The sequence below is a fragment of the Rhamphochromis sp. 'chilingali' genome (assembly GCF_963969265.1).
Source record: "Rhamphochromis sp. 'chilingali' genome assembly, chromosome: 21".
NCBI lineage: Eukaryota > Metazoa > Chordata > Actinopteri > Cichliformes > Cichlidae > Rhamphochromis > Rhamphochromis sp. 'chilingali'.
In genome coordinates, this window is record NC_137949.1 from 10,577,330 (window position 1) to 10,713,106 (window position 135,777).

At 44.0% G+C, this 135,777-nt stretch overlaps 6 protein-coding genes and 2 pseudogenes across 13 annotated transcripts in view; 5 read left to right on the top strand and 3 right to left on the bottom strand.

Annotated features, from left to right (window-relative positions):
• The first annotated feature begins 8,518 nt into the window (after positions 1-8,518).
• On the top strand, positions 8,519-11,298 carry LOC308389785 (ladderlectin-like). The gene is made up of 8 exons (XM_080871311.1): positions 8,519-8,556; positions 8,642-8,699; positions 8,822-8,851; positions 9,455-9,487; positions 9,903-9,994; positions 10,248-10,373; positions 10,529-10,628; positions 11,098-11,298. Exons 2-8 carry the CDS (start codon positions 8,651-8,653, stop codon positions 11,166-11,168), a joined length of 501 nt encoding a protein of 166 aa, XP_080727437.1. The 5' UTR covers positions 8,519-8,556; positions 8,642-8,650; the 3' UTR covers positions 11,169-11,298.
• A 592-nt stretch (positions 11,299-11,890) lies between these two features.
• On the bottom strand, positions 11,891-17,814 carry LOC308389895 (interferon-inducible GTPase 5-like; annotated as a pseudogene). The gene is made up of 5 exons (XR_013974742.1): positions 17,759-17,814; positions 16,311-16,881; positions 15,552-15,742; positions 13,923-14,493; positions 11,891-13,318 (listed from the first exon to the last, which is right to left on the bottom strand). The product of XR_013974742.1 is annotated as an interferon-inducible GTPase 5-like (transcript).
• A 3,680-nt stretch (positions 17,815-21,494) lies between these two features.
• LOC308389044 (uncharacterized protein) lies at positions 21,495-74,117 on the top strand. Of its 3 annotated transcripts, none has more exons than XM_080870168.1 (23): positions 21,495-21,916; positions 45,518-45,650; positions 53,840-55,095; positions 56,459-57,477; positions 57,988-64,598; positions 65,621-65,659; positions 65,734-65,852; positions 66,069-66,246; positions 66,361-66,500; positions 66,910-67,036; positions 67,344-67,379; positions 67,978-68,132; positions 68,352-68,478; positions 68,590-68,735; positions 69,738-69,864; positions 69,949-69,975; positions 70,077-70,189; positions 70,543-70,675; positions 70,758-70,897; positions 71,928-72,051; positions 72,325-72,483; positions 73,130-73,292; positions 73,499-74,117. In XM_080870168.1, the coding sequence occupies exons 1-23, from the start codon at positions 21,567-21,569 to the stop codon at positions 73,585-73,587; spliced, it is 11,511 nt and encodes a 3,836-aa protein (XP_080726294.1). In that variant the 5' UTR covers positions 21,495-21,566; the 3' UTR covers positions 73,588-74,117. The 3 variants fall into 3 exon arrangements, with proteins under 3 accessions (XP_080726294.1, XP_080726295.1, XP_080726296.1); XM_080870169.1 differs by having other exon boundaries at positions 57,991-64,598; XM_080870170.1 differs by lacking the exons at positions 21,495-21,916; positions 45,518-45,650 and adding an exon at positions 51,829-52,011.
• Positions 73,869-101,380, bottom strand: rtn4ip1 (reticulon 4 interacting protein 1). 2 transcript variants are annotated; one of them, XM_080870177.1, is made up of 10 exons: positions 100,932-101,380; positions 96,673-96,824; positions 95,401-95,469; positions 91,222-91,346; positions 89,852-89,900; positions 89,286-89,422; positions 89,027-89,210; positions 84,541-84,633; positions 84,318-84,401; positions 73,869-74,504 (listed from the first exon to the last, which is right to left on the bottom strand). In XM_080870177.1, exons 1-10 carry the CDS (start codon positions 101,212-101,214, stop codon positions 74,379-74,381), a joined length of 1,302 nt encoding a protein of 433 aa, XP_080726303.1. In that variant the 5' UTR covers positions 101,215-101,380; the 3' UTR covers positions 73,869-74,378. The 2 variants fall into 2 exon arrangements, with proteins under 2 accessions (XP_080726303.1, XP_080726304.1); XM_080870178.1 differs by lacking the exon at positions 84,318-84,401 and having other exon boundaries at positions 100,932-101,376.
• LOC308389052 (nucleic acid dioxygenase ALKBH1-like) lies at positions 74,512-80,474 on the top strand (annotated as a pseudogene). Its single transcript, XR_013974743.1, has 6 exons — positions 74,512-75,490; positions 75,990-76,098; positions 78,014-78,176; positions 79,113-79,203; positions 79,336-79,529; positions 79,607-80,474. The product of XR_013974743.1 is annotated as a nucleic acid dioxygenase ALKBH1-like (transcript).
• A 29-nt stretch (positions 101,381-101,409) lies between the features above and the next one.
• Positions 101,410-106,356, top strand: qrsl1 (glutaminyl-tRNA amidotransferase subunit QRSL1). Of its 2 annotated transcripts, none has more exons than XM_080870175.1 (11): positions 101,410-101,577; positions 102,895-103,054; positions 103,131-103,229; positions 103,313-103,409; positions 104,261-104,422; positions 104,503-104,678; positions 104,846-104,958; positions 105,154-105,346; positions 105,422-105,539; positions 105,646-105,851; positions 106,079-106,356. In XM_080870175.1, the coding sequence occupies exons 1-11, from the start codon at positions 101,554-101,556 to the stop codon at positions 106,273-106,275; spliced, it is 1,545 nt and encodes a 514-aa protein (XP_080726301.1). In that variant the 5' UTR covers positions 101,410-101,553; the 3' UTR covers positions 106,276-106,356. The 2 variants fall into 2 exon arrangements, with proteins under 2 accessions (XP_080726301.1, XP_080726302.1); XM_080870176.1 differs by lacking the exon at positions 101,410-101,577 and adding an exon at positions 101,639-102,472.
• Positions 106,357-125,007: 18,651 nt separating this feature from the next.
• On the bottom strand, positions 125,008-126,579 carry LOC308389104 (uncharacterized protein). Its single transcript, XM_080870256.1, has 2 exons — positions 125,868-126,579; positions 125,008-125,632 (listed from the first exon to the last, which is right to left on the bottom strand). Exon 2 carries the CDS (start codon positions 125,630-125,632, stop codon positions 125,213-125,215), a length of 420 nt encoding a protein of 139 aa, XP_080726382.1. The 5' UTR covers positions 125,868-126,579; the 3' UTR covers positions 125,008-125,212.
• A 5,505-nt stretch (positions 126,580-132,084) lies between these two features.
• The window catches only part of lgals8b (galectin 8b), a 4,168-nt gene continuing 475 nt past the window's right edge, over positions 132,085-135,777 (top strand). The window contains exons 1-7 of one of the 2 annotated variants that reach the window (XM_080871833.1): positions 132,125-132,394; positions 132,579-132,667; positions 134,789-134,999; positions 135,076-135,195; positions 135,268-135,294; positions 135,377-135,465; positions 135,554-135,719. In XM_080871833.1, coding sequence (XP_080727959.1) covers positions 132,356-132,394; positions 132,579-132,667; positions 134,789-134,999; positions 135,076-135,195; positions 135,268-135,294; positions 135,377-135,465; positions 135,554-135,719 — 741 coding nt within the window. In that variant the 5' untranslated portion in view covers positions 132,125-132,355. Of the gene's footprint in view, positions 132,395-132,578; positions 132,668-134,788; positions 135,000-135,075; positions 135,295-135,376; positions 135,466-135,553; positions 135,720-135,777 lie in introns of both variants that reach the window. The other variant, XM_080871832.1, reaches the window with a different exon arrangement.

Genomic DNA, 135,777 nt, shown 5'->3' on the forward strand with positions numbered 1-135,777 from the left:
GGGTTTAGCATTTCTTCTTTTTCCACAGTGACAGCACCCAACCAAACATTTTTTGTTTTAGTCGTTACTCGTTAAACATCACCATGCTACAGCTTTGGGTTTAGCAGTCATTTCAGCATGCACATGATATAGCTAGTAGTTAGAGGATATACATAAGGAGACTCTTTTAGTATGGTAAATAAAGAAACGGGGTCAGCCTGAGAAGAGGAAAGAATTCACACGGTATGATTTCTGGTAGTAATTCTAAATCTGTGCTGTTAGTCACTTGTCTCCCAGAGATGCTTTAAAAGTTAAAGTTTCACCGTGACCTGCAAAGCTAAACCTTCTTTGGAATCTATGTTAAAGCATTGCTTTTTTTTTTTCTTCCTGACTTAATTCCTATATCATGTCTGCCTGGAGACTTGGTCCCTGCAGCTTTCATACAGTGGCTTGCAAAAGTATTCGTATTCGTAGTCCTTAGATGTGCAAAGCTGGTAGAGACAGACCCTAAAAGACTGGCAGCTGTAATTGCAGCAAAAGGTGGTTCTACAAAGTATTGACTCAGGAGGCTGAATAATTACGCACACCCCACTTTGGAGTTACTTATTTGTAAAAAAAAAAAATGTTTGGAATCATGTATGATTTTCCTCCCACTTCTCACGTGTACACCACTTTGTGTTGGTCTTTCATGTGGAATTCCAATAAAATTGATTCATGTTTGTGGCTGTAATGTGACAAAATGTGGGAAAGTTCAAGGGGGCCGAATACTTTTGCAAGCCACTGTATATATATGAAAGCATCAAACATAAATAGCTACGGGCAAGGCATCTCAAAATTGGCGTACTGCTGGCAGAACAAAGTTGACAACCTCAGAGATGATCCCTGTAATCCATGAAACATAAGGGGACATCAGTATGTACTGCTTTTCACAGTTTTTAAGAATGTGTCATGACTCCAATCAGTACATTCATACTGATATTAGATAGCATGAAAGCAGTTTTGGGGAATTAGTGCAACTGTTATTGTCTTCTGTCATTGTTCGGTTCTAGCCTTATTAGTTTGTGTTAAACTACACTATTAACACGTGTGTGTATACATAATACAGTCCCTTGTCTGTTGTCACTTGTCGTGTTCAAATTTTTTAGGAGGAATTTCAGGAGAAAGTTGTCATTTAAAAAGATTTAATTTGTGTTGGTAGTTGAAATTACAAGTTTACACAGCGCTGTGGACCTCTGTGTGAAATCAAGCATCTGGTTCACAAAAAGGATAACCCTCAAACGGGCTGTACAACTTTATATAGTGAGACAAAAACAAAGATTATCATGGCAGTCTTGCTGTCTCCCTGCAAATCTCCATGATCCTTTCAAATAAAAAGCCTTTTCCTGGTTCATGGAGATCACTCTAAACCAGAGTATTCCAACTTGCTGAATTCCAAAACATGACGCATTAGAAACAGATTGTTACAACACAAATCTCGAGTGTTTGACTTCTGGGATGCACTGTGGTGCTGTCCTGGTCCTGGGAACGTTTACCCAGCATTTGTGAGGCTTTTTTGACTCCTTAAATTTGTTTATTTAAACATTCTATGTGATTTGGGGTTTGTTTAGACGGTACAGTATTGACTGTTCCCCATAATACCAGTTCTTTTGGTAATTGTCACGGTTCTGGGTCCGTTGGACCCAATATTTTGAGTTTATCATGTTTTGGTTTTTGCATTATGGATTGTTTTCTGATGTTCTGGTGCTTTGTTTATCATTATACATCTGTTTCTATTCTTGGTGAGGGATCAGTTCTTAGGTTTTGGGTTCTCATGTGTATTACAGTTTCTGTTCAGTGTCTAGTCTGTCTCTCAGTGTCATGTCTGCATCCGGTTTAGTAATTCTTGTTTCCTGTTTTATTGTGAAAGTCTTTGTCTTATGTTAGTGTGTGCAGCTTAGCTCCCCCGTCTCGTTAACCCTGATCTCTCCCAGCTGTGTCACCATTCGATGGGTCTCGTTTGGCTCTGGGTGGGCCCCGCAGCTTCCAAATTGCGATGGCTACCGCCGTTCCATCAGCTGTTCCGTCAGGGATGCGAGGGGCCAAGCGCTCTCCCTCGACGGCAGTAGCTCCTCAGTTTTCTGGTGTCACTCCACCGCTGCTCTCAGAATTCAGGCCCTGCAGGAGGGGCAAGCAGCGACGAAAGAAGGATTATGTGGTGGAAGACACTGGGCTCACTCCACTGCAATCCTTTGCTTTGTTTTTTGGGACTTCCACGTTCGGAGCTACACAAACTTCCCGCCTCTTCGTCCCAGCCCGGCCCACCGAAAGACTTTCGGCCCGGTCTGCAGGAGGATTCGCAGTCTGGCTTACCTCCCTCTTCCCAGAGTGAGCGCCGCTCACGCAGCCGTCGCTCCGCTTCCTCTGGACAGTCAGCAGTGGTGAGCAACAAAGACCGTCTTTCTCATGCTCCTCCTGACCTCATGAACGTAACAAACAATAAACCCACCCCTAAGATTGTGAAGACTACCTGCCATGCAAGGGGATCTAAATCTACTAACTTAAAGGTAGTTGAGTCTGTGTTTGTTAACCCTGTGAACCCCTGCTCTGAGGATTTAAGAACCTGTTCTCATTCTGCACATTCTAAACCCAGTGTTAACATGACTAAGACTACTCTGGGGGGAGAAATGTTCGAACTGCTGTGAAATTTCCGGAGGCTTCAAGTTCTGTTTTCAAGTCAGCTGAAAGGGAGGTGGTTAATGTTTCTAAGCCAGCCTTTCAGCCATGTACTTTTCAGCAAGGGCACAGGCAGTTGGTAGGGACAGAAATTGCAGGCTGTAACTTAGGCTCTCTGAAGGAAGAGGCTGTCTGTTCCCCAAGGGCATTTAAGGACTCTAGTTGCACCTCTCTACGATCTATTAAGACTGTGGCTCTTTCCAGGGACTGTTCTGTGTCCCAGTTGAATGTTTCTGAGGTTGCCCTCTCTGCTAAGACTATATGCCCAGACCCAGTTGGCAATATTGGGCATTTTGAGACCATTCCTGAGCTTCTCTCTCCTCCTGTTTCTGCTCCTAGGGTAGCTCGGGCCCAGCGTTCCCCTCCACCCGTTTCAGTTCCTCGGGTGGGAGGGGTTGATGTTCAGCTGGTGCCGGCACCCGTTCCTGTGTCAGCTGGAGGCTCAGGTGAGCCCTTCCAGCAGTTTTTCTCGTGTTCAGAAGGCTCAGGAGGATTAGCTCAGTCACCATCACGACCACCATCACTACAACCTTTATGGCAGTTCCCAGCTCAGTTAGCTGATCAGCAGCCACCTTCAGCTCAGTTAGCTGATCAGCAGCCACCTTCAGCTCAGTTAGCTGATCAGCAGCCACCTTCAGCTCAGTTTCCAGTGTCCCCCGATCAGCAGCCACCTGTAGCCCTGTCACCAGTGTCCCCCGCTCAGCAGCCACCTGTAGCCCTGTCACCAGTGTCCCCCGCTCAGCAGCCACCTGTAGCCCTGTCACCAGTGTCCCCCGCTCAGCAGCCACCTGTAGCCCTGTCACCAGTGTCCCCCGCTCAGCAGCCACCTGTAGCCCTGTCACCAGTGTCCCCCGCTCAGCAGCCACCTGTAGCCCTGTCACCAGTGTCCCCTGCTCAGCAGCCACCTGTAGCCCTGTCACCTACTCCACTACCGCTTTTATCTCAAATTCAGTCACCCGTAGCTCAGTCTTCACCCCCTCTATCCATAGCTCAGTCGCTACCACAATCAGATTTTCTGCAAGCGTTGTTACAGTCCATAACCCAGTCAGTAGTTCAGTTAGTGGAGGAATCATTACCGTTGTCATCTGCTAAGTCGGCCACTCATCTTCACCCTCGGCCAGGGGTCTCACTTGCCTCTGGTCCTGCATCTGCTCCAGCTGGAGGGCCCGAGGAGCCCGTCCAGGCTACAGTTTCGTCGGCTGGAGGGCCCGAGGAGCCCGTCCAGGCTACAGTTTCGTCGGCTGGAGGGCCCGAGGAGCCCGTCCAGGCTACAGTTTCGTCGGCTGGGGGGCCCGAGGAGCCCGTCCGGCCTCATGTTTCATCTGCTGGGGGTTCGGGAGAACCCAGCCAGCCTCCTGCTTCGTCAGCTGGAGGGCCCGAGGAGCCCGTCCAGCCCCAAGACTCGTCAGCTGGAGGTTCAGGGGAACCTAGCCAGCTTCCTGCCTCGTCAGCTGGAGGGCCCGAGGAGCCCGTCCAGCCTCAAGCCACGTCTGCTGGAGGGCCCGAGGAGCCCGTCCAGCCTCAAGCCACGTTAGCTGAGGGTCCTGGAGGACCCAGCCAGCACATCCTCACATCTGCTGGCGGTCCGGGGAAGTGTGTTCAGCTACCATCTGCGGAATCATCCCCTGTGACTCCTACACCATTGCCTGCATCCACATCACCTCCTGCAGCATCACTGCCTGCAGCATCACTGCCGTCAGGTTCCGCAGCCGTCCCGCTGCCGTCAGGTTCCGCAGCCGTCCCGCTGCCGTCAGGTTCCGCAGCCGTCCCGCTGCCGTCAGGTTCCGTGTCTTCATCCCCGCCTGGCCCGGCCTCCGTGTCTTCATCCCCGTCGGTTGCGGTTTCGTCTGGTCCGGCTTCGTCTGGTCCTGTGGTTGCCACGCCGCCGTCAGAGCCAGCTCGACCCGTTCCGCCTCGCCTCTGCCGGCCGTTTTTCGGGCCTATTAGGTGGCATCATGGCCTTCGGGGACGGCCTCCGGAAGGGGTTTGTCGCCGCCGCTGGCATCGCGGCCGCACTCCGGACCTGCTCAGTGGCCGCCACTGCCTTCCAAGTGGTCGGCCTCCAGAACTGTTTGCCCGTCGCCGCCGTTGCTGTGTGCACGGTCGGCCTCCAGAACTGTTTGCCCGTCGCCGCCGTTGCCGTGTGCACGGTCGGCCCCCTGACCTCTTCATGGACTCTTGTTGAGCTTTTGTTTCATTTTGTTTTTGATGTGCTTTCTTGTGTGTTTGGACTCTTGTGCTCCTTTTTGTTTCGGACCCTCCGTCCTGGGCCCCCTCCGCCCGCCCTGGCCTGGTGCTCTGTGCTTTTTCGTTTTGGGCTGTCGGGAGCCAGCCCTTAGAGGGGGGGTACTGTCACGGTTCTGGGTCCGTTGGACCCAGTATTTTGAGTTTATCATGTTTTGGTTTTTGCATTATGGATTGTTTTCTGATGTTCTGGTGCTTTGTTTATCATTATACATCTGTTTCTATTCTTGGTGAGGGATCAGTTCTTAGGTTTTGGGTTCTCATGTGTATTACAGTTTCTGTTCAGTGTCTAGTCTGTCTCTCAGTGTCATGTCTGCATCCGGTTTAGTAATTCTTGTTTCCTGTTTTATTGTGAAAGTCTTTGCCTTATGTTAGTGTGTGCAGCTTAGCTCCCCCGTCTCGTTAACCCTTATCTCTCCCAGCTGTGTCTCCCTCCTGTTGCCCATTCGCTGATTACCACCCTGTGTATATTAGCCCTGTGTTTTCCTGTGCTCGGTGTCGCGTCGTACCCTCAGATTATGCCTGTGTGTTTCTTTGGTTTCTGTAGTCACGTCACTTCACGTTTGGTTTTCATGTCAGCAATAAAGCTGAGATTCTGATTTACAATTCTGTGTTCGAGTCCTGCGTTTGGATCCTCCTCTCCGCCTGCCCGCACACAGAGCCCTGACAGTAATAAAAGTTATTGTTTCAGGTGATGTTATTCTTTGCCGTTGGTTATGATTAATCATTCTATGATAGAATGTCTTTATAGTTCCAGTCAATCAGCAATGGATTTCCTAACTGAAACATTGCATCACTGCCAAGGAAAAAATGACTTCTGCGAAATCCAGTCAAAAGGAAATAACACACAGTTTATTTGACTGGTTTTACTGCTTAAATGTCCATGAACCCAGAAACAGATTGAGCACAATGATCTGTTTATGAAAAACAAAGTAAATTTGATGTTTGAGTATCATGTCTAAAGTTTAGAGTTAGCACTAAGACCAAGTTTAGCTTCAGATTTAGACCACTGGTTTTGCAACTGTTCCACTAATGTTATTTGGTAACTAGTCCTCTTCATATGTCATAGCTTGTGTATATTTTGAAGAACCATAATTCATTGTTGTTCTGTTTGTTTGTTTTTGTTTTGACAGATCTATCTGATCGGTGCGTTGGTGGTTCTTTGTGTCCGGGGATGGGCGTCCAGGTACACACCGGCTCACTCCTTGGTGGCCGCTTATCGGGGCCTGGAGCCTGGGGCTCGCTCGGGCCACTTCGGAGGTGGGGTGCCCCCGGCCTCTCGGCCTGGGGCTCGGTCACTCAGGCGCAGCTGGCTGCCGGCGGAGCTCACGGGCGCGTCACTGCAACCCCCCCTGGCTTCTGCTCCGCGGCTGCTGAGTGAGCCCTCATCTGGGACTCTCCTCAGCTCTTTCCGGGACAGTGGCGCAGCTGCCCCTCTGTTGGTCTTCCTTGGTCTCTTGTGTTCTGGGGGCCTCTGGATGTCTGGAGTTTTGATCTCCTCCACACCTGCTTCACGCCCTGGAGTACGGGGCTGTGGCCCCCCCACACCCTCTAGCAGATTATTACATGAAGGAACCTTTTAAAAAACAAAAAACAAGCGCGTCCATGCTCACAGGTGTACACACGGGTGATCACACCCACAAACTACACCCTTTTTGGCTCCTACCTCAAAGCACACTGTGTTCTGTTGATCTTATGTGCTGCACAATAATGTTTAACATTTAGTATTTACTGTCATATTCCCATATATCATTGTGATGTTGTTTATTCTATTACTCTTGTTCTCTGCTGCTTGCTTTCTTTTTTCTTTCTCAGCAGGTGATCCAGGTGATTGATATATGCATTTTTTTTTTTCTCTGCCCGTTCTGTTGGTTTTTGTCTTTTGCCCTTCTCCCCCGTCCCTCTTCTCAGCTGTTTCTCTTTCCCTCTTTCTTTCTCCCCTTCTTTCCCCCAGTCAAGTCTGTCCCGTATTCAGTAAGTGAAAATAAAATAAACAATAAAAGGTGAATCAAATGGACCATTACGGCAAGGCTGGGATGGTCAGTTTGGTAAAGTAAATCCGTTGGGCATCTTTCTTTGCCTTTAGACAACAATTCTGATGGCAAAAGAGCCAAACGGGACAGGCAAAAAAAAAAAAAAAAAAAAAAAGGTTTAGGGTGTCATTAACTGGCGACCACTATTAATGTTCAGTTCATCTCAGTTCAATTTTGTTTACTTCAAGCACAATTTTTGCTACTGCACCAGAAAGAAGATGGCAGAGTCATTTCATGACTTATTTGTCATTAAATTAGTGGTGCAGATTTAAAAATTTACCTGAAATATAGCACAAGTGTAAACTGTTCCTATAGTGTGGAGACTGTGTCAAAAATGTTAACTAATTTAGGCTAGATCACTACAAATTGGTAGCTACTTTTAACTTTCTGAGCCACTTTTCTGCTGCCATTTTGCTTGTTGCCAGTCAAGGAGCTGAATTCTTAGTTTCTTAATGATTTCTATTCCTGTTCTGCTGGGATTTGGTTTCATTATTTGAAACCAAATCCCAGCAGAACAGTTAACATGATATTAATTGTTAATCTCATATTAACAGTTAAACAGTTAATATGAGATTATATTTTCATGTTATTGTCTAGTTGAATTTGTGTAAATCAGCTTGCCAAAAATTGTCCTTTAACCTCCTAGGACCTGGCGTCCACATATGTGGAGACCACATTTTGGGTTGTCTAGACCACATTACTAAATTTTGCTCTGTGAGGGCCTGATATCCACTTACAAGGACATTATACTGCCACTGTTCTATCAAAATTTGAAACGAATGTCCTCATATGTGTATATCAGGCCCTCACAGAGCAAGATCAGGTAAAACAATAGTTCTTTGTTTTTACATTCATCAGGTCTCTTTATGGTTCCAATAAATCATTAACAGATTTCCTAACTGAAGTATTGCATCAGCAAGGACTTCAATTAAATACAGTCATAAGGAAATAAGACGGTTTGAGTATCATGTCTAAACTTTAGCATTAACACTCAGACAAGTTTTAAAACTTTAAAGACAACTTTTAAATTTATACCACTTGCCTTGTGATTGCTCTGCTAATATTATTTGGCTAATGTTATTTTTTTATTTGGTAGTCAGTCCTGTTCATATGTCATAGCTTGTGTATATTTTGAATATATCACAAGAACCGTCATTCATTGTTTTGTCCTTGTTTTCATTTACTTGCTTGTTTGAATCAAGTATTGTTACATGCCTATCATGTACAAACTAACAGGTGGAAATACATTTTCAAGACCATGAAGTGTGTCATTTTTTGACGACCACTGTTAATGTTCAATAGATTTCAGTTCACTGCTTTTGTATTGCACCAAGTCAAAACAACATGAGGTCATGTATCACAATACATGTGCCAGATACAATTTACACATCAATAACTTCCTGTTTACCAAACAGATCAGAGTTCAAGTACATACCTTTATGTGCACTCTGCAAATATCTTCCTGGCCTGCATACGCCCACAGGAACGTGACCTGATGTGACTCAGTTTACGTATATAAAGACCAGAGAAGTTCCCTGTCATTACTGCATCACTCAGCTGATACTTGAACAACATCTTTACCTGACAGGTAAGAATCCTACTTTTCATTCACTGACTTCATGCCTGTGCTCTTTCTGGATATTCATTGGCTGTTTTTGTTTATTTCATAACAGAGGATCAACATGAAGACTGTCCTGCTCCTCTCCGCTCTCCTCTATGCTGCACTGGCAGGTAATATTCAGCACACACAGACTCAAACAAACCTGCTCATCAGTAAATCAGCCAACCCTGAAGAAGTGATGGGAGACTCACTAATGCACCATTTTTACTGACTGTGTCATTTTTCTCTGCAGTTCCAGCTGAAGACAATCAGCAGACTTCAGGTGAGTGTTGAAAGTGTTTCTTTTAAGACGTACAAAGACAGTGAGAACAGAATCTAACACCAACACACGTGTGGTCAGTGTCCCCTTCGCTGTTGGCTTTTGTGTCATACTTAGCCTGCACTGTGACAGACAAGAGAACACACAATAAATAATCAAAACAGTCTGACTACAGTTCAACCAGCGTTTCAGCACCACAACCTTAGACTTCAATATGATCTCAAATTTCAAGTGTAGTATCTTCAGTACAGTTACAACTTGAATGTTGCTTTGAATTTCACTGTTACACAGTTTGAAGGTTAGCAATGTGCATCCTTAACCAACTCACACATATTTAACTTGGCCTCATTACAAGGCACATAAATGACCTGTATGCAATTTCAGTTTCTCATGAAGGCAGCTGAAAACATTCACAATAAATAAGGTGATGGTGCCTGACGTAGTCTTTGAAGTCACACGTGCTCACAGTCAGCTAACATATCTAGTTTAGAGTCAGTCACATTGTAAAGTGCTTCACATGTTGTGTGTAGGAACCAATGAGAACATTCTTAAAATGATATATATCTTCCTTTTTATCACTGATTGTGTTAATTTGTTTTTGTGCAGCCCAGGAGTTTGAAGGAGCAGCCAAACCTCAAGGTAAGACTCTTTCACTTCCCTTTTTGACCTTGTTTAGTTCACTGGTAAATAAGCTTTTAATTAACAGCAACAAATAGTCAAATCAAATTCAAACACCTCTCTCTGCAGGCCACAGTAGAGAAGTTTGGATATGTATGAATGTGTAAGCTTATTAAATATAGTGCCCATATTTTTGGCACCCCAACTAAGGATTGATTGGAAAGAATGCTGTGGTGAAACTGATGAGCAATAGGAATTTTACCTTTTGTCAAATGTCTTTACTTACTTTACTTTACTTTAAATACATTTTCTCACCCATTAAAATGTCATTTTAATATGGTTTTTGAGGCTGTTAAACATGCTATAAAAGCATGATCAAAAGTAAAGAAACAAAAGTAGACACAATAATGAAGTATTCATCACTGTCTGCCTGCAGCTCGTTTTAGCTTCTGTCCAGATGGCTGGTTCAGCTATGGTCCTCGCTGCTTCAAGTTCATCAATAGTCCCAGGTCCTGGTTCTCTGCTGAGGTACTGTCATTGAGCTCAACTATACATTTACACCTGAACAATGAGATGTTCCATGGTTTTTGAATTAGCTGAGCAAATTTTTAGAAACACCCTTTCATGGAAATCATAGAAATGGCGGTCTCTTCTTCACCTGAACTAAAGCTTTGGTGATTGTATATATTTGTAGGACAGTCAGTCTCCCACATGACTCACAGAGCTTTAAGTTCACACTGCAGCTTAATGATACATCTCTTTATGTTCATCTATCCAATAGGAGTACTGCAATAGTCTGGGTGGCAATCTGGCCTCAGTTACCAACCTCAGAGAGTACAGCTTCCTCCAACAGATGACACAGACAGCGGGTCAGACTACTGCTTGGCTGGGAGGTTTCAGACTGCAGGTAGAGTTTTAGAAAAAAAGAAACACCACCTCAGTCAGTCCAGATCAAACTTTGGTCCTGGTCGGAAGTGGGTCTAGACTTACACAGAATGGATATGAGAATAAATGAAGAGACTAAGTCAACACTCCCTCACACATATGTTCTTTGCATCTCAGAACCAGTGGCTTTGGATTGACCGTGAGGGTTTCTATTACACCAACTGGTACAGCCAGTCCTCTTCCAGCAGCTACCCTTGCCTCTTCCTACGATCCACCTGTGAGTAATATCAGCATCTGAAAATGTTATATTATTTTATTTTCTTACATAGAGCATTGCCTGTAGAGTTAACCTTGATATGTCAGTTCAGATCAAATTTGATACATGGCTTCTTTCAAGCTATGAGACTGACACACCCTGTGTTTAAATGTATGCCATTTTGTTAAATCTGATATACAGTGTGTCAGTAAAGTGTATTATTGTGCCCAAACACATAAGGGTTTGTTTACTGGGAATAACGGTGCAGAATTTGTCAGTCTGCTGCAGAGAATGCCAAACTGCTGGGGCACAGGGTAACTGCAGGTGGGGTGTTAATCTAGGTGAAATATTTCAACTTGGATGAAATGAATATATTTTTAAATAAGAATCAATAGGTGCTGACCTCTATTTAAATGCTGTTAATTGCTGATAAAAACCACTGCCTTGATTAATTTAGTGTTAATTTTGATTTGTCTCTTTCTAATTCCAGATGGTTGGGGTAACACTCTGTGTACTTCCAGTTATTCTTTCATCTGCTCTAAGAATCCATTTGGTTGTTAACATTTATGCTAAACATCTGAGGCCTGTGGGTGGACCACATTGTATTTTTTTTCTGTTTAAAAGCATAAACTCTGTTGTATGTGTTATTGAATGGGAGATTTTTTTTAATTTCTAAAAATGTATTCTTCAAAGACTTAAATAATGAAGTGCTAGTAAATTTTAAACTTTGTTGGTCAGTGTAACAATTTCTTTTCTATAATAAAGACAATGTGTAATTTCCTTTCTTGTACCTCTTGTAAGTCTCCTTAAAATTCTTTCAAACCCAAATAACAATAAACAATACCAATACCAGAAATTAAAGGGGCAGTAAAGCCATACATCCCAAAATTAGATTTATGTGATTTGCCTCTGGTCTGTAATGCTCCTTATGAATCTAGGTTGTTTTGTGTGAGAGATTTGGTTAAATTAATAGATGAACACATGCATGCAAGTGCAGAAACACCATCAGGGATGTTCACTGATAACAGGAAAGAGGATCTGGGTTGAAATACCCAGGCAGGCAGGAACTGTTTAGGAGGTTTATTTAAAGTCTAAAATACAGAGGAAACACAAATGACCATGAACCAGAGCAGAAATCCAGAACAACAGCTAGGCAGCATGACATTGGTGTGCATAAAAGACAATCAGATTATAAGATGGTAATTCATTTCAGTTTTCAAGTTTATTTACTTTGTGCAAAATCACATTAACAAAAACAAAATGAAACCTTTGGAGTGGTCTAGTCAAAGTCCTGACCTGAATTCGTTTAAGATGCTGTGGCATGAACTTATGAAAGCGATTCATGCTCAAAAACCCCCCAAAGACACGTGGGCCAAAATTACTCCAAATGTTTTTCCAATGTGATATGTCCTATCAGCATTTTGATTACAGCACATGTTTTGGCCTGTGAAAATTGAATCATTGCGTAATAAAATAATTGTTAAAAAAAACCAAACAAATAACAACAACAAAAAAGAAAACAAACCCCCCAAAAAACAGAAATGTGCAGTCACTCTAAGAACATCTTTTAGCACCCCTACTAGGTCAAGAATTGTTTATGGTAAAATGGTAAATGGCCTGCATTTGTATAGCGCTTTTCTAGTCCTTAAGGACCCCAAAGCAGAGCCAAAGACCACACCCCTGCTACACAGCGTAACTTCAGGGTCTCCTGATCCAGCCCTAACTATATGTGTGGTGGGGCGTGGCCTGCGGTGCCATGCAGGGAGGGCGGACGCACCTGCGCAGAATGGATGGATGCAGGATGGATGGATGGATGGAGGCAGGATGGATGGATGGATGAATGGAGGCAGGATGGATGGATATAAAGGCCACATTATTGTGTTGCTGTGTAAAGGTGGGAGAGGTTCCTCTGTTGTTTCTGAGGACATGAGACCTGCTGAGGCCTCTGATGCACTGATCAGCTGTAAGGATGCTGGTTTACAGCTGGATTCACTGCATATTCAATGATTTAGGAATTTTATTTCATACCCTTCTGTTTTAAACGTGTCACTTTATCACCTTTAACTATTTAAATCACACTGAGGTGTTCAGACCCAGAGCTTTTTTAAACACCTTCTGGGCGTCTTCAGCGAGCTGGTTGAGGATGAAATTCAAAAGTCTGTAAGTTGTGGTAAAAGAGAACACCATTGCCAGCGGGATTCCAACTATTGGAATGAATCTGGAAACTTCCTCCAGTGCCATAAATGTAGCTGCTCCTGCAATTTGGCTCAACACTTTCAGGAGGAGCTCTTTCGATATTTTCACCGCAGCCAGCGGAGAAACGATGACGGCACGCAGATCGGCGTATGGCACGCCTGTGCTGGCAGACAGTCTCTGCAGAGACTTGATATCAAGACCAAACCCAAAGACGTAATCCGTGACAGCACCAACTAGCACCGCTATGTCAACAGCAATAGAAAGCCCAGGAACTGGAACAGCAGCTACAGCTGCAGACAGAGCGGACAACCAATACAATCGGCGCTTGAAAGTTTTTTTCTTCTTGTCGATGATCTCCAGGCTGATGTTGGGCATGGCGCGCAGCAGAGCATGTCTTTTGTGTTCAGGAATGTCTCTGTCTAAGGTCTCATGTAAGAGAGAGAAGTCGTACAGGTGGAGCTCAAAGCTGGACACCAGGGACACCTGTGGAGCCTCAACGCCTAAATCTCTGAGTCCTGACACAGAAAAAACAAACAGTATGATGATAAGATACAAAATAATAAAAACATCTAAAACTGCATTTTATCTTTCAGCAGATTCAGTGAGCCGACTGACTTCATACATGTGTAAAGGATTTGAACTCATAGTGTAACTTGTAAGCCACCACATACAGACTGGAGTCGTGTTTTCATATTGGTGATTTTATAGCTTACTGTTGCAATATATTCCTTATTAAATAGTTATATTTTAAAATACACTGTGCCACTTTATGTGTAACATTTAAGCTATCGACTGCAACAAAAATGATTTTGACGTCTGTGACTAAAGCTCATCGAGAACTATCTTAATACAAAATCACCTGACAATATCAGACTGCAAGATCCTCCCAAACACTATAATAAGTATAATAAAGTTTCCTTATAACAAAGTTCATCTATCCAGCATCTGCCTGACTTCTTCAGCAGCTATGTCACCATCATCAGGACAATCATCCTCCTCCTGTCTGGGCTGTACCTCATCTATCACCCTGGATGGTGATGTTCAAGCAGCTTTCTCTCAGTAAGCTTTGGTGAACAAACGTTTTTGGTATGAGATGATGAACACACAAATCAGTCTCACCTTGAATGCAGTTTTCCCTCATTTTCCTAAGAGTCTCCTCTTTGCTGAAGTTTCTCTTTCTTCTCTCGGCTCATAAATCGTTGTCAATCTTTGAGCGAACAAAGTAGAACTTCTTCTCCATCCTCTGAATCTCCTGCGCGAGTTTCACGTCATTTTCTCTGAAGCGATCGGCTGAGACGATGATGAAGAAGTCAAACTTCTCAAATCCAACAAGCTCCAAATATTTATCAGCTGGAAACTTGGTGGTGCCGATTCCAGGGAGATCCCATAAAGTAACCTTGGGATAGTTTGGATGGGGGTACGGTGTGACCTCTGAGGTGGTTTCTACAACACCGGTCAGGGCTGCTCCCTCCTCTCTGTTGTCCATGCCCCTGAAGGCATTAACAAAGGTGGATTTCCCAGAGCCAGATTCTCCTGTGATGGCGATATTCAGTGGAGTGTTCCTCTCCTTGTCCAGTAACTCCTTGATCTTTGTGATAGCCAGCGATTTGTCATTGTTCAGCAGAGCTTCTTTAATTTCTTCTCTCACAGTTTCAATTTCAAATTGGTTGTCTGTGCTTGTGTCTGATACCTGGAATGAAAAAAGAGGAACTTTAAACTTTGGGGCTTTTTTTCGGGTTCTTTTGCTTTATTTAATCTTACATCATCATCACACAAAACATGACACACTCTGCTTAATATTCCACAGAGAATTGACTACAATAGCTTAGCATGCTGTGAACTGAGCCACTTTATTGTATTTTATTATATTCATGTGCATCGCACACCTTTAGGTCTGTCTGTGTTTACTTTTAATCTATTTTTGAGTCGAATTATATTGATACAAAATCAACTTACACTTTTTTAGTTTTAAAGCACCGAAGTATTGAAATTTATTCTAAAAACAAATTTCAATAACAGTTTATAAAAATTTCCCCAATCGAAAGAAAAAGTTCTCTGTAATTAAAAAGATTTTTTATGTATTTTATTTGAAATTACAGTGTTATTACTTACAAATACTTAAAGAAGGCACACTATAATAACAGGCAGCGAGTAATAATAATTATATAATAATTATAGCATATTATTAATATTGTAGTAATTTTAATTATGTAAGATTTCATGGTAATTTTGCACAAAAACAAACAACATTAGCGCGTCTTACATCGTATGTTGTGCTTTTGGGGCTTTAAGAAAATTGAGATGTTTATTATGATTCTGCTGAAAGACAGTGTCTTCATGTAGACACAGTTATATCAGATTTATAAACGGTGATGTCCCCACAACAGAGGTAAATATTTTCACCCATAAACTGTATAAGCCTCAATGTGAACCTCAGACTCGTCACATGGGTCATCTCACTGAGATTATCTGCTTCTGCTTCTTCTCTTTGTCTCTTCTTATGTTTCTAACATCATAGTTTTCTCTTTATTTGTAGAATCAAACGTGTTCAGGTCTGTTGCATGGTGTCACCCTGGCCTCTCTTATATGAATTTGCTCTTAGACTGATAAACCTTGGCTGATAACCTCCTTTGTTCGAGTGAATGCTGATGTTATGATGAGTGAGGGCAGATTAAGAAAAAAAGCCTTGAGTATGCTGATCAGACTCCAGTAAAGCTGTAGACAGAGTGGCTGACAGTACAATCTTACCTTGAAAGCTTCTTTCTTCTTGTTGATGATCTCGCGGCTGATACTGGGCGTGGCCAACAGCAGAGCATCTCTCTTGCTTTCAGGAAGGCCGCTCTCTAAGGCTTTGTGTAAGAGGGAGAAGTCATACTGGCGGAGCTGAAAGCTGGACACCAGGAAGACCTGCGGAGTCTTGATGCCTAATCCTGTGAGTCCTGCGTCAGAGAAGGAAAGAAACGTGCACGTGTGTGTCAGTGAGGGGCAGCCAATCAGCAGAAAGTTGGCCTAAAGCAGGGGTGTTAAACTCAAATACACAGTGGGCCAAAATTCAAAACTGAAACAATGTCGCGGGCTAACGTTAATATTTATTGAAATATATTTATTCCTCCAGATATAAGAATGAATCTTTTCTAATGGACTCAAACACGTTTTGCTGAAAAACTGAATATGGAACAAGCAAAGCTTAATACTAAACAATATATATATTAGCTGTATAATACCAGTAGGCCAGCTCTAATAGTAATTTGGTATGGCTTCGCGGGCCAAATGTAATTAGGCTGCGGGCCAAATTTGGCCCACGGGCCAGAGTTTGACACCTATGGCCTAAAGGAAGGAGATTAACAGAGGATGAACTAAAGCAGTCCAGCATCCTGCAGCCACACAGTCATAAAACAAACAGAGTTTAACTGTCCAACTGTGGCCTGAACTCTCCAACAACTGCATCACCATCATTAAATCCAGAAACTGGTCTCACTCTTATAAATGATCTCATGTGACACTCACCTTGAATGCAGTCTTGTCTGATTTGTGAAAGAGTCTTCTCCACCTTAAACTCTCTCTGACTTCTTTCTTCAGCTCGTAAATCGTTGTCAATCTTTGAGCGAACAAACTAGAACTTCTTCTCCATCCTCTGAATCTCCTGAGCCAGTTTCACGTCATTTTCTCTGAAGCGAACGGCTGAGATGATGATGAAGAAGTCAAACTTCTCAAATCCAACAAGCTCCAGGTACTCTTCAGCTGGAAACTTGGTGGTGCCGATTCCAGGGAGATCCCAAAAAGTAACATTGGGATAGTTTGGATGGGGGTACGGTGCGACCTCTGAGGTGGTTTCTGTAACACCAGTAGGAGCAGCTCCCTCGTCACCATCGGACAGGTCTCTGAGAGCGTTAACAAAGGTGGATTTCCCAGAGCCAGATTCTCCTGTGATCGCGATATTTAGTTGGGTGTTGTTGTCCTGTAGTGACTCCATGATCTTTCCAACATCTGATGGTCTGTCGGTGTGTTGCAGAGCTTTCTTCATTTCTCTTGTAACTGATTCACGCTCAGGCTGAAGACTCACGCTGGTCCCTGATGGCTGTAGAGAAGAAACTACCCGTGTTACATTTTTGTTTTCTACAAACAGTCTAATGTAAAGACTGAAGACTGTTTCAGTGAAACATGATTTAAACTTTGTGTTTTTCCTTATTTTATTAAAACTATAATTTCCAATCTCTGTTAATCACAATATTATTTCCTTTGATCTGACAGGTGATGTAAAATAGTTTTGTGGTCAGATTGTTTCGTATTTGTGTGTGGATTGAAGCACGCGCTTGTGAGTCCTCAACAGTTACACACAAATGATTGTACACATCGTACCTATTTGAGACAAACACGACATGTTCAGAGTAAGAACAGGTGAGATGATATCACAGTCTGTGAGGCAGACCGTGTGGAGATGAGAGAGGAGGCACAGACACACGGCGATGAGGTGGGTATTAACGAAAGGCGAGTCTTTACGTTGGCTAAACAGAAATACTACAAAGCAACAACGACGAGGGGGACGGAAAAGCTAAACTAAAGAACATGAGGAAAATATAAAACATTACAAAAGCCTGAAACTAGGAACACAGAACCTGAGACATGGAAACATCGACAGAGGAAAGCAGAGGATGAAGAACAGATGAACCAGCAATAAACAAAGTAGACATAGGGCCACAGAGAAGCAAAACTCAATACACTGAACGCAGGACAGGGACTATCACAATAAAACAGGAAGCATGAGACTTTCAGCATGACACAGTCTAGACACTGAGACATGGAAACATGAGGCGAGGCACAGAGACAGAACAGAAACCAGGAACAATAAATATAATACAACAGAAAACCATCATTCAAAGAGTAAAACGTAAACTGACCCGGGACCGTCACAGTAGATTCTGCAGACAGAACTTGGAAAGTTGATGGAGGTTTACCTGCGTGCTGTGCTGATGAGAAGTACTGCATGCAGCAGTGAGTCTGATGGTGGAGGTCAGTCTGTTATAGAGCTTTAGAGTGAACTCTGTTCCCACCTGTACATGTGACCTGTAGCTCCGCCCCCTGAAAACAGCTCACGATGATCTTTGGTCGTCTCTGTAGCTGTCAGCGGTTCTAAAATGATCACTGTTCTAAAACAAACATACAAACATACTGCAAACACGATCCTGCAGGGCCTGAAACACTGAAAGTGACCTGTTAGATGCTGATGGATGAGCAGCAGCTACAGGTGGAGCACAAAGAGCTGCAGAGTGACGCTGCTCATGTCAAACAGCAGAGGCCTCCTCCTGTGCTCTTCATTCCTCAGTACAACTTTGTTCACTTTCTGATGAAGAGCAGCTTCATGACAAAGTGAACAAAGTTGGAACTTTTGTGTTAGACTTGAGTTAGACACTGAATTTATTCTTTACCAACATAAAGGTATAGACCAGCATGCTGCACTCAGCCAATGATTAACAATTAATAACTGCAGTAAAACCAGGTTTTACAGCCATCTGTGTAAAGGCCATTTAGATACTTATCATAGCTTGTAGTGTGTCAGACCAACATCTATATGACAGCTGTATCACAGACAAACAGCACCACAAGCAGGGCAGAAGCATATTTACACAGAGCACCCAACAACGCTGCTCAACAACGCTGAGTGCAGGGAGTTTGAGTAAATAGGAATGACTTGTCCATAAATAAGTCACGTCCACTCTGAGGCTGGAGGATACAGAGTGTCTCCTCCGTCTATCGCTGACCAACAAGGACACATTTAATGACATTTACATTTGATTCAGTTTGATTTCACGAGCTGAGACCACATCCTCGTTTAGATATCGTGACTGATAGAGAAACAGGAATTGAGAAAACAATTTGGGGAAGGCCATCACTCCTCATGGCCAGGCAGGTGTCAGTTCAGACCTGTTGTTTACCTGCCAGACAATCACCTGATCTTCCTCAGCTTTGCTGCAACATCTTCCTCCTTCTACTGGATTCTGCTTCGTTACCTCTTTGTGTTACTACAGAGTCGATATTCGGTTGCACAGCATTGCCGTTTTAACCCAACTTCGTGTGGTTGTGGTTACACCTGTTCAGGCATGTGAAGATTATATGTCACACTGATCAATTTTTACTGTACTCTTGACGTTATGGTGGCAAGATTATATTTAGTACAAATTCAATAGCAGTGGCCACGATAATTACATCCACCTGTATTAAGAACATTGGTGTAACTTTGTGCTGCACATTTGGGGGGGGGGGGGGGGGGGGGGGGGGGGTGTCAAGATCTCTGTCTAAATAATTAAGTAAATTTGGGTAAATTCCCAGATGATTAAACATGCAACTATTTTGCTGGTAATACCTGAAATGAGTAAAGAAGATCAACAGCCTAATTATGCGAGATAATTCATTATTTTATTGGGGGAGTTATATTGGTTGGGTCTGATTATTGGGGGGGTCATAACCCCCCGTAACCCCTCTGGAATGAGTTAAAGGACTGTTCCACTGTTTAATTAAACAGTTTTGCCATCATGTGCTATTTAAGGTCTACAGTGGCCTCTTGTGGACATTTTGAGTTATTGCTGGTGCCAACAAATTGACGCTGGTGTGACTGTTTCTGTAATGATCTATGACTCCGTTGACTCCATTCAACTATCTCTGCACTGAATTAAGACTGGAAAGAACTTGGATGTAACCAGTGCTTCTGTGGGACTTTATTAAAGACAATTCAACTCCTGAACTGCCCAGTTAGACCAGACCTGCTTACCCCAGTACTCCAGCATGTTGGTGCTGTCACACACATTATGTACTTGGTCTTAATGTCTCATTTCTGCAGAGACTCTCTGACAGCATGTTGTGCTGTTCACCACTGTCTGCATCAAAAAACCTCCTGAAGGCCCCACAGCTGCACTGACGGCAGCAGAGGAAGCACACAGTGACTGCAGCATCAGTGGCCCTCTCTTCCACAGCAACCTACAAAGACTTTATGATCATCATGCCTCCTGATGATGTTCAGGAAGTGCTTTTAAAAAGTTCTGGATCTGAACACCTCAGTGCAGTGATCAGTGTATCAGAGGCCTCGGCATCATTCTCTCTGATCAGCCCAGAAACAACAGTCAATCCCAGTTTTGAAATCCATCCATCTTCCGGGAATCTGTACACTCAAGTTTCAGCTGATGAGTACCTGCTGAAAAAGTCTTTTGTGTCTCAGAGACGACAGCGATGTCAGTCCTGAGGTAAGAATGAGAGAGTTCAGTACAAAATCAGAGAGGTGCGTTCAAGGTGAGCTTCTCATCTGTTCACTTGTATCTGTGTGTGATCAATATTTGGACTTAAGTGTAAAAATATTCACACTTAAGTTTAAATGTCTTCAATATAATATCTATTTATATATAATCGACCATTAAAAAGCATCTCTTGTATAACAGGTGCAGGTCGTGGACTCCTGCATTGAGTTTATTTCAGCCCCAGAGGTTGGCACTCTGACTCTTTTTGGGCTCATGCTGCTGCTGTGGAGGTCAGAGTGCGCGACACGAGGAAGCTGATGGCTTCACACTCAGTCATGAACTGTCCAAAGAGAGTTTCTTTGGCTCTCGGAGCAGGCGGACGCATCTTTCCCCTCTCTCTCCCTTATCGTCCCTGCTGCTGCTTCTATGTGTTCGTCTAGTCTCGTCTAACTCTAACCCTCAAAGAGTTTCTCAGTCTTGTTCTTTAAAACCTAAAGAATTATGGATTTGATCAACTGGTCCCGTAACGGAATTGACAGCTTCCTGGGCTTGGGAGAGCCCGATTGTCCTGCGGAGACATTTGCTGCCGGATACTCGATGCTCGGTTGGGTCGTGTGTCTGGTGACACTCTCGATGGAAGACATTGAACGACATCTACCAATTTGGAACCACAATAACAGAGTTCTGGCTGAACGGAGCTGGCTCAGACCCGGCTTATCGAAGAACAAGCAGCGGCTACAGCTGTTTGAAATCCCACAAGGCTGCCCGACATGATAGACGATTGGCTGTGAGTACTCAGACTGTGTTTTGAACGCCATATGGATACGATTGAGATATTGAGATAACTGGTGACCAGTGACGAACATTAGGCCAACTGTGGAAATTGGATGCAGTTGTTCGCACTAAACCCAAACATTCACCATCTTCACTCATGCAGCTATCCCACTGGCGCCAGCTGAAGGCCTGCCAAGGTGGAAGCTGATTGGAACAACAAACTTTCATATTTTTTAATTAGCATTAAAAGTTGCACTTCCTGTAGCATCCACCGGAGGCTCCAGCAGTGAGTCAGTCCCACAGTTTAAACTTCACAGCAGAAAGAAACACGTTCAGTCTGATTTAAAAAAGAAAAACCTGATTTGGTCTCTGTAGATAATTTCTACCTTTATGACACATGTTTGTTTATTTTTTTAAAGTCATCTGTTTAAAGTTCAACTTTATTGTAAAGTTTCAAACAGATAAAAATTACAGTTGGTGATGGTGCCTACTTCCATCTTTTATATACAGTCTATGATAGGCGCGCAGAGAGAGAATAACAATAAAATATGATTTTATTTGAACTGTTAAAGTCTGAGGTGCAGTCTTGTGTTTTCCTTTTGGGGATCTCTTATTGGTTCACCTTTCTTCTACCTGATTGCGCGCACCCGGTGTGGGCACGTCCGTGCGCTCGCGGTAACCCGCTCTGCAGGTTCGCCCGGAGAGTCAGTGCCTGAGTGCTCCTGCAGCGAGCAGCTGTGCTCCTGCTCACACAGCGGACACCATGAGTAAGTCCAGCACGCTCAAAGTCCGGAAACTATTCAGCCTCAAATCACCGGAGAAGGAGAAGAAGGAGCTGAAGAGGTCGGGGTCCCTCAAAGATGTAGTGGGTGCAGGGACCAACCCCGCGGACATCCCGGGGGGGCTACCCTGGAGCCCCGGCTCTCTCAGCCCGGGAGACAACCCGACTCTACCCGGGGACTCTTCACTCAATTCCCCGAAAGAAAAGAAGAAACGGCGGCTGCTGCCGTTCAAGCTGAAACGGAAGAAATCCAAAGACAAAGACCGAGGAGGAGGAGGAGGAGAGGTGTTCTTCACTGACACCGATGAGCTGGAGAGCTTCAGCAGCTACAAGTAAGACAGGAACTTTCACTGAAGTTATTCTGAGCGTTCAGACTTCAGCTGTAAGCGGAGGTCACACAGTCCGCAGTGATGCAGCTTTGAACGCGCGCTGATGCAGGTCACAGTGCCAGACAGTGTTCTGTTTAGCCCACATGTGGCACACACGGGAGCTCCTTACCCGGGTTAGATTTGCACTGTCCCACATCCATGTTTGTTTTTGTTTTTCGTTATTTCACAGATTCACGTGTTTATATTATGATCATGTTTGTGCTTTCCAAAATAACAGACATGTCTCTGTCCCACATCTGCATCTTTGGACACATTTGGGTCAAACGTAGTGGAGATTAGGCCAAAGTATGTCTGTTATCTGGCATCTGTCTCTTTAATGTTTTTAGATTTGCTCACATTTAGACTAATTTAATCTATTTGAAGATTTAATTGTGATCCAAGGCATCAGGGCAGCCTGTTGGTAAGCAGCCTGTACTGTAAGTAATGCTTGAATATATTGATCTTCTGTATATCGATCTAAAATCTAAATAAGACCCCCCGTGCCTGGCTTTGGCCCCTCACTGTCCCAGGACCTCGCTGTTGGTAGTTACAGCTCTGTGTTTGCAGAAGCGAGGGAGCTGCTGAAGTGAGCGTCTCAGAGTGGCTGTTTACCGCCTCTGGCGCTTTTTTGAAATCAGAACGCAGCAGCTCTGAGCTGAGCTAGTTTAGTCATGCACGGCTTTGTGTGCATCACCAGAAAAATGTCGAGGGAGTTAAACAGGCACCGCAGGAGAAAGGTGGAGGTTGTGTTGTAGAAATATGCAGATTAAATGGTTAATTTGACACACGAGGTCTTCTCTGTGTGGGACCGTGATGAGTGACTGACCCGTGCCCTCAAATAACTCATTCAAACTCAAACTCTTCAGATCAAGGTGGGCCTGGGGTGGTACTGACCCCCTTGTACTCCAGCACTCAGTGGAATAAAACTGATTTTGCTTCATTAGCTAACATTTACGGAGCAGCCACGTTTCCTAATGCATGTTTATGGAGTTATTATAACACGGACCTTTGTCTGAGAGGATGGTAGTGAATCTGTGGCACCCTGCTGGTCTAGTTCTTGCTCGCCTTGAGGAGCTCTACGAGCAGTTATCCCCTCTGAGTCACTGCTCCTGGTTAAATTAGAGTTTCAAAGATAAACCACTCGACCTCAAGTGGTTACGATGACTTTCCAGCTCTTTATTTAACCCGGATATTTCTGTTCTCTGTCTTTTCTCTTAAGCATGCTGATGGTTGGAGCTCTGAGTCAGCTGTTGTTGTTGCACATTGTCAGGTTACCTGCAGCATGTTTGTTGTGAGACAGTAATTAGAAAACATTAAAAACCTGCCGTGCAGGGCGTGACACGTTTACCTGTGAAGTCCAAATATAGATGGTGCTCGCCACATTGTCTAAGAAAATACTGAGTCACTGAGTAACGAGACGAACTGAATAAAGCTTGAGCCTGATCGTTGTTATGATGTAAACTAAATCAGGCCGTTCATGATGCTGAGTGTTTGTTTGGATGATCAGTAGGATCTGATTATTCATCATCAGGAGCTGAAGTGTTAACGAAGCCTGTTTTGGTCTCTGTAGATAATCTCAGGCGATTTGTTTTATAAGTCACCTGTTTAACTTAGAATAAGACTTGGGGGCGTGGCCACATTATCTGATCAATAACATGGCAGCTGTGCTAACAGACCTGAGTTCCAGTTTGTCTCCAACAGTCTCCATAACCACACTGATGTGATAAAGATGAGCACCATCCTCTTCGTCAGACCTGGGTATGGTGCAGCATCCGGCCCTCGGGCTCCGTGTGAGGTTAAAGTGAAACTAAGGTTCAAACATAATCCAAACCACGCAGCATATTAATGACTGACCTCGTGCTATGATGGATCCTCTCAGACGTTCTTGGCTGAAGTTTGGTTTGTTTTCATTGTCTTCTTCCTGTCATGTGACGGCGTTTGTCTCGTGCTGTCAGGGACCCTCGACATGAAGTTCAACCCCGTCCTCTGTCTGCCCTGTTCTCATGTGCTTATAGCTCTGTGGCTGATAACAACTTTGCACATTATTGTGACTCAGGTTTTCTTTCTAGTTCATTTTGAATGTTTATATCATCTTTACATGGAAACTATCAAACATCCTGCGAATCTCATAATCCTCTACCATGCATGTCTAACATCTGGAGAACAGAAACACTGATCGTTTTATTAGAGCTGAAAGAATCTGGATCATTTTTAACTCAAACTTTGGCCTTTGGGAGCTGAATGTACTTGGACCCGGATATAATAATGAAGTAATTCCCCTGCCTTTAAATGAAGCCTGCACACCTGTCTCACAGGTGGATTCTGAAGAAGAGGGACAGACTTTGGTATTTTTCCTCTCGACACTAAAGCTTTCCGAGTTCCTCGTGTTTCTCTCTGACTCTGAACAGGCTGCGACTTCCTGCTTCCTCCAACCAACATGAAAGTTTCAAAGTGCTGCTCTGGTTACAGATTCCAGCAGGAATTCATCAGCACTCGGATACAGGTCTCATCTGTCATCATAAACATACCAGGGTCTGCACGGTGATCTCACTGCAAGGCAATCTATCACTGACAGCTTCACATTGTTTCTGTAACAGGTGAAGAGTGCAGGTCACGTTTAGACGAAGGCTTCAGGTGTGGATGTCACGGCAATCCTTCACCCGGCTTTCCTCTCGGACTGATTCAGGGATTATATTTTATCCTCGCATGCAGACATGATTCACGAGTGACCTGCATGTTTCCTCCTCATACATTCGTCTCATGTCTGTTTTGGGATGAGTTTTGAGGATCCACGAGGATCCAAAATCAGGAGAGGTTATTCAGGAAAAACAGCCACAGCACATCTAAGTTATTCCTCTGCTTCTGTCGTGTTTACATCAGAGGATAAAAATGCATCTATTTTAAAACCTGCAGCTGTGTACCTGCTGCAGTCACCACAATGTCTGTAGAGAGATTACACAGTCCTTAAGAATCGTAAACATCTCAGCTTATCACTTCCTTTCATCATGGCGGCGTTTTTGTGACAGCAGCAGAGCAGTGACATGATGACATGAAGCACCAGAGTCACACGCTCTGTTCTGCTCTGTTTCGATGTCGCATTGATGCCGAAAACCTCTGTAGGACAGAGATGCATCACTGCAGTTATCCTGCTGATTCAGTCAGAAAGCTCCACCAGGTGTCTGTGAGAACTGATCTGTTCATTTCAGTTCTATGTTGGTTTACTGTGCCATACAATAGATGGACTGACTGTGAAGATCACCGATGTTGGCGTCTTGTCACTCTGGATGTGACAAATCGGCGTATCTGGCTGTGAAACTGGACACGCCTCCTTTTTGAAACAAAGCGTAACCAAAATGTACTAAATGGATTCGACGTGCGGAGGCGTTTCAAACCTGCCAGACAGAAAATGTTTCTTTTTTTGTTCTCAGTCGTTTCTACAAACCAGAGAAGTAAAAACTCCAAACACACTGAAAGCAGATGAGTTCTGATGGAGTCAGAAAAGCAAAGTTTAAGTTTGATGTTTCCTTAAATATAAAAGAACAGTTTTGAAGGAATAAACCTTCTTTTATCTCTGCAGATATAAAAAGACGAGATCTAGATCCTGGAAAAGCATCAGGAATCAGAAAGAATTGAGCCTATAAACAGAATCAACAGTTGCTGAGTTATCTCTAAAGTCTTCTCTGTACATTTGTCTGTGTGGAGTTTCATGCTCGCAGCGTCCTGAGGCGATCTGATCGTGCAGACTGGATGAAGGTGTCACGCCCTTCAGCGGGAGCCGCTCGCACTGAGCGCACAGCTTGATGTGAGGGCGTGGAGGTTTGACACCAGTGTGAGCGAGCCCTGTGGTCTCAGTGCAGGATTTAACAAGTAAACCAGGCCGATGCACACACTCGTAGCTGCTTGTAGATCGAGGTGAAATTTTGTGATTCATCAGTTTGTGTAGTTTTGTAATGACGACTAATCTTTCTGGGAAACGAGTTTGTTTTTTCTGTGTTGAAGTCATCGTCACTGAGATGATTCTGATGTTTGTTGTTGTTTCTGAGGATAAAGATGCTTCTCATGAATCTGATCGATTTACTGGGACTAAAGATCTTTATCAAACATGACTGAGTCACCACCTCATGACTCGTGCACAGGAGAGATGTGCTCTGAGAGCTGACTACATCTTTATGTAGCCCTGGCTATATAAGTAGCTCATTATTTCAATTTGTTCATTAATATCAGAATCAGAATCAGAATATTGATAGTTAATTGCAAATGTTTAATGTGTTCAAGAATGTATACCTGCTTGTGTGTGATTTATTTCCATATAGTGTAGTTTTATTGCATATTTAATACCATAAGCATTAAAAAGGGAGTATCAATAGGAAAGTAACAACAGGAACCCAGGGCCCCTCTCAATAGAACGTGGGACGGGTGTTACACAATTATGGAGGCACCGCTGGGATACTCCCGTGCTTAACTTCTCTAGTTTGTTCTTTAAAGGAGTATTTTGTTTACAGATTTTCACAGCCTAGCACACCAGCATTAGGGTTTGTATGATAACTACTCGAAAAGAGTCTCAAATTGCACCTGAGCTTAGTAGCTGGTGCAGTAAAGCAGGTATAGACCCAAACCGGGCTTTTGTACTGCATGATGTTCCTTCTGATTTTGACTTATCAGACATTGAAGAGACAGCTCAGTCAGTGAAAGCTTTTGGAAGAGTAAAAGTGAGAGATAGACTAAGAGACACCCAGACAGGCAATAACCTTGTGCTGTGTGAATGCCGTCAAGCTACTCAGCCAGACCGCATACCACCACATGTACAGCCATTGAATGGAGGTCCTGTCTGGAAGATTTCCCTCCTCACAGAATCTGTGAGGTCAGTTGATGACTTCTCAGCCAAGCTTAAGAAACTAATGGTAGAAGAAGGCAAAACAATTGATGATGTTAGTGCCTTGCTGTCTACTGAAACCCCACAGGAAAACTCCCCTGAATCCATCATTCAGGCAGTCGGAGACAAGTTAGCGAAAACTATGCGACCTACCAGTGAGAATACTGCATCTCGACGTCTGCGGATATTCTCTGGCCACTCTCCCACTCCAGCAGGTGAAGAGAGCCTTGATAGCTGGGTTGAGCAGGCTCGCCTGATGATTGAAGAGTGTGACTGCTCTGAGAGAGAGAAGCGAAGGAGAGTAGTTGAGAGCCTAAAGGGACCGGTGTTGGAGATCATCCAAGCTGTACGGCGAGATAACCCTGATGCTAGCCCGGAGAGCTATGTAGAGTCTCTAGAAAGTGCATTTGGATCCCTGGAGTCAGGTGAAGACTTGTACCTCGCCTTCAGGAGCCTGGGTCAACAGCGAGGAGAAAAGCTGTCAGACTTCCTGAGAAGACTGGAACGCTCTCTGACCAAGGTAGTGCAGAGAGGGGGTCTCCCTAGCCATCGAGTCGACCGTGCACGTATTGACCAGCTTATACGGGGTGCAACTGAGTCAGAGATAATGTTACTGCAGCTAAGACTCAGAGAAAGAAAGGAAGAGCCACCCGCTTTCCTGAAGCTGCTCAGTGAGATTCGAGAAGAAGAAGACCATGCAAGAGTGAGGCATGAGTCAAACACCACAGTTAGACAAGTGAAAGTTGGCGAAGAGACAAAAGCCAAATCGACAGAGGTTCAAGAGCTCAAAGCCGAGCTCAAAGAGTTACGCTCTGAGCTTAAAGAGTTAACAAGCAAGCGCTCAGATGCCGAGCTAATGTTGAAACAAACCAAGAAAGTTGCTGAGACTGGCGCGGAGAATGAAGTCCAACAGTTAAAGCAGCAAGTTCAACAGTTACAACACCAGCTGACCGTTATGGCAGTGTCACAGGGTTTAACCCAAACTGACCCAACAAAGAGAGATGGGAGAGCCAGACGAAGCAAGGTAAACAGACCATATGCTGCAAAAGATTCAGAAAGTTACTTCTGAACTTTCTGGGGAGAATGGCCATATTGCCACCCACTGCATGGCTCCTGAAAACACTGCCAAAGTAATTCAGAGGCTACTCGGAGCCCTTCGTAGGAGCAAAGAGGGAAAAGGAGCTACAGGTGGCGCTTCTGAGCCCACACAGGTCGGTTCCATCCGGAAAAGTTCCTTGCACACATCCTCACAGGGTGGACTCCCAGAAGGATTGGTTGGCCCGTCCATGATGACCGATGTGACCATAGAGGGACAACCATGTAAAGCTCTCCTTGACAGCGGCTCTCGAGTCACCATTATATTTGAGAGCTGGTATTCCCGTTTCATCCCCAATGTGCCCATTCTTCCTTTAAAAGATCTCGCCATATGGGGACTGAGTGATTCCAACTACCCATACAAGGGGTGTGTGGCAGTTGAGGTGGGTTTTCCCCCCAACTCAAAGGAAGCTGTAGAGACAGTCACTGTCTTGGCCTTGGTGTGTCCAGATCCAAAGAGCCCAGACCCGGTTCCTGTCATCATTGGCACTAACTCCCAGAAACTGCATTCTCTGCTGAGAGATTGTGAAGAGGTAGGAGGGAAAGATGAGATTCACTCACTGAGGATAAATATAGTCTCCTCAGAACTGCCCTCATCACTCATTAGCCAACAAACAGGCGTGGTGGGTCATGTGAAGTGGCAAGGCCCCGGGCCAATCACTATCCCTCCTTGTGCAGTACAGTATGCAGTTTGTAAGGTGGAACAACAGCAGCCATTAGACAAAAGTATTCTAATGGTGGAGGTGGGCGAATCTACAAACCTCCCAGCTGGAGTGTTGGTCCCACCTGTAGTACCTCCATTGACAAATGCCAATTTTGCCAACCCCAGGTGAAGTTCTTGGGACACATTGTCTCTGCTTCTGGAGTTGCCACTGATCCTGAGAAAGTGAGTGCGGTGACTCACTGGAAGAAACCCACTGATCTGAAATCCCTAAGATCTTTTCTCGGATTTTGTGGATACTACCGGCGGTTCATCGAGAACTACTCCGCCATAGTCCGCCCTTTGACAGAACTGACCAAGGGATATCCTCCTGCACAGGGTAGCAAAAAGGGTGTCACTAAAGGAAAGCAAAATAGCTACTTTCGAGTTGCCGAGCCTTTTGGTGATCGGTGGACCCCAGCTTGTGATGACGCCTTTCAGAACATTGTTTACAAGCTCACACATGCTCCAGTCTTGGCATTTGCTGATCCAGCCAAACCATACATCCTACATGTTGATGCAAGTTTGGATGGGCTAGGAGCAGTCCTGAACCAAGAGTGCCCAGAAGGACTCCGCCCGGTAGCGTTTGCCAGCCGCAAGTTGAGTCATGCAGAACGGAACTACCCAGTTCACCAACTGGAGTTTTTGGCTCTGAAATGGGCAGTAGTGGAAAAGTTCCATGACTACCTTTATGGGGCTAAGTTCACGGTGAGAACTGATAATAACCCACTCACCTACGTCCTGACCACTGCCAGGTTGAACGCGACAGGTCATCGGTGGCTAGCAGCACTCTCCACCTATGATTTTAGCATTCAATATAAGCTCGGCCGTGAAAATGTGGATGCCGACTCACTGTCCAGGAGTCCGCGAGACACAACAGATGGATGGGTGGATATCCCACCTTCTGGGGTAAAAGCTTTGTGTCGTCGGATCACTACAGATGGTTTTCAAGAACACACCACCAGATTTGTTGACCAGCTGGGTGTTTCGCCAGACGCCATTCCAGCTTTATATGCAAACTTCACTCAGATAGAAGTGGGCCCGCTGGAACAGCTAAGCCTGAAAGAACTGTCAGAAGCCCAAGACTCTGATCCAGTTATAGGTGTGGTGAAACCTCAGGTTGAGAGAAACCAAAGTGTTTCAGCTTCCACGCATGCAAACCCAGATGTTGTGTTGCTGATACGAGAAAGATCCAAGTTAAAGGTTAAGCGTGGCCTTCTGTACAGAGTCACCACAAGACCCTCTGGTCGAGAAGTGAGTCAGATCGTCTTGCCTGCTAAGTATCGGCCAATGGTACTAAAATCAGTGCATGATGATGCTGGTCACCTGGGCACAGAACGAACTACAGAGCTCATTAAAGATCGGTTTTACTGGCCCAGAGTGGCATCTGAAGTTGCAACATACATACAGAACTGTGGAAGGTGTGTAGCTAGGAAGTCCATCCCACAGAAAGCTGCCCCTTTACAGCACATTACCAGTAATGGCCCTCTAGACCTGGTCTGCATAGACTTTCTTTCTATTGAGCCAGACTCTAAAGGCATGGCTAATGTGCTGGTTTTCACTGATCATTACACCAGGTATGCTCAAGCATTTCTCACAAAAGATCAGAAAGCACTGACTGTCGCCAAAGTCCTTTTTGAAAAGTTCTTTGTGCATTATGGATTGCCGGCTCGCATTCACTCAGACCAGGGTAGAGATTTTGAGAGCAAGCTCATTAAGGAGCTATTGACCCTGCTGGGCATTCGTAAGTCCCGAACGTCACCCTACCACCCTCAGGGTGACCCGCAGCCTGAGCGTTTCAACCGTACTTTGCTGGCAATGTTGGGCACCCTGGATCCAGCTAAAAAGCCTAAGTGGAGCCAGCATATAAGCCAGCTAGTACATGCTTACAACACCACTAGAAATGATGCCACAGGATACTCGCCCTACTTCCTCATGTTTGGAAGAGAGGCGCGACTACCCATTGACCTGTGTTTTGGTGTGGGGTCAGATGAAGAAAATGACTTAAAGCACCACCAGTATGTGGCTAACATGAGAAAAGAACTTCAAAAAGCTTACCAGCTAGCCGCTGATGCAGCTTCCAGGAACAATGAACGAAACAAGAGACTGTATGATGCGAGAGTTCGGAATCAGACACTTGAGGAAGGTGATCGGGTGCTGGTTCGGAATCTGGGCCTCACAGGAAAGCACAAACTACAAGACAGATGGAACTCACTACCTTACATAGTGATTGCCAAGTTACCCAATCTCCCTGTGTATCGTGTAAAACCAGAGAGAGGAACTGGTATTGTGAGGACCGTGCATAGGGATCACCTGCTGCCCATTGGTTACATGGTCAGGATGTCTGCTCCATCAGAAAAGACAGCGCGACCAAAGAGACCAAGGACCCAGGGCACAGCAAGTAAGGTGTGAAGATGAAAGTCAGACACAGAAATTTGGAGCATCTGAGTGAAGATGATTGGTCCTCAGAGTCTGAAGAACAGTGTGTCTACTATGAACCTCCTTTAGCCTTTCGCGACAGTGTTGAACCTCGACGTGAGGAGGTTGTGAGCCTTCCTGACCATATGGAAAGTGATCATCCCAGTGTTCATGAATTGTCCGAGGTGGAGGAACAGGGGGAAGAACTCTCAGTAGTAGTAGATCAGACGGAGGAAAGTTCACAGCAACACCAAGACTTGGTGGAGGCTGAAGAGCTGGAGAACAGAGATGTTCCGACACCTAGTATCTCAGTTGGGGGTGCTGACTCAACCTATGACCTCCAAACAAAAAGGAGAGTGAGACCTGTTTTGCGCCTCAGTTATGATGAACTTGGAAGGCCCACTGACAGACCTGTGACTATTAGTTACCGAGGTATGGTAATTCAGATTTGCTACGACCCTGACTCCTAAATGTTAATGCCCTAGCCAGTACTCTTTAGTGAGATTTTAACTGGCCTAATGAAAATAGGTCTGATGGGGACATTCAGACATTCAGAAGGGGGAGGGTATAGCCCTGGCTATATAAGTAGCTCATTATTTCAATTTGTTCATTAATATTGATAGTTAATTGCAAATGTTTAATGTGTTCAAGAATGTATACCTGCTTGTGTGTGATTTATTTCCATATAGTGTAGTTTTATTGCATATTTAATACCATAAGCATTAAAAAGGGAGTATCAATAGGAAAGTAACAACAGGAACCCAGGGCCCCTCTCAATAGAACGTGGGACGGGTGTTACATTTAAATGCTGCTTTGTTTGCTCGTTGGCTCCAGAAATACTCGGCTGAGTGTTTTACTGTTATTTCATTGATGTACATCAGCAGATTTGACATTAACAGCCAAGATAACCTGTGATGTAAGAAAATAAAGCCAAATCTTTTGTTTTAAAGTTGGAAAATCAGAAGTTTGAGGTCAGTGTTTCCTTATTCTTGTTGATTTGCTGCATTTCTAGTTTGGATTTAGTTTTTCTCTCTACACATGGCACAGTCTGTTCACTGTCGCTTCCTGCTCCTCCTTTTGCTGTTATTTTTCAGACTGACTGAAAGAGAGAAAATCGTAGGTCCATAGATTCCCTGCAGAGGTATCGATTAAGCTTAAAGGCTGTAATTTGTGTGTGTGTGTGTGTGTGTGTGTGTGTGTGTGTTTGTTTTCTAGAGGAAGGTAATCCAGATTAGAAACGTCAGACTATAATTCTGACTTGTAGTAAAACCATCTGAACCTCAGATTTTACGATGTGTAAACCCTCAGGTGTACCCGAGAGAGGTGAGAGCGTGATTTGTGGATTAGTCGGTACATCTCGGTTCTGAGTTTTAAGTTTGACAAAATTGCTGTATCAGCAGGTAGTGTTAGGCCACACCCCCAGCGAACACAGAAACTAAAACCGCTGCTGCGGACGCAGGGTTACTCACCTCAAAGAATCATTTTGGGGTGAAGTCTGATTAGTTTCTCATCTTTTTTCTTCAGTGATGTTAGAAATAGTTTCATGCTGTTGTTGTCCTTCATCCAAGGACGACAACAGCATTGGGTCAGTGCAGTACAGCGGTCGTGGTAGCAGCTGTGCTGAAGGCCGCAGCGAGCACTCGATCAGTGTGCAGATGATTGTTGGTGGTTCCCTGGAAACGAATCTGTCAGACTTCTGAAGAGTTTGCTGGTTGTGAGTGAATCATGTGAAAGGCTTTTGGATGTGTTCCCATCACATGTACTGCAGTCATGTCTCTTCAGGTTTTATCGATAGTGATAATAAATCACATATTTGCTGAGAGGGGATTTCCATCTGCTTTGAATATTAAAATTCTCACTTTGGATGAGAAAATATTTCCTCTAAAGGAGGAAGAATCAAGAGCTCACAGGTGATCAGTCGATACTGTCAGAGGTTAAATCAGGGACTTTTTTTCTTCTTTCTAGTAAGGTCAGAGGTCACAGATGAGTGAAGCTTGAACCGTCTCTCCAGCTGAAAAGCGTCTACATGGTTGAATTTTCAGCCCTTTTCAATTATTGTACCATAATTCAGACTCCAGCATTTGCATGTTTTTCTTATACTGCATTTTATTACCCCCGATTTAATTTGACTGAAGCAAATCTTAAAGTGGGGAAAAAGTTCATAAAGCTCTAAATTATCACTCATAAATAAATATGCAGTCCTGTACCCAAACAGAGCAGGGCGATATGACCAAAATAGTTTTCACGATATACATTTGAAAATTTGCAATAACAATATAACTGATGATGTAATTGACACAAGACAAAATACTTTACAACTCCACAACTTTATTAGTGCAAAAAACCCCATCAATGTATTTTCACTTAAACAAGCAGCTGTTTTTTATGTGCATTAAAGTTATATACAAATGTAACAGTGCAAATGCAAATTCGTTGCTGACAGTTTAACCAAAAGGCATTTCCAGTGGAAACTGGCCGACATATCCTCAGCATAACCATGTATAATATCCACAACACTTAAAGAGGTTATACACACACAATACGGTAATATTATGTTGAAGCACTGTACGTATCACTCCGCGAGGCTCCTGCCTACGATAGCCGTAATGCTCCGACAATCCATCAAGCAGTGTGGCTTCGTAACTTAGCAAAGTCGCACTAAAACGTTTGACAGATTTTCGAGCGCCGTGTACATAAAATAGTTTCGAGATCAGTAAACACAAACAGAATTCAAACATAAGGCACACGGGATTATAAGGGGCACTGTCGACTTTACAGAAAATCAAAGGATTGATTTTATGTGCGCCGTATTTTCCAAACAACATGGTAATAACGACGCCCCACTAGCATGCTCTACCAAAAATAGTGCTTTGTTGTGTATCTGACGGACGAAAGCTAAACCAGTTCCACACCACTGAAGTTGCAGCATTTTTACAAACCAGTTCTGGTTCATCGTTTCATTCAACGATCCGCTTTCACCCTTCTCATTCTCCGTCGCCGCCACGCTTTTTCCGCCATGTGCGTATGAAAACAAAGGCACTGCGCATACGCGTTTTACCCATATTCTATCACAATATCTCATTTTCTTATCGTTGCCCAACATTAAACCGGTGTTACTGTGAACAGCAGGATATGGCCCAGCACTAGTCCTAATATCCAGAATATTCCTGTTATTCCTATTGACTGTCTGTCAACACTAATATTTCTGCTCTGTATTAAACCACATTTACACTAACAGTAAACTACAGCACAGTAACATACAGGTTTTTGTCTCGTGTATTCGGCTACAGTTGAACCTTTTCAGGCTTCTCCCTTCTGTCAACTTTTAATAGGTTTTTGTTTTGTTACTGGACATTTATCGTACCAACTTAATTTTGGGTTCATTTTTAAATGAGACAAGTTGAATAAATAAAATCTGATTAAATCTCACGGTTTTTTTAAAGCTTCTATTTGGTCATTATTCTGTGCAAAAAGTTAAAAAACAGAAAAGAAAACAAGATTTGGAGGCTCAGACCTGAGCTTCAGCTCGCAGCTGAATGCATGCAGCACACCTGTCCACACCTGTTCATTCATATAACACTGACGAGACACAGCAGGAAACACTCTGTCACTGCGACTGGTGCACAACAACCTGTTCACATTATAAAATGTTTATATTGATTTAGATTGCATGGTTAAATGCTGCTTGTATTCTGAAGCATCAATGGTAGAACTGACTTATATGTGATGTTAGACAGTATTGATTGGAGCCATCAGTAAATGATGTAATGACACGTGGATTTTTCTGCAGTCATCTCTACAGTTGTTGTCTTTTCGTAATGAACGTATTGATTTCTGCTTCCTTACATGCTGACTGAGCTAATCTTTGACCCAGTTCTGATAGTGCAGATTGATTGGGAGGAAGAGGGTGATGAGGCGATGACTCGGGTTAGCTGAAAACAAAAGAATCAGCTCGTATGTCGAGGACGTCGCTGCAGGGAGCAGGCAGTGAAACGTGGGGCCTGGAACAGGTTTTGAACGTTGAGTAATACGTCCTGTTTCTGCTCGTAGAAAGTCACCTCTGTCATGTTGTTCGGGCTTCTGAGGAGCTCCATAAAACATGATTTGTCTTGACATAAAACCACCTTCTTAACCACTTTTTGACGAGCCAATTAGGCGGATATTGTAACCTTTGTTCTGGCCTAATAATCCAGAAGGTTCTGAGAAACGTCTCTTGTCCTGCTGCCAAACTCTATTGTTCATGAGGGATATAGGATCTTTATTTTAACTGCCACAGCTGAGAGGGAGGAACAGCCGTTTGATCCACATTACATGTTTTTACATGATAGAAGAAGAGCTCAGAGACACATTTATTGACTCTTTAATCCCTTTGCTGGAGTATCTTTTTGGCCACTGGTCTGCACAACAGGTGGAAACGTTTTATTACCAACCTCGATGGTGAAGAGCTGCCGTAGCGAATCTGCTCTACAAAGACTGAATTGGTTCACCAGCAGATTGACAACCATTAAATTTCCGGGGCTGTACTGAAATATTATCACACATTTGAGGTGCGGTCAGGAAAATGAAGGCTCATCTTCTTGTCCAGGTCAGCATGATGTTCTTGTTCTCTGCACGTTTTGTTTGATTTAAAGAGCGTGGCTGCAAACACAGTGGTTCTGCAGACGTCTGTGGTAAAATGACCCTCAGCTCTGACCTCTGTGAACAGTTTCCTGATCAGTTTTGGGCTCACTCACTCATTTCTGGTCATATTGAAGAAAACATGAAGCCCGTTCCCTTAAGTTTGGTGATTCTGGCTTTCACAAAAGACGATCACCCAGAGACCAGTGGGGAACCTCACGGTGCTGATGTCCACCTTTAACAGGATTACTTGCTGCAACGATCAGCTTCTCCTACATTTGCTAAACCAAACGAGCGTCCACCTCACTCGTTCTGGATGTTTGCAGGATGCGATTTGATTGGTTAACGGTAGCGCTCGAGGGTTTGAGTGAAAGTAATTGGATTGGCTGACAGCTGTGGTGGCATTTGAAAAGTCTGTCTTTTCTCAACTTTTCAAGAAAGCAAAGATACAGCCACAACCACAGAAGTCGACCCCTGCTGGACATTCAGAAGAATGCAACCCTGAGAAGCCAGCAAAAAAGTTGCACAAAATAGTTTCCCACCACAGGAAATTTATTTTGAGTGCCTTAATAGTTTTATTTTTTAAATACACCAATTTTTATATACTGCAGGAAAAAAAGGAAAATAAATATTATAATGCAAATTTGCAAAAAGACAGCATGTGCATCAAAATAAACTGGCTGGCTTCTCTTTTTTGACACTTTTCGTTCCGACAGCTTTCAGTCTGTTTAAGCTTTTTCAGCTCTTCTGGTTGTTTCTCTACTGTGACTGCTCATCTTAACCCTTTAAAGCCAGTCGGAGCGGGCACGCTCCGTTTCCGGAAATGTAGTTTTTTACCTTCAGGGCCTATACAAGCATATACTGGTGTTTTTAAAGGTTATGTTTGACTTTCTGTGTCGTTTCTGGGATGCTTAGAAGTCAAATTGCACAGCTGGAAATAGTTTATTTTGATGCACATGCTGTCTTTTTGCAAATTTGCATTATAATATTTATTTTCCTTTTTTTCCTGCAGTATATAAAAATTGGTGTATTTAAAAAATAAAACTATTAAGGCACTCAAAATAAATTTCCTGTGGTGGGAAACTATTTTGTGCAACTTTTTTGTATTTACAGTTTTGAGGGATAAGCCTCTTAAATTTCTCTAACTAGAAATATATGTTAAAAAAACAAAAACGATTTTCAATTTTTTTGTAGTTTAACTATTTGGGCTATAATGGTTGTATTGATGTATATCAACTTGAAATGCTCCCAAAAATGGCACTATAGCATGTAAAAATATAAGCTCTGGCAGACTTGGTTCTATGGTAGGTCTTAAAAGGGTTAAACATGTTAAACCTGCAGCTGAATGCAGAGCTACAGATCGCTGCCTTTTCCCTTGGAGGAGCATCTGTGGTTAAAAGTAAGAGCTCAAGCTTGTTTATTTTGTGTAAGCACTGACACAAAACCAGTTTTGTAAAGGATACTGGACGGGTCCTCCATGTCTCTGTTCAATCGCTGTTTTGATTAGACTACATCACCACGCCTGTGTGCAACAAAACAACATTTTCTGGTATGCTGCAGATGATAATGGTTTAATGCAAACTGTGAAGAGGTGGAGGTGTGATAGACAGAAGAAGTCAGAATGAATTGTTCTCATCAAAGGGAGATGTGAGGCCATTGTTCTCCGACCATAAATATTTTCCTGTTGCAGTCAGCATGTTGGCGTTTTCACAGCTTTAGAGCTGGATGGCCAGAAACTGTGAAACGATAACTCAGTTAAAACTCAGTCAGTGAAAGTGTGATATCCTTGGAAGCAGGAAATGCACCTGAGCAGGTTCTTATGATTGTGCATGATGATGCTGTCGAGGCCATTGAAGGAAAAGACTGTGTTAATATCATTTTCCATGTTTCACAGCTCGCTGAGCTCAGCAGCCTGTTTAAGAGTGTATGCTACTATTCCTCACCTCGATACAGCATCTCTGGATCAGTCTAGTGAAGCTTATGAGACTAGTGGCATTTCTAAATATATTTATATACTGCAGTGCTCCTCGACTCAATCACAAAGTAATCTAGTATCCACAAGTTCAGTCATGTAGGAATTGCTAGCAGCTAATTCGGCGTGCAGTTATTGTTGATGGAACATCATCATCATTTATTTATTTATTTATATAGCACTTTAAAAACACACCTGGTAGACCAAAGTGCTGTACAATACTAATATGCACATAGTAATAAAACCAGACATAGCAATAAAGTTAAAAAACAATAAAAAAAATGTCAGTTACCCACAGAGTTAAAAGCCAGGGAATAAAAATAGGTTTTTAATAAAGACTTAAAAACTGGCACTGATGTGGCCTGTCTAATATGGAGAGGAAGGTTATTCCAAAGCATCGGCGCGGCAACAGAGAACGCTCGGTCTCCTCTAAGTTTCAGCCGTGACTTTGAACATGAACAGATTCAAGCTAAAAACATGCGACTGAACTTTCTGCCTCTACAGCAACACTTTTTGTTTACATCCTCCAAAATCTTCAGATTCTAGGAATCAGCACATTCCAGGTGGAAGTGCCCGTCGGACTGTAAATAAATCCAAATTACTGGATTTTGTGTGCATATTGTTGCAAAGTGCGCTGCTACATGACAAAACCAGCTCAGATTGTTACAAAGTCATCTGATAAGCTGGAAACACGCCTGCTGCTAAAGTTCCAGCTTCAGTAATAACTGGATTACAGAAGAACAACAACAGCTGCGACTGGTAAATCTGGAAATGCATCTTCACCATCAACACAACCTGCTTCTGTATGTGAACCAGCATCAGCTTCACACTCCTTTGTTCAAGGTGTTGATAATGTTATAATGGCTCGATAAACCAGGAGGATTATTGGTGTAAATGTAATATTGTGTGGAGGATGTTTAGGTTTGTAATGTGGGATGGAGTGGAAGCTTTGCTTTTATTTTCAGCGTGTGACTGTTTGTGTACCTGCAGCCACTATTGTTGTTAACATGAGCGATTAGCCTCTGAGATTGGATTAGTCGAATACTGAAAACATTCATTGTTTGTGTGATTCTGGAGGATGGATTATTTTAAGGAGGCTGAATGATGCCGTGTGTGTTTTTGTCTCTTTCTGTCACAGCTTGTGTGTGCTGTGTGTTGAAAGGCTCTCAGGTTGGCTGAGTGCAACTCCAGCACAAACACAACATTGTTGCCCTGTTTTGTGTTGTGTGAAACTGGAGTAAATATGACCGTCCTCCGTCCTGTGACACATGTGCTGTTGGACTTGTGTGACCCCGTTCATGAACACAAAAGCTTAAGTGAAGCGTGCTCCCGTGCAGCACGCCCCAGGACTGTAAAAGAAGCTGTTTCCAGCACATTTGAGATCATTTTGTACTACTGCACAAAATCTTGGTCATGTTTGATTGAGAGGGCAGGATACATTAACAGGTACACAGCTACGCCTGTTTAACTACTTGTTTGCACAAATATCTAATCAGCCAGTCACATGCACAGAGGCATGAAGGCATGGTGAAGATGACCTTTGACCTATTCGGTGAGCAGCAGTTCTGAGGAAAACCTTCCTGTTGACGTCAGCAGTCAGATGAGAATGGGCAGACTGCTTTGAGCTGATAGGAAGGCAACAGGAACAGATAACCACTCGTTAACCACTCGCACAACACATCAAACATTATGGGCTGCAGCAGCAGACGACTGCACTGGGTACCACTGAGGGTATAACAAACCCAGACTGGGCGATGGAAGGTCTGAAAAATGTTGTGTGATGAGTTTCTGTCTGCAGAAACGTTTGAATGGTAAAGTTTATATAAATGATGTGATGGATCCATCCTGCCTTGTTTCAACAGTTCAGGTTGCTGAAGGTTGTGCAATGATGTGGAGGATGATGGCTCAGTTTAATCTCTGCAGCCTACCTGAGTGTTGTTGCTGACCATGTCCATCCCTTTATAACCACAGTGTACCATCTGCTGATGGCTGCTTCCAGCAGGATAATGCTCACTGTCCCAAAGCTCACATCATCTCAAACTGGTTTCTTATCTCTGAGCCTTTGGGATGTGGGGGAACAGGAGATTCTCACCACGCAGCTGTCAAATCAGCTGCAGCTGTGTGATGATGTCATGTCAACATGGACCAAAATCTCAGAGGAATGTTTCCAGCACTTTGTTGAATCTGTGCCATGAAGAAATTGGGCAGATCTGAAGGCAAAAAGGGCTTTAACTGATACTAGAGGTGTACCTAATAAAGTGTCCGTAGCAACTGCAAACATGAGATGAGGCTGCCCTTCCCCAAAACAGTTCCAGCTGGAACCTCCCTTTCTCTTATCGCTCTGCTGCAGCGTTACGAAAGCTCAGACACAGAATAAATTCTGACTGTGAAAAAGGTGAAATCTGCCTTTCATGCATGTCGAAGCTTCAGTAACTCTGAGTACATAACACAAGCATGTGCATGCACAAACTCCCACCAAACTAGCAGAGTAAAATGAATCCACAGCAGAGATTAATATCTGTAATGTTAAGAAATACTGATCAAACCAGCAGCAGCTACTGAATAAACTAAACAAGGGATGGACAGGATTCAGCGGCTGACTCAGCCTCTGTTTGCTGTACGAGGGCTTTAATGAGTCACCGGGAGCTGCTGATGGAAGATGGACAAAAAGTGAAAGAATACAGGCCACAGTGGAGACGAGAGCTGGGCTGGAGCCTTTCTCCAGGGTGAAGTTGCCCAATAGAAACTTTGAGCTGAATACTCAGCTAAAGTGTGGCGAATGAGCCGCCCTCTGCTGTGCTTCTGTTTGCTCAGAATAATTCATGTTAAAAGCTGATAGACGAACCCAAAGTGCTGTATAGAAATACAAACAGGCGCTTTGCTCTGAGAACCCAAACCAGCTGTTGTTTGTGAAATTGGCTGAGCGTTTAGGGAGTGCCTGGAACGACCGCTGCAGGCTGAATGTTTGCCAGACACGGGGCGGGTCTGCAGCAGCCAGTAAGCTGCAGCCGCTCTGCTTCCACTGCTGCCGTGGCGTGCAGGCAAAACCAGGCCAAGTGTTTGTGAACGCTTTCGAGCGTTTTAAAGTGCAGACATGTTCCATGTTTGGGAAAACGAATCCTGTTTTCACCCGTGCATCTCCGTCCTGCACAGGAATAAAATACAGAGAACACTTCCTCTTCGGAAGAAAAACTGTCAGTACGGCGAGAACACGCTGCTAATAATGCTGACATGTTGACTTTGGAAAGGAAGGAGGAAACACATAATAATAAAAGCGTCTACGGACGTCTTTCTGTTTCTCCCCTTTCCATAGAAGGAACTCAGAAAAAGATGAAACTTTATCACACCGCCGAAGAGTTCAGAAAGCCACAACTTCTGACTTGCTCTGTCATAAAACTAGCTTAAAAATGCAGTGCAGCATATATTTTTTTTATGTGGTAAATGCAGCTTATTGTCAGTGTGACGAAAAGCATAACCTAAAAAGGAAAATTATTAAATATTTTATAATGATATACTAATTTTTAATGAGTAAACAAAGAAAATGTAACTATTTTTAGATAAATATCATGGCTTGTGTTAAAATACAGCTGTTTTAAAGAGGTGCAGACATGAAACATACATCAGTATCAAAGTTTTGGTGAATAATTGCAACACGACTAAATTAACTCAATTAAACAAAAAAATAATTAAAAAATGTATTATATATGATTAACAAAGTCTATCAAAACATCCTTTAAAAAATCATATCCAAAGCATCCGTGCGTTGAGGAGACGTCAACTAAAGCTGAACTAGGTCCGTGCAGTACTTCCATGTAATACCAGATTGTACCAGGAGATGGTGCTGTGGGCCAATCTAACTTTTATTTAACAAGCAAAAAGAAGAGCTTTTATTTAAAATGATGAAAAGCAGAGCCTCTCAAGAAAAAGATGAAGTTAAAAGTAAATATCAGGAGTTAAACAGCAGCAGTCTGAAAACATCTCAGACATGTACTGGAGAAACGCTGCCCCCTGCTGGTGACAGTTTCAGTTGAAATTTGCAGAGGTTGACTACAAAAAGCGTCTTTCACAGCATCAGAGTCTGTGCGCATGTAAAATTTAACCTGAAGTTTATAGAACAAGAATAGATCATTCTTGATAAGTAATTAAACTTTAAAAATAATCATTTAAAATAAGCATGTTTGCATTTCCTGTGCTGATGAAAGTCAATAATTATACTCCTCTTAAAAAACCCTCCTCGTGGGTCCGGGGGGGGGGGAGCACTGGTTTGAAGAATGAAGCCTTTCTACACCCGCTCGACCTCCACCCGCCTGCTGTTTAATTTCTGCTGTTAATAAAATCTGTGAATTCTAACCCTGACACACTGACATCTGTTGCCTTGGTGTATTAAAATCATAACAGCACACATTGTTTTTTAACATCAGTAACAGTAGATCTTTGTCTGCTGCAACAAAGAGAAGATTCACACAAGTCGGGGCTGGTTTGTGCCGATCGCTGACAGTGTGGGAGACGCATTTCACCCTCAAGTCATCCTTAACAGCATCAGAGGTTACACTCACTTTTTTTAAAGTAAGGATGCACATCTCACAGTTTCCCCTCTGTGTGAGGGTTCTTTGTTCTCTGACATCTGTTCACAGATTTTTCCAGCTGTGTGGAAATACAGGCAGGAGGTGGTGTTGGACTCGCAGCAGGCTGCAGAATGTGCAGGACACACAAAGCTGTCTCTGAACTCAGTCATGTGACCTGTTTTTGTTTATGGAGTCATTTTGGTTTAATTCGACTGAAGTTCAGCAGAAACAGGAGCACATCTGCAGAGCGAGCTTCCACGCTGTAGAAAACGAAGATCCTTTACATGGACGAATCAAACTGTCTCAATACATAAATATGTTTGAGGAACATGCAAAGTGTTGTTAGCAAAGCTGTCATGCAGCCGCTGCATGACAGCTTTGCTCATCATATGAATCTATTTATGGAGAGGACAAATATTTGACCTGCTTCTGTTTTCCCCCTGAAGGTTTCCTTCTCTGACAGAGTGCAGAGACTGTGAACATCCCTCCTGTTCTGGTGAAACCACCTCCAAGTATGTACATGTCGCATCACTGCAGGGCACATCTATCTGCTGCCGCAGTGACGACATGACAGCCAGTGAGTGAAATCCCACCGCTCCACGTTCTAAATCAGCTCTCGTGCTGGAGGCGAGCACAGAGGGGCTGCAGAGATGCTGCTTCCTCTCTCCGTCCACATGTGCCGGCACGATCACACTCGAGGATTCGGTTCCCAAAAGGCTGATTGGAGGCGGCACGTCGATGCTTGTCTGTTGATGAGATGTTGAGACATTTCAGGAAAAATGAGGAAACCCCAGACAGGCTGAGGCGAGACTGTTCAAAGGAATCTCAGTAAGGCTGTGAAGTCTTACCTGGACATTTTACTCAGAAGACGTTTTGCCTTGTTTGTTATTCTCGTCAGCCATCTTTGTAACAGCTCTTATTTTTAATAGTGATGCACCGATCGACCGGCCAGGGACCGGAATCAGACGATTTCCAGTGTTCTCGGCCCGACCGGTGACCGGCCAGTCAGTCTCACACGTGTCCAATCACAAAATAACAAGTCGGTGACCTTTCAGTGAAACTTTATAAAAATGAAAATATTTCCTGGCAGAAGAACGTGCTGATTGGTTTGGACAGTTTGTGGTGAAATAAAGTTTTTGCAGGTTTTTCAATGATTCATCCGTTTCCCCCCCAACTACCTTAAACCTTTCTAAGGTTTATCAATAGAAAGCTCCTCACAACAGGAGTTTGGATCAGAGTGAACAGATTGTCTTCATCAGACACATGTAACATCACCTGGCGCTTATCAAGGAGCGCTATCAGCCTGTTTTATCAGGTTTCACACCACAAAGAAATAAACATGGATCAGAGTGTGAAGCACAGACGAGTCCCACCTGCACAGCTACACGATTCATTTTAACTTTATTTACAAAGACAGGAGTCTGTACATGACGACGAGGTCACGATACAGTCAGAGGTAACTGCACAATCTGACCGACAGACAACAAACTGAGTCACGTTACCTGATGTGAGTTCCTGCAGCAAGCAACAGTCAAACTCTGCCTCCTTGTGGGTTAAGAAGGTATTACAGCCACTCGTGTCCTGCTGTTTGTGTTTGAAACCTCGCAGTGTAGCAACTTTATGAACAGTTGTTGTCATTCGTTATTGTACTGCTCATTTCCAGCTCCATGTTTTTACACTTGGACTCAACCAGAGCAGCTTTGCATGAGTCACAGTTCAAAATAATCCTTCTTTATCTTATACTGGGCTTTGGTATTGCCCCTTAGTACATCCTCTGTCTGAAACAAGCTCCTCCCACTTTAAGCCAGCTGTCTTCTAGAAGTTTATTTCATCACTTAGCAGCCATCTTGGTAACACCTTTGGGCAGCTAAAGCACAGAGTGTCAAACTCAGTTTGATTCAGTGAAGAAATGAACAGATTAATTTAAAAAGCAGTTGTGAGCTCAGGACAGCTGCAGGTACAGAAAGATTGTTGTGGTCAGATGATGTCGACCAGACGTTCTTTCACTGATCTAGAGCTGAACTTAAGTGTTAGACGAGACTTTGGGAGTCACATGAAGGAGCAGCTGAAGGCTCATCCCGTTCCTCCTCACACAAAGGAGCACATACCATCCTCCATCAGCATGATCCTGCTGATGGAGGAGGTCCTTTCCAGGTCCCCCCCGTATGATGAGCTGTCTCCTGGCATCTCCTCCTCACTCTGCAGACTGTGCTCAGAGACACAGCAAACCTCATGATGACACCCATGGATGTCCTCGCCTGTTCCACCTGAGAGGCTGCAGGTAGCGTCTCATGCTGTCAGCAGCAAAAAGCAAAGCTAGAGAAAACTCAGCAGGGATAAAGAGAGCGCACACAATGGTTTCTGCCTCACTGTCCAGTTAGGAACAGTTTAACTGCCTTTGTGTTGCACTCTGATGATGGAGTCAAACTCTAAATGAAGACGAGCACAACACATGGAGGCCTGCTGACGTCCTGCACGACTGCAGCAGCGTTCAGTCTGTAAACGCTGCATGAAACCGCTCCTCCTTGAAGTACTTGCATCTCCTCATGCCTCACACGTGCTCTACAATCCTCTGCGGCGCTCTAATTGCTCGGTCTGAGCGGCGTGCATGCAGGGAGCGAGCGTTCCTCGTCAGGTGTCATTTTTCTGGCTCGCCTGTTCGTTTGTTTAACCTCTAAAACAATCAGAGGTGTGAGAAGAAAACCAACACAGCAGCTTTGACGTGAAGCAGCACGTGTGTTTGCATGGGTGTGTGTGCGCGTGCATGGGTGTGTGTTTGCACTTGAGGACATTAAATAACATGCATACATGCTGGTCTGGTATGGTGCTTTATCTGTAGTGTGTTAGCAGGAGAGCTGTCATTATAATGACAGATGTAGTCATCGTGAGGTTTTAAGCAGAACTTTGACTTTTAGACGGGAAATTAATTTTAATCCTTCATGTTTTTAAAGTCCATCATTTTTCAGAGTAATTGGAAATCTTACATGTGATAATGGGAAAGAGAGAAAGTGCAGCTGCTGTGCACAGCTGTTCATGTTTCTGTGGTGTTGTGTGTTTCAGGTGGAGGACAGCAGGACGTGATGGTGTTTCTATCACTGCGGCATGTTTGTGTTTACTTCAGCTAACTGCTGAGTTTGGGGTTCAGATTGGAGGATTTGAGGATGTGCTTTGCTTAGTGGTTCATCTCCTGGGACGTTGTTGTGTTTTTCTGTTGTGAAGTGTGTGTTTTAATGAACACAGACACACGCACAAGCACAATGAGAGCAGAAACAAAGGTCGGTGACATAACATCCTCTCCCCTCTGTTTCCTGCCTCTGTGCACCAGGAGCCTCGACCCCGACCAGATGAGCGTTTCCACAGAGTTCAGCTACCAGACCGAGTCTGACTGGACGTCCGTGATCAGCCTCGACATGAACGCGGCGCCGGGACGCCCGATGTCACCCTCCAAACACTCCAAGGTGGGTCTGAGTTAATCATCAGAGATCACAGATGCATACCTACGTGTGCATAACGTCAGAGCAGCTTATATTCCACCCTGAGAGGAGAAGCAGATCAATATTAAACAAATATACAAAATGAATTTATCTTCACGTCTTTATTGAACTCTGTGAGTGCAGAAACTCTTAGCTGCTGACAATCACTCGGATTCTGGGTGATATTGATCGATCAGCTGTCGGCTCATAGGTCAGGGGTTTGTTCTTGTTGCTTCCTTTGGATCATCAGTTATTCCTCTCTGTGTAGTTTGAGCTCAGAGATGCTTCAGAGCTGGAATGAAGGTTTTAGTGTTTAGTTTTTTTGTCTCATCAGTTAGAACATGTGGAACATCCTGGTGATCGATGGAAAATCTGGGAGTCAGATCATTAGGACCTCTGCCGTCTCTCACAGGAGAGTGATCTTCTACACTTTCACTCCAGATGTTGTCAAATCTGCTTTTTTTTTTTTTTTTTTTTCAGATTTTTATTTTTAGCCGTTTTGAGATTTTCTGGTTTGTTTCTCGGGCGCCTCGTCCATGAGGTCCAGATGAAAGCAGAGAAGAGATTATGTGTCGTGGTTTCAGCTTCAGCTCTGTTTGCATTACTTTACTGGTCCAGTTATTTAGTTTTTGATTTCTTGAGGCCTGGTTCTTAGTTTTTATTGTTTGTCCATAACTGTGATTTAGATGAAAATTAGTGGCTAAATCTGACATATTTACACACTGAATTTAAGTCTATTCATAGTCCTTTTTAAATAAACAGAAACATGAAGATGGTTCAGAGTTTATGTGACTCGATCAGCTGATTGATCACATTGTTTCATGAGCCATCATGTTTGCTGCCAGCTGACCGTGTCATCGTATTCAAACACGAGCAGATGTCTTTATAAATCGTCACTGTTGGTTTAATAAACGGCAGCACTGACGGCTCTGCGAGGGCATTTCCTCCAAATCTACCTGTGCAGCACTTCTTTGTTAGACACTGTTTTATTTAAAAATCTGCAAGACGTCAGAAAGTTTGAGACTTTAGAAACATAAAAACGGCAAGTTCAGACGCGCGAAGTGGAAGAAATGGATCAGAAGTGCATCCGGAGCAGATTAGCTGCATTAGCCGTGTTAGGCGGTCAGATTTCCTATGATTTTATCTTCATTGAAGCAGCAAACGGCGCTCGGCTGGATTTGACTGACTAACGAGTTCAACCTGCTGACATTGTTCACTTGGTAAAAACACAGCTCCAGTTTCCTGCAGAACATTTGCTGAGTCAGCAGCTGTGATAGTGGGAAAAGGAAGTGAGGTCGTTATTCAGAGCATCAAGGCGGCACTGCGTGGAAACACTGTGCATCCAAACATTCAATTCAATTCAATTCAATTTTATTTATATAGCGCCAAATCACAACATAAGTCGCCTCAAGGCGCTTCATAGATACAGAGAAAAACCCAACAATCATATGACCCCCTATGAGCAAGCACTTTGGCAATAGTGGGAAGGAAAAACTCCCTTTTAACAGGAAGAAACCTCCGGCAGAACCAGGCTCAGGGAGGGGCGGGGCCATCTGCTGCGACCGGTTGGGGTGAGAGAAGGAAGACAGGATAAAGACATGCTGTGGAAGAGAGACAGAGGTTAATAACAGATATGATTCAATGCAGAGAGGTCTGTTAATACATAGTGAGTGAGAAAGGTGACTGGAAAGGAAAAACTCAATGCATCATGGGAATCCCCGGCAGCCTACGTCTATTGCAGCATAACTAAGGGAGGATTCAGGGTCACCTGGTCCAGCCCTAACTATATGCTTTAGCAAAAAGGAAAGTTTGAAGCCTAATCTTAAAAGTAGAGATAGTGTCTGTCTCCTAAATCCAAACTGGAAGCTGGTTCTACAGAAGAGGGGCCTGAAAACTGAAGGCTCTGCCTCCCATTCTACTTTTAAATACTCTAGGAACAACAAGTAGGCCTGCAGAGCGAGAGCGAAGTGCTCTAATAGGGTGATATGGTACTACAAGGTCATTAAGATAAGATGGGGCCTGATTATTTAAGACCTTGTATGTGAGGAGCAGGATTTTGAATTCAATTCTGGATTTAACAGGAAGCCAATGAAGGGAAGCCAAAACAGGAGAAATATGCTCTCTCTTTCTAGTCCCTGTCAGTACTCTTGCTGCAGCATTTTGGATTAGCTGAAGGCTTTTCAGTGAGTTTTTTGGACATCCTGATAATAATGAATTACAGTCGTCCAGCCTGGAAGTAATAAATGCATGAACTAGTTTTTCAGCGTCACTCTGAGACAGGATATTTCTAATTTTAGAGATGTTGCGCAAATGGAAGAACGCAGTCTTACATATTTGTTTAATATGTGCGTTGAAGGACATGTCCTGGTCAAAAATGACTCCAAGGTTCCTCACCGCGTTACTGGAGGCCAAGGTAATGCCATCCAGGGTAAGAATCTGGTTAGATACCATATTCCTAGGCTTTTCAGGGCCGAGTACAATAACCTCAGTTTGATCTGAATTAAGAAGCAGAAAGTTAGCAGCCATCCAGGTCTTTATGTCTTTAAGACATTCCTGCAGTTTAACTAATTGGTGTGTGTTATCTGGCTTCATGGACAGATAGAGCTGGGTGTCATCTGCATAGCAGTGAAAATGTATGCTATGTCTTCTAATGATGCTGCCTAAGGGAAGCATGTATAATGTAAACAGAATTGGTCCTAGCACTGAACCCTGTGGAACTCCATAATTAACCTCAGTGTGTGAAGAGGACTCTCCATTTACATGCACAAACTGGAGTCTATTAGATAGATATGATACAAACCACTGCAGTGCAGTACCTGTAATACCTACAGCATGTTCTAATCGCTCTAATAGGATATTATGGTCGACAGTATCGAACGTTGATGGTTTGGAGGAAGTAATTATTGAAGTTAACTCAGAAAGATCAATTAGAGAAAAAGAGTCTAACTTAACATCGATGGTACTAAGAGTAGCTGTAGATAATATTACATCTGTGGGATGATTATTGGTCATTTTTTTCTCTAATGATAAAAATTTTATTTGTGAAGAAGTTCATGAAGTCATTACTAGTTAACGTTAAAGGGATTGTTGGCTCAAAAGAGCTCTGACTTTTTGTCAGCCTGGCTACAGTGCTGAAGAGAAACCTGGGGTTGTTCTTATTTTCTTCAATCAGTGATGAATAGTAAGATGTTCTGGCTTTGCGGAGGGCTTTCTTATAAAGCAGCAAACTATTTCTCCAGGCTAAATGATGATCCTCTAAATTTGTGACACGCCATTTCCTCTCCAGATTACGAGTCATCTGCTTTAGGGTACGTGTTTGAGAATTATACCATGGAGTCAGGTACTTCTGATTAGAGACCTTAGTTTTCACAGGAGCTACAGTATCCAGAGTCGTACGTAGTGAGGAGGTGAAATTATTAACAAGATGATCGACCTCTGTTGGAGTAGTGTTCAGATAGCTGCTCTGCTCTGTGTTGGTACAGGGCATTGAAGATGATAACAGTGGGTGGATTATATTCTTAAACTTAGTTACAGCGCTTTCAGAAAGACATCTACTGTGATAAAGTCTACTCTCCACCGCTGTGTAATCAATTATTGTAAATGTAAATGTTATCAGGAAATGATCAGACAGGAGAGGGTTTTCAGGAAACACTGTTAAATGTTCAGTTTCTATGCCATATCTTAAAACAAGGTCTAGAGTGTGATTAAAGTGGTGGGTGGGTTCTTTTACATTTTGAGAGAAACCAATTGAGTCTAATAACAGATTAAATGCCATGTTGAGGCTGTCATTTTTAGCATCTACATGGATGTTAAAATCACCCACAATAATTATTTTATCTGAGCTGAGAACTAAATCAGATAAAAAGTCTGAGAAATCAGACAGAAACTCTGTGTAAGGCCCAGGTGGACGATAGATGAACATCACGACAAAGATGGACGCTGTGGTCTCAGAGGACGAGGAGTCTCTCAACTTCTCAGAGATGTTGATTTAGGACTGAACCGAAAGCTTGCAGCTCATCAGAGATACACAACCAAGAAAGTTCACAAAACTGGATCAACAAAGCCTCCGAGTCTGAGATGATCTCGATACCACGATGGTTATTAACGTTCTCTGTTACGCCGGGCTTGCAGATTCAGGATCTATGCACGCTTGTGGGTCACGTGACCTTTGTCCTGCACAAAATGCTGCTTTACTCCAATCAGAGACATATGCAGATGGTGATGATGAAAAGATGATGATTAAAAGTCACAAAAACGTTTAAAGAACAGAGAAGATCAAACGGTAAAATAAAACACTGAGAGATGAATGTTGCAGAAAATCATTAATCTGCTGATTTCGTGCTCGCAGCAGTAAAATAAGCATTTACATTCAAGCGGATGAATTTATGTCTGAGCGCGCTCAGTGCTGCTGTTTATTGGTGACAGGTGAAGCTTACAGCTGTGAGACTGGATCCATGTAAAGCAACAGTCACTGCTGTTCGTTTCAGGTAAAACAAACAGTGACTGAGCTGCTGTGTGTTCTGTGTTTCCAGCATAATAACATTTAGACTTCTGCACAGGTTGTTTACGGCCTAACATCACACACACACACACACACACACACACACACACACACACACCAGATGATCTATATCAAACTTCAAACATGCTGTAAATAAAAGAATCTGTGGAAGTCCAATTTTAAAATCCTGATCATAGCCTGCTCCCGACTTAGTGATGTGTTCAGTATCAGTTACCATGGTGATTAAGTCAGGTAGCAACTCTGAGTTTAACCTTGACGCCATTAATCTGACCTGGTGTTACACCCTCTGATCTCTGCGCTCAGTAAACTGATGACTTCATGTTCTCAGCTGCTTTCAAGTCGTATAGAGTCAAACAGGAAGTGACAAAAACACAGTTGGATATGTGTTCATTACTGTGGAAGACCAAAAATGCTAAAATCATCAAATAAATGCAGATATTACTCAGCTCTGATTGTGACTTATTAGGTGTTGTTGCGTTTAATGACACATTCGTTCATTTGGGACTTTGTTCCTCCATAGATCATTTTCCTGATGTCAGTCCGGACAAATATTTTATTACAGACTTAAAGAATATGAAGAATGTTGTTTGTGGACATAGTTTTTAAAAACAGTTACTGTAACAATGTGCTTCTCCTTTAAAATGACATGCATATAATCCTGTTGGATCCTATTGGCCCGGAGCTACTTCCCATAAACAGAAACCTGCCAAACCCGTCCTCCTGTGCTATTTGTGTCTGTGGGAGGACCAAAACCTATGGGGGACATAAAATGCCAAAATTACTAACAATAAAAGCCCTCAGTAAATAAATGACGTTGGGTTAAATGCATAAGATTCATATAAAATAAATGCCTTCATTAATATACAGTATAATGTATATTTATAAGGCTTTTCATATGTAGTGTGTGAAACGATTGCAGTTCATTTCTAACTATAAGAAGCTTTAATTAACTCGTGTGTAAAAGCTGAAGCTCAGGCGTCCTGCGCTCTTTCATTTTGATCTCCGTTATCTTTCCCGCGTGTTTTTATTACAGTCTAAGAGATAAGGACGTGGGGCATAATTCACACTGATATGGAGCTCAGTCCCCACCTATCTGACATTTGTCCCTGCTTTGGGTAAACAGAAGGGCAGCGGTTGGTGGACTAATACATGGCGGGCAAAGGTGGAAGGAGAGTAATCCCTCCGGGTTTCGACACACTCTGGATTTCAGGCCCTTAAAGTAGGTAAAGTAGCCGCACTTCCACTTTGTTTTCCGTGGTTTGTTTCTGTTTGGATATGAACTGGAAAAACTGAGCCTGAGCCGGCCTCAGCTGCTGTTTGCTCAGTGAAAATATGGAAATGCTGGAAAGCAGAGTGAGGGTGTTGAAATGGGTTTGTCTCCCAGAGAAATGCTCCTCCGTCACAGCCGTGTGGTTCCTCTACACGACACTGAGACCTAAATGATCTGTTCGTGAAGCCGGCAGCAGATAACAGGCGTCCCATTCACACGCACGCTTTAGAATGAGGAAGGGTGTGCTGCTCTGCGCCAGCCTCGTCCACACCCTCTCATTTTTTACTGGATTGAGAATTCCAGCTGGCTTTCACAATATTGTTTTTTTTCACACACTGTCTGTGATGTAGGAGGCAAAGCCCACGTCTCAGAGCCGTGACACGCTCAGGTAGAGGCAGTCAGTTCTGCCCGAGGAGGAGGAAGCTTTAAGCGTTTGAATTCTTCTACAAGGTGTGATTAGTCGTCGGTTCTCGGCGCAGTTTTGTGTGATTTTGGGGACTAACTTTGACACAGAACTTGGATTTCTGCAGTTTGGACTCCAGGAAGTCAGGATGGTGCGTAGCTGCTGTGGCTCCTGCTTCTTGTTCTAACATGTGCTCTTTGTTTTTTGTGACAACTGCCAGCTTTAGTTTTGCAGTGCGTGCATTATGAGCATCCGGGCTTCAAACTGGACTGTGGACGTCTCTGCTGTTCTTCCACCTGCTCCGATATTCCATGTTTGTTTTCCGGGTTTGTTCTGAGCCGTTTGAATCTGTGAGCTGTGGGAATGAAAGTGTTTGTGTCTTAGTTAGTCATTCAGTTTTACTGCTGCGTGTCATTCACTGTCTGCGTTTAGTTCAGCTTTTCACTCTTTACACAAAAAATGGTGAAAAATATTTCATAATAAGAGAGAATAAAGATTTTAAGAGAGGGTTTGCTTTAACAATGCTTCTGCTTTTGTTTGACCTTCCCGTATTTCCCAACTTTTGGTATAAGCAAAGTAAATAAGCTCAAAATAGAACAAATATCCAAAGTAAAGGAACTCAGGTGGTTAAAATGTAACAAAATGCTGCTTTAAACATGAGTATGAGTGAAAAATGAAAGTGAGGTAACGATAAGCTGTTATAAGAGCTTGTGTTCACAGTGTGGCCGTGCTGACTGTACAGCTTACCTCACATTACACAGAGAGCTGCTCCTGTTCAGAGTCACTCAGCCAGTCCATCCATGTGTTTGTGAGTAAATGAAGCTGATAAGATCAACCAAATCTGAAAAGTTTCTACATTTTGGGCAAACCTTCAAAGCTCATGTGGGATAACTGGCTGCTTAAAACCAGTTAGTTTATGAAAGATCTGTTTTTACCTGCGTCTGTGTATCAGGATCATATTCTGTCCAAATTATAAAACATGTTTTCAGCTGAAATTGAAAGAACTCTTATTGATTGCAGTCGCACCTTTTAAAGGAAGGTAAATTCCAACGATTTGCATTTCTGACTGAGGAAGAATATTTATCTAGAAAATCTTTCAGGTATTCTCGTCTGTGACTCAAAGGCATGTCGATGAAGGCACCTGCCAGTTTTCATTTCTACAGAAAAGCCGGCTCGTCTCGTCTCAGCTCGACTGAGAGATGAATCCGAGTCTGATTTTCACTTATTAAAGCATCAGGATGAAAGAATCGGCTGTTCGATTTTTATAAACACACCGTATGAACAAACACATCCATCAGTCTTCTCACAGGGAAAAAATACAGAAATACATTTAAAGTCTAATTGCATGTAATCATGTAGAGAAAGTCAAAAGCTCAGAGCGTAATTATCGGTTCAGTGCTTCTGCAGAAATATCAAACTCAGTCTGTTACTGTTAATCCTGCTGCGACAGTTGCTTTACATTTATTTCCAATGAATGGCTGCTGTTTGTTTTTGATGATGTTTCCCCGTCGCCGCCTCCTCTCTGGCTGCCATGTTGCAGTTCCTGCTGCTCAGCAGTGATTTGGATTAGTTGGAGCTTCTGACAAACACTCGCTCCTTCTCATCTTCTCAGTTTGCCTGACGAGGATCGACAAACATTTAAAGCTTCAGTTTTTACTTGGAGCCAAATAACCTGCAGACTCTTCTTTCTTGTTCTTGGCTCTGATTATATAACAGGATCTGTTTTCAGGGGATTTCCTTGAACTTCAAAAATGATTCAAATGTATAAAAATAGATGAAAAGGAAAAATGAGGTGATGGTGGTGGGATAACTTTAGGCCCAGACTGTATTTGTGTTTCAAGGAGTCCAGGACAGGCAGAGCGCACGATGCAGCTCAACCTCAGAGGAAGTACACCAGGTTGTTTTTGTGCACATTTCATTCTTAATGCAGTCTTACATCTCAGTGTTCATCTTTCCTGCCTGTCCTCTTTTCTTTTTAGAGTTCGGAGGAGAAGAAATCAGTGTTCGGCCGTCTCACCAACTTCTTCAGCTCCAAGAGGAAGAAGAGCAGCAGCCGGAATCATTCGAGCACCTCCACCGACAGCTCCCCGGCATCCCCCTTGTCTCCACGTTCGGCCCAATCTGAGCCAGAAAATGGGTTAAATGCTGAGCACAGCGACACTGTGAGCCAGAGCTCCAGCCGGAGCGCCTCCAGCAGGGCCTCGCAGGTCACAGTAGAGGCGGACTTGCCGTTTGCAGACAGTAACAGCACCGGGAGAAGCAGCGTGAAGGAGCTGGATGCAATCATGACTTCCAGAGACCCTGCATCTGCCACCGAGCCAGATCCAGATCCCGGTTTGAAGTCAGAAGTGGGCTTCGCTGAATCCGTGGTGGAGGAAGTGAGCAAACGGCTGCAGGTGAATTTGGAACAAAAAGTACTGAAGAGACCAGAGAGCAGCAGTGAGGATGATATCATCAGCCCGACCACACTGACGTCACTTCAGATCCCACTTTCCAAGGCTGTGGAGTCCCCAAAGTCTCCTAACCTAACCTCCATAAGCTTAGCATCAAAGAAAGCATCGGTGAAGGTTGGAGAGAAGGGCCACAGCACGGCGCTGAGAGGAATAACTTTGTTCAAACAGGAGGGAAAGCCTCCAGACCGGAAGAGGGAAAACTCAGGAGGACCCAGGATGAGCACTCGAATATCCACCAGCAGCCTGTCGGGAGAAAGTGCAACCACGAGAGAGGAAAAACCCCGAGGCGAGTCTCCTGTCTTGTTCCACAAAGCCATATGGGTGGAGACACACCTGGGAGAGGAGGTGGTGGAGTGGAAGAAAGAAAGGGATGTAATGAAAAAGGAGGAGGGCTTTAGAGCAGACTCGCCTCCTCTTTTGGCCGTACCTGCCACAGTAATTCCAGAGGACGACTCAGAGAATGAGGGAGCACCAGAGAGCCCTCCCACCCCCTTAGAGACTCCTCCACTCAGTGGCAGCCTGCCACATTCACTCTCCTCCCTGTCACAGACTGTGGGGGAGGTCCAGACCCCCACGGAGCAGCCGGAGGGGCCGGACACAGACTCAACAAGGAGTTCTCCTCCGGTTCAGGAGCGACACCGGACGAGATCAAGCCGGGTCACACGCAGGACTGTGAGTCTGCCTTCGAAGAGCAAAACTATTGCCGAAGTGCAAACCGGCCCCGAGCCGAGTGTGGACGAAGGCTCAACTTCAAAGAGCTCAAACACAACAGAGGCGAAACCGTGAGTGTCTGTCTGTTTTCATTTTCCTCTGCTTTTACAGCCTCTTTGATCCAGAGAAACAGAGCTCAGCCTGCATGCAACCCGAGCTCCGAGTTCCCATGGTGCTTTGTGCCAGAGCTGAACAATGGGGCTAAAACCTGCAGGGAGGCGCTGAAATATTCATCCACCCAACATCCAGCCACTCAGAAAGACCTTCTTTAAGCTTCTGAAACTTTACTGGATTTATCAAATGTAGGTCAGCTGTTCTGTGTTAACCTTTGGTGTTCGTTCACTACCTCCAGTTAGTCATTACAACCAGCAGCTCTCATGTTTGACCTCAGGATGCCGTGGAAACGCTCAGCCTCGGGAGGAGTGCTTAAAGTTTCTACACACGGTTGATTCTGCAGGTGGTTTTACAGACGGCACAGTTCATCCAGGTTTATCGTCATCGTGCAGGAGAACAGTGGAAACTCTGCATGTGTGAAGCATTTTTATGGCATGATTAGAAAAGAGACACAAAATGTTTGAGCGATATTTGAACTTAATCAGGTCAGAAAACACTACAACATGTGACCTTTCACATGAAGACTCGCAGATGCAGTTTTTCCCTTTGGTCGTGTTGTGCAGGTGTAAACTGAGGAAAACATTTGGCATTTACAGCTGCTGCTCTGATGTTCGGCTGAAATCTCCCTGCTAAGCGTCTGATTTATAATTTTAAGGACAACACAGAGTTTTAAAAGTAGTTTTCTTATTTGCTGTCTTAAAAGTGGAAGCTCAGTCAGGCAGAGGCTCAGAAATTCCATCCATGTATTGGACAGTCAGGTGGATTTACCCACTCTGGGAGGGGAGAAGGGCTTGTGAGCTCAGCTCCAGGTCTTCCTTTGTCCTCGTCTTGTGTTGCTGTAATTTTGGCTGTTTTTCTTTTCTCTGCTTCATGGCTGCTTTGTTCTTTCTCATGTCTGTTGCGTCAGCAGCTCGTTGGATCTGTGGATTTAGAGCCAGTTGGCAGTAAACTCTTCTTTGGACTCGTGCTTCACTGTAATAGTGCTAGCATTAGCTATCTGAGGACCCTGAGGATTCAAGTTGTAACAGTGACTTCACTGGGGGGCTGTAATATCCAGGATATCTTTTCCTTCTCTGGATATTTAGCCATAAATTTATCTTAATGGCCTCCAAAGGCACAACTGATGGTCTAAATATGCTGCATTTAATTATTTTTCAAACTTTTTTTTTTTTTTATCATTTATGCAACAAAGTATTACAAAGCCAGAATCTATTTTGCTATAGCACTCGGTGGTTTTCACAGCGTAGGATCTATCTACTTGTGTGGATACATAAAGTGTGTCTACAGCTGTCATTAAATGTTTTCTGTGTTTTCTGACAGACCGCTGATCCTCCAAAACAACAACGATGCTGATTTTAAGGACACAACCCTCGATCGGCCCACACGAGAAGACGAGTCTTCACCCTCTGAGGCAATTACTTCGGAAGCCATAGTTAAAGGTAAAACAGACTTGGAGGCCTCAGACTTCGATGACACTTTTGCAGTGTCAGACATGTACAAAAAGAAGCCAGCAGCTGCAGAACCAGCGGCGAGAGGCCAAGCAGCCGACCAGGCTGCAGCCCAGAAACGAGGAGCTATAGGAGCAGCAGAAAGCCGGCATACCACGGCGAGTGGAACAAAGATCCCGACCTCTGCAGCTGGAAACAAGGCCAAGAATGTCCCAACAAAGGCAAAGGGCTCCACAGAGGGCACAAAAGTGGAAACTTTGTTGCCAGCATTAAAAGACCAAACCTGCGCTCCCTCGGGTGCTGCGGGTTCAAAGTCTAAAATCCCCAAAAGATCAACATCAGACGCAGACGTGAAATCGCCAGTGACACCAGATAAGACATCGGCGCCGGACACCTCAGGGCCCAAACTACAAAAACAACCTAGGACCAAAGAGACTCTGAAATCTCCAACAACTGCAGCCAGACCTGGAAGGAAACCAAGCTTTGAGGAAACCAAAGGAGGAAAATCGGTGTCGGGGAACATTTCTCCCACAAAAACTAGGACCGGAACAAAACTCAGTAAGGACAAATCAGATGAGGACTTTGAGTCTGTGAACTTGCTAAATGACGTGGAAAATGAGGAGAGAAGCGGTAAAAGTGGACACCCACCACACGGGGAAAGTCCGGACGTCAAAAAAACACAGCAGCAGAACGATGTGGAGAGCCGGCTGCCCGTTTCATCTCCGACGAGAAAGAAGGTTGATATAACCCATAGAAGGGTTTCATCGGGTCAGATGGACTCAGACAGACCTAAAACAGTCCAGAAGACAAGTCGAGAGCAGAAAGATGCAACAGCTGACGAGAGTCCTGGGAGTGAGACGCCGCCACCGCTACCCGAAAGTCCAAAGAAAGGTAAGAAAGCTCGAATACAGCATGTCGAACCAGGCGACATGAGGGGGGGGTGAAGGAGGACATATGAAACCCAGGGGCAACTAAAATGAACAAGCGGGGTTTCATACAGAGATCTTGATGAAAATACAGGCTGTTTTTCATCTGTTGGATCTGGACAAACATCTGGTTTGCAGATGTTTCTGCAGAAAAACCAAATATTTAGGTTATTATTATTATCTGAAAAACAGTTGCCTAAATATGGAATAATTGCCAATCAAATGCAATCAAATAAAACATATAAAGTTAATAATAGACATGCATGTATTACACACAGTTTTCCATTATCCTGTCCCACCTGTTCCTGAAATTACAAAGTTATTTTTGTGTTAAAAATATCACCGTAAAGCTCTGATACAGTTACTGGTATTTACTCCTAATATTTTAACCTGTTTATTTTTTATTTTGGCGGTGTCTCTGCTCCATCATAAGATCCATAATTTCCTGTCTGTCTGTGTTTTTTGTTTTTCCCAGCAGGAAATGTCCCACCAGTGAAACCACCCAAAAACTTTTCTAAAAGAATCCATGGTGAGAGCGATACTCCGACCCCCAGCATCTCTCCACCTCCCACCAAACAAGAGAAAACCGTCTCATCAAGGATCTTTAAATGGAACGAAAACATCAAACAGCACCAAAAAATGCCTGCAAAAGATTCCCCTGAGACTTCGTCGTCTGTGAGCAAACTTCCCACAAGAGGCCAGAGAAGCTCCAATAAACTAAAACCCAGACAACGTTCCCAAAGTGGGAATTCTGAGGACTCAAATCACAACACATCGACAGAGACGGATGTAAAAGCACCTGAAAGCGTCACGGCGAATGAGCGTGACAGTAAAGACGTATTTAAATTCAAGTCGGAGGGAGAGGAATGTATTATAAAACACACCGATGAAACCAAAGTGAAAGAAAAAGAGATCGGAACCAGTACAGCAACTGAAGACATTTCAAACATCCAGCGGTTGCAAAACAGCGACGCAGTTATTACAGAAAGTGCTCCGGACACAGGAGCCGAGGTGCAGTCGAGCTGCGAGATCGACAAAGCAATTCAGTCTCAAGTTACTGATGGAAGTCGAGCGGAAAACGTGTCTGTTATTCAAAATAAAAACACAACACGAGAACCGAAATCCCCGTCACTGAAAACACTGAAGCTAACAGGAAACATGAATAAAAACACGGCACCACGAACTCACGACACAAAACAAGCTCCTGAGGATGAAGCTGACATGCCAAGAAAACCCGCTGAGGGTGACAGCGTTCAAAGGGAGATACGTGGACGTATTCCTGGTAATAAAATAAAAGCATTCACTTCCAAGCAAAAGATAAACAGCAGCAGTTTTCCTGCTAAACTGATGTCAAAGGATGACTCAGATCAGTCTAAACCAGCCAATACAGAGCAGCAAAAGGATTTATCAAGGGAGGATCAATTAACAAACGATAGGGACACGTCCCTGACATTAAACAGGGCCTTAGCAAAAGATGTTGAAGTAGAGGAGAAAAGCAAAGAGGAGGGTGGCAGGAAACCAGCAGAGAGGTTGGGCATTCAAACAGAGGCTGTGACTGTTGGTGAATTGTCCAAGAATGTTGAAAATCAGTTGCACAAAGAGGCTCTTTTACTCGCAGGAGGATCTGAAGGGAAAGGCTCAAAACCAAATGAAACGCTCAGTGACACAGCAGTGGAAAGCACTGAGTCACAGAATAGTTGCAAAGAGGCGCTCAAGGGCATAACCGCAGAGAGAGCCATAAGAAATTCAGAGAAATCAGTACATCTGTCATCAGAGGACAGAGGTTTATCAGCTGAATCCAAGGAAGAAACACAGACAGGGATTACAAACGCTCTGAAAGAACAAACGAGGGAGGAGCGAGCAATACTCCATGAAACTACAAAACAGCAGCCTGAGATGTCTTTGAAAGAAAACACAGAGAGCAGCGGTGTGAAAACAAAAGCATCAGAAGTGAAAAATGAATCCAAACTGCTTCTGACAAAAAATGAGGAAGTCGGAGGTGAAGACACAAGTCTGGACGAAAAACGTGACAGAGATGTAAAAGGAAAACGAACTCCAGAAGTAAAAGACATGAACACGTTCGATGCTGAAGCTGATAAAGAAAAGAAGACTTTATTGAACATGGCTCAAGAAAACAAGAAGGCGGCCGCTGCTAAAGACCAAGGTGAGGACATTACAACAAAGGCTAATCTAAATCAGGACCTTGCAGAGGTGAAAGCCTCAAAGAAGACATCAGAAAAACATATTTTAAAATCAGATACAACTAAAGAAGTAAAAGCTGCCAGCACTGAAGCTACAGAGGATTTGTCAATGCATAGCTTGGTGAGTGTGACTGAAGCTGTGAATGCTGACATTAAATCGAACATCCAGGAAGACCAAAAGTCCATAATTGTTGGAGACCTGGATAAGGACATAACAAAACCAGTCAAAGATCCAGATGATAAATTAGACCAGAAACCAGAAATGGTAAAAACTGGAGGTCAGGAGAAGATGCTGAAGAGCCGGAATATGGATGTTATTCAAGACCAGACTTCTCTAAGTACTGAAGACACCAAAGAAAAAACCAAAACCAGTGACCTGTCAGTGGACAGTCTGGGGAATGATGCAGTGACTGCACATAATGAAGTTGAACTTCGAGGTGAAAGTATAACAAAACCAGCCCAAGAAAAATCAGTTCAAGAGAAGACAGTGGAGAGCCAAGAAAAGGTGATAGTTCAAGAACTGATCTCAGTAAACACTAGTACAGAAGGTACCAAAGAAAAGACAGAAGTCAGTGATTCATCAGTAGAAAGCCTGAAAAAGGAGATGGGAGATATGAATGCTAATATGAATGCTAATAGTGTTAGCAAACAACAGACTGACCAAGATGGAAATGTTACCAAACCAGAGATGAACCAATCAACAGGTTCAAAAACCAAAGAAAAGACAGAAAACAAGGATGGTAACAAATCTGGTCTAAAATCTGGTCTGAAAAAGCGAGTGGGAATAGTACAACCAGAGTCTGTCGTGCAGGCAGAAATCCAGATTCAAGACCTAAAGGCTGTCTGTGTGGAACCTAAAGACAAGAATGAGACCGAGGATTCATCAGCAGAAAGCTTGGTGAACAAGCCAAGAACTTTGGGTACTAACAGTGATGCTGGAATCCAACAGGACCTGAAGTCTCTAAAGGTTGAAGTTGACAACAAAGAGGAACTGACCGAATCTAAACTTTATGAATCTGAACAGAAACCAGAGACGGTCAGAGCACAAGTTCAGGTTAAAACAACAGAGATCCAAAATACAGACGCAACCCAAGAACTGACCTCAGGTGGCTCTGAAGGTGCCAATGAAAAAACTGAAGTCAAAGTTGCATCAACTGCAAATGCTGATAATGATGTTAGTAAACAGCAGGTCCAGGCTCCTGTAACCCTTAACAACCAAGATGGGAGCATAACGAAACAAGAGAGTGACAAATCAGCAGAATCCACAAGTCCAACATCTGCTCTAAAAGCAGAATCTCTGCAGGAGGCAGCAGAAAGGCAAAATCAAGACCTAAAGGATGCTGATGAAGCTGAAGAGAAAGGTGACACCAAGGATTCATTTGCAGAAAGCTCAGTAAATAAGACAGCGGCTTTGCAGACTCATAGTGATGCTGGAATCCAACAGGACTTGAAACCTGTAAAGGCTGAAGTCCAAGACCAAAAAGAGCTGACTGAATCTAAACTTTATGAATCTGAACAGAAACCAGAGACGGTCGGAGCAGAAGTTCAGCTTAAGACAACAGAGATCCAAAATACAGACGCAACCCAAGAACTGACCTCAGGTGGCTCTGAAGGTGCCAATGAAAAAACTGAAGTCAAAGTTGCATCAACTGCAAATGCTAATAATGATGTTAGCAAACAGCAGGTCCAGGCTCCTGTAACTGTTAGCAACCAAGATGGGAGCATAACGAAACAAGAGAGTGACAAATCGGCAGAATCCACAAGTCCAACATCTGCTCTAAAAGCAGAATCTCTGCAGGAGGCAGCAGAAAGTCAAAATCAAGACCTAAAGAATGCTGATGGAGCTGAAGAGAAAGGTGACACCAAGGATTCATCAGCAGAGAGCCTCGTGAGTGAGAAAGAAACTTGGCAACCTCATAGTGATGCTGGAATCCAACAGGATTTGAAGCCTGTAGAGGAAACAAGCTCAACCACATCTGAAATTCAAGATCATAAAGTTAAACAGAAACCAGAGACAGTCAGAGCTGAAAGTCAGCAGAAGACAGAGATCCAAAATACAGATGCAACCCAAGAACTGACCTCGGGTGGCTCTAGTGCTGAAGGTGCTAATGAAAAGACTGAAGTCAAAGTTGCATCAACTGCAAATGCTGATAATGATGTTAGCAACCAGCGGGTCCAGGCTCCTGTAACCCTTAACAACCAAGATGGGAGCATAACGAAACAAGAGGGTGACAAATCAGCAGAATCCACGAGTCAAGCATCTGTTCTAAAATCAGAATCTCCACAGGAAGCAACAGAAAGCCAAATTAGAGGCCTAAAGGATGCTGATGGAGCTAAAAAGAATTCATTTGCAGAAAGCTCAGTAAATAAGACGGCGGCTTTGCAGACTCATAGTGATGCTGGAATCCAACAGGACTTGAAACCTGTAAAGGCTGAAGTCCAAGACCAAAAAGAGCTGACTGAATCTAAACTTTATGAATCTGAACAGAAACCAGAGACGGTCAGAGCACAAGTTCGGGTTAAGACAACAGAGATCCAAAATACAGATGCAACCCAAGAACTGACCTCAGGTGGCTCTGAAGGTGCCAATGAAAAAACCGAAGTCAAAGTTGCGACAACTGCAAATGCTGATAATGATGTTAGCAACCAGCAGATCCAGGCTCCTGTAACCGTTAACAATCAAGATGGGAGCATAACAAAAAAAGAGGGTGACAAATCAGCAGAATCCACAAGTCCAACATCTGCTCTAAAAGCAGAATCTCTGCAGGAGGCAGCAGAAAGTCAAAATCAGGACCTAAAGGATGCTGATGAAGCTGAAGAGAAAGGTGACACCAAGGATTCATCAGCAGAGAGCCTCGTGAGTGAGAAAGAAACTTTGCAGACTCATAGTGATGCTGGAATCCAACCTGTAAAGGCTGAAGTCCAAGACCAGAAAGAACTGACAGAATCTAAACTTCATGAATCTGAACAGAAACCAGAGACGGTCAGAGCACAAGTTCAGGTTAAGACAACAGAGATCCAAAATACAGACGCAACCCAAGAACTGACCTCGGGTGGCTCTGAAGGTGCCAATGAAAAAACCGAAGTCAAAGTTGCGACAACTGCAAGTGCTGATAATGATGTTAGCAAACAGCAGGTCCAGGCTCCTGAAACCAAGGATTCATTAGCAGAGAGCCTGGTGAGTGAGGTGGCAACTAAAGTTAGCGACAAGCAGAATGCAGACATGACAAAACCAGAACTGAATAAGTCAACAGAATCCAAATGTCCACAACCTGGTCTACAACAGGGACCAGAGACTGCAAAGACAGAATCTACAGATGACATGGAAAGCAAAACTCAGGGTTCTGTGGAAAATAAAGGGAGTCCTGACTCCAAGATCTCATCAGCAGAGAGTTTGGAAAATGAAAAGGCTAACAGTGAAATTAGCAGTCAAAAGGACCAGAAGAGCACACCTGTCAAAGTTGTGCAAATAAAGAAACCAGAGACAATTACTGAACCTCACACAGCTCCAGGTACTAACCAGGAACCGGAATCAAAGGCTGTAGCAACAAAGGATCTGAAGAAAACAACTAAAGATCCTGAATTAACTGTAACATCAAGTGTTTCCATGGCTGGAGCAGCTGGCAAACAGGAACAGAAAAACCTCATTAAAGAGGTTGTTGGAGTGGATGAGAAACTAAAGGCTTCAAAGATGAATGCCAAGAAAGAATCACCCACGGTTGGTTCCAGCGAGGTGTTCCTGAAGGACAAAGACACAAAAGAAAAAAGAGAAACAGATGTTCTAGGTAGTGCTTTCAAAAAAGGACTACAGACTGCAGAGAAATCATCCACTTCATCCCCAAGTCTGCAATCAAATGCAGACTTTCCTTCCAGCTGGTTAGATGTGGAATCTCATCAGAAGAAGAGAAGGGTCCACAAAAGAAGATTTAACACGTCCGCTAGTGTGGATGACCCTCTTGATGCCGATGATTTTATCAGGAACATTAAGGAAGGTGGGATGCCTTTCGCACTGCCTCCAAAGAAGCATGTTCATAAAAAGTCTCAACCTCCACATTTTGTCTTGCCGGCCATTAAGGAGGACCACTTCGAGAAAACGTTCGATCCTGAGGAATTCCAGTTTGGCTTAAGGAAAAATGGACGAACCTTTGACCTTTTACCTACGACAATTCTTAAACAAAAGGGAAATCAAAGGAATGGCCAAACTCTGGAAAAAAATGCCACACCCACTCTTGAACAGCAAGCAAAAACACTTGATGAGGTTGAAGGTAAATCTGCACTCCAGGAGGGAGCCAAAGCTGAAGCAGGAAAAGAGGGGCAAGACAATGGAGAAGAGCCTGTGAAGCTTACGTCAAGACTTAATAAGATTTCCATCCTCTCCAGCTTACTTACCACTCGTTCCACCAGGAAGAGTACAGAGGAAGTTTCCTCTGCCTCAAATAGCACACCTTCCTCTGACCAGCAGCAGGGCATGCCCTCACTCAGAAACGTGGAAGCTGCTGATTCATCAAAGCCTGAGGCCACACACATGGGTGGGACGGGCGTCGATCAAAGCCCGGTCACAGGAGGTGGTACAGGAAGAGTTAGTGAGTCAGTCTTTAGCTCCTCCTCTCCTCCTCCTCTTGTGCTGCCCTCGTTCTCTGACATAAAGCTGCCTGAACATTTAGAGAAATTACTGAAGAAGAACAAAAAAGAAACGGAGACCTCCACAGCGCAGACAATTCAAACTAACCAGAATACAAAGGAGAGCATCGCTATGGACCAGGACCTGATAGCAGGTCTATCTAAAGTGGATCTGAACCTGAAGAGCCCTGAAGAACTTCCAATCACCAACTACATCCAGCAGCGCCCTCCAAATGGATTTCAAAAGACAACTTCAAAGCCAAAGGTAGGCACGAGACTTTAAATGATATCTTTGCCTGTTAGCAGGAAGGATTCTCAAAGCCTGAATGGGTTTTAATCAGCTAAGAAAATCTGCAAAGCACTCATAAGTTCCTAGTTTATATCCGTGGCCACACACGCCCCACCTTCACACTGTTATGTGATGCTGTTGCAACCAAACTGTGAATCATTTACAAGTAAGGACAGGAAAGATGAACGTGTCCTCAATGTGGAATTCTCAGAGGAAGTTTCTTCCAAGATCGGCTTGTCTTCCAGGCTGAGATGAAGTATTTGCATCTACAGGCAAATAAAGCAGACCTATAAAAAGAAATGTGTCTTTAAATAATCACACTGTTTGTTTCTCTGCCGCGGGCATGAAAGGAAACAGGAGCACTGGAAACTGATCAAAACAAATTAATGTTTGCTGTTGACTTTAAGGTAGAACAAAATGAGGCAAAAACATTTACTGCACAGATGATTAAAATACCAAACTAACAGTAACTTTAACAGACTGCTAAGAGTACACTTTACACTAATCTTGCTAAAAATGTAGCACGTTTACATCTTTTATTTCTGTTGACGTCTCTTAGCATGCACTGCTCCTGTTAGGAAGTCTAAAATAAAACCTGAACTAGGGAAAGAAAGAAGCTCTTGGGTAAAAGTATTATTGTAACTGTAACTGTTAAATGAATGGGACTTCACTAAAAGTAATGAATTAATACTTAAAGTTGCTGTGTGAGCACTCAGGTAACTGACAGCAGGTTACTCCAGGGTAACCAGGGTTAAAATAAGGAGGACTACCATCCCAAACCTGACGTGGAAACCAACGACTGCCTTAAAACTAAAAACTAGAGGTGTCAGCAACGTGTTTACTGAGGTCACACAGACAAAACGGTTCTAGAATAAAAAAGCATTCGACTCACATGGCCAGGGCCATCAGGACACACTCAGTTCAGATGACCACTCAAAGTAATATTTAAAATTCAGCTTTAAGTTTGTAACCTAAATCTTTTCCAACTCTTCTTGCAGATTCCTGCAGTAAGAGGGTTCCACAAAAGGCCTGGAAAGGTACTGCAGTGTATATCTAAACATAGATTGAATTTCTAATGATGGATTCCAGTGACATGTCTGTCTTGATCTAGATCATCATACACGAGCATGCTCAGTTTGGAGGAGAGGCCTTTGAGCTCTACTCTGATGTAGAAGATGCCACCACCATGAAGCTGTCCCCCATCATATCAGTCAGAGTCATCAGAGGATGGTACGCGTTAGCATGCATCCACGCTTCAGTGTGATGATCACACGTGGACATAGTTAATGGAAAAACACTCCGTTTTGATTTAACCCCAAACAAACTTTACCATTGTAACGTAGCAGCACATTTTAACTTATCCAGGTGATGTGACTGAACTTTCCTCTGAAACCTTTGGTGCTTGTTCTGTGAAAAGTGTAGAATTACGTGATTGTGTCTCTTTAGCTGGGTCCTGTATGAGAAGCCTGGTTTCCAGGGCCGTATCATCGCTCTGGAAGAAGGTCCTACAGATGGCATCGTGAATGTCTGGGCAGAGGAGGAAAGTCCTGCAACGCTAGATGAGATAGGTGAACCTATTCCCACAGCGCCTGTGGTCATCGGCTCCATTCGACTGGCAGTGAGGGTGAGTTGGGTTTCATTTAACCTGATTCAAAAAGCTCAGTTTTCCAGGCTTATTGTAAATGAAGAAATGAACTGTCAAAGCTCTCACACAGTGTTATTTTTGTGTGTTTCATAGGACTACAGCATGCCCCAGATTGACCTGTTCTCAGAGGTGAACGGCTTGGGCAGGATGGCGTCCTACTTTGATGACACCGTAGAGGTCAGCTCCTATGGCATCCCACAGACCACCGGCTCCATTAAGGTCCATTCTGGAGTGTAAGTGGAGCCTTAAATGTCCTTAAATGGGAATTTGCTGTTGTTGGTGGTACAGGCTCATTACAAATCTGAGATTAAATGCCAGAAAAAGAATGTTTTAATTTGTTTACATTATTAGTTATGATGTCTGAACCGGAGCAGGAACGCTGTGGAGGTTCAAGAGCACAGAAAGATAAAGTTTGATGGGAAATCATCCATCTGAGTTCTGTGTGTGAAGGAATGCAGGCGGCAGGCAGGAGCTTGTGGTTGTCCCAGTTAACTGCAGCAGATTCCTGATGGGTGGAGGGAGTAGTGAGAGTGCTCATTATTCCCTCCATTGTGTCAAAGATTAACGTTTTCTTTCAGGAAAGTAACCCTTAAATGTTGAAATCCTGCTCAACTTTCCTCCCCATCTCGTGTCTGTCTGCAGCTGGCTGGTGTACACCGATCCAGGGTTTGGAGGGTTCGTGGGCGTGCTGGAGGTGGGAGAGTATCCCTGCCCGGAGGCCTGGGGCTTCCCTGAGCCCTTCGTAGGCTCGCTCCGACCCCTCCGAATGGTAAAGTACAGGGAATACACAATATGATGCTATGCAGTCTGATCAGCCACAACATTAAAACCGGTGAAGTTTATTACAGTGGAGTGTGTCAGGGTCGGATACATCAGGAAGCAAACTTGATTTCAAACATAAAAGGTCAGAAAATCATCTGTTAGCAGAAACATCGCTGTGTTTATTTTAGTCATAGAACAATGTTTAATCTCAGTTAGCACAGGTGGTTCTAATGTTGTGGCTGACCTGTGAACGTTTGCACTTTACTGTAATTCTTCGAGTTACCTGAGTCTGATAGAGTGCGTCTTTATTACAGGGGCCGATAAAAGTGGAGTGTCCCAATGAAGTCAAGGTTTGTTCTGTTCTACGTCACATCTGTAAATACCTGCTGCACACATCAGCTGTGTTTCCTGAGAATCTCAGTCGGACCTAAAGTGACGAGCTTAGTTCAGTCCAGACATGTGTGGCTGACACGATTCATTATGTTTGATGACTTGGCTCAGATTCAGTGGCCTGGGGAACAATTCAAAGGAAAAAGGATGAATTTCCTGTTACAGATCTCACTGTGGTTTGAGATGAGGCTGAATTCCTGTGAAGCTGTTGGTTGAAGGAGAATGTGCTATGAAAAAACACCAAAAAATAGTCCAATGATGTCTTCACATCATGTTTCCCCAAAATGTATTTCTTTTCCTACGAGTTTAGTTGCGATATCTTTAGGAACAGGCCAAAGAAAGACCTCCTGTAACGAGCATGCTCAGGCATTTTCCCCCATCAGCTCCTTGTACGCTGACAGCTCCAAGCCTACAGCCTGAACTTTAGCCTGTTTCCACTGACGGATGTGAAATATGTTACACTACTAATCTGTGGAATGAATGGGATTGTACCTTTAGGCAGGAGTGGGCTAAAAACACACAGAGGTAAAAACTCCTGCTTGTGTGTCTGTCGTGCAGGCCTTACTGTACGAGAAGCCCAACTTTGACGGCGAGTGTTTAGAGGTTCACAACGACATCTACAACGTACAAGAGCCGGACGAAGAATCCGACGAACCTGCTGTGAACAAGAAGACGCTGTGTGCAGTCGGGTCTCTGAAGGTCCTCGGGGGCCTGTGAGTATTTATCAGGGGCATCGTCATCATTCCAAATCCTAAATGTCTCATTCTTAGAAGCTGGCTCACTTTGTCAGGTTACAGTTGTGTTGCACATCGAACACATGGAAAAGCTGCACAGTGCACTTTAAACAGGGATCTTTAAAAGGCTTTACTGTTATACGTGCTACAAATATCAGTTGGAAAGGTCTGTAATGTGTCTTTGTATCAACGTTGAAGCTGGGTGGGCTACCAGGAGGCAGACTTTGAAGGCCAGCAGTATATCCTGGAGGAGGGGGAGTACCCTCACTGCAGCCACTGGGGGGGATCTGAGGACGGGCTGCAGTCACTTCGGCCTGTAATCGCAGTACGTATCACCTGAGACGCTAACCCGCAGGCTCCTGGTTGGAGGGCGTTTCCATCTGATGCAGCGATTTCTCTTTTTTAAACTTTTTGTCTGTGTCGCCTTCTTCGTCAGGACTTCCTGTCCCCGCACGTTAAACTGTTCAGCGAGCAGGACTTCAGTGAGCGGAGCCTCAGCACCAACCTGCTGGGACCCGTCGTCAACCTGGAGGAGACCGGCCACGGTGCAAAGACCCAGTCTGTCGATGTCACCGGTGGAGTGTAAGTCAGACACACAAGAAGAAAGAAATGAACACAAAGCTCAAACTCATGTTCTCTCTCTCAGGTTTCGGGCGTGTGCTTCTCACGTTACAGTGTTTTATCACAGCGCACGCAAACATACACGCCTACAGCCTCAGAGGATGGATTATGGACGAGCCTGTGAAACGGATCCATTCATGGAATTGATGAAAGGAAGCTTCCCGAGGGCGGAGCTTTACAAAAACAGAATTTAGTTACTATCAGAGGGCGTTAGAGGCAACTCGTAGGATGTGAAAGTTTAGAGTTCATGAGTTCGTGATTACAGTATAAAGCACTTTAGGTGACTGTGGTTGTGATTTAGTGATGCATAAATAAATGGAATCAAATTGAACTGAAGATAAAAGTAGCGTGGTATGTGCTGATAATCAGTAATGAATATCTGTGGGTTTCTTTTTCCAACACTTTAAAGGGCCAGTTCACCCAAACCACTCCCACAGTTTCTCTCCAGCTGATCGTTGAGATGTGCCAGCGCTGATTAAATATTCAAAACTTGTGCGATACAGGGCTAAAAAAACTCTAAAGCAAGTCTGTTAGTTTTTACAGGGAAGATTTCTTTGTTGGTTTTCAGAGCTGGTTGGATTTGTTTGCCCAACACTCTGCTGTTAGCTCTGCGACGGCCTCGCCTGTCATTTTACAGCCTCTGAGACGAGACTCAGCCTGTTTATACAGATAATGCTGCAGCTCAAGTCATTATTCAGAGAAACCTGAAGATGTGCTGTTTGCAAGCACTTCCTTGATTTTAGAGCAACAATGGCTTTTATTTTGGTTTCCTTGGAGTTAGGTGGTTTCCAGTTTCAGCAGACATCCCTGTAAGAGTATCCTAAACATAAACTTCATCCATGTAATGAGTGGGTAAATCGTGGCTCGTGTGCTTCTCACGGTTACAGGATTCACTGCAGAGCTTGTGATGCAGATGAAAACATGGAGGCTGTGGTTTCATTTCTTAGCTGGTTGTCGTTGCAGGTGGGTGGCCTTTGAGAAGCCTGGGTTCAGCGGAGAACTCTACGTCCTGGAGAAAGGCATGTACGCAAACCCGGAGGACTGGGGAGCTCAGAACTTCAGGATCGCATCCATACAGCCCGTGTTCCACGTAAGAAACCATCAGCATCCGTTAATCACACAAAGGCTTAACGTCATAAAAGGTGCATCTCTAACAACTCTGTTTGTTCTGCAGGACAGCATGGGAACCACAAAATTCAAGGTATCGCTCGTTCGTGTGCAGCTCGGCATCAATCAGAAATGATGAGGAGTCTCTGTTAGTGTGTGCTGCTGGGTCGCTGAGGCTGTTTGGATGTGTTACAGGTCCAGCTCTACTCTGAGGAGCACTTCCAGGGACGGCTGGTGTGTCTGGAGGACAGCACGGCAGCTCTGGATGAAGACTTCACACCCAGGTCCTGTAAGGTGCTGGCTGGCAGGTAAACAACCACCACAAGCCTGTTTTAGGGAATCTTTGTCCTTTTCAGAGTACTCTCCTGTAAGACGTTCTCATATAGAACAATGTTTGTTTCTGTTCCTCAGGAACGTCAGGAATTAAACTCTTATCTTCTGATTTTAATGCTCAGAGTTTGTTAAACAAAAAAGATTGACTCTTGGAGTGGGTGGAAAATTGATTTGGTTGCAGTTTATCGAACTTCAAATGTGTTTTTATCAGAATTGAAGTCATGTGGTTATCGTCTGTACTTATGAGGTCATGAGGGGTCAGAAATGCTGCTGCACGAGGTAACATTTTTGCATGGCTTCATTCAATATACTGCATATTTGTTGTCAGCTGGGTGGCACATGAGGGATCCCAGTTCACGGAGAACATGTACATCCTGGAGGAGGGGGAGTACCCCAGCACAGAGGCCATGGGCTTCTTGTCCTCAGACTCGAGCTTCCGGTCCATCCGGACTGCAGGACATGTGAGTGTTTGTTCTCCCTGGACGTGTCTTCAGCCCTCTGTGGTGCTCTGTGTGAACTCAACCCTCTGCTCTCCACCTCCAGGAGTTCTCTCTGCCGTCCATCGCCCTGTTCACGAAGGTGGGCTGCAGAGGTCGCAGGGTGGTGCTGACACACGAAGCTGTGAACCTGCATCAGGCCGGCCTGGACGCTCGCATACGCTCCCTGGTGGTGGACGGAGGAATGTAAGTGACAGAGATGAACGTTTGAGCCTCTGCTGGTTTAAAAATGTGACAGACACCTGCCATCGGCACCAAGGTTTTATATGCAGCAGGTTCTGGTTCAGAATGGACCTTTCAGGTGTGTCTTCACACCTGGTCATAGAAGCGTAATTATGCAACAGTAAATGAAAATATTGTTATCTTATAACAGTATTCAGCAGTTCACCACAAAGTACTGAACTTGAATTATAATTCAGCCCAGTGAATGTTTTGTTTCATCCAAATAATTGGACGCATTTTATTAGCAGCCTTTTGTATGTAAAGTCATCACTTCCTGTGACCTGGAGGCTTTCAAACTGTGTGATGGGGCCCCCAGCTGGAGCAATACAGCCACTGCAGGGAGCTGACAATGAGGGGACAATATAGAGTGAAGCTAATTGAAATGAATGGGATTTATGATGAATAAACAGCTGAGATTTGTTTCACTAAAAGTAGGTTTAGATCTGTTTTTGTAGGTTTTCTTTATATTCTTCATTTTCTAGAAGCCTCAGTATTGTGATATTATCCTGACTACTGCTTGTGTCTGTGCTGCCAATAGACCTGTGCATGTATTAGACTGATTATAACTGATAACCAGCTTCATGTGACCTCTTAGCCTGATCCATGATGGTGGGACAAGAAAAGCCAGATGATAAACGGATATCCTCGATATGCTGATTTTCCCGATTTCCCAGTTATTGCCATTACTGCCAGCTTTTAATCGACCGCTTTTATATCTGCACATATTTTAATAACTATAGATTTGCATGAATTTTGAAGTTTTACCACCAAAGTTAGCATTGTACCAGTTTTAGTGTAGTTACACACCCCAGCCGGCTTTACATTAAATTTTCCCTTTTGCCACAAAGTGTTTATTTCAGCGCTTTAATTAAAACTTTCAGTCACGATTGGATCATAGAAAGGTCCATAAACGGTGCTTCGTGGCTTGTTTGGTGGACTGAATGAAACGATGGATAAAATCTGACGAGCTAAAACGATGTCCGTCTGTCTCCAGGTGGGTGTTGTATGAGGGCAGTAACTACAGAGGTCGACAGCTGATCCTCCAACCAAGCCAAGAGGCTGATTTATTTCAGCATAGCGGCTTTCAGCGGATTGGATCCCTCCGGCCTTTACTGCAGGTAAGTCCTGACTGGCCCATTTAACGCCAGCACCTGAGATGTTTTTGGATTGGTGTTATTTGAGACTTTGGTCATGTTTAACATGAACATCTACCACAGGAACAGGAGAGGCAGAGTAGGTCCTCTTTAAGTGAGAGCGACTTCTATTTATTTCAGTAGAAATGTTAAATGTGTTTGTCTTTGCATCGAATGCCAGACTGATGCTTCGTGAATCTCTTCCTGACGTCCACTGTGACTAACATCTGTATTTTGTACTTGTTGCTCCTAACACAGAAACCGATGTACTTCCGCCTGAGGAACAGGGAGACGGGATGCATGATGTCTCTGACGGGAACGCTGGATGACATCAAGCTGATGAGAGTGCAGGCCGTGGAGGAGTCGGGGGGAGAGGAGCAGGTGTGGCTCTATCGGGACGGATATCTCACCTGCAAGGTACGCCGGCGAAAACTGCTGAAACTGACAGCTGCACAGTGCGTTTATCCTGCGATGGACGGGTTTCCACATGAGCTTATTTACTCTGAACCTCATTCACACAAGCACGTTTTCCATGCTCATTCCCTGCAAGTGCTTCTAACATTCACACACATTCAGACTCCAATCGAAGTATCTTGGCGTTAGTATCCTGCCCAGACCGCATGCCAAGGATGTTTGGCGTGCAGATTAGTAGGAGACCTGCTCTACCACCTGAGCTACAGCCACGGTAGCACTACGTACAGCTAGATTCGGGCTTTTAATTCGGTGCTAAATTCTGAATTTCTCGTACTTACCTGCACTTGGGTTCAGTTTGATAATCCGTCCTACTTCTGCTTCTGTTTATAAATCTTTGGGTTTAAGGGTGCGTCTCAAATGTTTTCGGGTCTCTTTGTTCTGCACTTGTTGGCTCTTCTCTTTTTTGCTTCCTCACTTTGTAAAAACTCAGCGTCTCCCATTGAAAGAGCCTTTTTCCTCCACCCCTTCCCACCTGCTGGTTCATGTTACAGAGGGAGAGTAGAGCATGTTCAGCAAGTTCATTTTAATCATTTTCAATATGAACTTGTTTCCTTGTTAATGCTGACCACTTCCTCCTCTGCGTCCTCAGGTGGTTGAGGACTGTTTCCTGGAGTCCTCGGGCAGCGTGATGATGGCGGGCAGCCGTATCTGCGTTTCTCCCGAGCGAGGCAAAGATAGCCAGCTGTGGAACATCAGACCGGACGGTGTGGTTCACAGCAACCTCAAACCAGACCTCATCCTGGAGGTCAAAGGTCAGACACCTCTATTTTTACACCTTCAGTTCACGTTACTTTTTTTTTCTTTGCTGTTCATTTTACGTTGAGCTAATTAAAAAGTGATAACTAATTTTTTAAGAAAACTAAAACGCAAAAATTAAAAGTTGACTGAAATAATCTGAGCGCGTGAGCGTCACGTGCTGCAGTGATGACTGAACTCGAGCTGTGTCGTCTGTTTCCAGGTGGGCATCAGTACGATAAAAACCAGGTGATCCTCAACACGTTTGATGAGCGAAAGCTGAACCAGAGGTGGAGTTTGGAGCTGCTGTGACGACTCTCACGGCCTCCTGACGGAGCTCCGTCACGCTGGGCCCTCAGACGCAGCTCAGCCGTGGAGCCCACACCGATGTTCGCTGTCGTGTTTGCTTGGAAAGACGATGCGCTGGATTACGAGCTCACGTTGATGAACAAAATGTTTTTAGCTGACCTTTAACCCAAAGACTGTTTACTTCAGCGAGACCTCTGCCCTGTTTCAATGCTGCACCTTTTCCTGTACGGTACTTCTCTTACACTCCAGAAGCTGTTTGTAGATCAAAGTGATCCGCTGTAAAGTTTTTAATTTTTTTACACACACACACACACACACACACACACACACACACACACACACACACACACACACACACACACACTGTCGTTTGTACAGAACCACTGAGTGTAAAGACCTTGAGTTTAACTCTGCTGCCCTCTGCTGGTTGTAAATGTGAGAATATTGTTACACATTAAAGTAATAATGTGATGTCTTTATTTTAGTGAAGAGTTTCCTTTGAGTCACTGAAAAATAAAAGCTTTTTTTTAAGCTGACAGCAGTTTTAGTGCTTGTTATTATTATTAACCTTTATTTAACCGGGAAAATCCCATTGAGATTAAAAACCTCTTTTTCAAGGGAGACCTGCTCAGATCCTCAGCAAACAGTGGAAAAGAAACAGCCACACAAACCTGATGAAAAGGTAAACAATGTACTTTGGATAGAAAATAAAGTGCAATGTGTCTTTGGTTTTGTGGGCGGAGTCTATAAAAGCATTGACAGCACTCAATAAGAAAAGCCCACGATGTGCAGAGCTATACGTCGTCGCCCCCTTTGCTGATCTGGACTACCGTCTTTCCTCGGGCGTGACCCTTCTCCACCTTCTCAAAGGCCTGAGGCACTTGTGAAAAGCTGAAGGTCTCCTCCACCACGGGCCGGATCTGAGAGGGAGGAGACAAATAAGTGAGCAAGTTCTCTTAAAGTGTGTTTCTCCTTATAGTCACAGCTCCTGTTCCAGTGAGGATGTTCACATTAAACGTGGCCAAGTCAGTATATGGCTGTATCCCAATTCAGGGTCTGCAGCCTTAAAGGCCGCATTTTAAGGCCGATTACGTCACCGCGACGCGACGAAGGCTGTCCCAATTCAAAGGCTGCTCGAAATGCGGCCCTGAAATGCGTCCTTCATTTCCCTGAATTTTAAGGCTGTGGCAGTGTAGACTTCGTGGCCCAACATATCCCAGAATGCATAGCGCGGCGGTGGTGTGGATAATTTTGCCGAAAAAAAACGGCGGATGAGGGGCGCCCGAAGAGTAAACTTTAAGTACTGAATATTATGTCACTTATTTATGTGCAAATGTTTAATAACGAAGAACATTAAAACATTACTGTTGGCCACATGTCTGCAAAGTTATGTGACATTAGTGACGTTTGTACTAACTTGGTTTTAAAGCCTTTACTTTAAAATATACGCCGTTCAATAGCTGAGCTTAATCTTACAGAGAATGATCAAAGCTCATGTAGAAACAAACAAACAAATGAACAAAAGATTTTCACAAGCTTCGCACTTCCGGCCTTAGCGGTCTTTAAGTACGCGGCCCTTGAGGATCGTTGAGGCTGCGCACTTTAAGGCTGCAGACCCTGAATTGGGATACAGCCATAGAAACATGTTACAGTTAGTCTCTCCCCGCTCGCGCTGTTAACTGTTTAAATATCTGTTTGTTTGTTTGTTTTGTTCTTTCATTTTTGTTAGTTTTTACTTCCGGAGCAGGGCATGCAAGACAGTGACGTCATGGCTAAGATGGCAGCCTCCATGGTGGAGGGTGGAGAGGATTCGTTTCGGAAGATATTCAAGTTTTACAGGAGAAGGAACCCCCCGCCGGACCTTAGCGACGTCATCGACTTTTCCAGGTGTGCGCCCGGTGAACAGGTGAGAGCAAAGCGCGCTCCCGGCGTCTAGCAGCCATCTTTCTCCTTGTTCTTCTTCATGGGTCAGTTTGAAGTTTGACTTCTCTGACCAACAAAGTGAACAGTTCCACAGGTTACCTCCACCTGCCCTCATCTGTCCACTTTCATTTCTGATCAAACTCACCTGGATCGATCATTTCATCAATCATACCGATGACTGTGTGTCACAGAGGGAAGTTTGAAGGTGATCGAAGCAGCAGACAGGTGTGAGGGTCAGAGTTCAAACACGAACAGTCTGAATCTGCAGATCACCTGAATCCACCTGACTAACGTCACAGTGGACTGGGTGTCACCTGACTGGTTCAGGTCTGCTGAAGAACAGGTGCAGACAGCACCTGAGTGAAAATGATTTTACAATCCTGACGTCTGCTAATGATGTGTGTGTGTGTGTGTGTGTGTGTGTGTGTGTGTGTGTGTGTGTGTGTGTGTGTGTGTGTGTGTGTGTGTGTGTGTGTGTGTGGATTGTTCCAGTTAACCTCGACGCCGCCACGGTGAGCGATGTAGAAGCCACTAGAGTCGGATTACAGCCCGTCAGAGAGTGGCGAGCCTTCGGCCTGCGAGGACACCCAGGTACACGCGCACGTAGAGCTGGGCGATATGAGATTTTTTCATATCACGATATGTTTTTTTCATTTCAGGCGATAACGATATCTATCACGATATAAGCCAAATAACTATATTTGTAAGATTTAAATGTGCCGTTGCTCACAAGTAAAATGTGAAATAATCAGCAGCTTGTTTTGATTTAAATATTTATTTCCCATAATAAGTTCAACAGGGTAGATGTACTTAAGGAACATGAGACTTTTTCAGATAAATAAAGGCAAATATTGCAAACTACACAAAAGGCAGCCGCTAAAGCGTTTAAGTTTCAAAATAGAACAAACAAAACAGACTAAATTGTCAATTCCACTTAGAAACAAAATATTAATTGTAAAAATAAATCTTAGTTTGTGTTACAGAAGAACAGACAAAACTGACTAACTTTTGTCAATATCAAATAAACTGAGAACTAAAAGGAAATTCTCAATCTCTCCTTGTTGTATAGCTTAGCTTTTCAAACAGTTTTAACAGTTACTTTAGTCTGACAAAAGCCGAATGACGAATTAGCGCTTCCAGTCAGAGACTGAGGCTACGTCCACACGTGCACGGGTATTTTTGAAAACGGAGATTTTCCGTTTTCGTTTTAAAAAATAATCCCGTCCACACATAAAGGCAGAAATGAAGGAAAACGCTGCTATGAACATGCCAAAGCAGCAGGTGGCGCTAGATTCCTAACCGTACCGAAATGTTGGCCAATCAGAAGTCTAGAAGCCTCGGTGGGAAAAAGTAAACAAAGCTGGGGCATAGAAGCAGAACCGAGTCGTATGTGTGGAGGGACAGTAACTGTGTGTATATGTAAGCATTTAAACACTGCAGAGAGTAGAATTAACAGTAACAGTATTGTAGAAATTCATTTCACCAAAACAATAACGTGGCGCACAGTGTGACGCATGCACCAGTTTATTGTATTTCCAGACTTGCTTTCGGCACAATTTACAGTGCACGCTACTCTGTTTTTTGTCAGACTTGAAATAGCCGAAATACCTTCACACTACGGAACTTCTTTGGCTCTTCCGTTCGACAATCTCTCCGGCATTGGAACCATCATCTGTTTTCTCTTCGGTCACGCTCAGTTGATTTTTCTAGTCGGCACACTCATTTCCTCCATTACCCGCTGGCTGCTTCCCAAACAAACACACGTGCGGCTTGGCACTTGTGCTGTACGTAACAAGTCACGCGACGTGACGCTGCGGCTGTGATTGGTTCGGCGCTGCGCTACTTAGTTTGGATTGGCTAAACTTTTATTTTTTTTATTTTTTTTTTATTTTAAGAGGACAAGAGCGGCGAGGTCTATCGCGATAGCTTAATTTCTCTATCGAGTAAAAGTTATATCGCGATACATATCGTTATCGTTCTATCGCCCAGCTCTACGCGCACGTCAGAGTTTAAATAAAGTTTGGAGAGGAGGTGCAATGCGTGCGGTCTGGTTCAATTCAGTCCGGCTGTAAAGAACCAAATAACAGCGACAGTTGCCTCGCGGCGCCTCGTACTGTGAGGTAAAGCGTAGGGAGAAGCCGGCTCTGAGGCAGGTTACTGAGAGTTAGTCTCATTTTTCCATGTTTCAGGAACTGAAGTGTTTTTAGTCTAGCTCAGTAGAATGGTCTCGACTGTAATGGACAGTTCTGATTGGCTGTCCACTGGGAACGTAATGTCAGCATCGTCTTCATCCAGCGAGGACTCGCTGGATGAAGACGATGCTCTGCATTCACTCTGCTGTGGCCTGCTGCTGAACACACGAGCTGCTTTATGTCTTTGTTACTTGCTTCAGATGAAGCAGGTAACAAATGCTTCATCTGAAGATGGCCCATGAACTGGACCGAGTTTAGTGCTCTGGGTACACGATGATGATGATGATGATGATTCTGCGCTCTTCCTCGTCCAGGGTTCATCTTCATCTCCGATCCGTTCCTGCGCGGCACGCAGCCGTTTTGGCTCCGACAGTGTCTGAAGATTTACCCTCAGAAACCAAACATCTGCAACCTGGACAAGCACATGTCCCCCTTAGAGACTCAGGACATCTGGGGACAGAGCGTGCACAGCCTGAGGTGAGACTCACAGGTGTGTACAGGTACGTGCTGCACAGGTCACAGCAGGAGGAGCTCGACCTCCCGATGAAGGTAAACAGTCTACTACCAGCAGGGGTCACTGCGACGCCACCACAGCCACCAGCTGCTCGGGTGTATCTGCGCCTGGTCATGCGTGCGTGTGCGTGTTTGGAGGTGGCGGTCTGAGCATGGCTAAAGACCATCAGAGCTCTGAGTTTACAGCTGATTTTCAAACCGTTTCGCTTCTTCCAAATCCTCAAATTATGCAAATGACCCAGTTTAAAATGCCGCTTTTTCTCCCCCAACATTCCTCTAACATTCCTCTGATCTTCCCCCAATGTTCCTCGAACATTTCTCCAATGTTCCTCAGATTTTTCCCAAATGTTCCTCTGATGTTCCCCCGACAATTCTGACATTCGCCTGACGTTCCGCTAATGTTGACAGGAGCGCAGATTGTTTCTTTAACCTGATGTTCGTATTGCCATCGTTGGTGTCGAGCAGCTGCTTTTTGTGACCTTCTGCTGTGAAAGCTGAGAGTGAAGTGAAAAAGTGAGGAAGGGTTAGTGTTTATGAGAGTGCAAACAAAACCTCGGAGCCTCTGTTTCCTATTTTATGCAAGAAAAAGCAACTCAAGTGTTTAATTACTGAAAATCCTCGGTGCTCGACTGCTGCAGTGTCTAATGAATTCAGTGCCACTAGGTGGCGCTGTTTTAAAGTCTGCTGTTGTTCAGCTGCTGTCGGATCTTTGAACAAACTGTGTGCCCTCGTCTTCCTCTTTAACCTATTTCAGAATCAGCATACTTTACTGATCCCTAACGAAATTATGTGGGTTACAGTTGCTCCAGTACAGTAACAGACCAGACTATTTAACAATGCGATATGTTCCAGATCTACAGATTTAAGAAATAACACAATATGTAAAACTTTGATCCGCAGATCTTCTCCGGCTGGAAAACGAGAAGCGCGGACTCTCCTGGAGCGGCTGCGCTGGGTCACGCTGGGCTATCATTACAACTGGGACACAAAGGTGAGCATCTGCTTCACCTCTTCGCTGCTGCTCCTCCAGCAGCACAGGCGGGGACGGTTTTAGAGCAAACGTTTGCCACGGTCTGTTGTGGCGCCCTTTCTCTTCATCTCACTCCTCCCCTCCTGTTTGCAGACGTACTCTCCCAGCAGTCACACTCCTTTCCCACGTGACCTCCACCTCCTCTCCGCTCACGTGACAGCTGCCTGCGGCTTCCCTGGCTTTATCTCGGAAGCGGGAATCCTCAACTATTACCGATCAGACTCTTCTCTGGGAATCCACGTGGACGAGTCGGAGCTGGACCACACTCGACCGCTGCTGTCGTTTAGGTGGGACGCTTGTTTTTTCACCGTCGTTATGCGAAGGACATGTTTGAATTCCCTGTTTTTCCGTGTTGTCTTTACAGTTTTGGTCAGTCAGCCATCTTTCTCCTGGGCGGCCCCCGCTGACAGGACCCACCCACAGCCATGCTCATGCACAGTGGGGACGTGATGGTGATGTCAGGGCCCAGCCGCCTTCTGTACCACGCAGTCCCACGAATCCTCCCCCCACCTCCGGGGCGTCTGGCATTAGAGACGGGGGGAAGCATCCAGACCCCCCCACCACAGGAAGGCTCCGTGGTGGAGCCGGTGTCCGAGGAGGAATGGGCTGTCTGCTCCAGGTACATCCAGAGCTCCAGAGTGAATGTGACTGTCAGACAGGTGCTGGCACCTGGACAGAAATTTCCAGAAACTCCCCGTTCTCACCAAACCACGGACCCTGGACAGACGGACGGATACGATGATGGAGAGAACGGAAAGAGGAAGAGGAGCAGCAGTGACTCTCCTTATGCTGCAGAGACTCACTGAGGGCACTTACAGCATGGGCCTCCATGAAGGACGGCTTCTGCTTGGTTACTGGGTTTATTTGTTAAAGGATTTATGTGGGTCAGTGTGTAGATGCTGCCAGAGACGGGACGAGACCCGATCTAAAGATGAACTCTTAGGAGTCGGTGCTAATCTGGATCTGTTAATCTGTTAAAATGATTGTTTAACGATTGTGTGAATACAGTCCATGATTCAGTGAGCAGTAGTCATGAAGAAAGAAGATATAATCCAGTACCCAGATCGAGCTCTATGTATGTATGCAATGTTCCCTCTAAGCTGTGCACGTGCGCACTGCTGGCACGTCTCTGCACACAGAACATCTGCGTTGCGCACAAAAAAATCTAACCTGAATTGAAATTAAAACTTTAACAATTCTGTTTTGCAGTGTGAGTCAGTGACTGGCTGCTCCCGTATCCCATAGTCCAGCCAGTGATGCGATTCACATTCGTATATACGCAGCTAACCAATGTGGTTGACAGGCTATGACACGTTAATGACAACGTGTACAACCATTGGAGACGTGAGCAGGACAGACGGAACAACTGACGGGAAAAGTGTGGACTTTATACCAGTTTTTAAATTGTGTTGATCGTTGTTTATATTTACTGCAGGAAGAAACGGTAAAAACATTGTTTTATAAGGAAACGCTCGAAAGCCTGTGAGCAAAAACAAAACCAAAAACACCCTCACTGTGTGAGATTTGCGCCATAATCAGTGTGTAGTGTAGTCAATAGCTTTGTTGTGTGTGTCAGAACAATGATGCAGAACAGCTGATTGTGCTGTAAATAGTTTGAAACACCTTTAAAAAGAAAATAGCTGCAAAAAAAAAAAAATAGCTGAATTACTTTTTTTGAAGAAGTATTTATTCTTCTTTTTTTTTAATAGAAGATGTGATATATATATATATTGATGTTCATGTTGCTATCAGCTGGATAGTGTAGTGGTAAGACTCCATGCCTTTGGAGTGAGAGTCACAAGTTCAAGTCCTGCTTGAGCCTCTGCATCCAGTGCTTATCTCTCATGGTGATGAGGTACAACACATGTGCTACGGCAAGGAGGAGTCAGGGCGCCAAAACAGGGGGGATATCGTCCCCCGAGGTCGGCAACGTCAGGAAGAAGCAACATTTAGCTTAGGATGTGAGGTTTGTTGAGAGAGTTAAAGAGTACTGAACTGGTGGCATCCTTCAAAGGCTACATGGTGTTAGGAGACATTACTCATAAAGCAACAGCAGGCTAAGATAATCAAATTACCTGTGTAGGATGTTAACACTTGGAACTGGAAGTAAAAGTAGTTAAAAAAAAAAAACAATTTACTTGAACAAAGTTTAAACTTTTATAGTATTTGTTTAAAAAGAAGAATAAATAAATAGTTTTAACTTCCAGTTCCTACACAGGAGTAAATTTGATTATCTTAGCCTGCTGTTAGCTTTTAGAGTAATGTCTCCTAACACCACGTAGCCTTTGAAGGATGCCACCAGTCTCAAGTGTGACTCATTGCGCTCTCAGTACTTGATCTCTCTCTCTCAACAAACCTCACATCCTAAGCTAAATGTTGCTTCTTGCCGACCTCGGGGAGGACGATATCCCCCCTGTCTTGGTGTCCTGACTCCTCCTTGCCGTAGCACATGTGTTGTACCTCATCACCATGAGAGATAAGCAGTGGATGCAGACGCTCAAGCAGGACTTGAACTTGTGACTGTCACTCCAAAGGCATAGAGTCTTACCACTACACTATCCAGCTGAGATCAACAGGAACATCAATATATATATATATATATATCAATATATCTCTCTCTCTCTCTCTCACATCTTGTATTAAAAAGAAGAAGAATAAATACTTCTTCAAAAAAGTAATTAAGCTATTTTTGGCAGCTATTTTCTTTTTAAAGGTGTTTCAAACTATTTACAGCACAATCAGCTGTCTGCATCATTGTTATGACACACACAACAAAGCTGTTGACTACACTACACACTAACTATGAGATAAGCACTGGATGCAGAGGCTCAAGCAGGACTTGAACTTGTGACTCCTACTCCAAAGGCGTAGAGTCTTACCAATACACTATCCAGCTGATATCAATATGAACATCTATATATCTATATATATAGATATATAGATTTCTAGATATATCTATCTATCTAGATATCTATATCACTGACTTTATTATTAAACATTCGCACATATATAAGTGACGTCATATTCAGTACTTTTCACAGTTCACGCTTCGGCCACTCCATCTTATTAGGGAAATTCCACATACATAAATGTAAATTTCAAAACTCAACCCCATCATTTAATTTGTCCATCCATCCATCCATCTTCATCCGCTTTATCCGAGGCCGGGTCGCGGGGGCAGCAGCCTAAGCAAAGAGGCCCAGACCTCCCTCTCCCCAGCCACCTCCTCCAGCTTATCCGGGGGAATACCAAGGAGTTCCCAGGCCAGCCGAGAGATATAATCTCTCCAGCGTGTCCTGGGTCTGCCCCGGGGCCTCCTCCCGGTGGGACATGCCTGGAACACCTCACCCAGGAGACGCCCAGGGGGCATCCACCTCAGCTGGCTCCTTTCGATGTGGAGCAGCAGCTGCTCTACTCTGAGCCCCTCCCGGATGGCCGAACTTCTCACCCTATCTCTAAGGGAGAGGCCAGCCACCCTTCGGAGGAAGCTCATTTCTGCCGCTTGTATCCGCGATCTCGTTCTTTCGGTCACTACCCACAGCTCGTGGCCATAGGTGAGGGTAGGGACGTAGATCGACCGGTAAATTGAGAGCTTCGCTTTTACACTCAGCTCCCTCTTCACCACGACGGACCGGTGCAGCGTCCGCATTACTGCAGCTGCAGCCCCAATCCGTCTGTCGATCTCCGGCTCCCTTCTCCCATCACTCGCGAACAAGACCCCGAGATACTTGAACTCCTCCACTTGGGGCAGGAACTCATCCCCGACCCGGAGTGGGCACTCCACCCTTTTCTGGCTGAGAACCATGGCCTCAGATTTGGAGGTGCTGATCCTCATTCCCGCTGCTTCACACACACATTTAATTTGTTTTTGATTGAAATTGAATATTACTTAAACTCTCTTAAATTAACTTCCAATAAAAAAGGTTTATCATTGATTGAAATTCATTCAGAAATGTTGAACGAATGAGCTGTCGCAACTTTCAAATACAAAGTTGTCTGTCACATTCCCCCCCTTTGTTTTCTTTTTTTTTTTTATCCTTTATTTATTTATTTATCCTTCTTATTTCATTGTACTGTATATTGTTACTCTTATTTGCCTTGTATGTCTACTGTACAAACTGAACTGGAATGACTGACTGTTCGCTTTATAATTTCAATAAAGTTTGGGAAAAATAAAAAGTAAAACCTCTTCAGCCGCTCCCTTCTGCTGTATTTTGCGGCAAAATTATCCACACCCACCGCCGCGCTATTAATTGTGGGATATATGGGACCAGGAAGTGTGCACCGGACCACGCTTGATATTTGGGGAAATCGACGGCACATTTGGAGTATGCATTTGAAGTACACTTCGAATTGGGACAGCCGTCGTCGTGTGGCGGTGACGTAACCGCACTTAAAATGCGTACTTCAAGCGTGCAGACCCTGAATTGGGACAAAGCCACTGTGTGGCTATGAATCGTACAGTGGACCCGCGTATAATTGAATAACACGACATGGTGTCAGAAGTCCTGTACTGATCCATATAACCTCAACTGAACGAACCTGTGTCTGGTGGAGCTCGCGGAAAAACGAGGGGAGAATATGGCGGATGAGACTGCACAGAGAGAACACCGGCGGGGCCGAGCGCGACATTCAGCATCCAGCCACCGGAATCCTTCGACTTTTCAAAACCGCAGGAGTGGTCCAAATGGATACGGAGGTTCGAGAGATTCCGTCTCGCCAGTAATTTGAACGTCAGCTCGGAGGAAAACCAAGTCAACACGTTGATTTACTGCATGGGAGACGAGGCGGACGATGTGCTTCGCGGTCTGAGTTTAATAGCGGAGCAAAGGACAACATACGAGGGGGTACGTGATGGTTTCCAGGCTTTTTTCATTGTGAAGAAAAATGTTATCTATGAGCGCGCCAAATTCAATATGCGCCGACAGGGAGAAAATGAGACAGTGGATGCTTTTGTGACAGCACTGTATGCGCTAGCAGAACATTGCACAAGGGCACGTTTCAGATAGAGGGTAAAGTGGGGAACTGGAGATATGAAGTTGTGAGCTGGGTAGTGTAGTGGTAAGACTACACACCTTTGGAGTGGGAGTCAGCAGTATATGTGTATATGTGTATATATACGAGGCCATGACGTCTCCAGAAACATCCAACCAGGGGGGCTATTAAGGAAAACAAGGCAGAGTTGAAGTAGCTATGCTCATTTTTACATACAGTCTGTGGTATTTAACGTGCTAACAGTGTTAAACCACGATGGAACAGCATCCATGTTCAGCTCGCAGGGTAAATACAGCGTCATACCTGTTTTGCATCCACCATGTCCCTGATTTCATCCAAGGCGCAGCCGCTGGGTGCAAAGAATCCCCAGCGGTAATGAACTCCTTTCATCAGGTGCTGCACGAAAACAGCAGAAAAAAAATGAATCAGCACAAACACAGAACACTGAAATACTTTAATACATTTAAAATAAAAGACAATCATAATGTAAAGATATATTTCAAAAAACAGAAACATGATGACTTATTTTGATATTATTGTTGTTGTCTTTATGAAACTTTCTTTTAATTTAAATCGTGTTCCCATTGACATATTTTCTAGTTCCATTTATTTTTAATATTTGTGCTGATTCAATCTCATCAAACACAAAGGGAGAAATATATTTGATGTAATGACCAAAATATGAATAAATAAAAGATAAAAACGTGGATAAGGACAGATTCGCACCAGTTTCGGTTTGTTTGTTTTTAAAGCTCGTGTTGCTTAAATACATCTGTGAGTCGATAACAACCCACAAAACTCAAGTCACCGAACACCCAAACTGTGTGTGTGTGTGTGTGTGTGTGTGTGTGTGTGTGTGTGAGAGAGAGAGAGAGAGCGGGGGGGGGGGGATTGGAAACTTAGTCTCTGTGTTAAAGGAAGCGAAAACACAAAGTGCACAAACACACAGTTTCATTTGTTTCCTGTAGATTTGCTCCAGGTATACCTCCATCCTGCTTCACCTTCAAATCTTCAAAACTGATGTTATTCTGGAATAAGTTAGCGTGAGTAGAATATGTGCCAGCCTGCAACCCCCACAGTCTGACATCAACTCAGTAACTTTACATTTAACAAGAAAAACAATGGAAGGTTTGTGGGGCAGTCCCGCCCTGTTACCGCCATCCACGCTCTTCTTCCGCCTCCTTCCTGATGCAAAGATTAAATTTACTTTAAAATGAGAAACCAGAACAAACACGACACTGATAGAAAATTTTGAAAAATGACAATAAATTTGTGGTTTTTCCCTTTTTTGGCAAATTAACTCGAGTCTTATAAACAACAACTGTATACAAGAGATGGATACGGCCACTGTGACCCAGCTGTGCCTTTTGCAGTCAAGCTACCATAACAGGAGCCAGAGTCCTGAGTTTCCAGCCTCTTGGATGGTCTGTTAGCACAACAACGTCACAGCTGCCACAGTATTAGTCACACAACTGCATAAAAACATGCAAACAGCACAAATACAGGTGCAGATCCGGGTCTGCAATAGCTGAGGTGGAGCTGAGCAGACTGCTAGCATGTATAGCATCCACCTGTCAGTCAAAGAGGCCACACCCCCAAAATACTGCAAACTTTAAGTCTTAATAAAGTTTTAAACGGGTGCATTACAAAAACATCCTCCCCCTGTGCAGCTGATATGAAGAGAGACTTTCTGTATCAGGCCGTAAACAGGCCGAACCTCACTGCTGGAGCCTCTAGTGGATCTCAGAGGAACTGCAGCTTCTTTTTCTTTTTTCTTAATTCGTAAACATTTATGATCGGGAACAAAACAGAGCTGACAATATTTCAGCCTTGAACATGACACTTAGAAACCTGTAAAAACAAAACAAAACAAAAAGATTCATTTGTTTGAAAAAGCCAACGATGAACGTTTGGACGCCTGGAACGAGCTGAACATGAACCTCTTCTGTCCTGAATGCCAGCATCTTGTTTTCGCTCAGTTTTGGTTTCATTTCAGCCTCTTTCTCTTTTGTCTTTTAGTCCATGAGTCATTCCTGATTAAACTCTCCTCCCTGCTTCAAAGTTGTGCTGATTGCTTAAATCTAAGAGCTTTTCATAAATGAGGATCAGATCTGCAGGTCGCAGATGAGCTAAAAAACATCCTTAAACACTAAATGCACCACGAATTATCATTCAATGTGAATTTGATATTGCAAAATCATTCGTGCACGGTTACCCGTGTGTGTAACTACATGCAGAATTTGATTGCTACTACAAACTTTGCTACTACAAACTTTGTATTGGGGAATTTCAGTTACAGTGGTTTATGCCGCCGTGGAAAATGAGACTAACCTGAAACTCTGAACTACTTCTGAAGTTACCCACACTTGCCTGACCTCAGACGATGTTTCAGATACAAATACTTTCCTTTTTAATTTGAAAAAAATTGACACGAATCCTCTCCACACATGCAACACATGGTACTGCTGTTTATTTTCCATTCCCCACCTACACTGAGCCCACAGGTTTCTGGACAATTATTCATTTTTATGTAATTTCCACAAGAATGACTAGTTTGACAGAACTGCAGCTATTTTTACAAACAGCTCCCCATTTTGAGACGCTCAAAAGTAAGTGGACAACTGACTGACGAGCAGTTTCAGGACCGGGCGAGGCCTAAACCTTTGCTAGTTAATGATAATTAAAGCAAACTATTTTTGAAGTTGACTCAAAGTGTTGAACTTATATTTGGTAAGTGTTCGTTCAGACTGAAGCGAAGATCCAAAGATGTCACTGCTCAAATCAACAGTCTGGGACATGTTTTAACTGTACATATAAATAACAGCCTGAGACAAGTGAAGTGTATGATGACAGAATCATTTCCATGATTTACACAAACATCATCACCACATCGAATCAGGTCAAGAACGCACTGAAGGACGTAGGCGTTATTTTTTCATGTCAACAATAAAGAGACGGCTCCATAAATGGAAATATTGAGTTTCGACCACAGTGCGCAGCCACTGGTTACGCTAAAGAGCAGGAAGGCCACATTATGCTTCAAATACATTTATGTGCAGGGTTCAGGAAACCAGTTTGGAAAGATTAAACCCAAATGAAGTTAGACCAGAATGATAGAAGCAGGATGAGTGTGATGCGTTCGAGGCTGTACTCTCTGCTCAGATTCAGACACAGCTCCACAGCAGGTGGATACGATACTACAAAAACAACCCAAGAAATGAGAGATTCTACAACGAGCAAGTCAGTCACCGGATCTCAGCCTAACAGAGAAGCTTATCAGTGCCTGAATCCAACACTGAAGGCAGAGAGACCCACCGGCAGGTCTGCAGAGCATTGTGGAAACACCGAATCAGCCAGTGCCCGTGACTTCTACACTTCATTTGCTGACAGCAAATGAAGTTCATGCTGTTAAACTTGAATTAAAGTTTCCATTTCAATCATATATTTATTTATTACTGAATTGAAAAAAAGAAAAAGATGTGGCTTAATGTGTAACCGCTCATATTTCCACAAAGACTGAAGGGTGTAACTTATTGTTCTAAAACTCTAGATTATCTCCTTGCATCTCGCTTCTGCATCCTTTGCTGTGCAGAGCCGAGCACAGCTGTGGATTCTGTGGTCGGGCGAGTGCACTGCATGCAAAGTGCAGGCTGTTACTATAACACCCACAGAGGATGTGAGTGCTTGTGCGTGCGTCTGTGTTTAGGTGGACGATGTCATCTGCTCCGACAGAGAGTTTAGGAGTTCAGGACAGTTTTCTTTATCTGCCTTGCAGCAGGGGGCGGGGCCTCAGCCACCAGAAAGTAACCTGCTGCATTTTCACATTTTTTCCACCTGTTTCTTCAGGTACCATGTCTGATTTTTAGGGACCTGGAAGAAATGTGCAGAGTATAAAAGGAACACAAACCTAAATTTATCTGCAGAAAGTCCACAACTGCACATATTATGACACAAGTCAGAGCTACTACTGGAATAAATCTGTTCTAATTCTAACTTAGATTCCATACTTGGCAATTGGGAGAGAAAAAATATATTATTTTGTAAGAACAACTCGGCAGACAGTCAAAAATGGAACGTAAAGGACAAAGTTAAACATCTGTATGAATTATTGTGTGGATTTGTTCATTAATAGCCAAACATTAGTCCCGTGTCTGGCCCAGGAGCTCCTCCCAACAAGGCATGTCCAAAACAGCATCTGGATCAGATGCCAAACAACCTCGGCTCTTCACCGTCAGCTCTCACAGAGGAGCTCGATCGTCTTCCTTCGCTCTACCGCAGGTTGCAGTCACATGGTGAGAGTAGGCGTGTAGAACAACCACAACATCAGCACCTTCAGGGTCATCACAGCGTGCAACACTGCACCTCGCACTCCTGAAACACAGACTTCTGCATTCAGGGCAGAAATTCCTCCCCAACCCAGAGTGAGCACTCCACCCTTTTTCTGGTGGAGAATCATGACCTTAAACTTCAAGGTGCAACTTTTCATCCCTGCAAACTACCACGAGATTCTGAGACCACTGCACCTACAACCTTTGCTCATGAACATTATGAACAGAACTCCAAGGGCAGGCGTGGTGGAGTACAAACCCCACCAGGAACAAGGGCAGTGATACGAGCCAACCTTCCACTATAGCTGTACCCAAACCCAGGTGTTAAAATTGAAAATAAACACCACTGAATGTGTCTGTCGCTGGTTTAATATTCCGACCCTACAACCGAGAAAACAAAGTGTAAAAAACCTCCTGTTTCTATGAAAGTTAGAAAACTAAACAACTCCATCTAAGCTTACTTTTAAGGCCTTGCTGGCCACTGTAGCGGCGGACTGCATCATGCCGTCAGCTACACCCAGCCTGTCGGTGTTCTGCATGAACGGCGTCACCAGGGTGACGTACTTGGCGCCGCTCCACGGCTTCAGCAGCTTCAACGCCCAACTCTCCGTGTCACCCCCGACATTATCCAGGATCAGGTCGAACCTTAAAGATAACAAAGTAAATCAGACCAAGATGACAAACGGAGGCAGAGATTCAGTCGGAGTGAGGCCTGCTTACTTCTCCAGAGCGCTGAGCGGCTCCTCGACGGGCCCAGCGGTGTAGTCCACCACGTGGTCCGCCCCGAGCCCCCTTAAGAACTGCTCGGCGTTCTGGGAGCAGGTAACGGTCACGTGGGCGCCCCACGCCTTCACCATCTGAGCAGGAACAACACCAGACTTTTATACAAGTTTCATTTCGGTTAAATCAAATGTTTAGTTTTTCATTTTAACCATGATGAAGAAAAAATGTAAGAATTTGTTCTTTTTAAGCTAAAGAAGTGCGGTTGTTTTTTTTTCTCTAATATTTAAAGAGAGATGGTGTTTAAGCTGATTTTAAGGATATTTTACATGTTTAGCTTTAATGTGTTTTTACCTAGTGGAAAAACTCCGGCTGTTTTTTAACGGTTTACGTCTGCGATCAGACGTCAGAGTTAACTGTGCTTAAATCAAATATTAAATGTTTCCCAGAGACCAGGTGAGCGTCTAACCTGTGAGCGTTTTTCAGATCAAACGTTACTTCATTGTGACATGTCGAGTGTTTAGGTGACCACAAGTGGTCATTATTGTCCAGCTTTTCATGCGTACCTGTACAGCAAACGTTCCCACTCCTCCAGATCCTCCAAGGATCAAAATCCTGCAACAGAAAAGCCAAAACAATGAAGGAGACAACCGAAGCAATCACCTGGTCAACTGAAGGGAAACCCGGCGACTTTTCCCCCCAAAAAAGAAAAAAACAACTACAAGGAAAAAAAACTTATTTTTTCTCCTTTCAGCTTGCAGGTACTTTCAAAATAAGGGCGAGAAAACTGTCTTTTATCAAACCAATTAATAAAGGCAAACATTAAAAAGCAGCTGGTTGTGTTGGTTGGAGGCGACTGTTATACAAGTGTGTTCATGTTAGCAGGTAAGCTAACATTAAGCAGAAGAAACCTTTGGTCTAATAGAAACATAGCTGCGATGGGATAAAGTCAAGGCAATGCAGCTAATATGAGAAATATAAGACAATAATTCTAAATTACTGTAGTATCTGCATCATGTATTAAAACAGGACTTTATTTACCTGAAGTTAAAAAATACTCTCCATGCTTCCATGTTGTGTAACATGAGATCCGAGGTTCAATCCTGCTGCTCGTATTTGTATTGTATTTCTAAGTTGGTGGTTTTTGTCCTCGTGATTGTCACATGAGGGTTTCAGGTAAGTGTCAGCAGGTGCCTGGTGGATATGGCCATCACTCAGTCACCTGTGTTGCACTGTTGGTACACGAAGCAGCGCAGGCACTGATACAGCTGTTTATTATAGCTCAATCTGCACTGTCCACAACGCTTTGACTTTTCTCCACTGAGCAGTTGCTCGTCTTCCTCCCCTCACCCCCAACAAAGGCCTCTTTGGTGAAACAAGCGTCAGGTTAGTTACATCGCTGTAGCTGGTTTATTGGTATGTTTCCGGTGGCCCATTTTATTTACACTGAGACTGATGTGGGGTAAGGACATTTTTCCCTCTGTTTTGTCTTGCAGGTAAATTAGTGCAAATTGTAAACACACTGGTCAGGGCTCATTACCCGGTCCAATCTCAGGACTTAATAAAAAATATCTTTATAATTATCAGGTTCTAAGATGAGGTTAGTACAACCTCAGATGAGCCACAGCACCTGACAGATTAAACCGTGTCGTTATTTATGCCACAAAAAGCACAGATGCAGAAGCAGTTTGTGAGGAATGAAGTAATATTTGATGAAATGGCTAAATGTTATTAACTAATCGTTAGGGTGGCGGTGGCATGACTTTGGCCTCGTCTGATTGGTCAATTAATCAATTATATTGTTTCACTCATCATATTATTTGCATCTAGAGTTTACGAGGCTCCTTTTAGATCCCGCCTTAAGCGAGCTAAAAGGGGCTCAGGAGGAACAGTTGGCGAGCTTCACTGGGATGGATTAAACTTTCCATGTCCTCACCTCTTGTTGGCACAGTTGTCCTTTCTCAGACCGCCAGTATTAACCAGCGCTGACCAGGCGGTGGTTGCCACGTAGGGAATGGCAGCAGCCTCGATGTGGCTCAGACACTTTGGTTTGTGGGACACCTAAACAGGACAAACAGTAATAATAGCAGCAGTTAATAAGAGCAGCAGCTTCCTGTAGTCATCATGAAAACAGCTCATCTCTACATTTTAGAGGAAGTGAAGCAGTAAAAAGGAGTATTGGTGTCATTCAAAATAATTAAGGTGGGGGTGACTGGGCTAAAAAAAAGTCAGGATTACAGTATTAAAATATATTACAGGGAAAAAAAGGAAATTTGATAAAAAAAAGCATCACAGTTCATAGCTTATCGTCTATACAGTGACAAATGGGACCTTGAACTTGAGTAGGATTCAGATTAAGACCAATCAGAGATCGTTATGTAAAATCTGACTGAGTTATAGTTCTTGTGAACTGTGACAGGACAAACAGACAGAGGCTCAGTAAACCTTCACCTGTATGAGCTAAAAACCCAGAACATTTACAAGAAAATAGACTCAGAGTAAATTAAACTTTAAAAAAGTAGAAGCCCCTCCACGTATCGCTACCTTATCGTGGTGGAGGGGTTTGTGTGTCCCAGGGATCCCAGGGGCTACGTTGTCTGGGGGCTTTTGCCCCCCGGTAGGGTCTCCCATGGCAAATTGGTCCTGGGTGAGGGACCACACAAAGAGCGATTCAGAAGACCACTATGACAAGACCATCGAGGGAACAGTTCATCCTGCCCGGGACAGAGTTAGGGAGCACCGGGTTTACCGCTGAACCCGAGCGGTGTTTTGTTGTTGGACTTCTGTGCAAACCACAGTTTGGCCATAACGAACACCATGTTCAAACATAAGAGTGTCCATAAGTGCACGTAGCACCAGGACGCTCTAGGCCACAGGTCGATGATGTATTTTAATCGTATCACCAGACCTGAGGCCATATGTTTTGGACACTTGGGTAAAGAGATGGGCTGAGCTGTCAACTGCTCACCACCTGGTGGTGAGTTGGATCAGGTGAGGGAGGACGCTGGACAGACCTGGCGTGTGCTGGGAAAGGCTAGCAGAGGCTCCAGTCTTTGAGAGCTTCAACACACACCTCAGGCAGAGCTTCAACAGCATTCCAAGACTGGGGACATTGAGTCCAAATGGACCGTGTTCAGCACCTCCATTGCTGAAGCCGCTGCACTAAGCTGCGCCCGCAAGGTGGTTGGTGCCTGTCGTGGTGGACAACAGAGGTGAGGGGAGTCAACGAGCTCAGGCTTGGTTAGCCTGTGGGACTCCGGAGGCAGCTGGTAGGTACCGACAGGCTAAGCAGAAGGTGGCTCGGGCGGTGCCTGAAGCAAAAACTCGGGTGTGGGAGGAGTTCGGAGAGGCCATGGAAAAAGCAACCCGTCATGTGACTCAGGAGGGGAAAATGGTGTTCTACCTGCACTGTGTATAGTGCGGGTGGAGTTCTGCTGACTTCGACTGAGAAAATTGTCGGGCGGTGGAAGGACTACTTCGAGGACCTCCTCAATCCCACTGACACATCTTCCGAGGTGGAAGCAGAGTCTGGGGACGAAGGGGATGACCTGCCAATCTCTGGGGGCGAGGTCACGGAGGCAGTTAAACAACTCCTTGGTGGCAGAGCCTCTGGTGTGGACAAGGTCCACACCGAGTTCCTGAAGGCTCTGGATGTTGTAGGGCTGTCTTGGTTGACACGCCTCTACAATGTTGCGTGGAGATCAGGGGCAGTACCCCTGGATTGGCAGACCGGGGTGGTGGTCCCCATCTTTAAGAAAGGGGACCGGAGGGTGTGTTCCAACTACAGGGGAATCACACTCCTCAGCCTCCCTGGGAAAGTCTATGCCAGGGTGCTGGAGAGGAGAGTCCGTATGTTAGTCAAACCTTGAATACAGGAGGAACAATGCGGTTTTCGTCCTGGCCGTGGAACACTGGATCAGCTTTGATCACGGTTCGCAGCAGAGTGTGAAACGGTGTGAATGACAATTAGCACCTCCAAATCTGAGGCCATGGTCCTCAGCCGGAAAAGGGTGGAGTGCCCACTCTGGGTCAGGGATGAGTGCTTGCCACAAGTGGAGGAGTTTATGTATCTCGCCTTACTTAAACCCCTCCAGGGAGAAGGACAGATTGGTGCTGCTGACGCTGTACGGGTCTGTTGTGGTGCTTTTACACTAAGCTCCCAATTTACTGGTCGATCTATGTCCCTAACTTCACCTATGGTCACGAACTGTGGGTAGTGACCGAAAGAACGAGATCACGGATACAAGCAGCGGAAATGAGCTTCCTCCGAAGGGTGGCCTCTCCCTTAGAAATAGGGTGAGAAGTTCAGCCATCCGGGAGGGGCTCAGAGTAGAACCGCTGCTCCTCCACATCGAAAGGAGCCAGTTGAGATGAATGGTAAATGGTATTTGTATAGCGCTTTACTAGTCCCTAAGGACCCCAAAGCGCTTTACACAGTCATCCACACACACACTCACACACTGGTGATGGCAAGCTATGTTGTAGCCACCCTGGGGCGCACTGACAGAGGCGAGGCTGCGCCACCGGGCCCTCTGACCACCACCAGTAGGCAACGGGTGAAGTTGCCTACTGGTGGAGATCAAAACTCCAGACATCGGGAGGCCCTCAGAACACAAGAGACCAAGGAAGACCAACAGAGGGGCAGCTGCGCCACTATCCCCGAAAGAGCTGACGAGAGTCCCAGATGAGGGGCCACTCAGCAGCCGTGGAGCAGAAGCCAGGGGGGGTTGCAGTGACGTGCCCGTGAGTTTATCTAAAAACCTTCAGTTTAACTTTCACTGACCGTCACCGTCTGTCAGTTTAGTTTATTTTGTTGTTTTTTTTCACACTGATATTGAAACTTAAACTGTGTAACTAGGGCTGCTCGATTATGGCAAAAATGATAATCACGATTATTTTCACTGAAATTGAGATCACGATTATTTGACGATATTTATTTAACCCTTTAAGACCTACCATAGAACCAAGTCCACCAGAGCTTATAATATTTTTTTTACATGCTGTAGTGCCATTTGTGGGAGCATTTCAAGTTGCTATACATCAATACAACTGTTATAGCCCATATTTTAATAATATGTATGCATTAAGTCCATAGTAATTACATAAATTGCAAAAAAGTGCAATAAACTACAAAAAAAAATTGAAAATCGCTTTTGTTTTGTTTACATATATTTCTACTTGGAGAAATTTAAGAGGTTTATCCCTCAAAACTTTAAATACAATAAAGTTGCAAAAAAATAGTTTCCCACCACAGGAAATTTATTTTGAGTGTCTTCATAGTTTTATTTTGGAGATACAGTTTTTATATACTGCAGGAAAAACAAAAAACAATCCTATGATGCAAATTTGCAAAGAAAACAGCATGTGCATCATTTCACTGTGGGAAGTGTTACGAACAGCTGATAGGAACGGCAAAGCGTGTTTCTGGAATATTATGTTTTTGTTCCTGCAAGCGCTTTTTATGCAATTTTTGCAAAGCTATATGTGGAAGGAAACCGTGACCGAGGACAAGCTGATGGCATCAGATGTAAGTACAACTCCTCCGGTTTCATATGCAAAACAAATTATTGCGCTAGCTTACACGGTTCAGATTCTACAGGGATTTAAAAATAGTTACGCAAAAAGGAGCGTGCTGCTCTGACCGGCTTTAAAGGGTTAACAATGACTTTAAAAAAATAATATAAAATAGTGTGCAACACCACTGAAGTTTTTTTTTTTTTTAAACTCTCTTTTCAACCAACGGCAGTCACTCTCCAAATAACTTCTGCTTAGCTTTCCGAGCTTCCCTCGGGTCCTCTTAATCAGCGGTCTCCACCCTTTTTTGCGCCACGGACTGGTTTATGCCCGACAATATTTTCACAGACGGCCTTTAAGGTGTCGCGGATAAATGAGGGAGGGGCTAATAATCGGCTCAGTCATTTTTAATGATCGTTGAAAGCCCAGATCGTAATCGTGATTAAAATTCGATTAATTGAGCAGCCCTATGTGTAACAAACAAAAATCTAAATAAATAAGGAAACTGTTTCTGCAGAACTGACACTGATGAAAGTTTCCACTTCACAAACAGGAGAAATGAGACATTTATGTATTTTAAATACATAACGCTGAGCATTACCTCGTTGGCGCTCAGCACCACAAACTCCGCCAGGCTGCCCTGCTTCCACGGCGGGATTGCCGCCCAAACCTGAGGACGACACACAAACGGCTCAAATCTGCATTTCTGTGCAGCTAGTTCAGAGAAACTTCACACATGTGCTCCTCTGGGAAACGGTTACGGATGTAGTAAAAAAAGCAGAATGACTTCATGGGTGTTAAAAAATACAGTACATTTAAAGTCACAGCGCACACACACCTACACACACACACAAACATACACACTAAACTAAGTAATAAAGTAACTAATTACTTTTGAACCCTAACCTTACTTTTGAAGTAATGAAATACCTTCTTTGAGACGTAATCAATAATTAGTAAATAATTACTTTTTTCAAGTAACTTGACCAAAACGGGTGGTGATAAGATAATAATGGAGCTGTGAACTGAAAGGTCCCAGAAGGAAATAAAAGCACATTTTTTAAAAATGCAGCATTTAAAGAGCATTTGTGACCTTTTGAGGTATTGTTACCAAAATGGAGAACAAGCCAGATGTTATGACTGATAACAGTTTAACCTCACAAAGTTATGAAGGTGTGACGTTTCCTCTCATTTCCTTTGTGATATTTGTGGGGCAGCGCAGTGTGAAGATGAAAGTAAAATATATTTCACACGCCAGGAGCCTCATGAGGGCTGATGCCAGCCGGATGCTGACTAAAACTAATAATTAGTTGTTGTTTCTTTCCAAACTAGAAAAACTTGAATCGCATACATGGATGTCCCTCACCAGGATTCATCCGCTTGCATTTGAACACCGTTTTCTGTGGAGCCAATGTTATGTTACTCTTTCAAAGAGAGGGGAAGAAAAAAAGCGAGAGATGAAAACAATTGTGTTCGCGTTAAGGTATGAATGCCGTAAGTGCAGAACCAAATGTTCGACCAATAAAAGTATTGGGATCAAGTTGTACTGGTTTCTCTGAAGGTGGATGTAGCCAATCACACGGGCTCTGCCACGCCCACTGAGATTGTTAGCACCATTAGCAAGTGCAACACTGTCAGATTAAATTAACACAGAAACAAAAACACTGACTTCAGCAGATCAGGGAATTGTTTCCGGGTCAGCAATGTTGCCAACTTGTAGGAAGGTTGTATTCTTTCTGAGAGCAGCAGCACAGCGTAGAGGAAAACCTGAGGCCTTCTGAATTTTCTCTCTTAAAAGGGTTTGTTGACGGCAGCCGTGAAGAATCACAGTTAATTGGATTCTGCTCTCTGTGCGTACACCTCTTGTCTTTACCTCGTCCCCCTCTCTGAAGTGCTTCACGTCCAGGCCGCACTCCATGATGACCCCGGACACATCCCGGCCCAGAACGAGAGGAAACTCACTGCCCGACTGCTTGATGTTCAAAGGATCTCTCTTCATGGACAATGTAGCTGCGCCGTAGCCACCTGACGGGGAAAGAGTTTATGATTATTACATAAAGATTTAATGCTGTTTATGAATGTTTGTACTGGGACGTCAAAGTAATTCACCAACTGTAATTTTCAGCTCCACATTTTCATTCTTGGACAGTTCAAATTAATCCTTTATCCTGCCCCTCAGTCCTAAAGTGTCTCTTAAAGTAACTTAGCAACATAATTAAAAGGAGCATGAATCCAAAACTTCCTCTTCAAACTTCCTATAATTATTACTACTTTCAAATTCACGCGTGCAGCTCCTCAAGGATCCGTTCTCGGTCCTCTTCTACTTCACAGAGCGTTTTGAAAGTACAGAGGTCACAGATGAAGTTTATCATACTGAAGCTTTACTCAGATACAGCAGATAGAGTAGACGGTTGGCTGGAGTGTTTACATCAGCGGTCCCCAACCCCCGTGCCTCGGACCGGTACCGGTCCGTGAGTCGTTTGGTACCGGGCCGCGAGAGTTGAGGCTCAGGTGTGAAATGTATGGTTTTCAGGGTTTTTATCGGTTTTCAGCGTTATTTTGTTATCGTTTTTATCGTTAACTCTGTTTTCCTGGGTCTTTTCACGTGTATTATGAATAAATCTTCTTTTTTTCGGTACCGGTACTAGTTTTATTTTGTTGTATTTATCCGCGACACCTTAAAGACCGGTCCGTGAAAATATTAAAAGGTTGGGGACCGCTGGTTTACATACTACACTACATACTGCCCTGTCACACCTGGAGAAGAGAGACACGTATGTGAGAATGCTGTTTGTAGATTACAGCTCAGCATTCAATACCATCGTTCCCTCGAAGCTGGACAGGAAACTGCAGGATCTAGGACTGAGCAGCTCCCTCTGCAGCTGGATCCTCAGCTTCCTGTCTGACAGACGCCAAGTGGTCAGACTGGGCAGCATCACCTCATCCCCCATCACACTGAACACTGGTGCTCACTAGGGCTGCCACAAACGATTATTTTGATAGTTGACTAGTCACCGATTATTTTTGCGATTAGTCGACTAATCAGATCATGCATCCATACAGCTTATTGCACAAGCAGCATCTGCTCTTATATAACCATCATTAGCTTACAGCTTTAAGTGTTTAAGGTCTGTGCTAACTAAAAATAAAGACAAGATGATAGTTTATTAAATTTTAATGAAATTTGCAGATTGTTTTGGTGAAGTTTAATAAACTCCTTGCTATCTAAAATATAACAGGACACCGGAGTAAATTCTCCAGCATCTCACACTTCTGATAATCAGCTGTCTGCTTGACGTTTATTCAGCTGTGTAAAAACTTTAATCTCAGCCAAACCGATTTACTCAGGAACAAATAAAATACTAAAAAGAAGCCAAACAATAACATTTTTAAGTTATCTAAGTGACTCATATATGTTTAACCTGAGTAGCGAAAGATGGCGGTGGGTTTGAAAATGATTTGCCCGGAGTCCGCTGTTCTCACGGCTCTAGTGAGCCTTGCCTCCGGCTAGCTATCGGAGCGCTTTTGAAAATATGTGGTGTCTTGATAAACTGAGCAGATATTTGAGGTTTACACAGCTACATTCTCGCCTGAATATATGTTAAACGTTTATTTTGTGACCCAGAAAGAATAATAAGAGTAATATTAAAACTAACTAGCTGCTGCCATTGTTGGAAACTGAGCTGGGCTGCGCTATGAATTCTGGGACAGAGCTACTTCTTCTTCAGGGTTTAACGGCAGCTGGCATCCTTGTACATGCAGTGCTGCCATCTTCTGTTTCAGTCCGTTATTACACTCTTAAATCCTACTACTTATTTCTGCATCTTTTGTGATCTTACAAAGCTTCAAACGAGCGTCGACTATTAAATCAGTCGTCGACGATTGTGATAGTCGACTAATCGTGGCAGCCCTAGTGCTCAGTGTGTACTGAGCCCTCTCCTGTACTCACTCTACACCTACGACTGCACGGCCACTAACAGCTCCAACATCATTGTAAAGTTTGCGGACGACACTACAGTGGTGGGTCTTATTACCAACGGTGATGAGACAGCTTATAGGGAGGAGGTCAGCGCCCTGACCCACTGGTGTCAAGACAACCATCTCACCCTCAACGTCGCAAAGACAAAGGAGTTGATAGTGGACTTCCGGAGGTGCAGAAAAGTACACACCCCCATCACCATCAACAGCGCTGCTGTGGAGAGAGTGAGCAGCTTCCGCTTCCTTGGTGTACATCTGGCTGAGGATCTTACGTGGTCAGTACACACAAACAAAACAGTGAAGAAGGCGCAGCAGCGCCTCTTCTTTCTCAGGAGACTGAAAAGATTCGGCACAAGCCCCCACATCCTCAGGACCTTCTACCGCTGTGCCATTGAGAGCATCCTCACTGGATGCATCACCACCTGGTACGGCAACAGCACCGCTTACAATCGCAAAGCTCTCCAGAGAGTAGTGCGGTGCTCTGAACGGATAATTGGCGGTGAGCTTCCCTCCCTCCAGGACATCTACAGGAAGCGGTGCCTGAGGAAAGCGGGAAGGATCATCAAGGACTCCAGTCACCCCAGCCATAAACTGTTCAGACTGCTTCCATCAGGAAGGAGGTTCTGCAGCATCCGGTCCCCAACCAGCAGACTGAGAGACAGCTTTTTCCATCAGGCCATCAGACTGCTGAACACTTCATAGACACCTCAGCTTCACTACTGGAACTTCAACATTATGCACTCAACACTGTACAGTAATGCCACTGTTTTGCACAATATCCAACTACCAACCTCTGTAAATTTTATCTATTTATTTTACTCTATTTAATTTGTAAAATATGTATACACACACACACACATATGTACACACACGTAGACATACATATTTAGTATACGCATTCAGTAATATGCATACACTCTTATATTGTACATATATTTATTCATATAATTCTCAGATTTAGCCATTCTTATATTTGCTTGTTCTTATGTTATTGCACACCTCTGTTGCTCGTGAAGCTCGCACACAAGAATTTCACTCACATGTACTGTACCAGTGTACCTGCACATGTAACGTGACAATAAAAGTGATTTGATTAGATTTGAAAACAACCAAAAGAACAGTTTCCCATCAACCCCCTCAGAATCACATGTTTTATTACACCGTTGTTTGTATATTTTATCCGTGCAGGCATGTGGTTGATAATATGATATCTCTAATAATGCTGGTGCTCAGAGTAGGTCAAAAGAATCATGCTGTGCAAAAACAGGTGGTTGAGGTGCACCACACACATCCCAGTGACATGTTTCAGAAAGACTTTCAGCTGAAATGATCTAAACCAGGGGTGTCAAACTGAAATACACAGTGGGCCAAAATTCAAAATGGAACAAAGTCGCGGGCTAACGTTAATATTTATTGAAAAAAAAAAAATCTTCCTCCAGATATAAGAATGAATCTTTTCTTATGGACTCAAACAAGTTTAGCTGAAAAACTGAATATGGAACAGCAAAGCTTAATACTAAACAATATATATATTAGCTGTATAATACCAGTAGGTCAGCTCTGATAGTAATTTGGTATGGCTTCGCGGGCCAAATGTAATTAGGCTGCGGGCCAAATTTGGCCCGCGGGCCAGAGTTTGACACCTGTGATCTAAACTAACAGCTCTGTGATAATCACAGTTTTTATATCATCACAGTGAGTCATGCACATTTTATTCCTCTTTTAAATTATTCCACTCTTAAAAGTTTTAATTTATTCATTCATCTTCTTCCTTTTGTGCACTTTTCCATTACTGAGCTTCTTTTTTTTCACCCGTTATAGGCTGTGTTTATTGTTTTGGCTACAGTGATTTTCAGATAAGTAAATGATATCTTATCTAACGGTGCCTATAAGAGCTGCCCCGGGGGACCCTGGAGCTGGGCCCGGGCCCGGGCCCGGGCCTCTGGCTCATCCTGATAAGAACCACGGATTTATCACAATGTGTTTTCTTGCACCTGCGTGCAAAAATTTAAACTGTGAAACAGACTTTCCACAGTGATATGCTGCGGTTTGTGGAGGAGAGGCCACTCTCATTCTGACTCTTTTCGACCACAGAGCAGAAAACAACCGCTGTGCGGCTGCTGTTCTCGTTTGCCAGCCTTGAATCGCGCTCACCTCTCATGGCGACGTCGATGGGGCTGAGTCCTGCTGCAAACACCTTGACAATCACCTCATTGGGATAGTTGATGATGGGAAAGCTGGCGTTCTTGGTGAACCGTAAGACCTCATTGCTTCCGTATTTATCAATGACCCAGGCGGGCATGACAGTCCTGCACCTGCTGGAGGTGCTGAGCAGCCTGGCGCACCTGGGCAGGGAGCTGTGCACACCTGGAGACTCGCTCAGGTGGAGCAGCACCCTGCTGTGCACCAAACGTCTCAGAGAAGTCATCTTTAGCATCTCACAAATACAACTGGACGCGCAGGCGCATTCAACGTGCGCAGATTAGAGGGTGAAGCTGGTTGAAATCTGCCGCTACCTGCTCTCTCTGTCATGTAAACACACGTGGAAGTCTCACATTCATCTAAACGAAGTGGAAATGCTTAAAATCCTCATGTGGAAACGTCCTTCCGCTCTTCCCTAACACCGGCTGCCTCCTCCGGTGTCTCCGCCAATCAGAGCGCAAGTTACTAAACCGCTGTCGAATCACAGGCAAGCGTGTTAGAGGAAACAAACATGGCGGCTCGCAGAGGCCGTTCGCTGCGGGAAGGTTGTTTGTAAAGTGAAAGGTGCTCCGAGATGCTGAGCCGGACGATAAAGCAGGTCAGTGACGGCAGTGTCTGTGCCGCGCAGCGACTCACCAACACACGAAGTCTTCATCAGACAGACGACGAATCATCTTCATCAGACAGCACGCAGTGACGCGTTAGCAGCCACTAAAACGCGTACAGGTAGCATGAAGGCATAGCTGAGAATAGCGGCGGTTTCATATTGAGATATGCAACATGTTTATAACGAATGAAGCCCGTTTGTGCCGCTTTGTAATGACGTCTTTATTTCATGAGAAAGCTGCAGGAACAACAGAGAGGTGGTCAGCGAGCATCATGTTGATGGAGAAGCGCAGAGCACTGTGGATCACAGACAGCAGTGGGGGTCAGAGCACATTTGTGAAGTGAAGGCATGCTATGGTGTATGGTTTGGAGACGATGGCAATAACAAAAAGACAGCTGAAGATGTTTAGATGTTCTCTGGGGGTGAGCAGGATGGCGAAGATTAGATGCGAGTCCATCAGAGGGACTCAGAGTTAGAGGGGAGAGGCTGAGAGGGTTTGGACATCTGCCGAGGAGGAAGAGAGGATATCTTGGAGAAAGGAAGATGAAGATGGAGCTGCAGGCAGGAGGAAAAGCGGAAAACCTCAGACGATGATGGATGTCGTGAAGGACATTTTCAATTCAACTTTATTTGTACAGCAGAAAATCACAACAACAGTTGCCTCAAGCTGCTTTATACTGTAAGGTCGAGACCATACAGTTATACAGAGGAAACAGAAACCCCAACAGTCACATGACACCTGTGAGCAAGCGCTCACCTCCGGCATCTCCAAGCTTAGGGAGAGGCAGCCATCTGCTGTGACTGGTTGGGGTGAGACGCGCTGTGGAAGAGAGCCAGAGATTATTAATAACTCATGGTTAAATTCAGTGAGGTGTAAAAACACATGGTGAGTGAAAAAGCAGAAGAAGAGGAAACACTAACAGATTCTAATTTGTTCATGTAAATGGAGAGTCTGGAGTTCCACAGGGTTCAGTGCTGGGACCAATTCTGTTTACATTATACATGCTTCCCTTAGGCAGTATCATTAGAAGACATTCTCACTGCTATGCATCTTTCTCCTATATATCGACTGCAATATATAAGAAACACGGGAGTCTCCCAGTCCATCTGTCCCCCACAGAACAGCAGTCTGCTGTGTCTGCACTGTGTTCTGTCTGCTGTTGAATGTGCAGTCCTGCGTTGATTCTTTTTGCTGCTTCACTGTCACAGTTAAAAAAGCTTCGATGTAGTTTCTTTGTGATACTGTAATGTTATTAATAAAATGCACGAGTTTGATTCCAGCTCTGCTGTTTCATCGTCGTTCTTCAGGTGTCTTTAGCGCTGCGGGAGGGACGAATCTCTCCGACAGAGCTCTGCAGAAAATGCCTGAATCGCATCAGGAAAACGCAGCACCTGAACGCTTACATAACGGTGACAGAGGAGCGTGCTCTGGAGCAGGCTCAGCAGGCAGAACGCAGACTGCAGCAAGGTGAGGACATCTCGAGCCGGGCTCGATTTGGTTCCGTGTGACTCGGGTGTCACTGCTTGATCTCTTCTACCTTCAGGTGTGCCCAAAGGTCCTCTGGATGGAATCCCGTTTGCTGTCAAGGATAATTTCTGCACGGAGAATATCAGGACCACATGTGCCTCCAGGATGCTTAAAGGTCTGTGTGAAGTGGGGTAATAAAAACAACTTGTTTTTCACTCCATTGCAGCCCAGTACTTATATATCCTGCTTTTCCTGCAGACTACACTCCTCCTTATAACGCCACAGTGGTCCAGAAACTCCTCGACCAGGGGGCAGTTTTAATGGGGAAGACCAACATGGATGAGTTTGCAATGGGGTAACTGAGTTTTTGCAGTATTTTTGATTAAAGTAGAAGAGATGTCAGGACTGAACATTTAAGTGTTGTTAAAATCTGCAACCAAATCCGTTCACACCTACATCAAGTGTTGCAGTCTAAGCGCAGAGTCAGACTAACAAACTGGTCGTCTGTGCGATGGATCGACCACAGTGTGAACAAACTGCAGCAGTTTAATGTTTCTGATGTAGAGGAACAGAAACCAGCACTGGGAGGTTAAACTGGATCTTTGATCTGGAGGAAATGTGACAAAGTGCATTCTGGGTAAACTTTGCAGGCTCATATCAGCATGTGAGATAAGTGGCTGCTCAGAACAAGTTAGAGCAGATGAAAGGTGACCTTTGTGCCTACATGTGATGCCTCCTGGCTCATTTTCTAGTCATTGTGGAGTTACATGTGGATCCTTCTGTCCTGTCGGTCTGTATTGTTAAGCTGTTTGCATCATCAGATTATGTAAAATGAGGGTTATGATGGGAAAAATCTTCATATCCAACACTAAACTACATACCAGGAAAATTACTGTTTGGGAATTGTCAGAGTCATGAAGCCTGAATGACTGCAAGGCGCCGTGCGTTGTCATGCATGTTGCCCCGCTGGTGTTGTTCAGGTTCTTTGGACATGATTCAAAATGTTCATCCCCGTTCCATCTAAGTTATACTTGCAAACTCCATCTTTGTGTAGCGCTGACTCACAGCATTCTCGTGTGAGGAGGAATCAAAATGTGGTTAAAAAGATAAATTCACTGAACAAACAAAGGTTACAAAAAAGATTTCTGTGAATTCTGCAGGTGAGCTGCAGTTTTTCTCATATGGATCCGTTTGTTTTCCTCGCAGTGCGGGCAGTACTGATGGTGCTTTCGGCGCCGTAAAGAACCCCTGGGGTTACGCCGCGCCCTACAGAGAGCGGACGAAGGCAGACCCGGACTCGGACTGGGTCGTCACTGGAGGCAGTTCAGGTGGAAGCGCCGCAGCTGTGGCCTCGCTCACCAGCTACCTGTGAGGAGACACGTTCGGGCTCTCGTCTTCAGTAAGACTGTCAGGATCTCCGTGTTTACATGTGATGCTCTTCTTGGCAGAGCTTTGGGTTCAGACACGGGCGGATCCACACGAAACCCCGGGTCATTGTGTGGCGTCGTGGCCCTGAAGCCCACGTATGGTCTGCTGTCCAGACACGGTCTCATCCCCCTCGTTAACTCCATGGACGTCCCGGGCATAATGACACGCAGCGTGAACGATGCGGCCGTCGTCTTAGGTGAGAATCCCCCAGGTGACCCTGGACATCAACACGCAGCAGCTCTATGATTAAGAATGTCTGAATAAGAATGTCTGCCGCTCTAAAGGAAACTGCAGCTGTCTCATTTCGCAGCACATCGGCCAAACAGCACGACTCACCTGGGATTATGTTGTCGTGTCGTGCAGGTATCCTCCAAGGCCGCGACGTCAGAGATTCAACAACAGTTCCCGCCCCTTCATCACTAACAGAGCTTCCTGAAGACTTTGATGTTAAGAACATCTGTGTGGGCATCCCTAAGGTGACACTACAAACTACCTCAGCATTACACGCCAACATATTACTTTGCAGGAGTGAATATTGAGGTCAGCACTGAGATGAACCTTAACATGGAAGCTGCTGAGATGATTGCATTGATTGCAAAGGCAGGTAGATGAAAGTCGAGTATGAACAACATGTTGAGCTGTTGTTCCGTCTCTCCTGTGCTGCACGTCAGGAGTATCACGCCCCGGGCCTCTCCGAGGAGACTCTGGCCCAGTGGAGCAGCGTGGCCGACTTGTTTGAGGAAGCTGGAGCGCGGGTGGAGCGAGTGTCGCTCCCCCATACGCAGTACTCCATCGTGTGCTACCACGTCCTGTGCCACGCCGAGGTGGCGTCCAACATGGCCCGGTTTGACGGCCTGGAATACGGTAATGAATCGTGCTGTGGTGTGTGGGTTTGGCACTTCTTATAGCGGATGTGATGAAGTCTGACTCTGCCAGCAGGCCACCGCAGCCAGATGGACACCTCGACAGAGGTCATGTACGCCTCGAGCAGGCACGAGGGCTTCAACGACGTCGTCAGAGGGAGGATTCTGTCTGGGAACTACTTCCTGCTAAAACGGTGAGACTGAGCCGTCGTGTTTCCGAGCCATGGAGGGATCCTGTGATCCTCTCCATCTCTCGATCTTTTTCTAAAGAATAATTGTGTCCTTTTATTTTCCCCCTAGGAACTACCAGCACTACTTTGTGAAGGCTCAGAAAGTTCGCCGGCTCATTGCGAATGACTTCCAGCGCGTGTTCAGCTCTGGTGTCGATGTACTGCTGACGCCCACCACGCTGACGGATGCGGCTCGTTACCACGACTTCACTCAGGAAGATAACCGAACGCGCAGCGCACAGGAAGACGTCTTCACGCAGCCCGCCAACATGGCAGGTAGGCACTGAAGCTGCATGCAGAGGAAGTGTGGGAGGAGCATTTAAATATGTTGGGGATAAGCACACCATGCACACCTGTAACTGAGGAGCTTAAGAAGCTGCTTCTCGTTTCCCTCCTGCACATGAAGTGAAATGAAACTGGTGTTTTTGAGCCGAAGCGGCGTTCTCTGTTCACTCTGTGACTTAGAGCATCCAGCTTCTCTCAACTCTCTCTCTGCACACCAGGTCTCCCTGCTGTCTCTGTGCCGACGGCTTTGTCGAGACGGGGCCTTCCCATTGGCCTACAGCTCATAGCTCCCGCTCTCCAAGACCGAAAGCTGCTCAGCGTGGCCCAGTGGATCGAGCAGAGGGTTGGTTTCCCCTCGATCAGTGACTTTGAGGACTCGGGAATGACGAGACGGGAGCAGACGGGAGCTGCGTGAGGAGCTTGAAGCTTCTCCGTTACCTTGACTGTCTGTCACAGCTGACTTTATTTGTCGTGCTAATAAACACATGCATTTGTTCTAAGGTCTTTTTTTTACTCCTCAGCCTTTCAGGACATTCTTAGGATCCATAGGGACGCTCAGTTTAAACAGCTTGGATCTCGTATCTGTATGAGTGGCTGCCTAATATGGCCATGTCTGGTATCTCAAGCCCCTCCCACCTGCTCTTTATATCTTCTATAGCCAATCAGAGGAAAGTTGGCTAACAGCCACACGAGAGTAAAAATAGAGAAGCAATATCTAACTCCTAAGAAACAACGGTTGCCCAGCATGTTGCAAGTAGCTTTGGTGACCAAATGGTTACCCAGAGGCTGAGCGAGCAGTGCCATGAGGCTTTGTTCACACAGCGATCGTCTCCACACAGATGTTGCCCAGTTTGGACCTTCTGCAGTCACTCTGAAGGTTTTCACATCATTTCCATCTAATTTATAAACGGGCAGATTCAAATATACTCACAACTCATTTGTGACGAGTCTCTTTGCCAAAGAGCACTCAAGCCAACTGGTCGCTAACTGGTTTCTTCTGGTTTCCTGTTTAACAGCGAGGTTGTAGAACCTCTGTGTCACGTTGCAGTCCTGGAGCAACTACATCACGAACCAGGCACAGCCTTCTCCCACGACCCTTTAGTCTGAAGGCAGAGAGACGTGACAAAAGCCAGAGATTAATCTTAACTAACACATAAACACAGAATGACGAGGAAAAGCTCAATGCATCATGGGAATCCTCCCGCAGCATAACTAAGGGAGGATTCAGGGTCACCTGGTCCAGCCCTAACTATATGCTTCAGCAAAAAGGAAAGTTTGAAGCCTAATCTTAAAAGTAGAGATAGTGTCTGTCTCCTGAATCCAAACTGGAAGCTGGTTCCACAGAAGAGGGGCCTGAAAACTGAAGGCTCTGCCTCCCATTCTACTTTTAAATACTCTAGGAACAACAAGTAGGCCTGCAGAGCGAGAGCGAAGTGCTCTAATAGGGTGATATGGTACTACAAGGTCATTAAGATAAGATGGGGCCTGATTATTTAAGACCTTGTATGTGAGGAGCAGGATTTTGAATTCTGGATTTAACAGGAAGCCAATATAGGAGAAATCTGCTCTCTCTTTCTAGTCCCTGTCAGGACTCTTGCTGCAGCATTTTTATGGAGTTTTTTGGGACATCCTGATAATAATGATTCATAATAGTTCAGTGTAGCAGTGAGAGAAGTACGTGCAGGCTGTAAGTCTATCGCAGTGTCGTCATAATTCTGTGATGCCACAGATCTCAGACTGCTGTTGTCTCTGTGGCATCAAACAGAGGCTGGTCTTAAAGGGACAGGAGCCAACTACGTCAGTACAAACAGGAAGGAAATTAATAAACAAAGATTTCATAATCAGCCTAGTATGCATGCATGTACTGATCAATGCTCTTCGGGCTCTTTGTGCATCACAAATGACTGTCTCAGAATTACTTAGAGTTTGCACTCAAATGCTGGAATTAACCCAGAGTGAAATCTGTCCCGTCAGCCACTTAGTGCTGGGAGCTGGAGGAGCATCCCCCGTCTTCTTCACCTGATCCTGACCAGTTTTCCTGGAGTTCTTTGGTGATTGTTAGACATAATGAATCCAGACACTGTAATTCTATATCAGTGCACTTCTATTACATCCAGATCTGGTTGTTTTCTACCTTAGATGTGTGATGAGTTATGTTACTTTTAGTGTTTCTGAGAATAAGAAGAAGCAGTTTACACGTTTATCTCATGACACTGCAGCAGAAACACTGATAATATAATTCTCTATTGTCATGCCTATCTTTATCGTTGCCTTTATCGCAGCTATATGCAAATGTGTGTGCATGTGAAGTTTTTTGTGGGGAGATAAGGTTTCATAAATCTTCTGTATCAGCTGACAGAAGCAGCAACACATTGACTCTGCGCTGGTTTAAAGGTGCCGTGTTTACCTCAGCAGGCCACAATAAGACAGTTAAGAAAAGGATGACGAGTTCTGTTTGAGGTTTTGGCCTCTGTTCACAAACAGGGTCCTGATCTTTAAAGCAGTCTTTATAAGGCCGGACAGATCTGGGCTCTGACTGCTCTCACAGTGTACGCTGATTATATTAGCAAAGTCGGTTTTATTTATATAACACTCGTCATTACATGAAAACTCAATGTGCTTACTGCAGTTCGAGGATCTGTGAGATCAGGGAGGAAGTATTTGAAAGGTAACTTAATTATAAGATCCTTAAAATGTCAAACTGTTCATCAAACAAGGTCTGTGATACATGAAAACTTCACTTCAAGTTGCAGTTATGAAACATCAACAATATTTCAGACGGTCACATGTTCTTGGGAACATCGAGACGATGCGTCTCCGTTTTCCTTACTTCAGATTAATATTAATTTTTACCTGAATTGTCTCATTTTGTCTTATCTGATCATGTAAGTTAGGAAAACTTCAGCTTATGCTTTCATTTTTGCGCAAAACCCTTTGAGACGTTCTTTAATGTCATTAGAAGTCAGATATGTGAATTTTCTTAATTTTTGTAAGGAGGTTAAAACGGATTCCCAACTGAAATACAAGCTGAGAACGTTTGGAGATTTTTGTCATTTTTGCAGCATTTTGAGCCCTCGTGACTTCATAAACACGAGTACAAATATCCACATGAACTTTCAGGAGTGCAAAACACATTTAAGCTCAACGAATCAAGTGTCAGAGTCTAAAGCCTGATCCTTTGTTCATCTTCCTGCTGTGGCTGCCTCTGACAGCTGGAACAAATAATGGCAGGGTCTGCACCCAGCAACATGTTGATCGTGTTGGAGCTATTTGTTCTTTATTTTTATTATTCTGAAATTTGTAAAAGTTTGTTGTTAGTTTACTTATATTTTGGGGATTATTTACAAGTTTTATTTGTAGGTCATTATTTGTTTAAATGTTTTGTTTGCTTGGCGTTTACCTTGTTAAGTCAGTCATTAAGCGCTGTAGGGCCATGTTTTCTATAAATAAAGAGACTGGTATAGGACCAGCATGCACTGGGGAGGGGGGGGGGGGGGGGGGGGGGGGGTGTGATCTTGTTATTGCCAAACTGGATGAATAAACCATAAAAACGCAACTTTTAAGTTTGGACAGTGGACTTCTTTTGCCTGCGTACAAAATATGATCTCAGTGCAGCAGGGGCTTGTTGACTTTTAATTGTGGGATGTTTGGTTTGTCAAACAAAAGAAATTGTCACTACAGATAGTATGAAGGTAAAAATGCGCCATTGTTTCTCACGTTGTCCCCTGCAGACGTGAGGATTTATTTGACCCCTCCCACCTGCCCGACTCTTTCCATCGCTCCTCATCTGATCCCGGTCTTCATTACAAAGTCGCCCACATGAGGAGGACGTGCAAGCGAAGAGCAGAGGAGTGGTTCCTGTTATGCTTGATAATAGCATGCAGGCGCCGGTCTGCAGCTGTCAGACTGAAAGCTGATGTGTAAAAGGCTTTGAAAGCTTTTTTTCACGCCACACAAACATTGTGTTTTCCTGGACTCGTGTCACATGTCAGGATGTAAACAACAGTCTGCTGCACTCTTCACAGCTCAGCCTCTGCTGTCACGAGCTGCTCGTTCTTCAGCTGAGAGCTTATTTCTGAATCCAAACATCACCGGTGTGCTTTAGTTTTATTGCTAACATGCTAACATGTCTGTGACCAGGCTGGATCATGAAGTCTCGTCTTTTTATTTTCTGATTCGTATAGTTGCCTCCTTTGGTCACTGTTAGAGTCAGAGACACTAAATCAGTCTTCCTCAGTAGGAACCACTTCAGACTTCAACTCTGTGCTGGTTTGGCCCAGGCTGTGTTTACCTCATCTAACCAGTGGTGATATCACAATGGTGACATCCATCTTTGACATACAGTCTGTCAAAGGTTCTTCTTGCCTGTGATTTGTCCATTAGATCTGATTCCACATTCATGTTTCCCTGTGGGTCCAAAGCAGCAGCTCTGAAGTGCTGGAGATCGATGTCACTCCATCATCGCACCAGTTTCCCAGCAGGACGCTCGCTTCACCCGACAGCTCTGAGGGGGAAGTGAAATGAAAAGCTGATGTTGTTCTCATGCGAAGGCCATATCACTGAGAACACTTCCCATTAAGATGTCATCATCTGCTCCAAGACTTCACAGCATAACCTGAAATGTTTTCCTCTGTTAGTCCAGACTGAAATATCCCAACGTGTGTCGTCTTCATGAGTTTCAGAGACTGCAAGAAATCCTAACGGGTAGCACAGACACTTTCTGCATTATCAACATCCTTTATTTAATGCAGATTTTCAACATGTTTACAAGAGTACGACTGGAAATGGAAAAATCAAAAACAATCCTCACTTCAGCCACTGCAGTGTTAACACACTGTAAACGTGTTATTCACACTGTGACAAACTACAACAGAAACGAGGTGAGTGAGAGGAAAAGCTGACTTTTATGCAGAGTAAGCAGTGAAGATGTGAACAGAGTGCGTGGGCCTGCGAGGATGAAGCAGCCAGTCTCAAAATAATGCTGCGCGTTTCCTTTACCGTTTGAAACTGCTGCTGCTTTCTGCAGGTTTCCTCTTCCTCTGCAAAGATGTTCTGAAACATAACGGCCCCTAACTCCTGCTGTTCACCTGATGCTGGTGGATTTAAAAAATTTTTTAAAAAGATGATAAACTTGTCTTGAAGCTCGTGTTTCAGCTGGTATCTGTGTCTGTGTGATGAAGCCCTGCAGTCTATGGATGCAGCCGGGTATCCAAGCTAGCTGAGGACTCAACTGTCCAAAAACATCCAACACAGCATGAGCCAAACTATCAGTGCTTCAAAATGCAGAGGTTATACACCGACTGGAGATGTCAGGGTAGCTAGCTCCATCTTTTACATACAGTCTATGGTTTAACCAGTGTTAATGCATCCCAACTCGCTGTCACTCAGCTGGTGTGTGCATACTGGGTTGAGCCCTGAGTTCTGTTATTTACCTGAAGGAGTCCTTAAAGCAAATGTGTGATGCACACATTAAGGTTTTGTGATTGTGTGAAAGAGAGGAAATGAAATGAGGATGTGTGAGAGGATGCATTTGCATGCATTAATGCTTAAACCTCTGGGAATCTGAGATCACTGTAGTAAGTCCCTGTAGTACAACAGGAATACTACAAACAACAAATGTTTCATCTCGAGCGGTGAAATCAATTAAAATCATACATGCTGGTTTCTGTTGTCTTTGTACCTTATCTTCCATTTTTCTACAGGATGTGGTGACGGGCTCAAATCAGCCTCCTTGTCATGGTGCTGCATGCCCAGTTGTTTCCAAGAGTACAGTATGTTTTTAATGATATGGTTCTACACATCATAAAATTATTAAAATCATCGTTCTGCCTCTGCTGAAGTGTGCGACGGAGGCGCCGTTTCTGTTCCTCAGTTTGAAGGAATCTGCATGCTCTTAACTAATGAGGCATGAGCTTAAAACCGCACATAACAGTCAATACGATCCTTTAAGGTGATAAACATTACACCGAGCCTAGCTTCCTTTGTGCTGTTGCTTTGCACTGTTGCACTGAGCAAATGGGGTTAAAATATGCTGAAGACAACTGAAAACGTCAATGAAACCAGGTTGGAACATGCAAGACCAGAGCTCTGCTCTCTGCATTTAACCCTCCTCAGGTACAACGAGCGGAGGGCGGCTCCACAGAAGAACAAAGACTATAAAAAAGACAAGAAAACATCATCACCCACTGATTTCTGGGTTTTCATTTTAAACCTCCAACAACTGTGACCACGTTTGGATGGAGCGCTAAGTTATCTTTACTCCAAAACTGGAGTATAGTTAAGCAAACAGCATGCATAATAATAATAATAATTATTATTATTATTATCATTATTATTATTATTATTATTATTATTATGACACCTCATAAAAAAGCTTCCAACAGCACAAACAGTCCAGAGGTCCACTTCAGGTCAAGCCTAGCAGACAGCTAGCAACTACAGCTGCCTGTGTCACCAACCACCATCAGTCAAAGAAGCCACGCCCCCAATAATGCAAACTTTAAGCTTCAATATAATTAAAAAAAAGGTGAGTTATGAGTCATTCTCCACCTATACAGTTGTTATGAAGGGGGAATTTTTATAGAGACCAAACCTGGTTTTATAGCAAGCTTTCAATCGATTGTGGGGAAATAAAGTTAATCAGAGAGATCCAAGGGAAAAAAAACAACTAAGAAAAACAGGATTTACCAACCAGACACTGACAGAGTACAGATACTTTTAATGCACCGCCATCAGGTCAAGAGCAGGATGTAAGTCAGGGGAAGAGGAAACCAGCACGAGTCTCAAACATACACACAGTATTATTTCACTGAAGGTTACGTCATCCTCACAGTCACACACACACTCACGTCTTCATCACTTAGCATGCACGGATGTCATCTTCTTCTCACTCAGCCTGTTTGTGTTGTCATTTGGCACTTTATCCACCGCAGCCAAGTGTGAAGAGCATGTGTACAGTATCGGCACAGACACGAATGTGGAATTAGATTTATGAGATAAAACTGGTTCAGAGTGCACGAAGCATGAAATAAGCAGGGCCTTCAAAACTCACTCGTTTTGTTACATTCAGCTGCTTATTAACACAAACGTCAAAACAGCCAATCACATGGCAGCATTCAGGCAAGGGGATATGGCAAAGAAGCCTTGCTGAAGGTCAAACAGAGCATCAGAATGAGGAACAAAGGGATCTGCTGGGATGTTTAGGCACCACGACCTCTGAAGTTCACAGAGTGAGACACTGCATGAGCAGCAGTTCTCCGTTGATGCCAGAGGTCAGAGGTCAGAATGACAGACTACTCTGAGTTGACAGGAAGGCAACAAGCTCAAATATCTACTCGGTATAACCACGGCCACAACAGGTGGAACCTTGGAGCAGATGGGTTGCAGCAGCAGAAGACCACACCAGGTGCTCCTCCTGTCGGCTAAGACCACGAGCCCGAGGCAGATGGTTTAAAAGAGAAGTGAAAGAAGCCATCACCCAAAACTTGTCTGATTGGGACACACACCCGTTTTCACACCTTGGCTTTGTGATTAAGTAGAAGATCAACGGGGGTCCAAATCTGGGACTCTTCACTATTTGACCCAGGAACTGAAGAAGTCCAGATGATTTTCTCTCCAAGCTCTTTAGACCCTGCTCCGTAACCTGACCGCTCAGCAGAAATGTGTCTACGTCTTAGAGACGGTCCCCAGATCATCCAGAAACACAAGCTGCTGCACCTGAAGAAAGTGGCTTTATGGAGGAAAGATCCTGACCTGAAGTGAGCTGCACGTCACGTGATCGGACGCGAATGCAAATCCAGTGAAGCGAACCTCCTATTGAATAAAAGAGGTCATATAGAAACTGAAAAAAGCATAGAAAAAATAACATTTAAAAAATAAAAACCCCAAAACAGACAATTACAGATACATCCTGCTCGTGTGCACGTTATAAATAAGTGAGGGGAAGAGGAGACCAGCACGAGTCTCAAACATACACAGTATTATTTCACTGGAGGTTACGTCATCCTCACAGGCACACACACACTCATCTCTTCATCACTTAGCATGCACGGATGTCATCCTCTCACTCAGCCTGTTTGTGTGTCGTTCGGTACTTTACTCACCGCAGCCAAGTGTGAAGAGCATGTGTACAGTATCGGCACTGCATACACTAAACTGAGGATTGGTTTCCATTTCCAGTCCGGCCCGCATTCAAAAAGGTCGCTGTGTCTGTGCACATGTTATTTTTTGGAAGTCACTGAGAGTCTCAAAGCATGATGAGATACTTGAGTCTGCACTAACAGAGCAAACCACTGCACTCTTCAGCCTTCACATGAGAACAACAGCAGCTTTTCCGAGCTCAGAGCTTCCAGGTGAAACCACAGCTATGGTGGAGGGACCTCCGTATCCAGCATGTCAGAGCTGTTATTGATGAGCAGCAGAGTCTGAGCTCGTGTTTTAGACCCAGACATGAATGTGGGATTAGATCTAACAGATACAATTGGTTCCGAGTGCACGAAACATGAAGCAACCAAGGCCTTCAAAGCCCATTCAGCCGCCCATCCTCACACAGGGGCGTCCTTTGAAGGCGGCAGGTGGAGGAGGAAGGGCATCAGTTCTTCACTCAGTCTCGGTCAATTACTTCTATTTGTCTTGACCTCACAGCCCTTTGTGTTCACAACATTGAGTCAGAGGGGTGATGTGGTTTCTGCTCGTCAACGGAAGGGAGAATTTTTCACGTGTTTCAGATTTTTTCAAACTTGTTTTCCCATCAAAGCAAACGAAAGTAGTTTATTTTTCATCTTATTTTCAATGGTGGAGGTTTTCTTCAACCAGCCCGTCTTCAAAAAGTAGTGACGTCACTACTTTGAAGACGGGCTGGTTTGTCTTTTTATTTTTATTATTATTATTATTATTATTATTATATTTTTTTTAAGACAAATGGGGGAAACGGGAAGTTATCATCTAACAGTATCCAGTGATCCGGCTGCATCCATGGACCGTATGGAAGAGCGCACAGAGCTGGAGCTCAGCCTGCTGGGACGGTCTGTTGGCACGGAGCTCTCACAGCAGCCAGATTATGTCAGATACAGTAAGTAAACGCGCTCCAGCAGCACAATCACGGCCCACGGGTTCCATTCAGCCGCTTGGATCAGCCAATTAAAAAAGAAAAAGAAACGTAAGCATGTGTGACGGTGCATGCAGAAGTAGCGCAAAGAAATCCATGAAATTACAGCACAGAGGATTTAAAGACGTGGGGGGGGGGGGTGTTTCCCCACTTTATCTATTTATTCTTTTTAAATAAAAACATCCATGAATTGTAGCTTTTAAGGCAACGTCCGTTACAAGCTGATAACGTGCATGCAGAACTTCCGACAGAAACTCCGTTTAATGCTCATGTTTAACCTGTAAAAACAGGATTACACGTTTACCTTCACCTGGAACCAAATTTAGAGTCTGATACACCCCCGCACCTGATCCAGATGTGATGTTCTGCTCTTGGCTCACGTTTGAGGCTTCTGCACATTTTTCCTCTTATACGTCATGAAATCCAGGAAATTACACAAAAACAAACAAAACCCCCACCACAAATAAAACACTGGACTATATATTTTTTACAATTTAAAGTTTAATTTCACAGCATTCACATGTCAAACATCAGATTTGCATCATTCTGAAAGTACAGAACTCATTTACATACAGTCGTTGTCAGACACATGAATACACATGTTTTCCACAGGGTTCAATATTTCTGAATTATCATCGAGCATGTTCCGTTACTGGCGGGAGGATTGGTTGCGTTTCAGAGTTGATGAAGAGCAGGATGCGGAAAGGAGCAGGGCGCGCCCCGGGCCCCGTCGCGCCCCGGGCCGCGTCGCGCTCGTTTCGCCCGCTCAACAGTAAATAGTTAAGCTCCCTACTTTATGTGATTTCCTTTTTCTGCCTTTTATTAAACACTAACGTTGTGTCCCCTGCCGGCTTCCGAATGTCCAGCGCGGATCAGATCATCCGGACCAGCCGTGCAGGAGAACCGTGGACAGAAGCAGCGGAGCGACGAGCAGCGTGAAGGCGGCGGGACTCCCGCTGGCGCTCGACGGTGCGGCTGTAGTCGAGTTCTGGGTGTTGGTGCCTCCGGTTCCGCTTTTACCTTGTGCCTCGGCCACCTGCAAAACATGAGATAACCACATGAGTTTAACGAATAGACACTGCACCAGGACACAGGAGTCACTCTCATCATCACCGCCTTCAGCTCAAATTGAATTATTCACGCACTTCGCTCCCCCCACCCACTTCAGGTTTTGAATCAAAGTCTGTCAGAGAATCTTTCGTCTCCATTTCTGCCAAACACTGAACTAAATTCTGAGCTGAAGCTGCAGACAGCTGCTGCTCTGGCAGTTGTGCATTTAATTATGCGCAAACAAGCTGCGTTACGCACGGCAGTTTGCGCCTCTTCTGTGAGGGAAAATGTGTAAAAAGATGCTTTAAACACGGGCTGAACTGACCTGGGAGGTGAGATTGAGAGCCAGCAGCAGGACTGCGACGAAAACGATGCTTAGCTTCTTCATGCTGATGTGATGGGAAACTGCTGCGCTCGGTGGAGGAAAGGCAATTGAAACAGGAGGCGCGCAGTCGCACCTTTTATAGCCCCCACCCAACCGACACAGAAACCGCCTTCATCATGCTGCTTTCAGGCGCTTTCAGGCGGAGATAGAGCTGCTCAAGGAGCAGAAGACAGCATAATATAATGCTATATAATGTTTAATTAAAACAGTATTTTAAGCACCCTGGGATCGTCTTTCACACCAAATCCCCCGAATAACTCAAGACAATTATGCAATGGTTCTCAGTTGTTTTTTGCTTTTCCCCGCCATTATAACTACATGTTTGTTCCGTGTGTTCTTTTGTTTGTTTGTCAAACAGCTTATTCTGCATTGTGAGCATCATCGTCTGTAGCCTGCTCCTGTTAGGTGACGGCTGTGTGCAAACAGGAATAGGACCCAAGGTGCAGACTCCGGAGACAGACGTGAACTCAAAAAGGCTTTAATGCTGAACGCAACATGACATAACTAGAAAAACTCAAAATAAACTTACACCGGTGGACAGGCAAAACACACAGCAAAATAAACGGTAGATCGCGACACGGACACAGAGAAACACAGGGCTTAAATACACAGAGGGAGCAATCAGGGAATGAGTAACAGGAGGGAAACACAGCTGGGACAAATCAGAACTGACGAGACCAAAGAAGCGTAAACTGAACACACTGAGAAAAGACAGAGACCTTCAAAGTAAAACAGGAAACACATAACACAGACTGAACAAAGACACAGCCTCACATGTAGGCACTACAGAGGGAACAGAGACGTGGGACCAGGGCAGACACAAACACTGAGTGGACACGGGGATATAGGAACTAAGGATACACATAGACGCGAACTAGACAAGGGGATGCAGGTGATAGGGGAGACAGAGCAACTAAAGAAGACAGAGACATAAACCATGAGACAGAACTCAAAGAAACCAAAAAACTAGAAAATATAAATAATATCATACACTCAAAAACCCTGGGTCAACGACCCAGGCATCCTAACAGCTCCATTGTAAAGCGCTTTGAGTGCTCAGATGAGTAGAAAAGCGCTGTATAAGAACCAGTCTATTTACCATTATACACTGGTAAAAAAATAATAATAATAATAATAATTAAAGTAGCGTTCAAAGTTCATCAGATTTCAGTGGGGTATAAATCATGCTGAATACCTGCACTGATGTGCACTGGGTCATGTGTCAGGAGTGAAAGGATGCCAAGAAATTAAAGTAGCCTGCAGAGGGCACATACCTACAGACACCTGAAACTCAGAGTGAAAACACACGGAGGGACAATGTCAGTGGCCTCCGTCTGTAAAATCATTCCCGACTCGGAGGTTGTCTCACTTTTAGCCCTCTGGTGCACTTGTTGTTAATTTCATTAGCACCAAAGCAGCTTAAACTGATTAGCATCCTCCTCTGCTACTTGACAGCCCAGATCTATATCCTAGAAGTTTAACTTGATGCTCTGATCGGAAAATGCTTCTTTAATTTGATTGTATTACCCTTTGATAAGCAGGGATGTAGGTTTTGAATTTTTCCTTTAATTTGTCATCTAAGGCTTCGATTTAACTAACGATAGATAAATGACGACCTCTAGTGGTCAGTCGCTGTCATTGCCGCTTCAGATTCTCCTACGACCCAGCGGGACTGTGTGCGTTTAAAGCTGGAGGGTGCTGAGGTGTCTCCGTGTATCACAGGGACCGCCCAGACCCAATGGTTTGGAGGTCAAGTTAGAGAGAAAAGGTCAAGATGGTTGGTATCATCATCATCATCACCATGGTTGAAAACCAGGAAGCTGACAGTCCAGTTTCCAAACATGTCAGAGTACTGGCTTCTGAAGTGTGTGAGCCGCCTGGAAGCATTTTAAACACTTTGATTTCTAGTTGTTATTACTAATAATTACTGGTAGTAGCCATTGTAGTATTATCCAGTTAAAATAAAGGTTACATAAATAACCTTTATTGTTATAATAGAAAAAAAAAACGCATCTTTACGTTTAAATAAGGAAATACAGTCTTAGAGTATGTCTGATAGAGCCTTGTGGAACTCCAGATGCAGAAATTTAACTGAGAAATTCCTTTAAAAATCACATTTACACCAACTTAAAGCCAAACTCAACTCTTGCACAATATGACAAAAAGTGTCCTGTAGGTTTCACACTACATTTATTCTTTTACAAATGTCTTCAAGAGTTCAGCTAAGCACAGATCTCCACTTGTTTTCTACAACGCAGGGAAACAATATTCCACATTTTTATCCAGTTGCTCAGATTTATTTTGCACAAACATGTAAACCCGGTTGCTAATCTACTAATCAACACACTGAACATATTGTGTCATTTCCAGCAGACTGAGCTGTCATGTATTAGTGAACTTCATCAATATTTCACAACCGAAAATTAAGAAACTTTGGCCACAAACATCTGAATGTACAGAAACACAAAAGCTTCAAAGAACCATTTTAAACAAGTACAGGAAGTACATTTTATTTAAACTCTCAAGTCTGTATCTGCACAGAGCCTTCGACATGCATGTTTGTACATTACAACCTTTTTTGTAAAAGAAATAACCAGAATAAATAAACGAATTAAACTTGTCATGTTTTTCTAAACTGGTTAAATAATTTAGTAGTAGTAAGTACGCCTGAGTATTTAGAGCAGTACAAACAAACGTTTGCTCGTGCCTGACTAGCAGCAAGCTCAGTCTAAAACAATCCACACTGTGTACTTTAGAGTTTTTGTTTAAAATGTCTGAACCGTCTCAGGTTCCAGTTTTTACAGGATGTAGTGACAGGCTGAACATGTTGCATCAGTGCAGCATGTTTAAAAAGGGAACTTTATGATCGTATAGACAACAAATTACTCATCATGGCTGAGGTGCTGCTTCTCTTTTTGTTCTTATTCTTGGTGAAATCTCTACATCATCTACTGTACAGCGTCGATATAATCCTTTATAACGTCGACTGAGCCAAGTCAGGCATCCTGCAAACCACCAGATTGCTAATTTTGCTGGCTAACCCCGTTTCTTCTTCAGAGCCATCACCATATATAAGGTCAAATACGAGTCCTGACAGTGCTGACCCTGTAACAGCTGGGATGGGCGCCAGCAACGCTGAATTAGACAAGGAAGGAAACGAATGGATGGAATTCCGAGTTTTTCGTGTAATCTAGTGGTAGGACACACCTGAGAGAAGAATCATGACACAGAGTGCATACTGTGTTCCCACTGCACCCCTTAGTGTCACCACTGTGGATCCTCTGCCATCATCTCATTGGATGCTCAGCATCAGAGATGATAGATAATCAGGTTGGCACAGTTTTTGGGTTATGTCTTTGTTGTACTGCAGCATGTTGAACAATAATTAAAAGCTACACTTTCACTGAGTGTAGGCCCTCCAGACCGGCCCATCACTCCAAAGTGGGTCGACCCACCGGGAAAACCCCCAGTATGTCAGATTGCATCCTCCTCTGCAGTTTCCACTGGTGACCAACACCAGGTCTCTTTAACCCCGACTGATCCAGCACGGAGATGTTATTATTGATGATCCACGTTTGATGTGAATGCCCGACTGCCTCAGTTAAGGTCAGAGGTCATGATTCAACTGTTAAAAAAAAATAAAAAAGACTGTGGGAGAGTCCAAGAAAACCACTGCTGACCAAAAAGATCACAAAAGCTCATCTGGATGATACCCGAGACTTCAGTGAAATATTCTGTGGACTGATAGCAGAGGCTGAACCATTTCCTGTTAGATTTGCGTCAGACTCACAGCGTTTCATAAAGGGAACATACCAGCAGCAACCACTGTGGTGGTTTGGGATGCAGTGTGACTGAGGGAATTGTGCTCTCCACCAGGAAACCCTGAAGGAGGATGTCTGCCCATCAGCTCAGTCATTGTCCTGGTGTATATTCATTTCACACAGCACTGGCAGGTTTGGACAACTTTGTTTTAACAAAGAAAATCTGCATTAAAACAAAAACACTGACTTTCTCCAACACTGTACATCATGCGGGTTTATTAGCAGGACTGATTTCTGAATGTTACGATACTGACTTTACCCACAGCCTCACAGTAACATCCTCGTACCCTTATCATCATATCTCCAGGTTTTTGAGGGAAATGCAACCTCAGATAAACACCATTTACAAAATGCAGAAGCACCATCTGAAACACTGAGTCTGCACCATCATCAGCTCAGAAAACCACTTTCAGCAGCAATAGCTTGAAGTACTGGTTTTCTGTGTTACTTTATAAGGCTCGCACATCATTCTGGAGGAAATTTTACTTCTGCTTTACATCATTGCTTCAGTCGAGGTCGGTGGTTTGGGCTAGTGCAACCCAGGCTTCAGCTGCCGCCAACACTTTAGTACACAGGAGCTCACGGCCCGCACCACTGCAAGGTGCCCACATCATCAGCTGTGCTGAGTTTGGTTTTTCTTGAAACACGCGCTCTGCATTACGGGCAAACGCCTCCACTGTGTGTGAAAGGACAGATTTCTTTCTCTTCTCAGTTTTTACAGAGAAGAGAAAGACTTTTTTTTAGAGAGAGGGGAAGTGCTGATTGGGCCGTATCATTAGCAAATTATCTTAAAAGTCTTTCTTTGGCTCGTGACTTCGTTTACTTCATCTTGGGTTTGATTATTTATTTTAATTAACTGCTAAACTAACTGTTGGTTATGTTACTTACCAGATGATTTTTTGAATATTTATTTCCCCCCATTGTATTGAACCGGTGTGATCAGCTACCATTTAAGTTTCCTTTATTTCCTGTGTGTTAGGCTGCTGTTATTCTGTCGAGCAGTCAGTTTGGAGGCTTGAGTTCAGGGGCTGCTGTTGTTAGTTTACTTTGGATATTTCTACATTTTGGGGGTAAATAAAACCCACTTTTTCCCTAATCACCACTAACTCACACTCACACGGACCTTGAGGTGAATTTCCTGGGAGTTTTGAGAAAACTGTGAGCCTCTTGAACGTCTTCCACTCATGGATAATCTCTCACTGCAGAATGATGATCTTTGTTCTTATGAACAGACTGAGTGTTGGTCTCTAACATCACTACTGACGTTGTGTCAACACACCTAAATGTTGCAGATCTGCTAACTGGTCTGACAGAGGTGCTCACACCTGATGAGGATCAGTTAAGTGTGTGTTTGATTAGCAGCACCTGGCTCATAGTTACTCTCATAATGAAGCAGCAAGGCTGGACTTTGGCTTCATGTTTGTGAAATAATGGTGACACATCATGTAATATATTGTTCATTTGAAGCTGTATTTACTTAACTGATCAAACCTTTAAACCACCACATATTAAATAATCAGCATCGTCACATTTATCAAACTTCTCATACTGTTTTCAGCGCTGTGACTGAAACCTGCTTTATTTTTTCAGTTCATCCTCATTGGGTCTTACTTTCACCTGTGATCTACACCTGTCCATTATTCCCCAGCCACACCCCTGCATCCTGTCACAGTGTACACACTCCGTGTAGCCTACTTTACTAGATAGTCTTCCTCAGTTTGTCAGTCTTTCCTACTGTTTCCAGTTTTCACTTCCTTTTCATCTGTTTGTGTTTGAGCTTGTTTACTGATTCTGACTTCAGCTCCTCGTATTTTCCCTCTTCTTCCTCTGCGTGTCTCCCTTTTGAGTTCTTTCCCTCCAAGTTATCACAGATTCACTTTGCAAATATTATTTCATCTCTTGGATCTCTGAGCTCATACTGAAAATATAATATAAAGAAAGTTGGTATAATTTTACATTCCGCTCCACTTTTAAAAGTGATCCGTGCTTTTAACACATCCAGGCCGAGTTACTGCAGTTTTGTGTCAGATGGGCCAAAACGCTCCTGGCGATGCGTCTACATGTTAGAATTCACTTCATAGTTTTCATACTGGTACTTTCAGCAAGTCTGCAAAGGTTAAACAAGCTGAACGTAAAAAAGCGATTCAGCTTTTGTGATGAGGTTCAAATTAAAAATAAAAGTTTTTTCAAGCGGGATGTTTGACCATCACACCTCTACTGTACAACCAACGGTTCTATGCAACAGAATAAATGCAAGCAGCTGCGTAAATGTGCATAATTACACATCTAGAGCAGAGCAGGCTTTAAAATAGCTGCTTTTCGATTCTATCAGCCGCACGTTTATTTACAGTCACCCGGAACCAGATTAAGCTGAGCCTGATAATCCGCCTGTGCGGCTGACACGGACACCAAACCTGATTATCAGTGTTCTCAGTTCACCTGCTCAACCTCTTCCAGCATCTATACTTCACATACCGTGACGCTCCACGGGGGAAAAAACAACAGCTCAGTCACGTGTTCCTACAATTTACAGTTTTATTCTTTTTATAAAATTCGAGAAATCTGGTCTAAAGTACAAAACTCGTTCGTGTACAATCACTTGAAACGGATTGTCTTCTTCACGGGTGCGTAAAGACAGCCAATCGGGGCGGCGCGCGCTCCTTTCAAAACATTTCCCATCAACACTGAAAACGATTTCACTTCAAAGAAAAAATACATTGAATCTGGAATAAAACTAAAGATGCGTCTCCAGTCCACGCGTGACGGCTGTGCCGTGTCCGCTCGCTCAGGCGTGAAACAGAAGAGCCGCGAGCAGCAGCGGGGACAGCAGCAGCGTGGAGAGGGCGGGACCTCCGCAGCCACTCTTAGTGGGTTCACTGGTGGAGATGGAGGTGGAGCTGGTGGTGTTGGTGCTGGGGAGGGCGGTGCTGGCTGCCTCGGCCCTCTGAAACACACAAAAGCGAACTGCGATCACGGAGGGTCACGACAAACTCCTGATCCCGTGAAAACTTTAAACACCACGCGAGCGAAAATCTTCATTTTAATCATTTCATCAAAATTCCACAAAAACAGAATTTCCCCTCACGTTTACTTCTACCCTCAAATCTGGTGTAAGGAATCTTCCACTCGGGATTCTTTGCGCTCCCACGATAAATGTTACTCATTCCACATTTTAACACTGACGTTGTTTTTTACTCATCAGGCCCGGGGGCACGAAAAACCCGCCGGTCTTTATTTCTGCCCAACGTTATTTCCACAGCTCTAAACTCGGAGTTTGTGGAAGTTTGGAGTTTCTCCTTCAGTCTCGGATGCTCCTCAACATAAGCCTTAAAGCTCCTAATGTCCGCATTTAATTAGGCGCAAACAAACTGCGTTTCCGCCGCACCTTTAAAAGAAAAGGTGCTGAAAGATTTAGTTTTTATTAAAAAGATGCAATGGTGAAACTGACCTGAGAGCTGAGACGGAGAGCCAGCAGCAGAACTGCGAGGGAAACGATGCTCAGCGTCTTCATGCTGGAGGTGATGGAGGCTCGTTTTCTCTGTCGGGTGGAGGAACAGTGAATGAACGGGAGGCGCAGGTCGGGCTTTTATAGGCTTTGAATTTACCGCTGATGTGGTGACTTCTAGCGGCCGCTCGCTGACTCACAGACGCTGCTCTGGAGTGTGTGTGTGTGTCTGTCTTTAACTCCATTCCAGCCACATGACTAGATGAGCACCGCACTATTCTCATTGTCATTGGCCTGTCAGTCAAAGCTGGAAAGGAATGACTTCTATTGACTTTATATTGATCATGTGTCATTGTTCTATTGAGGAAACGTTATTTTGACATCATTAACATGTCATCAGCTAAACAGCTGTAAAGACTGAACACACTGATTTCTGCTGGATGTTTTGGTGCACGACTCTGTGGGGACGTGTTTGCTGGGCAGCGAGCAGGAAACCCGTCCTCCAGCCTGCTGATTTAACCTCACAGTGCAACGGCCAGCTGGAGGTTACCTCATCAATGTGGATTGTTTACCTGCAAGCCAGTAAGACTCCCGTTACTAAAAAAAAAAAGTCGCCTGCAAGTCCCCAGCTTGTACACAATAACCTGCAGAAAGTGTTTTGTGAGATAAGGTGGGCCGTGCATACCTGCAGGCCGTGTCGACAGGAGTCCGAACTGTTAGAAGTGATTCAGGCTTTTAACTGGCTGAGAAGAATCGAGGTGGCTGGCGGGACATGTTTGTACCAAATTTCAGTCCATTGTGCAGAAATAAAGAAACCTCAGAGGTCATATAGAAGAAACACTAACAGGCTACTCAGCATCATATTTAGAAAATTACAGAGTGAATTATGGAGGTTTTTAAATGCAGCACCATCAGGTGAACAGCGTGAGAGAAAGAGGAAACTAGCACCCGTCTCAAACAGTAAAGGAAATACGCAGTTTTATTTTGAGGAAGATTACATCATCCTCACAGACCCACACACTTCGCTCACGTCTTCATCCAAATTAAAACCTTTCTGCATGTACACACAGAAACTTCTGAATCTGGAGGCTTAGACCTAAGTTCACCACATGTGAGGCAGCAGGTGTGCCCTGTGTTGACTAGCATTACCACAGGAAGCTCAGAGTTTCTCGTCAGGGTTAGGGTGCCAATTTAAAATAGCTGAAACCAGATTAAGAGGCTGAAGGAGCCTGATAATCAGACCTGGTGTGACTGAGCCACAGCGGGTCAGACCATCGGGGCTCTGAACTCACTCATGCAGCTTCACTTTTCCCGCACAGGAAGGAAACAGTCACGTGGTCTTAGATTTTAAGTTTTATTCAGTTGACATCAAAGCACAGCCTTTCAGTCCCAAATGTTTTACAGCATTTAGACAAACTTCATAGTCAGTGACACCGGAAACAGGAGCACCTCCATGACTCACTCCTGTTCTCAGAGTTCAGGAGGAAACAGCTTTTTATTAAACCTTTCCAAGTTTCCACGGAGTCCAGGCCGATCCGGATCCAGTCATCCGGACCAGCTGTGGAGGAGAGCCAACAGAGCCAGCAGCGGAGTGCAGGCGGCGGGTCCCCGGGAGCCGGTCCCTGTCGGAGGCCTGCTTCTTGGAGAAGTCGCAGTCTTCACAGTGGAAAGTGTGGACGCCGTGGCAGAGACTGCCTTCACCGTGGAGGACTTTACTGTGGACGCCGCGGTCATAGTGGACAACGTAGATGCGCTGAGCGTGGAGGACTTGACCGTGGACGCCGTGGAATGGCTGACCGTGGAGGACTTGATCGTGGACGACTTGATCATGGACGGGCTGACCGTGGAGGACTTGATCGTGGATTTGATCATGGACGCCGTGGACGGGCTGACCGTGGAGGACTTGATCATGGACGACTTGATCGTGGACGCTGGGGACGCCGTGGACACGTGCCCCCGGGCCATCTGCAACACAAGAGACGCCATGAAGCTGAGGAAGTGCGGCTGCACACCGTGGGGAGGCTGAGAGGCCCTTAGAGTTACCTCCACCTTTGATCAGGTGTTTAAATTTAACGTTTGACAAAAAGTTTGTCCCGCAGCCTCTCCTGCCCCTCCACGCGACATTTAAAGCTTCTTAACGTAATGCAACTCCTCAGCACGAACACGACACTCACGACACTTGGACAAAAACGTAACTCACCTGTGAGCTGAGCTGGAGAATCAGCAGCAGCGATGCGATGCGAGGACGACCACACGCAGCGTCTTCATGTCGGCTGTGCTCTGCTGGGGGGAGGAAAGGTGATTGATCACAGAGGCGCACAGCCCACCTTTTATAGCCCCCACGCCTCGACACACCCCTATCTGCTGCGTTCACGGGATGTCGCAGATGTCGCTTCTCAAGTCAACCGTGATCATGTTTAACACCTAATGTTGTTTTTATTTGTAAACACATATTTAACCAATGATGATCCAGAACAACCAAACAAACCGAAAAGTACAACAAATTGTAAAAAAAAAAGTACATTTTTTGCAGTTATTTATTGCATGTGATGAAATTTATGTCTGCATGCTTCTATCTGTCTGAGTCGTTGGCTATGTCCCAATTCAGGGTCTGCACGCTTGAAGTACGCGCACTACGCGTACTACGTACGGTGCGTACTATGAGTACGAGAAGTGCGGAAGTGAGAGGCTTGTAAAATGGGACGGTATACGCTTCGTCGCGCTGTTCAGGTTGCCTAGCAACCATGATACTAACCGCGAGACACGTTACATACAGCTTTGTTTGACAGAAATGAAGGAGAAAAATGTTTTGTTGGTCATTCATTTTTGTCATGACATCACTTTGATTAGTTGAGTATCTGAGGCTGAGACCACGGGACTGTAAAACATGATTGTTGGGCTTCATTTCTGTGCTGAACAGTCATTTAAGATTAGTTAGTAAATAATAATTAGTTAATGTTGTTCATGAGACTAAAGTCAACTCACTGTGGTAATGTAAATATATATACATATATATATACATATATATATATATATATATATACATATATATATACATATATATATATATATATATATATATATATATACATATATATATATATATATATATACATATATATATACATATATATATATATATATATATATATATATATATATATATATATATATATATATATATATATATATATATACAGGGAGTGCAGAATTATTAGGCAAATGAGTATTTTGTCCACATCATCCTCTTCATGCATGTTGTCTTACTCCAAGCTGTATAGGCTCGAAAGCCTACTACCAATTAAGCATATTAGGTGATGTGCATCTCTGTAATGAGAAGGGGTGTGGTCTAATGACATCAACACCCTATATCAGGTGTGCATAATTATTAGGCAACGTCCTTTCCTTTGGGTAACCGGGTTAAAAGAAGGACTTGACAGGCTCAGAAAAGTCAAAAATAGTGAGATATCTTGCAGAGGGATGCAGCAGTCTCAAAATTGCAAAGCTTCTGAAGCGTGATCATCGAACAATCAAGCGTTTCATTCAAAATAGTCAACAGGGTCGCAAGAAGCGTGTGGAAAAACCAAGGCGCCAAATAACTGCCCATGAACTGAGAAAAGTCAAGCGTGCAGCTGCCAAGATGCCACTTGCCACCAGTTTGGCCATATTTCAGAGCTGCAACATCACTGGAGTGCCCAAAAGCACAAGGTGTGCAATACTCAGAGGCATGGCCAAGGTAAGAAAGGCTGAAAGACGACCACCACTGAACAAGGCACACAAGCTGAAACGTCAAGACTGGGCCAAGAAATATCTCAAGACTGGTTTTTCTAAGGTTTTATGGACTGATGAAATGAGAGTGAGTCTTGATGGGCCAGATGGATGGGCCCGTGGCTGGATTGGTAAAGGGCAGAGAGCTCCAGTCTGACTCAGACGCCAGCAAGGTGGAGGTGGAGTACTGGTTTGAGCTGGTATCATCAAAGATGAGCTTGTGGGGCCTTTTCGGGTTGAGGATGGAGTCAAGCTCAACTCCCAGTCCTACTGCCAGTTTCTGGAAGACACCTTCTTCAAGCAGTGGTACAGGAAGAAGTCTGCATCCTTCAAGAAAAACATGATTTTCATGCAGGACAATGCTCCATCACACGCGTCCAAGTACTCCACAGCGTGGCTGGCAAGAAAGGGTATAAAAGAAGAAAAACTAATGACATGGCCACCTTGTTCACCTGATCTGAACCCCATTGAGAACCTGTGGTCCATCATCAAATGTGAGATTTACAAGGAGGGAAAACAGTACACCTCTCTGAACAGTGTCTGGGAGGCTGTGGTTGCTGCTGCACGCAATGTTGATGGTGAACAGATCAAAACACTGACAGAATCCATGGATGGCAGGCTTTTGAGTGTCCTTGCAAAGAAAGGTGGCTATATTGGTCGCTGATTTGTTTTTGTTTTGTTTTTGAATGTCAGAAATGTATATTTGTGAATGTGGAGATGTTATATTGGTTTCACTGGTAAAAATAAATAATTGAAATGGGTATATATTTGTTTTTTGTTAAGTTGCCTAATAATTATGCACAGTAATAGTCACCTGCACACACAGATATCCCCCTAAAATAGCTAAAACTAAAAACTACTTCCACAAACATTCAGCTTTGATATTAATGAGTTTTTTGGGTTCATTGAGAACATGGTTGTTGTTCAATAATAAAATTATTCCTCAAAAATACAACTTGCCTAATAATTCTGCACTCCGTGTGTGTGTGTGTGTGTGTGTGTGTGTGTCCATATATCACTGACTTTCAGCTTGTTGTGTGTTTGTGGACATATGACTGACTTTAATTATTAAACATTAGCACATAAGTGTCGTCATATTCAGTACTTTTGACAGTTCACTCTTCGGCCGCTCCAACTTATTAGGGAAATTCCACATACATAAATGTCAATTTCAAAACTAAACCCCATCATTTAATTTGTTTTTGATTGAAATTGAATATTACTTAAACTCTTAAACTTTTTTTATTGGAAGTTAATTTATCATTGATTGAAATTCATTCAGAAATGTTTAAGGAATGAGCTGTCACAACTTTCAAGTACAAAGTTGTTATGAAGTCTGTCACATTCCCCCCCTTTCTTCTTTTTTTTATCATTTATTTATTTATCCTTCTTATTTCATTGTACTGTATATTGTTACTCTTATTTGCCTTGTATGTCTACTGTACAAACTGAACTGGAATGACTGACTGTTCGCTTTATAATTTCAATAAAGTTTTGAAAAGAAAACCCCTCTTCGGCCGCTCCCTTCTGCCGTAATTTGCAGCAAAATTATCCACACCCACCGCCACGCTATGAATTGTGGGATATATGGGACCACGAAGCGTGCACCGGACCACGCTTGATATTTGGGGAAATCGACGGCGCATTTGGAGTATGCATTTGAAGCACACTTCGAATTGGGACAGCCGTCGTCGCGTGGCGGTGACGTAACCGCACTTAAAATGCGTACTTCAAGCGTGCAGTCTCTTAATTGGGACACAGCCCCTGAGTTGGGACACAGCCGTTGGCACCTGCGTGAGTTCATCTCCATGAAGGATGTCTGCTTTGTCCAATCAGGATGAGCCTTCCACCTGTCAGGAGCCTGGTGGCTTCGGAGACAGATTTTTCTATCCTCCAAAACAAAGCATGGCAAAAAAAAAGTTGGATATAATTTAACAAAAGTCTCATATGTTGAGGGTGTCACGAACATATTGTCTTGATTTGACCAGGTTGGGTCTTCTCAGTGCTGTTTGAGCTCATTAATAAAGTGTAGGCTGGTTTGGTTCAGTAGGACATGATGAGTGATGACTGTGTGTCTTTAAATAAGAAACAACTGACAGGAGGCGATACGGTGTGAACTGCTCTGCATGAGACAGAAAATCATTTTGATTAAACATCTGACCCACGGTCACATCTCCGTCACCAAACCACATGTGATAAAGGAGAACCTGGTGTTTATATGAGATGTCCTTATTGTTCCATACTAAGGCTCTGTGTGGGGAGAAGAGGTGAATCCTGTGATCACAGGTCGTGGTTTCTCCTGATGATGTGCCACGTCCAGCACAGCTGAGGTGCTGCGATTGGCCTGAGGGACCAGATCTCCTCCACTCCTCTTTGATGGTCTCAACAGAGCCTGAGGAACTCATTCATTTATTCTGCAGCTCTGTTATCTTTTCATCAGCTTCACCGTCTCCTTGAAGACTGAGATGAGAGCTTCACTGATGGCTCTTGATTGTGTTTTTTGAATTTGATCTCTCGTTGATGTTATCACAAATATTATGAATGATATTGTTTTGGTCTTAGACACCTGAGAAGCTGCTCGGGTAGATGATGTTTCTTTGTGTTTGACACACAATCGTCCAATCTTAGATTTGCATTATATTTATATTATATTTATATTATATTATATTATATTATATTGACCTATCATGAATAAATGGCGCCCTCTAACGGTCACTTGCTGTAACTGCTGCAAACGTGTTAATGCTTCATGCATGATCCTGCCGGGATTCCGTAGTTTTGCTTCCACATGTCATCGGGACGAACCGGCAGCTTCATACAAAAAGAATAAAAACTCAGAAATCTTGTTTAGTTTAAAAACACGAGACGTTTAAACTTCACGTTAATATTTTTTAAACTAACAAAAGTTATAAAATTATTAACGAAGGTTTGTTGTACTAATGTTGTACTAATGTTCGCTCAAACACACGTTTTAATATTTGGTTTGAAGACTTTATACAGCCTGAACATCATCATCATCATCATCAGCATTATTATTATTATTGTTTCAAATACTTCCCGCTGCTCGTCTTGCCTGCAGGTGAGGACCAGGTGTTCAATTAATTAATTAGACTCTTTAAATCCTTTGAATGAATCCTGATATTTAATTAAAACACCGGAGATCACGTGGGTTATGTTCTCTTTTTTTTTCAAACTTTATTGAAATTACAAAGTGAACAGCCAGTCATTCCAGTTCAGCCTGAACAGTAGACATACAAGGCAAATAAAAGTAACAATATACAGTACAATGAAATAAGAAGGACAAATAAATAAAGGAAAAAAAGAAAAAAAGAAGTGAAAAAAAGGGGGGGGGGGGGTGTGACAGACTTCATAATTTAGTACTTGAAAGTCGTGACAGCTCATTTGTTAAACATTTCTGAATGAATTTCAATCAATGATAAACCTTTTTTATTGGAAGTTAATTTAAGAGAGTTTAAATAATATTCAATTTCAATCAAAAACAAATTAAATGATGGGGTTGAGTTTTGAAATGTACATTTATGTATATGGAATTTCCCTAATAAGATATAAACATTGACAATGGCACTTTTTTTTTCTTTAGTTTCAAAATAAGTGATAATGTTCTTCCCTTCAATTTTGATTTCGTATGTTGTCTTGCACAGTATATAATTTTCAAGCTCTCTCCAAAATGTAGCACTATATGAACAGCCATAAAACAAATGAGTAACACTTTCAAGTTCAGTTTTACAAAAGGTACATTTTCTATCAATGTCACAGAATCTTGAAATGTACATGTTGGATGGATATATGTTATGTAATATTTCCAAATGTAATTCTCTAACTTTGTTTGTAATACAAAATCTAAAAGGAACAAGCCACGCTTTATCCCAGTTGATATTATCAAAAATAGCATTCCAAAAAAACTTCCCTCTTGGAGTTATTTTCTTTGCATTAAACAAACATTCTCTAATATGTTTATTGGTGCATTTCTTGCTTAAGAAATCAATACCATTTATATAAAGAGTGTTAACGGATGCATGTGGTGTGTTCTGTTTTTGTAGCTTTTCATCAACTCAGTCAGTCCGCTGGGAACGGACTTTATTACAGAGCTAAAATCTTTAAATTTGATAGGGAATGTTTTTTCTGTAATAAAGTCATTGTAACTAAGTAGCTGGCCTTCAGAGTCAAATAAGTATATTTTTATCAATCCAATTCTGCAAATATAGTGATTTGTTCCTCTTAGTAATACATTCGTTATTCCAGATAATAGATGTATGTGGAGAAAAGTTATGTGAATAACATAATTTCCAAGCCAACAATGCCTGTTGATAAAATGCAGACATTTTAACTGGTAACTTTGATATACTGTAACTACAAGACAATAGGAAGTGTAAACCTCCAACATTTCTAAAAATGTTATGTGGAATGAAATGCAATAATGATCCAGGAGATTTTAAGCGTTCTTTTAGCCATTTCACCTTAAATGTATAGTCCAGGACCCATGAAGTCCAGAAGGCCAAAACCACCTTTATCTTTAGGTCCACAAACAATGATTTTTTTAGATGATGGTGCTTATTCTTCCATACAAAGTTAACAAATAAGTTATTAACATTTTTACGTGGGTTATGTTCCCAGGTTCTCAGATAGATTATGACTGACGTCATGTACTTCCTGCAGGTTCACGTGACGCTCTCACGGTCACGTGGGTGGGCTTCATCCGTGTTGTTGTTGATCGGGTGCCGATCACATGGTAGGATTTTGCGCATGCGCGAGCTGTTAATGGCTGATGGAGAGAAGATGCCCACTGCCTCCATCCCCGTGTAGCGCAGGAGAGCTCCAGCCCGCTCCCGTTTGGCGCGCATTGCGCAGACTGCCGTTTTTCCGCACAGCTGCAGGCCGCAGTCCGACACGAGAGGCCCGATGTCCGTGGCTAACGCTAAACACACGGTTCTGAATCCGGTAAGCGGATTATTATTATCATCATCTCCATCAGCCCTCTGATGGCTGCATGCTCTGCTGTCTGCACGCATGCAGTTTCTAGCGCTGTCCGCACATCTGCCCACACACCTGTCCACATCTGTCTGTCTGACCACACTCGAATGAAGACACGAGGCTCTCTGAGGTTTCCATGTCCGCTCTGCAGGTGATCCCATACACTGGACCCATACCTGGTGGCCTGCACCCCGGGGAGATCATCATCGTCCAGGGCACCGTCCCCCCCGATGCTGACAGGTAAGATTCAAATCAAACAGCAGCAGTTTGTTCTGTTCATGCAGGAAAACTAACAAAGAAAAAATCTCCCCCTGCAAACATTTTCAGCTAAAAGAGAATGAAAGTTGACCCATGACGCTGTTTTCAGGTGTGTGTGATATTTACTGTATTACTGAACTCTTCCATACCTGCTTTGCTTGATTTAAAGTCCACAATAATCCTTCTGTATATTATTCTGGGACTAAGTGCAGCATCTCAGTCCATCCTGCCTGAAACAAGCCCCCTTTGTTCTGATTGGCTGCCCCTCACCTGTCAAGTTTGGTTTATGGATTTTGCTGCAGATTCAAAAACTTCATTTTGTGTTGATTTGTAAAATTATTTATACTTAATAGTTTCACAAGTTGTATAATCAAAGGATATTTAAAGTGCTTATTATAAACTGTGGCACCTTTCACAATCATATAGATTATATTATTGAACCATAATTATTGATCTTTGTATAACTTTAATGTTCTAGCTGCTGCTGATTGAGATGATTTTTATATTGCAGGGTAGCTTGTATCTGTGCAGGTGTGCTGTCACATGTTACCGATGCTGCTCTGTCACAGAGGGGAAATGCTCGAGAACCTGCTGACGTGAAATATTCAGTAATTCATATTTTGGTGAAAGCAGCAGCATTACATGTGAAGCAAATGAGTGAAGCTGAAAAGAGGAAGTGATGGTGAATAGTTTGTTTTTATTGAAATAGTGTTTCCACACACAGCGAGGCCTCCTGTGGTTTGTTGTTTCCAGATGTTACAGCTGTTTTATGTTCGCTGATAAAACGAAACTTAAATCTTTCTGCTGTGAGTTTGTAGCACAAACGTCTCTGACTGCAGGTGCTGTCCGTGGTTCTGATCAAAAGGTGAAACGATGTTGAGGTTACTGGTTATTGATATGTGATATTATTTTGGTGTGTACAGTGTGCGTGGGGGGTTGTGTGTCTGTTTAGGTACGATGTAGCAGCAAGGACCCAAAAACTCCGGAGCCTCTCACAGAGCTGTTCACTTCTCACTCATGCTGGAGACCCAATCTGCTCAGTTCTGTTTCTAGATTAGAGATCAGCAGGTTTGAAATCATCGTCTGCTGGCCAATCAGAAAAGTGCCGCTGTTCCTGGACCCTCACAGGGTCTGACGGTTTTTACCATCCAAAGTCTTTATGTCATGAGCACCAGTGAGAACTATAGAAACTTAATTCCTGATTTATTTACATTTCCTCTTTCCTTAAACAGCTCCGACACTGCAGCTCAATCAAATGTCTCACTCACATCTAAATGTTCCTTTAACCTCCTAGGACCTCCATCCACATATGTGGACATCACATTTTGGGTTATTTAGACCAAAATACTCAATTTTGCTCTACGAGGGCCTGATATCCACTTACGAGGACATTATGCTGCCACTGTTCTATCAGAATTTTAAATGAATATCCTCATATGTGGCTCTGATTTTTCTTAAAAACAAAAATAAGGTAAAAAAGAAAATCTGGTAATTCTTTGTTTTTACATTCATCGGGCCCCAATGAGCCCAAATATCAAAGAGAAATTAAAAATGCTGCTGTGGAAGAGTTCAGGTCTTAGGAGGTTAATGAAGATCCGTTCACTGCCAACTCTTTCCTTCCTGATTCAAATAAACTTTATGAACACAGACTGACTGAGCAAAGCTCTGGATGCTCACACACACTCAGTCTGTATTTAACTCGTCAGCTTTGTCTTCATCTGTACACTCAGCCACTTCACTGTCAGTAAACCTGATTGGTCAGATGCTGAAACCCCGCCTCCTGCTGGGTTTACTGGGATCGCTGAGAAGTTACCCTGGATGTGCTGATCTGTGCACATTCAATTCCAGTTGCAGAGAACAGGTCCAGGATCAGTTTGGCTGATATCAATGAGGTTGTTATTCTCTTCGGTGATCATGCATCGCTCCCAGCTCTGCTACAGTCAGACCACTCAAAGTCTCTCTCTCTTTTCTTTAAATCACATCTGAGAGCTCAGCTGTTCTGCCAACTGGGTTCAGAATAAAAGGATGGAGTTACATCCACGTGGAGTTTAAGTTAAACGTTGATGCACGACATGATTTAATGGGCAGTTAAACTTTGTGCAGGTTTCAGATCGACCTGTCGAGTGGCTGCAGCACCAAACCACGCTCTGACGTCGCCCTCCACTTTAGCCCTCGCTTCAAGGGCTCGCCCTGTGTGGTGTGCAACTCCCTGCTGCAGGAGAGCTGGGGCAGAGAGGAGACGCTCCACCAGCTGCCCTACAAGCGCGGCGCCCCCTTCGAGACGATCATCCTGGTGCATGAAGACGCCTTCAAGGTCTGTGAGCCCGAGCTGGTGGAGATGGTAGGCCTGCATGTGGAACCGAAAGATAACGCTCCTTGTTCACCTGCAGGTGGCGGTAAATGGAGCGCACCTGCTGGAATACAAGCACAGAATTCCTCTGAACAGGGTTGACACCTTCTCCATCTGTGGGAAAGTCAGGGTGAACGCTATCGGCTACATCCCAAACTCAGTGAGTACATGTCTTTCTCATATTTCAGGTTTTTTGCAGCTCGTGTCTAAATGTGTGTTTTCTCCCTCTCAGGCAATATTCTCAGAATCAGGGGACCTGGTGAGTTTTTACCTTTAAACTGCTAAAACTCGATCACATGTCCAAACTCTTATCAGACGTTTAGGTTTCACTGCTGTTTCAGAGCCTCCCTTACAAAGGCAGCATCCTCAAAGGCCTGAGCCCAGGACAGCACATCACAATCAAAGGGCAGGTCAGCATGTATCCTCACAGGTAAACATTCAGACACGTATATGAATCTGTGTGCGAGTTATCCAGGACCGCCCATCTCACAGTGATGCACGCTCATACGTTGCTCCAGTTTTACCGTGAACCTCCGGAACAGCCGGACGGAGAACATCGCTCTCCACCTGAACCCCCGCATGAAGTCCAGCGTGTTCATCAGGAACTCGTACCTGGGTGAGTCCTGGGGTCAGGAGGAGCGGGAGCTGCCCTTCTTTCCATTCTCCTCAGGAGAATACTTTGAGGTAAGGACCACCTGCAGCTTCTCAACGCTTTTAAAGGCCTTCTGCTTCTTCAGAGACT

What these genes read in the sequence shown, in the direction of transcription:
- LOC308389785 (XM_080871311.1), top strand. Translation starts at nt 8,651, where the DNA reads ATGAAGACTGTCCTGCTCCTCTCCGCTCTCCTCTATGCTGCACTGGCA. An exon ending in CCTCTATGCTGCACTGGCAG is followed by an intron (nt 8,700 to 8,821) that starts GTAATATTCAGC and finishes TTTTCTCTGCAG; the next exon opens with TTCCAGCTGAAGACAATCAG. An exon ending in AGGAGCAGCCAAACCTCAAG is followed by an intron (nt 9,488 to 9,902) that starts GTAAGACTCTTT and finishes GTCTGCCTGCAG; the next exon opens with CTCGTTTTAGCTTCTGTCCA.
- LOC308389044 (XM_080870168.1), top strand. Translation starts at nt 21,567, where the DNA reads ATGAGTAAGTCCAGCACGCTCAAAGTCCGGAAACTATTCAGCCTCAAA. An exon ending in CACCCTCCAAACACTCCAAG is followed by an intron (nt 45,651 to 53,839) that starts GTGGGTCTGAGT and finishes TTTTCTTTTTAG; the next exon opens with AGTTCGGAGGAGAAGAAATC. An exon ending in CCCTCCGGCCTTTACTGCAG is followed by an intron (nt 72,052 to 72,324) that starts GTAAGTCCTGAC and finishes CTCCTAACACAG; the next exon opens with AAACCGATGTACTTCCGCCT.
- rtn4ip1 (XM_080870177.1), bottom strand. Translation starts at nt 101,214, where the DNA reads ATGCTAAAGATGACTTCTCTGAGACGTTTGGTGCACAGCAGGGTGCTG. An exon ending in TGGTGCTGAGCGCCAACGAG is followed by an intron (nt 91,347 to 95,400) that starts GTAATGCTCAGC and finishes TGTCCTGTTTAG; the next exon opens with GTGTCCCACAAACCAAAGTG. An exon ending in CCGCTCAGCGCTCTGGAGAA is followed by an intron (nt 89,211 to 89,285) that starts GTAAGCAGGCCT and finishes GTTATCTTTAAG; the next exon opens with GTTCGACCTGATCCTGGATA.
- qrsl1 (XM_080870175.1), top strand. Translation starts at nt 101,554, where the DNA reads ATGCTGAGCCGGACGATAAAGCAG. An exon ending in GCCTCGCTCACCAGCTACCT is followed by an intron (nt 104,423 to 104,502) that starts GTGAGGAGACAC and finishes TCTTCTTGGCAG; the next exon opens with AGCTTTGGGTTCAGACACGG. An exon ending in GTTTGACGGCCTGGAATACG is followed by an intron (nt 105,347 to 105,421) that starts GTAATGAATCGT and finishes CTCTGCCAGCAG; the next exon opens with GCCACCGCAGCCAGATGGAC.
- LOC308389104 (XM_080870256.1), bottom strand. Translation starts at nt 125,632, where the DNA reads ATGGCCCGGGGGCACGTGTCCACGGCGTCCCCAGCGTCCACGATCAAG.